Source organism: Beta vulgaris, chromosome 9 (genome assembly GCF_026745355.1).
Source record: "Beta vulgaris subsp. vulgaris cultivar EL10 chromosome 9, EL10.2, whole genome shotgun sequence".
NCBI lineage: Eukaryota > Viridiplantae > Streptophyta > Magnoliopsida > Caryophyllales > Amaranthaceae > Beta > Beta vulgaris.
This window is the reverse complement of record NC_079210.1, coordinates 42,461,925-42,606,103: the sequence shown is the minus strand read 5'-3', so window position 1 is coordinate 42,606,103 and position 144,179 is coordinate 42,461,925. Positions and strand designations below refer to the sequence as shown.

The 144,179-nt window shown below is 34.9% G+C and overlaps 6 protein-coding genes, 2 long non-coding RNA genes, 3 other non-coding genes and 1 pseudogene across 16 annotated transcripts; 6 read left to right on the top strand and 6 right to left on the bottom strand.

Annotated features, from left to right (window-relative positions):
- Positions 1 to 7,649: 7,649 nt before the first annotated feature.
- On the bottom strand, positions 7,650 to 15,158 carry LOC104903876 (mechanosensitive ion channel protein 6). 3 transcript variants are annotated; one of them, XR_008967669.1, is made up of 7 exons: positions 12,616 to 15,158; positions 12,355 to 12,478; positions 11,441 to 11,734; positions 9,719 to 9,921; positions 8,511 to 9,597; positions 8,349 to 8,418; positions 7,650 to 8,118 (listed from the first exon to the last, which is right to left on the bottom strand). XR_008967669.1 is itself a non-coding variant. In XM_057391970.1 (5 exons), exons 1-5 carry the CDS (start codon positions 14,961 to 14,963, stop codon positions 9,288 to 9,290), a joined length of 3,279 nt encoding a protein of 1,092 aa, XP_057247953.1. In that variant the 5' UTR covers positions 14,964 to 15,158; the 3' UTR covers positions 7,650 to 9,287. The 3 variants fall into 3 exon arrangements, 1 of the variants encoding a protein (XP_057247953.1); XR_008967668.1 differs by having other exon boundaries at positions 7,650 to 8,418; XM_057391970.1 differs by having other exon boundaries at positions 7,650 to 9,597.
- A 4,123-nt stretch (positions 15,159 to 19,281) lies between these two features.
- LOC109136133 (uncharacterized) lies at positions 19,282 to 24,898 on the bottom strand. The gene is made up of 2 exons (XR_002040997.3): positions 19,724 to 24,898; positions 19,282 to 19,642 (listed from the first exon to the last, which is right to left on the bottom strand). It is a non-coding gene; the product is annotated as an uncharacterized LOC109136133 (long non-coding RNA).
- Positions 24,899 to 25,634: 736 nt separating this feature from the next.
- Positions 25,635 to 37,291, bottom strand: LOC104903875 (serine/threonine-protein kinase STY46). Its single transcript, XM_010692001.4, has 16 exons — positions 36,755 to 37,291; positions 36,529 to 36,643; positions 35,725 to 35,792; positions 35,360 to 35,482; positions 34,658 to 34,712; positions 34,198 to 34,308; positions 33,429 to 33,479; positions 32,684 to 32,874; positions 32,495 to 32,602; positions 32,029 to 32,102; positions 31,351 to 31,526; positions 29,455 to 29,550; positions 28,268 to 28,348; positions 28,109 to 28,162; positions 27,693 to 27,827; positions 25,635 to 26,023 (listed from the first exon to the last, which is right to left on the bottom strand). The coding sequence occupies exons 1-16, from the start codon at positions 36,982 to 36,984 to the stop codon at positions 25,952 to 25,954; spliced, it is 1,740 nt and encodes a 579-aa protein (XP_010690303.2). The 5' UTR covers positions 36,985 to 37,291; the 3' UTR covers positions 25,635 to 25,951.
- Positions 37,292 to 72,626: 35,335 nt separating this feature from the next.
- On the bottom strand, positions 72,627 to 78,564 carry LOC104903874 (F-box/LRR-repeat protein 10). 4 transcript variants are annotated; one of them, XM_010692000.4, is made up of 5 exons: positions 78,313 to 78,564; positions 77,903 to 78,112; positions 77,117 to 77,322; positions 76,724 to 76,817; positions 72,627 to 74,319 (listed from the first exon to the last, which is right to left on the bottom strand). In XM_010692000.4, exons 2-5 carry the CDS (start codon positions 78,077 to 78,079, stop codon positions 72,871 to 72,873), a joined length of 1,926 nt encoding a protein of 641 aa, XP_010690302.1. In that variant the 5' UTR covers positions 78,080 to 78,112; positions 78,313 to 78,564; the 3' UTR covers positions 72,627 to 72,870. The 4 variants fall into 4 exon arrangements, with proteins under 4 accessions (XP_010690302.1, XP_010690301.1, XP_019107484.1 ...); XM_010691999.3 differs by having other exon boundaries at positions 77,903 to 78,564; XM_019251939.3 differs by lacking the exons at positions 76,724 to 76,817; positions 77,903 to 78,112; positions 78,313 to 78,564 and having other exon boundaries at positions 77,117 to 77,259.
- Positions 78,565 to 89,514: 10,950 nt separating this feature from the next.
- LOC104903873 (hypothetical protein) lies at positions 89,515 to 93,446 on the top strand. Its single transcript, XM_010691998.4, has 3 exons — positions 89,515 to 89,696; positions 89,791 to 89,888; positions 92,560 to 93,446. The coding sequence occupies exons 1-3, from the start codon at positions 89,586 to 89,588 to the stop codon at positions 93,248 to 93,250; spliced, it is 900 nt and encodes a 299-aa protein (XP_010690300.1). The 5' UTR covers positions 89,515 to 89,585; the 3' UTR covers positions 93,251 to 93,446.
- Positions 93,447 to 95,850: 2,404 nt separating this feature from the next.
- On the bottom strand, positions 95,851 to 99,086 carry LOC104903872 (alpha-amylase). The gene is made up of 4 exons (XM_010691997.4): positions 98,979 to 99,086; positions 98,712 to 98,844; positions 96,719 to 97,539; positions 95,851 to 96,582 (listed from the first exon to the last, which is right to left on the bottom strand). Exons 1-4 carry the CDS (start codon positions 99,066 to 99,068, stop codon positions 96,328 to 96,330), a joined length of 1,299 nt encoding a protein of 432 aa, XP_010690299.1. The 5' UTR covers positions 99,069 to 99,086; the 3' UTR covers positions 95,851 to 96,327.
- Positions 99,087 to 106,954: 7,868 nt separating this feature from the next.
- On the bottom strand, positions 106,955 to 111,280 carry LOC104903871 (heterodimeric geranylgeranyl pyrophosphate synthase small subunit, chloroplastic). The gene is made up of 2 exons (XM_010691996.4): positions 110,770 to 111,280; positions 106,955 to 107,962 (listed from the first exon to the last, which is right to left on the bottom strand). Exons 1-2 carry the CDS (start codon positions 111,142 to 111,144, stop codon positions 107,303 to 107,305), a joined length of 1,035 nt encoding a protein of 344 aa, XP_010690298.1. The 5' UTR covers positions 111,145 to 111,280; the 3' UTR covers positions 106,955 to 107,302.
- An 11,940-nt stretch (positions 111,281 to 123,220) lies between these two features.
- Positions 123,221 to 123,380, top strand: LOC125493923 (U1 spliceosomal RNA). The gene has a single exon (XR_007270248.1). It is a non-coding gene; the product is annotated as a U1 spliceosomal RNA (small nuclear RNA).
- Positions 123,381 to 125,270: 1,890 nt separating this feature from the next.
- Positions 125,271 to 125,430, top strand: LOC125493925 (U1 spliceosomal RNA). The gene has a single exon (XR_007270250.2). It is a non-coding gene; the product is annotated as a U1 spliceosomal RNA (small nuclear RNA).
- A 6,019-nt stretch (positions 125,431 to 131,449) lies between these two features.
- On the top strand, positions 131,450 to 131,662 carry LOC125493926 (U2 spliceosomal RNA; annotated as a pseudogene).
- A 2,160-nt stretch (positions 131,663 to 133,822) lies between these two features.
- On the top strand, positions 133,823 to 133,982 carry LOC125493924 (U1 spliceosomal RNA). The gene has a single exon (XR_007270249.2). It is a non-coding gene; the product is annotated as a U1 spliceosomal RNA (small nuclear RNA).
- A 6,333-nt stretch (positions 133,983 to 140,315) lies between these two features.
- LOC109136132 (uncharacterized) lies at positions 140,316 to 141,887 on the top strand. The gene is made up of 2 exons (XR_002040996.3): positions 140,316 to 140,809; positions 141,092 to 141,887. It is a non-coding gene; the product is annotated as an uncharacterized LOC109136132 (long non-coding RNA).
- Positions 141,888 to 144,179: the final 2,292 nt, after the last annotated feature.

The window sequence follows — 144,179 nt, the reverse complement described above, 5'->3', positions numbered from 1 at the left end:
AAACCGACCCTTGCTAGGCTACTAGCCTGCAGGGCACACCAGTTCAGAGGTTGGGTACAAGGCTAAATGATGTGTCAGATTTTTATATAGGTTTTAGTTGCATTTAGGTTGCATTCTAGGAGCATTTAGGTTGCATTCTAGGAGCATTTAGGTGCATTGTAGTTCATAATTGCATGCTTCTACTTAGTTTGCGAAATATTACTCCTCTTGTACTTTTTGGTATTTTTTGATGAATTTCAGGTACCGAGAACAGAGAACATAATTGGAACATTATTGGACAAGCTTGAGTATTTAGGAGCAATTGGAAGCAAGCTACCTTGATAAGGATCATTTTGGATGTATTTGAGTGCAAGTTGGAGCTAAATTGGAGTTGGAATTCATTAATAGAATTATGGAAATCGAGTCATGCTCAATCTTTCATCCATAACTTCTGACTCGATTCTGATATTGGGTTGATTCTAGCGGCATTGGAAAGTAGGCTAGAAGAGCTTTCCAACGATAGGTCACACGACCCAAGGCGAGTTGTATTTTGAGAGATATGGGCTTCGAAAGTTGGCCTAGTCTGCCAAAAACTTCGATCTTACGCGCACGCGATTTTAATGATTTTGGCCATTTAATTTAGATAATCTTGTTATTGATTTGAATTCTCCCATGAAAATTTATGTGTTAAATGTGTGTACTAGTTGGTTCACTTGGCTTGTTTGACTCGCTATTAGTATTGCTTATTACTATTCGTTGTTTGAGATTGTAATATTATAGGCTATCTTTTTTTCAATTAGGAAAGATAATTGGTTCGCAGACTGACCCTTGCTATGCTACTAGCCTGCAGGGCACACCAGTTCAGAGGTTGGGTACAAGGCTAAATGATGTGTCGTATTTTTATATAGGTTTTAGTTGCATTTAGGTTGCATTCTAGGAGCATTTAGGTGCATTGTAAATCATAATTGCACGCTTTTACTTAGTTTGCGAAATATTACTCCTCTTGTGCGTTTTTGGTATTCTTTGATGAATTCAGGTACCGATAACATAATTGGAGCATTACTGGACAAGCTTGAGTATTTAGGAGCAATTAGAAGCAAGCTACCTTGATAAGGATCATTATGGATGTATTTGAGTGCAAGTTGGAGCTAAATTGGAGTTGGAATTCATTGATAGAATTATGGAAATCGAGTCATGTTCACTCTTTCATCCATAACTTCTGAATCGATTCTGATATTGGGTTGATTCTAGCGGCATTGGAAAGTAGGCTAGAATAGCTTTCCAACGATAGGTCACACGGCCCAAGGCGAGTTGTATTTTGAGAGATATGGGTTTCGAAAGTTGGCCCAGTCTGTCAGAAACTTCTTACGCGCACGCGATTTTAATGATTTTGGCCATTTAATACAGAGAAGGTATTGTGTTAAATGTGTGTACTAGTTGGTTCACTTGGCTTGTTTGACTCGCTATTAGTATTGCTTATTACTATTCTTTGTTTGAGATTGTAATATTATAGGCTATCTATTTTTTCGATTAGGAAAGATAATTGGTCCGCAAACCGACCCTTGCTAGGCTACTAGCCTGCAGGGCACACCAGTTCAGAGGTTGGGTACAAGGCTAAATGATGTGTCAGATTTTTATATAGGTTTTAGTTGCATTTAGGTTGCATTCTAGGAGCATTTAGGTTGCATTCTAGGAGCATTTAGGTGCATTGTAGTTCATAATTGCATGCTTCTACTTAGTTTGCGAAATATTACTCCTCTTGTACGTTTTTGGTATTTTTTGATGAATTTCAGGTACCGAGAACAGAGAACATAATTGGAACATTATTGGACAAGCTTGAGTATTTAGGAGCAATTGGAAGCAAGCTACCTTGATAAGGATCATTTTGGATGTATTTGAGTGCAAGTTGGAGCTAAATTGGAGTTGGAATTCATTAATAGAATTATGGAAATCGAGTCATGCTCAATCTTTCATCCATAACTTCTGACTCGATTCTGATATTGGGTTGATTCTAGCGGCATTGGAAAGTAGGCTAGAAGAGCTTTCCAACGATAGGTCACACGACCCAAGGCGAGTTGTATTTTGAGAGATATGGGCTTCGAAAGTTGGCCTAGTCTGCCAAAAACTTCGATCTTACGCGCACGCGATTTTAATGATTTTGGCCATTTAATTTAGATAATCTTGTTATTGATTTGAATTCTCCCATGAAAATTTATGTGTTAAATGTGTGTACTAGTTGGTTCACTTGGCTTGTTTGACTCGCTATTAGTATTGCTTATTACTATTCGTTGTTTGAGATTGTAATATTATAGGCTATCTTTTTTTCAATTAGGAAAGATAATTGGTTCGCAGACTGACCCTTGCTATGCTACTAGCCTGCAGGGCACACCAGTTCAGAGGTTGGGTACAAGGCTAAATGATGTGTCGTATTTTTATATAGGTTTTAGTTGCATTTAGGTTGCATTCTAGGAGCATTTAGGTGCATTGTAAATCATAATTGCACGCTTTTACTTAGTTTGCGAAATATTACTCCTCTTGTGCGTTTTTGGTATTCTTTGATGAATTCAGGTACCGATAACATAATTGGAGCATTACTGGACAAGCTTGAGTATTTAGGAGCAATTAGAAGCAAGCTACCTTGATAAGGATCATTATGGATGTATTTGAGTGCAAGTTGGAGCTAAATTGGAGTTGGAATTCATTGATAGAATTATGGAAATCGAGTCATGTTCACTCTTTCATCCATAACTTCTGAATCGATTCTGATATTGGGTTGATTCTAGCGGCATTGGAAAGTAGGCTAGAATAGCTTTCCAACGATAGGTCACACGGCCCAAGGCGAGTTGTATTTTGAGAGATATGGGTTTCGAAAGTTGGCCCAGTCTGTCAGAAACTTCTTACGCGCACGCGATTTTAATGATTTTGGCCATTTAATACAGAGAAGGTATTGTGTCAGACTCGTCTGACACAATGGAAGTGATCGGACCAGCCTGACCCACAACCAACTGAAAGAATAAAGGAACCAACGGAAAGAATAAAGGAACCAACTGAAAGAATAAAATAACCAACTGAAAGGACGATAAACCAACCAACTGAAAGAATAGACCAACGAACTGAAAGAATAATTCGACTAACTGAAAAGAAAAATTCGACTAAATGAAAGAAAAATAAAACCAACTGAAAACATTCAACTCAAACAATAAACAAAAGAAACTAATCTTTACTCATCAGTAATTAATTATCTTGTTAACCTCTTTGAATTCTCCTACGCATATGATATAAATAGGTGTGGCAAGTTCGTGCTTCATATGACAGTAAACCACAAAGAAAATTAATGATGCAAACATGGGGTGCCAAGCCCCACAATTCGAACGAAGATTTGCGGTGGGAGACGTCGGAGTCGGCAGGGAGCAGGCTGAGAAGAGGATGTACGTTGGAGTGGCAATCGGTTTGGAGGAGAGAAAGGAGTGGTCATGACTCGTGAGTTGCTGCCATTAATTTCTTTCTCTTAAGCTCTGGTCCGACCAAATGTATTGTGTCAGACGGTCTGATTGATACAATACTTTCACTTTAATGATTTATTTGGCTTCCTTATCTTGTAATTTAGTTCCCTAGTAGTTTTAGGAGTTAGAACTCTATATTAGAGGTTTTCTAATTAGAATAGGACATCTATTACTCATTTTTCAATATCACGTTATTTTCCTCTCTACTAGAGGTGATCATTTTGGTCCGGCCCGCTTTTGGGCCGGGTTTTTCGGCCCGCCCGTATTTTTTTGGCTTTGGGCAAGCCAAAAACGACTTTTTAGTCTATTTTTTGACCCGCAAAAGCCTGCAAATTTAGGCCTGAAATAGCGGGCTTTGGACACAAAAATTCGGCCCGAATTTAGGCCCGGCCCGACCAATGAGGAAATTTTTTTGGCCGCGGCCCGGCCCATGATCACCTCTACTCTCTAGTTTTATGCCCTAGTTTATTTCCTATTGCTACTTTGGAGATTCAAGATTCAAGCTTTCATATTCATCTTCAATTCAACCAAGTTTTATTCTCTCATCTTCTCTTTATTATTATTTTAATTATGTTTTTCATTATGTTTATTACTCTTTTTGCCATGATTAGTGAGTAGTCTTTTTATCTAATATTGAGTTGAGCCCTAGTATGGATTGATCATGTAAATTCTTCTCTAATTCCTATGTTATTAAATTATATGTTTAGGGTTTGACAAGATTGTTGTTATTGTCAATTTTGCATCTTGATTTAGCCCTAGTTTTATATTATCAACGAAAGCTGGAGTTGGAATTAGGAATATTTGTTCGATGCTAATTGTTATTTGATTAATTGAGTTCATCAATGAAAGTTGGGTCTTAATTTAGATAATCTTGTTATTGATTTGAATTCTCCCATGAAAATAGGTGAGAATTATTAGAATTGGAAATTATTTGATATTGGTTCTTACTGCTTCTAATTATGTGTGTAAGCCATGAAAATAGGAGACATGCATGTTAATTAGACTTTTTGCTATCACGAAAGTGAGCTCTACGTATTGAGGAATGACCGAGTATTTAGTTCCGGTTTGCAGCTGTGCTTTATTACTGAGTCATAAGGGAATGTCAATCTCGCCTAAGCTATAATTGAATAACTGGGATGTGAGTTATGGTTTGAGCAATTCATATTAGTGGTGATGCTTAATCTTAGTGCTTTAATTATCATATTCATATAGTTTGTCATATTTTATCATTAGTTTAGCTTTTAGTTTATAGATTATTCCTCATTTCTGGATTGTGTAACTATTTTATAATCTAAAATCAAGTAGTGGTTAATCTTGCACCTCCTTGAGTTCGACCCGTATGTGCTACGACACCGTACACTTGCGGTATTAAAATAAAACGTTAACACTAAACTTTCTAGAAGTAAATGCCCCAACATATTGTTGGGATGAGGATTCGAACCCTGGGCAATGCCTTGGAATTCGGGGTGGTACTCCATTGAGCTACCACCTCTGTCTCGATGTTGGCTATCTATAAACAAGTTAATTTCAATTTGGTATAAAAAAAATCATGTAGCTATTTAGTCGAAAAACTATTTATAAATATTTTTTTAGTTGGCTGAACTAAAAATTATGTAATCTTATAAGGGATTTGAACATTTTTTAACATGAATGGGTAAAGTATACTATAAACGGTCCGAAACCAATAGGCTATATCACTTATTAAAAATTTTATATTTGATTTTGTAGTTATAAATGATAAGCTCTTGGTCGAAATATGATGGGTTTGACAATAATATAGGGAACATAACTACATAAATTAAAATATAAAAATTCGAACAATCAAAACAAATTGTGTCTTGGAAAAAAAGTCACTGCCTTAGAAATGAACCGCTCAAAAATCAGTGTGGACGATTATCTCCCCCCCCAACAAACCTAACATAACTATCCCTGACTCCATGTACCAAAATTAAAGATTTGGAGTTTTTCAAGAACTACTCAAAACTTAGAGAGAACAGTTCGTCTTGCAAGAGACCGCCTAATTATAAGTTATAATTAGGCAGGCCCAGGCCCAATACCATTTACCCATAGCGCCCACTAGCTTACAATCCATAAAACCAACCAAAAACAAAAATAAATGAAACTGTAAACGCCATTGATGCGTTTCAAAACCTCAAACTGCAAGCTCTCTATTCTCTCTCCTCACTCTCTTCATTTCAGATTGGTTTTTGCCCAAAAATTGCTCATAAACACTCGAAAACTCACCAAATTTCATTCTCTTTGTTGTTTGTTGAAGAACACCCAAATTTCAGCTGGGTTTTTGCCCAAAAATCGCCCAAAAAAGGCTCAAAAACGCTCCAAATTTCAGAGAAATTTCAATCTCTTTGTTGTTTGTTGAAGAACACCCAAAATTCAGTTGGATAATTGTTTCGAAAAGTTTAGTAAGCAATTTCGAGTTGATTTTTTATCTAAATTCAGTTTGTTGCTTAGATTCTTTAATAATTTGCATATGTGTGTTAAATTTGAGCAAACTTAGGGTTTTGTTTGGTGGAGAATCACTTATAGAGTAAAATTTGAACTTAAATTCAGCTTAATTTGGTGGAAAATCAGCTTAAATTCAATTTGTATCTTAGATTCTTCAATCTCTCAAATTCAGTTTGTATCTTAGATTCTTCAATCTCTCAAATTATCTTTCTTGTTTGTTTATTTCCATCAATGTGTAACTTAATTGTTGTGGAAATACAGTAGATGATGTAGTTGGGGAGTGGAAAATTGCAAATGTTCATATGAATTGCTTACTGGAGCATTTGACATATAATTGTTGAGTAACAAATGTACTATTGCAAAACATCAAAATTATTGTACTTCATGCTGCATCTTAATGGCAAGAACAACATCCTCAAACTTCATGTTGCCCACTGCTGACTAGCTTGTGCACTACTTGACAATTAAAATGCACATGGGAGCTGAATTAATTATTCTAGATTGAATATTACTATTCAGTTATTAATAACCACTTTTAGTCATTTAGTAACCAGTTTAGGTTGATTTGTGATAAGTTTCATTCCATCACTTTGCATATTATTATTCTAGCCAAGTTCCTATTTTGTTTTCTAAGTATCATTGTTTTATGTTCAAACAATTTAAAGTATACTAAAGGAAAGAAATCAATTGAATTAGCTAGTATTAGTGTATTTGTAACTACTTTAATTCATTTAGTAACCAGTTTAGGTTGATTTGTGATTAGTTTAATTCAATTATTCCATATTCCTAATTTTGTGTTTACTGCAAACATGCCCTCGTTTGACTTGGGTATACTTGGGCTCAACGACATACCCCTGCAGCTACCACAACAGACACAAGCAGCTGACCCTAATCCAGCGTATTACAGAAAATCAAAAAGACGCCAAGACATTGCATTCCCTGTAGTTCTGGAAAAAAAAATCTCCAACGAAGAAGAAACCATCTCCAACAAAGAAAAACAGTCTCCAACGAAGCAAAACCCCTCTGTGAAGGAATGAAGACTAGAAACAAGATCGTCTCCAAAAAAAGTAGTTTGAACCGTTTTGTGTCAATTACTTAGTTTGCATGCTTATGCGATGATTACTTAGTTATTACCAAAAAGGACAATTACATCTGGTTAGTTATTTTGCTGAATGTGTAATCAAGTATTTTTGTTTTGATACTCAAGTGTCTGTTAATCAGTAAGTCATGTTGTAATTCCAACTTATGTTAATCTGTAAGTTCGTTGTATTTTATTAAGTGACTGTTATATGTTAACTAGAGACTATGATATGTCAATTAGTGACTACTAATGTTAATCAGTAAGTTGTACTTTAATCCATTTAATGTCCATTGAATGCTTGTTTAAATTAGTCACCTATTTTTCACTTGCTGAATACTTTAATTTTTACAATTATATTGGACCTAATTATTGGAAAAATAAATAAATGAGTAAAATAAGTACTTTAAGTCATCAAAATACTAATTTAACTCCATTTAGGGGTTAATTTAAAGTTGACTCCAATAAAATAGGTACTTCAATAAGAGACCATAATATGCCAATTGGTGACTAGTTTAATCCCTTATGGGACTACTATAAAAAATTACAAAACAGAAGGCTAATATTAATTCATTTGGTACCTAATTTAAACTAATTGGTGACCACTTTACTATATTTACAAAATATTTAAGAAATGGAAAGAAAAAATATATTTCATTTACCATAATCACTAACAAAAATGTCAATCTGATTACATGTGTGGATTCCTCAATGTCAAAAAATTAATAACTGACCCACAAAAACCATTCTGTCACCAACATAAATCATTTTGTGACCACTATAATCTTCCAAGAAACTACAACAATCTAGCAGGAGAGTGTAAGAACCAAACTCCTTTGGTGCATTAGAAGCAACAACAGCTTTACCGCCTCGACTTTTCTCAAGCCCTAATTTGGGCCTCACACTTCTTCCCTTAGGTTTGCACTGATGAGGATCAAAACGGTGACTGTAGAAGCGCTTGATGTAGTGGGATCTATGGAATAAGATTGTAAATCAGCAACATCAAGGTTAGCAAACAAAGCCTCAACAGCACCGAGATCACGCTTATAGCCATTCTCCACAATCTTCCTTACCTGTTCATTTTCATCACATCTCCTGATAAGAAAGGAATCATAATATCAATAATCTTATATGCTGCATCTTGTGTTCAATTAGAGAGTTTTATGCAGATAAGAATCTCATAATATCAATAATCTGATTTTGAATTGATTTCCTTTGAACACCAATAAACCATTACTAAAAAACCTTATGCACACAAATTCACTGGAATTATCAGCAATTAATCACAATTAAATCCTAAACTAATAAAAAAATAAAATTGTAACCTTGAATCTTGCTGAGGAACACCATCCTCGAGGGTGAAATAAACAGCATCAGCATAATATCAAAAAAAACCTAATTAACAAAGATTAAAAGAATGTGAATGGGAAATCACCTCAGAAAACAATCGAATAAGATATTCAGCGCGAAAATTTGAAAGAACAAACCTCGACACCGTCGGCTCACCGATTTCAATTCAATTCTTCTTTCACAATTCATTAGAAAAGAATTGGCGTGTATAAATCAGCGAATTTCTACCCGTACGAATCAATCTGCAACAAAATAAAACCCTAATTGACAACAACAAATTCACAATTGCAGAAGAATTACTTTGCTTGCTAATTGAAATACCTAATTCTCAAGATCTGAAAAAAAAAAATTCTCAAAATTTGAATTAATTGATGATAATATTCATGTAATTGTAGTTATACGAGCATCCGAAGAGCGAGATGAACGAAATTTGGAGGGGGAAGAGAGAGAAAGAGAAAGGATTTTTTTTTAGTAACAGAATGTCAATGTCGCTGGGTTGGGGTTGGGGATAACAGAATGTCGCTGGGTTAAATGACGCAAGTTGGGCTTCTCTATTAGAATTGGGCCTGGACTGGTCTAACTTTAATATTAAAGTTAGGCAGTCTTTGTAGATAATTTGTGTAGAGAGAATAGCTACGTACGCTATATGTTTGCCAAATAGAAGAATTACAAACAAGAGAATATGCAAGTGCCTCCAAACAACAGTAAACACAAAAAAGAAGAGGAGAAAAACAGAAGGAATTGAACAACATCACTATACAAACTCAAGGAATGACAAAAGTTAGTTACAACAAGAAATTAAGTCCAAAAACCATCCCTTCCACTATTCTAGCTACTTCTACACAACAATCATTGATCAATTCAAAGGTTAAAACTAACCAAAACTTGTAACTAATGCTATCAACGTAACTTCTTCAATTATGAACCACCTCTTTCGCGCCTTCAGCAAGGTAAGGATCAGCACCCCATGTAGGAGGAGGGAAACACATTGGTGGCATGCCATTAACATTCACCGGATACGTGCGATATTCAATGTCTAGTTCCCTAAAAATCTTAATACATTCTTCTACTAAATGTGCACGTCTTACCCATCTTTCTCCCATATCTTGGAAATTCATTCTATGTGTCACCCAAACTGCTATTCTCAACATATACAAACTCTCTGCATCTTTCAATACTATCATCGGATCTGGGTACCAATGTTCCTTCTTGTTTACGATATAGCTACACGAAATGTACATCGAAAAAAATTAGATATAATTAAGCTCAAGTTATTTGTAAACTATGTGAAGATAAAATTGAGTTAAGTGATTAGGAAATTTAATGCAGGTATATGTTGGCTTACCATGTTATTCTTTGTTTTATAAGAGCAATTTTTTCGGGAGGAGTAGCAAGGTGAAGGCAGAATTCGACAGCATCTCCCATATCAGGGCTACGGTAGAAGTTATGGATGGGTTTTGACAAGAGAATGTAGTTTGGGTATATGATCTTCTGATTGTCGTACCTTAAGAAAACAGTTGTCAAAATGTTCATCTCTTCCACAACCATCTGAAAACAAGACAAAAATAAGGTTAGAACTTAAAATTATACTCCGTCCGTCTCATAATATAGTGCTTGTTTCTTTTTTACGCGGTCTCCAAGACGTAACTTTGACCTTTAATATCGTCAATTCCGTATTAATAAAAAATATAAAAAGTTGATATTATGAAACTACACATTGAGACGAATCTAACAAAATCCCACATAAATATGTTTTTTAATATATACAAATGAGAATATTCGGTCAAATATTTTAAAGTTAGAACCACCAAAAATAAAGTAGGCACTATATTATGAGACGGAGGGAGTATGAATTTTGACCATGTTAGCAATAAACGCAATTTCTAAGATGTAGGTTTGCTAGTTAAGTTCAAGTTCAACAATAAATGCAAAGTTGTAAACTTTAAAATGAGAAAAATAAGCAATAAAGTGAGACAAAGATTTAACGTGGTTCGGTCAACTTTGACCTACATCCACAAGCAAGAACCTTGGAGTTTTCTTTAGCCTCTCTAATGGAGAACAATGGAGAAAAAGAAAGAGAGGAGAGGGAGAGTTATATTTTGTGGCTAATTTGAATCTTAGGTTTTTAAATGACTTTAGGATGCCTTATATATGACCTCCTAAAGTTTAAAAAAAAACACCCGAAACCCAAAACAAAGAAATCCGGATAACCAGATTTAAATCGCAAAATCCCGAAACAGGGCAAGCTGCCCGCCCGGGCACCATAGCCGCCCGTCCGATGCAGGCTTTTCGAAAGAAATCTGCCTCGAAGGCAGAATGTTAGTGAAGCAATGCGCCTAGACCTGGGTATGGCAGGCCGGGCCGGGCTTGTTCACAGGCTCGGCCCGCGGGCTTGGGGAAATGGCGGCCGGGTCAGGCCCGCGAGTGGGTGGCCGTGTCGGGACTGAAATTTCTAGATTTTGTCCACGGCTCGGCCCAGGCCGACGGGCCGGGTTCGTGCCTCCTGCGGGCTGGCCCGTGTTTTATGTTGTTTTTTTGAGTTTTTGATAGTTTTAGGCTAAAAAAACAAAGGAAAGGAGCGTTCGGCCCGCGGGCCATCTAGCTAGGCGGGCTCGTGCCAGTGCGGGTTTGAAATAAAATTTCTTGACCGTGACAGGCCCGCGGCCCACATAGCGGACAACCGGTCGGGCCAGCGCGCGTGCTGTCCCGGCCCATGCCCACCTAGCTGCTGCACAACCCGCCCGGGCTGCCACCTCTCGGTCGGGCTCGGCTTCTCTCGTCCGGGCTGTTGTGCGTGAGGCTTGGGAGCTCTCTCCTTCATCTTCACCGAGAAATCAAGGCATACATATAAACACACCATAATACTAATATCATTATGGTAAAGATGTATATTGAAAGATAAATAAACAACAGATACTCCATGCGTTTTTTATTAATTGCTACATATACTTTTTTTAGATGTCGCGAACTACTTGTTACATAGAATTAAGTTCCTTTTTTAACTTAATAACTTTTAATTTAGAAGAAATACAAAAGGATCTAGCAGGTTGATTTGAAGTGTTTGTACCTGAACTGCATCAATCTCACAACGATCACCGACGTCGAAGGGATGGATAACAAACAAGAAGATGATGGATTCAAAGACGTTCTTGCAAGTGTTGCCAAAAACAAATGCCACAACAACGACCTGAGAGCTTAAAAATACGACGGACCTTGGGGTTATGATGCTAAGAGCGATACACGTAATCAAAAGCATGATTATGCTCACTATAACATCCACAATCTTGTGAAGCTTGTTAACTGCTGTTTTTGTGTCACTTAGAGTTAAAGCAAGTGCTCTTCGCTCCCGAAATGCATGCACCTGTCAAGTCATTTTAGATTTAGGGATGAAGCATCAGTGCATCACGCATATATGTATATATGATGATATATTGTAATATGATATGTAGCATTTGATAAACACTTATTCAAACACCTAAAACTTAGGATTTTTTAACAAGAATAATACAAACTTTTCCCCATTCTCTCGCAATAATACAAATTTTTGATTATCTTTTAATAATACAAACTTTTGATCAAAATTCCTCCGGTAGGGCAATACCGATTGTTAACTTGTTGTAGGAGGTAACAAGTTGAGGTGGTTCAGGTGGGTGGGGGGTTGGAAGACGAGGGAGAAAGAAGAGAATCATTTTGTAATTTTTTTTGACAATTTTTACCGTTTACAAGTCAAATTGATCTACTGGAGGAATTTTGATGTAAAGTTTGTATTATTAAAAAATAATCAAAAGTTTGTATTATTGCGAGAGAACGGGCAAAAAAATTGTATTATTGTAGTTAAAAATTCCTAAAAACTTATGCATTACTGATGTACTAATGTACTATACATTGGAATATCACGAGGGATGGTATATACACTCATCAAAACGATAAGATAAATCATTTATATATAAGGAAAAAAAATTGATAAACAATTCAACATACCACCCAATTCTTCAGGGATGACTTGCTTATTCTCTCAGCTTCAGAAGCTCCTTCAAACAGACTCATGGTCTTTAAAGCCTCATCTTCTTGCATAAATCGCATAAGGTCACTCAAATAAATGTACCTGATATTAATCAACATATATACCTCAAAAACATTAGTCATCAATTTAATTAAGGGCTATGTAAACTAAGCTATATAATAACTACACAACCAAAACAAATAAAACAGAAAGGAGAAGAAAGTAATAATTGTACTTACTTAGACCGTGGCTTTGCAACATTGCGGAAAATTTTCCTTGCAGCAGCTTTGGCTTCAACCTCACTCCTAATTTGTGTGGCGGACTCATCTTCACCATTAGTATTCTCTATATGTTCATCCAAGGTAGTCAAAAACCCATGTCTCACAATCCTTATTAGTCTCTTCATATTCCATGCAGACACATTTTGTTGATTTAGCTTATGCAAACGATCAATAGTGATCCCCTCCTCATGATATTTCTTACCAATTGGCCCTGAATATCCTATACTTTGTCTTATGGGACTTTTAAAGGGCGGCGTCGAGGCGGCCGCCGCCCCAAGAGTCTTACTACCTTGGCTATTCAAGTGCTGCAAAGCTATACCACTTTTAGTTCTTGAGAAGACAGATGCTTTCAGTTCAGGAGGAATATTGAGGCCTGCATTTTGTAGCATTTGTACCTCATCTATTACCCTCTCTTCTTCTTCTTGAGTACTTCTTAACTCGAACAAAGGAGGTGCAGAAAGTGTCTCAATCACAAATTGATTGAACAATGACTCTTGAATCCTTTCAAAGAAGGCCTTCACATGAAAACTCGATGCGAGAACTTTAACCATTAATGTCTTTAATAACCATAAAACAGCACCCACTTCACCTATAACCACGAGTTTAGTGACAATCTTAAGAGGCTCACTATTTTCATTTGTTTGAACTTGTCTATTAAAGATACAATGCCAAGTTAAAAGAACAAGCCCTAACCAAATAACATTTTGTACCGCCTTCTTTAAACCATAAACAAAATATAAAACTCGCTTTCTAAGTAAGAAATTTCTCTCAATGAAGAACACAAGAAGTTTAATCCACCAACCAGAAACTAGTCTCCCACAAACTAAAGAAAGACCAAAAACTTCCCATTTCCATAATTTGAGCTTCCATATAGTTTTAGGCCTCAAAACAGGAATAATTAGGCTACAAACTAAAGAACCTATGAGTATAACAAGGCTTACCCATTCAAGAACAACTAAAGTACCAATTTGTCCTGCCTTAAACTCATCAGGAAAGTCATCCTCCAAGAAAGGATCATCTTCTTCTTCATCAAGCGTATTCGACGATTTTCCAAGCATACCTGATTTAGTATTATTGGACATGATCTGCCCTGATTTAGGTATAATCCCCGACGTCGAACGTTGATCTAATGGAGTTGCTGGAGGATCCATAAGCCTAGACTTGGTCTTACTTATGGTTACACCACTACTCAACATTTTCCTTGAAGAAGAATTATTAGAGGTACACCTTACAACTTCTGCATGATGATCATCTCCTCTAAAAAACTCATAGTTATTATTACTAATATGGTTCATATCCTTGTAATTAGCATTACTAGAGGTTCTAGATTTCCTCCTATGTACATGCATTCCATGATCTCCCATCATTATCCTTGCTGAGCCTCCATGTTCTTCATCTTGGACATGATCATGACGTAGATGAACATCACTTGCCTTCGAGGTGGATACATCATCATCATCATCATCACTATCATCATCATCACCATCATCATCATCATCATGGACATCATGGACGCGATGCGGGTCCGAATCAAATGACTCTTGAAAAGAAACCCGGGCCTCCCTTGACCCATCCATGTAATTATTACTATTGTGACTATTACTATGGGTGTTCAAAATATGAGTCAATCTAGTATTAGCACTTGCAACATCTGGACTATGTACGTCGCTTTGACAACGACTTAAGCTTTGCCTTGACATACAATCTGGTGGTAAAGGTGGAAGACCTTGTAATAAACCTTGACGTCGAATATGATGATGGTTGATAATATTATGATTGTTATTATTTTCATTAGGGTTTATTAATTGGTGATGTGGTACGTCCACATGATCAATATCTAGAGACATATCTCCTGATACCCTTTGTTGTTCATGCTCTAAGAACTTACCTAGAATTAACTCGGACGGTGGCGACGACGACGACGACGTGGGGTCCACCATTGTTCTTCTAAAAGAGAAGTCCATGGAGGTGGTGGGGGTGGTGGAGAAGCTCTCCTCTTTTTCTTCCTTGTTGTTGTTGTTGTTATTGTTGTTATACAAGGAGGTGATATTACCATTATTATTTTGAGGTGTTTTGGTTTGAAGGTCGTTTGAGGGATCAATATTAACGATGACTTGGTGGCCACTGGAGGTCATGGGGTGGCCGGTAGCATCGCCGTCGTCGTTGAGGTGGTGATGATGATGATGATGATGATGAGGGAGAATGGGGTGGTGTTCTCCCAAGAAGGATGAGGAAAATGAAGGGATTTTTTGACAACTATGGTGTTTGAAAGGTAAGGATATTGATTTTCTTAAGGACAAATCCATTTTTAGAAAATAAAATTCTATAAATAATAAACAAAACTTGGGTTGAAACTTCAAAAGACAGATAGGCGAGTTGTTGTTGTCTTTTTTGCTATTTTTTTGATGAATAAGAAGGTGAGATTTAAGAGGATGAAGATGATTTTAGAGTTTTTAATAGGGTTTTTGGGAGATTTATGGTTGGGGAGATGCTTGTGATTGTGGAGTTATAAATACATAAATAAAGAATAAAAAATGGGGTCTTTTTCTTTTTATTGCTCTCATGAAAGAAAAGCAAAAAAAAAATTAATGAGGGTATGAGATCTAGATATAAACTTAATGATTAATCTTGAATTGTAATCTTTTTGTACTTAAAATAAAATGATTAATATTGATTGGTAAACTAATTAATAACATGAAGAGAAATATAGTTATCATTAGTTCATTACTCATAATTATAACCTATACAAATATATTAAAAAGCATTCTTAACAAGTCTATGCGCTACGTGACACTGTCCCTTTAGTTGTTTCGTTTGATCATGTCATCCACATATGTTAAAAAAATTAGAAACATGTTCAGTATAAGATTCAACCACATGACCTCAAGTTAATAGAATAAAGTTCTAGACGATGAACTATACAACATTGATGTTATTCTTTTAAAATGAAAATATTAATAACTCGAGTTATCGCCCGGGCCTAATAATCGGTTATTACATTATTCGATATAAAGGTAAGACGTACAAAATAGTTTGAGATTGTGTAAATCTTATATGAACACAAAAATATTGGAAATACTTATTAAAAAATAAATTAACACAAGTTAATATTTTTGGTGGTTAAACTGTTCACTGGAGGAGCATTTTACTTACCTAATGGTTTGAAATTGTATAGCATGTACTATAGGATCATTACATCGACACTTTACCCTAGTTATAAAAGCAACAAATTCAATTAATTTTTCAGTTTTGCTAATGTAACCCAACTTGATCAGTTGTCATGACTTCTGAAATTATTTTAATGGTAACTCTCTTTAGAGTGGAGAAGAAGCTAGATAAAATAGGCATAAAATTTACTATATATACATATACTGATGAATTACTCGTGAGTCGTGACATGCTACATTACATTTGAAAGAGTAATTCTATATGAGGTTTATGTGTGTTTTATGCCCCTCATTATCATTGACAATTTTTCAAGGAAGAAAAACACTCGTGTATAACTGTAGAGATGCCGTGTACAATTTGGCAAGAAAAGATCCAATATCCACGCAAAGCATTTGAAAACGATCAGGTTCTTTAATTTATTAGTCGGTATAGTTATGGTGAATTGGTGATAACTCACTTTACAGCTCGAACACCACTATTAGACACATGAAATTTGTTGAATCTACCTACTGACCTACATGATAGGTTACCTGGCCGTTTTAGATTTTTAGCTGAATTTATAACTCAGCTGTAATTTGCCCTATTTTATGTGTAATTTAGAAAGAAAAAAAATGTTTGGAAAAGGTTCATTATTGGACTCAAGAATGGTGCATAGTTTTATAACACTCTTTACAAAGATAAATACTTTCGTTCTCCAATTTTAAATAACTGATCGGTTGCATTTTGAAACTTTATCCAAGAACTCATGAATTATATATATATATAGCACGCAAAGCAACTAAAGTATGACAAATTTAGATGTAGAATTAAATTATTTTAAAGTCCCTACATTTTCATACAAGTGACATGTTAGTGTTGTACATGAATTACATTGATAATAATTATTGACCCATTAATATTTTATTGGTACTTGAGAATAATATGAAATAGCTAATAACAATACATATAAAATAGCAGAGTGATTAGATAATATGGAATGAAAAAAGTTGAAAAGTGATATTATCGGAGATTGGTCATCAAAGAAGAGTATTTCATGGTGATTAATCTCTTCTAAAAGTCAAAATTTTAAATGTTAAAAATACTTATAAATATTATATTTAAAGTATTTTTGAATGCAACGTGAAACCATTAAATCATAGTATAATAAATAATACCAATTCAGCTATAGCTCAATGTATCCTTGCTCAACTTGAGCAAGTCTGTGTAATTAAGTTAGTAAGGTTGGGAATTTTAGTATGTCGAGCATATTTAGTACTTGATACAAGCAACATTGATTAAATTAATTCTTATACTTGTGAGCAAAATCATAAGATAAAAACTTAATTGCACAAAACGTTCAATCACAAACTAAAACTTGTAAAAGTAACAATAAAAACAAAAGGAAAAACCTAGGAGAAATGGACCAAAAACAATGCTCATGTGATCTGAGGGTAAATAGTGGACTAGTATAATTTTGGCGCGCAGAGCAACTAACGGCTTTTTGGTGAATAGCGAATAGGTGGAGCGTGGACTTTTTCAGCGCTTCTTCATTTATTTGGCGGGAAAAAAAGCATAGGAGCTCAACTAAACATGACATAGCATGTGAATCTCTTGCGCATTGACTTTGAGATTGGGAGCTAATTGAATTTCAAGTCTAAAATTTGGCACAACTCCAAGGCTCTGAGTTGCCCCAGGTGTCAACGATGTAGATTTGTGCATATTATTAATTGCTTTGGGGACTTTAACCATTACATAAAGGTATATGTGAATATATGATTTTAAAATTGGATATTGGGTTAAACTCGTTTGATCGTAATTTATGATTAGACGGTATAAGTTTGATTATTTGGTAGAAGACTTTGAATATATTATTTTAGAATTGGATATCTTATAGTATAAATATTTGATTAGTTGATAGAAAACTTAGAATATTTTATCTTAAGTTTTGAATATATGATAGAAAATTTTGATTACCTGATCTACACTTTTCATTAGCTGAATTGAACTTTTACTTATCTGACAGAATTTTTAATTATCTGCTATAGGGAATTGAATACGTTATATAGATATATGAATATCTTATTGCAGATATTCAATAGAGTTAATCAGATTATCAATATCAAGCATCAATAATCAAACCAACTAGCCACCTCTCACTTCTCATCCTCGAAATTCATACTCTCATCCAACATCCCCTCCACCACGCCTCGTGCTAACCACCACCTTCTCCTCATATTTCCCTAACTTTATCCGGCCCCAACCCAAGCATCCAACAATTTGGCCTGCATATTGCAACCTCCGCTACGCTATCAAAGCCATCAATAATTTATGAAAATTGTTCCTTGTCGACAAGCACCACCTCGTTCCACACTGATCTAAAACGTCATCGTTTTGTCTGATGTGGACGACCTCAACCTGAGGCTGCAGCCGATATTCGCTTTGAAGCTTCGATAATTGCAAATTTGTGACGTGGCAAAAGAAGAGAGGGATCAAATTGTGGAATGTGGAGGGCAAAAATTCGTTGATGTTATTTCTGCTATGAGGAAGCCTCGACAATAGCAGTTGTTCGAGGAGCTGAAGAAGAAGGAAGTTTGAGGATAGAGAAAGAGTGAAGTTAAGGGTAGTCGTCTGACCGTCACACGGTCTGACCCAATACTTTCACTAGTATGAATAGACTAAGCTGGCCTAAGATTTTAAAATTTTTGGATTCGAATTTTACCAGGTGATGGTGCTTGGCAACTTAGGGTAGGGATCTCCTTATCTTACCTTCTCCGGTTCTCCTCTACTCCCAACAACAAATATTGAACCAAAAATACCATGAGAGTTGAGGCTTGGTTAGATATTTTTTCTCTCTTATCATTAAATTATACTTCCTCCATTTCAAAATATAGTTACATCATTTGCTTTTTCACGTTTGCCAAGACACTTTTTTGAACGTTAATACCTTTAATTGCGTATGAGTAAAAATTATAAAAAGTTGACATAAAAAATCTTTGTATTAAGACGAATTTAACAAGATCCCACTTGACTATGTTTTTTTCATATAATGGTGAGAAAAGGCTTGTCAAAGTTGGTTCATGAATAGTGATCAAATGCCAAATGGTGCAACTATTTTGAAACGGAGGAATTATATACCAAAATATGCAAAATGCAAATACACATAATCAGATTCACTAGTAGAATAAATGCTTATTGTGGCGGTCATTAAGTGGTCTATTGCGGCGGTTTTGGCCGTGCAACAATTAAGGGGACAACAATAGGTAATTACCTATTGCTGTGATTTTTGACCGCAGCAATAGGCAAAGCTATTGCTGCGGTTCCTAGCCAAAACCGTAGCAATAGGTATATTTTTATTGAAAAAAATACAACGTATTATAGTTTTGGCTAAGAACCGCATCAATAGTTTGGTCTATTGCTGCGGTTGTTGCCCAAAATCGCAGCAATAGGTACTGGTACAAGTATGATTTTTTTTTTGCATTTTGCATTTTGCCATCAAATTTGAAAGATAAAAATATAAGACGAAAATAAAACAATACAAGCCAGAAGTAATGGAAAAGAATTACTTATACATAAATATAAAATCACACATATAAAAAAAAACAAAGATGTAAATGAAAAATATACAAAAAAATCAAAAAAAAATTAATTCTAACACCACCTAACATCAGATCTGATAATTACAATGAAACTCGGTTTAACACCGACTATGGAGTCCGACAGCTTTCTGCTAACCAAAAAAACTAACATCATATCTAACGCCGACGGCTTTCTGCTGCTCCTGATCAAGTCCCGAACCCGATTAAAGTCGATGTGGAGAAGTGGAGAACACCCACGATTTCTAAAACAAAAAAGGAAACTAAAGTTATAGTGAGATCTTTGAAAGTAATTAGGGAAAGAGATATAAAGAAAAATAAAATACCTCGTTGGGGGAGTAAACTTCGGTAAGAAATCGTCGTCATCAAGGTTGTTAATATCATCGTTGTTAACCCCATCAGCAAAACGAGAGCAAGTCGTCGTCGGTGAGGAAATGAGTAGAGAGCCAAAATGCGATTTTGGAGTCCATTGAGGAAGTCATCGTCGGCGTTCTCGGAGTATCAGTCGGTTGATGTCTGTCACCTTGCCGGCAGACGAGAGCCAAGACAGGAAAAACGGCCTACGAATGACAAGAAGAGAGTGGTGAGAGATGAGAGGAAATATGAGAGGATGAGAGGAGAGATAAGAGTTTGAGTGAAAACCGCCAGATGAGAGAATAAAAGTGAGGAAGTAAAAATCCTAAGTGGCACGCGTGTTTTATTTATTAAATCATAGTCTATTGCTGCGGTTTTTTTAGGAACCACAGTAATAGGTTCAAATATTATTTGAAAAATAATATTTTAATCTATTGCTGCGGTTTCGACCGGAAATCGCAGCAATAGAATTGGTCAAACAATCAACCAAATTTGAATTTTTTTTCCCGTTGATATATATTGTTGCGGTTTTGGCCAAGAACTGCATCAATAGGTGTATTTTCTATTTTACCTTTTCTTTTGACATGATTTGTTGCTGTGTATGGATAAAACCGCAGCAATAAGCAAAAATTCTAGTGATTTTAAACATCAAATATATGATTTCAAGCTTATTCATGATTTACGTGAAGAAGTTTATGTTTTCAAGTAGTTCAAGTTTACGCAAAGAACCCACATTCACCTTACCCTTATATAGTTATATGACTTATATCTGCTTTTTTCTTAGAGCAGAACTTTAGAGCTCTAAGTTGTACTCTTCAACAAAGTCTTGAAACTAGACAGATAATATCTTCAAAGATAACCTTGCAAAGTTAGGAGAGTTGCACTCCTCAACTCCATCTGCAATTCCCCACCATGCTCTTCCTGCTCCGAAATGCTGCTATGAAGGGCATCTGTTGTCCCTTGTAATTTTTTCAATGTTGAAAGCTTATAGTTTGAAACTTTGATTTCCAAATTGAGACATCATTTTGGGGTTGTCTTGTTTGCTTGGCGAACCACAAAATTTGTATTTGTAAATAAAAGGCTTGAAGGTAGGGTATTGTCGTATTGATGTTACTTACGGAGTTGAGGTTGAGGTATGTTTAGAGCAAATTTCACACAATGATCAATTCGTTTGGAGAGGGGGTTAACAAATTAAGTTGCAATACTTGGCAAAATAAATGAGCGAAATATAGTTTTTAGGGGTATGAGTAAGCTGGGAGAAAGTTTATAGGTTTTGCATGGTTTACAATAGGAGTATTTATAGTAGGAAGAATGACGGTTTAAGCAAAGTCTGTCAAATGTGCTGCAACTTGTTAGTTCCTACTCTTTACGAATCTCCCTTGATCTTCTCAACAGCTTGCCAACCGCTTTGACCACTGACTTACTGTTTGCTTATCTTCCTCCCCTTATCACTATTTTAGGAACTACCTACCACCATTGTAGGACCTACCACAACAACCTGCCACATTGGCAACCTGCTTCCATCTTCAGACTAGTCGCTTGTTGCCACCTGTACACATATGCTACCACTATATTGTTGCCACATGGACTGGAATTTTACCCTATAACAATAGCCCCCAATTTCCAGATTCGGTTGAAGCAATGGTAATGAATTAGAAAATTGTGTTCCTGAATGTTGCTAAGTTGTATATGAGATTGTTGCAAGATGCATGTCGAGATGATGTTTTGCAAATTCCTTATGTGACAATTAGAAAGTGAATATGCCTCCACATCTTGCTATTTTTGTATGTATTTGCAAGAAGCACTTTTGTTCTTTCTTTGCTAGAAACATTTTGTATATGCTTCTCGTATGTTGCTTGCTGGAAGCAATTTGTATTTGCTTTTGTTTGCTTGTCATTTTACTCGAAATTACGTGTTTCATTTGTATGATGCATGCATGTTGTAGCAAACTAAAACGTCGACCCGTTTTGAAGTTGCTTTTCGTACTCTTTTGTTTTGTAATTTGCATAGGCTTTTTACTTTCTTTTGAAAGGTCATACCAGTTGTCGTTTGCACATGTTTTGTGATCAGGCAAAATTGTCATTAGATGTAGGGCGAAATTGCCATTGTTTTGTATTTGGGCGAAATTGTCAATGGATAAGAATCTCGCACAATAAATTTAGCTAAAGGATTGAATATTCGTTTGCATAAAAAATAAAAATGAAAGTAAAAGACAAAATTAACATGTTGCTCTTTTTGCCTATGAATACTTAATTTGATACGGGAAGATGCCTTATTTAATCTGATTTGCCATGGGAAGATGCCTGTTGAGTTTGCCACGAAAAAATGCTTTGTTGAGTTGCCATCTTGCTAGGATCTGCCTATGAAGTTGTTCGAAAAGTTACCTAGGCAGTTGCATGGAAAGTCGCCTAGGAAGTTGCTTGAAAAGTTGCCTAGGAAGTTGCTCCCTTTTTGGTGTCAACATCTTCCTCGAACAAAATTTGTGCAAGAGCTTTGGCTTGGGCATCTTCAAATGTCGGACAAGGGTATTTTGTGAGTTCCATGCGCAAATTTGATTCTACGAGCAAACCTCTTTACAAGGCCTCTATGGTTGTAGGAGCGTCACATCTTGGGATGGAAACCTTCTCACAATTGAATCAGTTAAGGTAATCTCTTAATGGCTCGCCATACCTTTGGACAGCTCAGTACAAGTCGTTGGTTTGCTTCTCAAGGCGTCTGCTACTGGCAAATTGGAGGTTGAACATGTCCACCAAACCTGCAAAACTAGAAATAGCACCATCAGGTAGATTAATGAACCATTGAAGGCCGGGACCCGATAAAGTTGACCCAAATCCCTTGCACATGCAAGCTTCGCGCATCTCGCGAGATATTGGAATGATAATCATCCCTTGTTTATATTGCGCAACATGCTCACTGGGATCTGTTGTTCTATCATATAGCTTCATGTCAGGGACAGCAAAACACTTTGGAATTTCAACTAGAGCAATAACATCTACAAATGGCGAGTCTGCATAACTAGTCAGTGCATTTTTCTCGACAGGCCGTCGGACTCCCAGGATCTTCAATATCATCTCCTCAACGTAATTGAGTCGCTTGTACAACGGATCTACATGGGCGGATTTACCTGCAAAAGCAGAATCAGATGAAGTTTGCCTAGGCAGAATATCTGGGATGTTTGCATGACATTGCTGGTGCCATCCTTCTGATCCTGGCATGGGTCAAACACGGGTAACTTGACTTGGCATTCAGATCCGGCATCTTCATTGACTGGAAGGAGCCCTTTCGTGTTAAGTTGCTTGGCTACGCTGCCAATATCACTTTGGCGTTGCTTGCGAGAATTGGACGTGTTGGACAACATTTGGGATCGGAGTTGTTCGGTCTCTTTCTTGAATGGGGCACCTTGCGCAGCAATCTCGTCTATGAGAGATTGTTTCATCTTGTCAATGGCTCCCATTATTTGGTCCATGGCTTCTTGCCCTCGCACCTCGACGAGCGACTTGGGAGTTGCTGGTGTTCCGACTTCGTTGTTGATTTCGGCCATAATGTTTGGCAAGTTGTTGAAATTGGTGATTTTGGCAAGATTGCTTTTTTAATTATCAGCCCACTATGGGCGCCAAATTGTTTAGGGCAAATTTCACACGAGGATCAATTTGCTTGGAGAGAGGTTAACAATTAAGTTGCAATATTTGGCAAAATAAATGAGCGTAATATAGTTTTTAGGGGTATGAGTAAGTGGGAGAAAGTTTGTATGTTTTGCATGGTTTACAATAGGAGTATTTAAAGTTGGAAAAATGACGGTTTAAGCAAAATCTGTCAAATGTGTTGCAACTTGTTAGTTCCTACTCTTTAGGAATCTCCCTTGATCTTCTCAACAGTTTGCCAACCACTTTGACCATTAAAATGTTGTTTGCTGATCTTCCTCCACTTGCCATCATTTCAGGATCTACCTACCATCATTGTAGGAGATACCACAACAAGCTGTCACGTTGGCAACCTGCTTCCATCTTCAAACCAATCGCTTGTTGCCACCTGTACACATATGCTGCCACTATATTGCTGCCAGAAATTTTTACCCCATAACAAGATACTAGGCCATAATTGGTTGTCCTTTTGCAACAATGAGTTTTCTATTTTATTTTGAATAATAAACTATAATCTATTTACTTTTTACAAAATAATACTTTGTACAATAATCGACATTGTACTTAAGGTGAATTGGCACTTACATACTAAATAATCAAAGGTCATCATTGGAGCCCAAGTGTTGGAGCTCCAACCTCCCAAGTCAACCACATGGATAGGTGTTCGACTCTCATCAACCCCAATTTGAGGAGTTTGTGTAAATATTTGCTTATTAGTATAAATTTGTGTGGTTTCCCATCTGTGAAAGTGTCCTCATGAGTTGGGATCCCCCCTCTTGCCTCCCCCATCTCATGAGGATTGATCATGCTTGGACCGATTAATTACCGAATGAAAAAAAAACTACATAATCAATATTGGAGCATAAAATGCACTCACTAGTCACTGCGATAGGAAGGGGGGAGGATCGGATAGCATCTTTACTAATCCATGGCTTGCAAGATGGCATTCAGCTACACCATTAGGAGGAAGGCTGTTATGACTCCCTCTGTTGCACTGGCATAATATATACTAGAATTTTTTGCACGCGATGCGTGCTTGAATTTTTTTCGAAACAGAAATTCGATTTTCTTTGGTATAAGAGTCAAAATTGAACATTAAACATACAAAGTATAATTGTTTTTAGTTGTAAAATTTGATTGGTTTAGTTTCTGTCACTTAAGTTTCTCACCATTCTTTTTGTTTTTTTTTTTTACTTTTCAAAGTTAAATTCTATGAACAAAATAGAAATTTTATTGAATTTATTTATGATTTCTAATAATATAATTTTTTAGTTGATTTTTGAATTAAGTACAGTATTTCATCTCTATTCTATATGGGAAGAGGGGTAGGACACCAAAATATTAGAAATCTCATTTTACCCTCATAACATCCTTATTCTAACTATTTACTTTAATGAAAAAATAAAAAATAAAACTACCTAATTAATTTTAAAAAAGAAAAAAAATATTACAAAAAGAAAACCATCAACAATTCAAATATTCCTAATTTATTAGAAATAATTAATAATTAATAATTAATTTAATTTTCTTCATCTCCTAAAAGAATTAATTTTCTACGTATCTTCGCAAGCATCGCGTGCATATAAAAACTAGTAAATTGTAAAGAAAGTGGACACTTTGATTTCAAGTCAATTTTTTCATAGGTTGTAGTTTGTAAGTGATTTTTTAAGTTTTTATAAAGTTTCCTCATTTTAGTGATTTGCATAACGTAAATTATGCAATTTTATGATTTTAGTTGACTTGTGAGTGATTGTTATAATTATATTTTTGGTATTTTTGTTTGAAATCCTTTTGATTTGTAAGTGAATTTGTAATTTAAAATGAGAAGGGGGACAAAATAGGCATTTCAAAAGAAGACACCATTACTCCCCCTTCCCTTATACTTCCTCCGTTTAGAAATAGTTGCACCATTTCTATTTTGTGCACTATTCACATCTTACACTTAGATTGTCTTTAGTGATTTATATTTTAGGAAAAACATAGTCATGTGGGATCTTGTTAGATTCGTCTCGATGTAAATTTTTTTAATATAAACTTTTTATAATTTTTACTTATTGATAATTAAAGATATTAATGGTTGAAATCATACATCGGCATGCGTGAAATATAGAAATGGTGCAACTATTTCTAAACAGAGGAAGTATAATAGAGATTCACGAGTCACCAATGCACGTAGATCACATAGTTATGATTGAAACAAATATCAACAAGGAGCTCAGAAAGAAATTTGCAAATACCAATATAAAAAAAACAGTAATTTGTCATTTCATCTTTTGGCCGCAGTAGGTTTTCACAAAGTTACAAAAAAACTCACTCATTCTGCCCCCTTCTGAAGGAATGCAGATGGGGGCACACACGCAGAAGTGTGGAGAATAGTATAAAGAATATGTTTACTTCTTAGTTGACAGAAAGCAACCCTATCATAATTGTAAATGCCGTATTGACAAATCACTGTACACTATAAAGAGAGGCAATGGCATATGCAAAATGACCTAGACAATTAGAAATTAGTAGTACGAAGGATTAAACACTCAATGCAATGGAAAACCTCTGCTGTGCTTAGTTATGACCTCTTCTCAGAGCTGAGAAAAATCCACCATGTTTGTCCTTCTGACCTTCTCCACTTGCAACCTGTTCCAATAACACTAATTTTTGTTATTTGCAAGTTCAATGTAGAGTACACTAGATATTTACCCAACAAACCTCGTCTAGTTTTGCTAACTTCTTGCTGTATAGATTATCATCTTAGTTTTTCTACCAAATTGTTTTTAGTCTTTTCTGTTGCTATATAATAGGCCACGATACAATTTTCTGAGGTTGTCCCAAAATACTAGGCCGCTTTTTATATTAAAGTTGAACCTTAAGACTTCCAAAGATAGCACTTGGTAAAGAATTTAATCAAGTTTAAAGAAAGACTATCTGTACAGTAGGATGTAAAACTGAATCATCTAACTAGCCATGGGCAAAGACGAGTCCAAACCAAATATTACTATCAATTTTGAGAGACGAGATAGCAAACAACAATGGGAGCTCTAGACGCTTCTATCTAAGTTGAGGAGGTTTCAACCAGCAGCCAAGGCAAGGTCCAATAAGGGGAAATGCATGCATCCCTTAATCAATCAAAGCTATGCCAAATTGCAATACTTCCTCCGTTTTTTTTTTAGATGTTACACTTTCCTTAAATTGCATGTTTCTAAATAGATGTTACACTTTTTTTTATTTCCTATATTGGAAAATTTTATGCTGTAAAATTACTCACTTACCCTTACTTATAAGGATTAATCAAAATTAAACTAACTTAATTTAACCTTATTATATACTAATCCAAAATTAATTAAACCTCCTCCCTTCTCTTCCACCACCCCTCCTACACCACCTCAGCTGCCCCATCCCTTCCCCCCACCTCGCAGCCTCCTTACCCACCACCACAGAAGCCCGGCGAATCCCCACCACCACTCCACCACCCACCCGAAATCGCTACCCACCCACCCAAAAATCCCAACCACCCACCCACCTGAAAACAAGACTCCCACCCACGAAATTATTCCCCACCACCGGAAAACTAGGGGGAGCAGCGACGACCAAACGAGCCCCGATGGAACGATGGAAGAACGACGAAGGTGCCCCACCTACCTGAAAACGCAGCGACCTGAAAACGCAGCGACCTGAAAACGCAGCGACGAAAAGGGCCCCACCTACCTGAAAACGCAGCGACGAAAAGAACAACGAGGCTGGGCGAGCGGTTCGCGCGACGAGGCTGGCCGAGCGTGTGTGGTGTGTGCGGGGGTGCGAAGGCTGGTCGAAGGTGGCGACGATGTTCGAATTTCAGGTGGGTGGTGGGGTGGTGGTTCGAATTCGGCGGGTGGGCTAATATGAGCGGGTTTTTCGGCGGGTGGGGTGGGCTTTTTGGTGGGTGGGTGGGGTTTTCGGGTGGGTGGGGTGGGGTTTTGGGTGGGTGGGGTGGGTGGTTTGAATTTCAGGTGGGTGGTGGGGTGGTGGTGGGAGTTGTCTGGGCTGCTGGGGTGGTGGTGGGGAACCCTAGTTGGGGTTCTCTTTTCTCTCTCCTCCCTTCCCTTAAACCCCATGTTAATTCTCTCCTAATTACTCCTCCAATTTTTGCCTAGGGAACCACAATTTTTGAAAGTGTAACATCTAAAAAAAACTGAGGAAGTATATAAATTGTTCCTATAAGACCGACGAAAGAACAAAAAAATACTTTGACATGGTGGCGTAAGTATTTTCCCGTGCTTAGACTGATAAATCCAACATCAATTCTATTATCATGAAAAAGCAAATTTACCTCTTTTGATATTTGCTGCAGAATAGGTATGATCTCGGCGAAGTCAGGTCTCATTGCAGGATCTTGCTGCCAGCATCTTTCAAGAAGCTCGGTAAGCTTGGGATGACAATTCTTAGGCATAGTAGGCCGTAGGCCCTGATCAAAATTACAGGGAAATTTGTGAACTGGTTTTCCCAATAAATCTTATAAAGTTGCATGACACAAGCAACCCAAGAAAAGCAACAAGAGCACGTAGGGACATAATATAGTAGCAAAACTGAGACATCGCTTAACAAAAACTTCATGTAATTTGTATTATTCCCCAGCTTTTCCACTCATCACTTCCTAGTCAATGCTAGAGCAAGAAGCAATGCTTGTCGCCATACCCTAGACCCCATATTGCAAACTATTAATGATGGGTGGAAAATGATGTTTACCTTCTGCACTACTCCAACAGCTGCTTGTAACGGGGTCAAGTACTCATAGGGTAGCTGCACAATAAACATTGTAAAATATCTATCAACTATCAAGAGGGAAAACCATCAAAATGTAGCAGTAATTTAAGATCCAACAGAAATAATCCACGGAGTGCACACCTTGCCAGTAAGTAACTCCCACAGTACAATTGCAAAACTGAAAACATCAGCTTTGTGATCATATGGCTTGTGTTCAATAACCTTCAAATTAAAGTAGAAGTAAGAACAATGGAAAAAGAGAAAACAGCAAAATTATTAGAAAAATACAGTTTCACCAATCAACATGCACAATTCTTTCAAATTTAGACCAACTTCATATGTTTATACATTTGTATTAGTGACTTGAACAAAACAAGCATACAGGATCTCTTTAGAGTATTCAGCATCCTGTATTAACTAACATGCACAAATATGGAACGTGAAGGATACTAAAACCTAATAAATGAGATCCACACGATTTAGAAGGCAGCTGCCTACAGCAGGGACTTCAAGGGGCAAGGTGGTATAATAAACAGTTTTAGATTCATAAAATCATAACCCTCCTCTCTGTTATTGTAAGATAGTTGAAATTGTAAACTCCCATAAAAGATAAGTCATCAAAACTAACACTCTAAAACAAAGAAGTAAGTAAAAACTCAAGGAAACCACATGTAAATTCAGTCAGCTATACTGAAGACACTAGTTAGAGGCAGTAAACTCATGCAAGCAAGAGCTATCAGCCAATTTTCAGATCCTTACCCAGCTGTAACAATATCCCCAGCAATTAAAACTCACTTTTGATTCACATTTATAACTCAATACTAAGATCATCCTAGACATATTCAATGAAACTGAAGAAAAAAATTGGAAAATCTGATTACTGAAGGAGAAGCAACGCTCTTCTAGCATACCATCCTGGAGAATGCATACTAAACCCACAAGCCACATGGTCACCATTGTCCAGCATTTGACTCATTTAGTACTATGCGTGGAAATGTTGATACTTTCAGATAATAAAAAGGAAGAACCACACGGGTAAAATGGCAATCAATTTATATCAGCAATATTAGAAGCATAATATGGGCTGCAATAATAAGTAATAACATTAATCTCTACTGTACAATGTCTCACCCACAAGGCGACAACATTATAATTGACCTCTCCAAGGACTAACATCAAGAAATATTTCTCTCCCACCACCCCCCAACCAAAATCGAAGAAAAAAGAAGAAAGACCTATGAGCCTGCGCGAAGTATGACAAAAACACATAAAGACTAGTCAATAGGAGACGCAGCTATTATGATTCGTTGTCCAAGACAGAGACACACCTCTGGAGCCATCCAACGATAAGTTCCTGTTTCAGCTGTCATAACACCAGTTTGAGCCCTCACTCTTGCCACACCAAAATCAGCCACCTTGACTACCTGCAGCACGATTAGGAGAAGGAAGATAAAATATATGTTTTAGGTTCTTGAAACTTAGACAGTGCTCACATGCCAACAAACAAGGAAAACATGAATGAATGAGAAGATGTTGATTAAGTGCATGTGCCCAATGTGCATCAATACATGTAACAGTTAAAGAAACAAGAAAATCAGCATATACAAATATCAAAATATAACAATAGGGATTTAAAGGTAAATAAATCACAAAGATTTAGAAGCAGATCTAGCTACAACTTTCCCACTTGCACACAAAGTCTTTCACATAGTAAACTAAGTAACCGAATTCATGCAATAATCCACCACTATAAGTCTATAACATCATAAGGACTTTGATGTCGTCATTCGCTCTCAAACTCTCCACAGCGCCAGTGTAGTTGAGATTCAAGTTTCTCCACCATAACATAAGCTGTGTAGATTAATGTTCCTCATGCTTCAAAAGTTTCAAGACATCACTTTCACCTTTCGGGTACTTCAGACCATCACTAATGGGCCTTCACATGAACCAAAGACAAGTATAGATAGTGCTTCAGAGTCCGTATCTCTAACTCTGCATACCCGCAATGCACCCCGCAAGAAGCATTTGTAAGTTGTAACTATCAAGCGATTTAGAATCTTTCACTGGATTTACATATGAAGACATCAAGAAGCAGAAGTAATAAGGATATAGTCTATCATCTTCAACATATCCTAATTTGATAGAAGAAACTCTTGAAGAAAAAGCTTTCGCCTAGCACACTATTGGACACACGAAATCAAGAGCAACAAAGCAGCAGCACTGTGAGTTCAGCCATAGAGTTCCTTCTATCAATGTGCAAGAATAAAATGTGGTGGTCGAGGCACTGATAGCTCATCAACAGTATCATTGTAAAGGCAGGTAAATCAAAATTCAGAACATAGCTACAAAGATGAAATACATGTTGTAGCCTCATGCAAAGCAACTCGAACCACTGATAAAAAGAAACTCATTAAGTAGCCATCTTAGAGATCCAAATACCCACAATAAGCATATAGTTTCTGTTTTTGCACATTCTTAGAGAACGCTTTCCTTCTGAAAGTGCAATGTTCTACTCTTTTTTTTTTTTTTGAGGGGTGCGACGTTCTACTCTTAATTATGTAATTCATAATGAGTTTCTTCATAATAATTCATAACAACCCACTGTTCATAATAATGCAAGCCATTTGGAAACAAAACTGTCATTTTAGGATAGCTTACAAAATCCAAAAAATAACGCTTAATCAGAAAAAAGAATCTCACACAGTTATAAATTAAACTATAAATATGCTTTTAAAATTAAAAATTGGAAAGAGGTTCAAAATTGAGCCTATCATAGAGATCTCAAATTATATATACGAACAACCAGACAGGCCCACGATAGTTGGTACTAATATACTTCTGAGTTGAACGAACAGCTCTTAGCTGAAAACCTGAATTTATACAACTTTGAGTTTTAAGACCAGGTCAGAGCTGAGAGCTTCACATATCACTCAGTAACATTGCCTTATCGACAATGAACAGATAAACTACTAATTTAACATCAAACTTGGAACTTGCCAGGAGAGTAATGAAATTGCATTGCTTGACCAGACACCTTAGGATACAAGATAAGCAATCTAAATGAAAGGAAGTTGGCTCTTCAATCAGAATCACAGTAATATCATTGTTAAAAATTAGAAAAGAGTTTTGGGTGTTGTCATTCTGTAACCACTATAAGCACAAATCGTTATTTTATCACCAGTGTTGTCACTGTCAATATCGTAAAAGAAACCAGAGTTAAATACCTCATTTTCATCCATCAAAAGATTGGCAGCCTTCAAATCCCTATGGAGGATATTGTTCTGATGCAAATAGTTCATTCCTTTGGAAACATCAATTGCTACTTTTAACAACGATGGAAGCTTGAATGTTCCCTTGTGCTTGTGCAAATAGTCGTAAACACTTCCACCAGACATAAACTCTGAGTAACAAGACAAGGAAAAAGGATGGGTTAAAACAAGTAAACCATAGTAATGATATAATACAGGCTGTTTTTGCTCTATATATAGCATTGTAAGAGAATGTTCAAAAAGGCGGGCCCATATCATCAAGCAAGTTTCTGGAACTTTTTTCCCCGCTTAACAATACTAAATATTACTTCTGTCCCAAAGATGTATTCCATGTTGACACTTTGAAAATACGAAGTACAATTAACAAGAAGGTAATGGCATTAACCAATAATAAGTAATATAGAGGGGATAGCGAAGGTTGAGGATATTAGTTGCATTTCTTAACAAAGAACACATCATATAATAAAGTGGATAATATATTAGAGAAGTATGGGCCTATTATTCACAACTTCTGAATGAGGACACCTTTCGACTGAGACACTATAAGTTTTCTGGATCAGCCGCTGGTGAATTCAACAGTTCTATATGCCACATTTACAATTAGACAGTGATCAAAATATGTCCACATATTACCTGTGACAATACATAGACTTGGAGGTTTCGTACAAGCACCAATGAATTGAACAACATTCTTATGACGAACTTTCCTGCAACATGAAAGAAGATAAAGTAAGACAGTCTATCCAGATAGCCCATCATAAACTAAATTTCATCTCCAGACATGCTGGAAAATAAATTAAAACATCTTAACGTGGACCTTCCAGACATGAATAAGCACTTCAATTGTACAAGACAACCTTGGTACAGACAAAAGAAAACAACAAATCTTGACAGGATACAATCAAAATAATGAAAATCCCTTAATTAGCAAATTTCAATTGAAAGAACTCGAAACAACTTCTATACCCAGAATATAAACTAAAAATAAGCCGAAATATGAGGGAAAAAACAGGTTGAACACATGATTTAACAGAAAATTTTAGGGATGAATAGATAACACGAAGAAGCATCTCGAAGCGCTTGAAGACAAAAAGATCACCTCATGATATACACTTCCTGACCAAACTCTTTCTGCAAATCTGTATTCAAACGCTCATGCTTAAGAACCTTAATTGCCACATCCTGACTGCAGTAAGTACCCTTATACCTGAGCCAAGAGTAATAAATTGAGTGAATCGTCATAGCGTGCAACAAACTTGTACAGCGACTTTTACCATGATAAACTTACAAATCACCATATGATCCAGATGCAACTTTAGTCTCAAATTTCAAATATCTAGGGTCAATTTCCCAAACATCAGTTCCATCATTCGGTATCGCTACATGTTCACCCTTGGCTTCGTCTGGCTTGGCATCATCCGGTGCTTGCTCTTGCTCATCCATAGGAGAAGATGATTGTTGACTGCGCCAAGATGAATTCTGCGAAGCCAGAAAGCACCATCTTGTATAAGAAAAACAACAAAAAAAAGCTAAAAGAGATTGCCAATTTTCCACAAATGCTATATAATGTTACAGGGCAACTTCTTCAGAAGAGATGCATATAAGTCAGAGAACTGTCTTTAACTAAGTTAGTGTGTAGCCTGTGAACAAGCCTACATAAACTTAATTAGGCAAATGTAAAAATGACCAAGATCTTGTCTGCCATAGTAGACAATATTATGTGGTGGACCGAAGGTGGTTTCTGATGCACAAATTGGTAATACACATAGGTCAAAATGTTCCTTCTACACAAATTTGCTGATCTCTAATAAATAACAATCAGTTTAGGCACGTGTTTTAAATTGAAAAAAAGTCTACACTGGCTTGCAAAATCATTGTATAAAATACATAAAACAGCTCAAAGAAACACTAAGATGAGTTTCAACATAGTAAGCAGTAGCATGAAGAGTTCCACATCAGAGTGTAGACATAGAACACGTAGACAGCTTGACTAAAGAAGGTATAAGAATAAAACTTTAGAAGCAGTAAATTACCTCAATTCTCTTTAGTTCTTTTTCCAAAGCAGATCTGAGCCTTTGTGTCTCCTAAAATATTAAATGACAGTAAATCAGCATAACAAAATCAGTTGATATATAACACTACAGCACAGGACACAGAAAGTTGAGCAACGAATTGATATAGACTGGACATTTATCAACATTCAAAACATTATAAAGCAACACAGACAGATGTGTGATAATGTGGAGAAAACCAATATGCCTAATACTGAATTATAGATAGCTATTTATTATTTATATTATCAGTATCCTGTAATGTGATAGTGGATAAAACTCGTATTACAACATATTAATTTCAGGCGTTTTCTCTCTATTGTAAAATGGCAGCCAGTATAGGTTATTTGCTATTCACAAGATTAAAGGAAACGAGCTTCCCAAATGCATATAAACTGTTACTACTTGACACTCTTTGGACATCACACAATTAGAAGCCTTGTGCGCTGGTGATCGTTTCAATTAAAGAGCCAATTTAAAGGAAGCAGCATCATTTTAACCACCTGAAATATGAGTAACGGTAATCTCCACAAACTATAGCAAATTCAAAATATTATACTATTTAGATCAAAGAGCTGTAATCAAGAATGCCAATGCAAAACCAGAACTACTCCCCCTCCCTCAGCCCCTCTTCAGACACAAAGAAAAAAAGGGTAATTTGATTACTAGAACTTCCATAACATAAGCCAATTTCAGCTGTATATAAAATTATGAAAACATCAGCTTAGTGGTACTCATAGATGAAGTATACCTCATATGGCCAACCATCCACAACAAAAACATCCAAAGAATAACCATCTGTGGTAGAAAATGCATGAGCTTCTTGAATATTCAGCCCGACATCAGCTAGTAAAGATGTTAACTGCAAAGATCAAAACTCATTTAAAGCACTGAATAGTATTTCTGTCCAATTAAAAACACCAAATACCCGCCAAACAAGATAAAATGTGGGAAACAAATGCTGTAGTGATTTGTATACAAATTTCAAACAAAATAACTGGAAAATTGTTGAGTAATAGAGCATACATAACAAACCTAATTATAACCCATAACAGAAAAGGATAAACCAGGTACTAGATTTCTTTACTCTTTCATCTCTCGCGCGTGCACATCTTTTTATATGTATATCTCTTATGAGAATTTACCACTGCGTAACTTATTACTTCTATAACAGAACAAAGTACGTACAATATGACTAGTGAGCCACCAACCTGGCTAAGAAGTTTTGGTTTGTCGTCTGTGGAAAAGGTGATCTCGTGCATGGGCCTGCATAGACATCAGCTTGACTTGTAAGCATCAAAGCACAAAAGTCCAACAAGGCATGACAAGGGAACAGCAACAGAAAATATGAGCAATGAAGGAGCAACAATGCAACATATAAGCTGCCCTCAGTGTAGTTGATATTAAATGGATGAGGAGGATGACATAACAACAGCTTTAGAAGCACAACCAAATTGATATTCGACAAATAGCTCTTTACATGCCCAACATACTGAGAAAAAAAGGGGTCCCAGCTTTGAGTGCCAAAACAAAGAGTTGTCTACTCATCTTAGTATAAGAGTCCTTTAAGTCTAACAAAATTTCTGATCCCATACAGCTGAAATTCCCTCCTTCTGAGCAAGTATTCATACTAGTGTAGTCTGGATAGAGCCATTTTGCAGATAAGATCAACCTTTATTGATACTCTCTGCCTGAAAAGTCATTTCTCAGGATAACATTGCTTTATAACTAGAAGTTCCTCCCACTGAACATAGTTTAAAGTCAAGCAGTATCTACACAAAGGAGAGAAAAACTTGAGAGTAGAAATCTCCCCAGAGGATCTTCTATATAAGAATTATTGCTTACACATGTAATATATATTCTCAAAAGTCAGAAGTATACACAATGAGGTGAAATTACGTCTTAGCATTTACCGAAACAGCCTTGAACTAGCATTTGCATCATCATCTTCCTCATCATCATCATCATGTGGTTTGTTTCCTTCAAGTGCAAGGGCCTCAAGATTAGGTGATGAACCAAAAGCAGGTGGTGGATGACTACAAAAAAGAAAGAGGCGGTAGCATCAGCAAGACTTCAAGTTAATCAAGATGCAACGAACCACACAATAAAGATATAATGTCATCAAACCATAACAGATTATGCCTTATCTCTGAACGGAAAATGGAGTGTCCACAGAAGGATTACATTTATTACAAAAGCAAAAGCACAAGAATGCAAAAACATGATAATGGAGTGTCCGTGGACAGCCTAAGTAAAGCAAAAACATAATAATGCACACCTTTTTCGAGTAAAGGCAGAAGATTCTTGAGCCTTATCATCTGAATTTCCATCAGAAACGGGATGGACCTAATCAAAGTCATTGCACCATATATCCATCAATACATGCAAAATTTCAAGAATCAATAAATTCGATCATAGAATTGACAAGCATGGTTTATAAAAGCCGTGAACAAACTTAATTCCAAATTCCACCAGAAAGTACAATGCATATGATAGAAAACATAAACTTTTGCATTTGCGTCACCAAATAACAAACAAATGGATGTAAACTATCATCCATGCAGAACACACATAGATGCATCATCTCTAAAATCAAAGACAATACCCTAACTCGATCTTTATTCTCCGGCAACATCACCACCGATTTGAACATTAACTTAAACGACAGCAATCGCAAAAGGTCTCAAATTCACAATAACCTCAAAGAAACACTCGTCAATAACACGCACACACATGATAATGCTGATCATCTAGAAAACTCAATCACACTTTTCTCTAACTCCAACAACTACCAATACCATCAACCGACCATAATTCCGACTAATACAAATCATAAAATCACCGACGCAAACAGTACATAACAAACAACATCTTCAAAAAAAAACACAAAACATGTAAATTCATTAATAAATACTCATAATTCGCATACAAAGCATTAAACATGATCAATATACAAATAATATAAGTCAGAAACTGTCATAACAAAACAGGAAAAAAAACGCAAAATTACTAACGAAATTAATGAAATATGAACAACAGAAAACAAAATGAAAATTAAACAATCGAGTAGAATTAAACTAACCTGAACTAACCGTACGTCAAATGCAGGTCTATTCACTGGATCATGAGCAAGATGCAATAATTTTTTGTGCAACAAAACATCTTCTGCTCTTTCCACATTTACATCCAACGCATATCTACATTTTCACACCAAAAAAAAATCATAAAAATTCCTCAAAATTCAAAAAAAAAATCACGAAAAAAAAGCAGAGAACAAAACGGAAAAAAAAAAAAGTAATTGAACAAACCTAGCAGGAAGACGATGAAAGTGAGCCCAAAGTTCATCATCAAAACAAGGATTTACAGATTCTGGATTATTCAATTCCATCAACCTTCTCAAAACCTCATTATATACCTCAAGTCTCTGACGCTGCTGTCTGGAATTTTGCGCCGCCGTAGCTGACGCCGTCGACGTCGTTTCCGCCGCTGTCGCCGCCCTGCTACTATTACAACTACTCTCGTTATCTTCCATCACCATTTCTCTCTTTCTCTCTCCTCCGATTTCACACACAAAAATAAAAAAGTTTTCTCTCTCCTCTCTTCTCTCTTTTATTTCCTCTTCTAAACCATAATAATTAAATTAAATTAAATTAGGAAAGGATTCAGATTTACGTGATTAATATATATAAAGAAGAAGAAAAAAGGAAGGAAAATTATCGCAGATTTTCGATAATCAAAAGATTATGGTTTTCTTTTTTTGCTCTTTCTCTCTCTTCAATGGTGGGTTTTAAAAAGTTTTTAAAAAAAATTTGTATTTGTGTTTTCTCTCTCTAACTGGTTCTCTCTCTCTCTGTGTTACAGATTTAACGGCGTAGTGGTGAGCCCATCTGAGGGGGAGCTGACGTGGATTATGCTTCTGTACTGATCCACTAAAAAGCAGACTCTATTAATTTAGATACATTTATTATATTTAGTCAATTTTTGATATGATAATAAAGTTTATTAACTAGTATAAGCATGTTTCTTTATTTAAAAAAAAAAAATAATTGACTAGAGAAATTATTGAGTAAAATAATAGGACTATGTATGACTAATGGAGTAGAGCCTAAATTAAGGCACGTGAATCGACCTTATTAATCACATTATTTTTGTAATATCAAGGGAGTAGTAGTTTTTATTAGACTGGTGTACTCTTAACTAGATTTATGTGCTAATTGTCTTGTTAAACAATGGGCTCTTTACTTCTTGTTCAGGAAAGTATGGGGAATTGGTGAGAGCTGTGTAGATTTTGATCAAAGTGTATGTGTTTTGTGTACTTGCTCGTTCTTTATAGCTCTACAATATTGATATTTGATACTCTCTCCGTCCCAAAATATAATTCTCATTTCCTTTTTGAGTGTCCCAAAATATAGTTCTCATTTCCATATTTAGTTCCACATTTTTCCGTAATTTGTCTAGAAAAACCGTGTCTCATAATTTGTTTGCTTCTTGAATTTTGTTTTTTCCTTTGTTTATTCAACCAAAAAGTTACAATTAATGTTCTTTCACCAATTATTTTTCATTATCTCTCCTAAAATCATCTTTTCCCATACAACATTTATTTAAATAAACAAAAAATCTTTACTATCCCTCTTAGATTCTACTTGCATAAATTACCGTGAAAAAAGGGAAATGGGAACTATATTTTGGGGCGGAGGGAGTAGTTTTTTTTGGGCCCCTTTCGGAAACCCGTATTAAGATTAATTTCCTTTGGGTTGCCTTCGTACAGGGTCACTTACTCAGAGATCCAACAAGCCCCAGACTCACAAAAAGTCATAAATCAAATCATGATTTTACTCGCAAAAGAAGTAATGTATGTTGTTCTTACATATACTCATTTAAATGGATTAGCCTATCAGACTAGACATGATAGTATCATAATCTAATTTTCTCCTAAACCTAGTTTTCTTTATAGTCGTCCCCCTATTCTCCCCTACCCCTTCATCAGCTAGGGATTGTCATGGATGATTTTATCCATATTAAGTCCCTTTTCTTCTCTTATTTTCAATTTCTAGTTTTGTTTCTTGTTTTGTTAATTCTCTTCTTACGAGAGTTTCTCTAACCTGCTATATATGGGGATTTTGGTCTTTGTTGTACACATCTCTTTCTCCCTTTGGGAGTTGTGAGTATGGTTTGTTTGTCTTTGGATATAGGAAATTATTCTCATTGGTTGAAGTTCAAGTCGTTCAAGACTAGTAACATGAATGTATTGGAAACTCATATTTGATCAACATGGCTCAATCAAGAACGCTCTTCCTAAATTATGTCAGAATGATAGACTTTCCCATCAATAGCGGTTTGATTCAGCAAATACAAGGGGGTTGCGCTGTATCGCTCGATCTGTGTAGTAGTTTCTCCGAAAACGAATTTGGTTTAATGTTGTTTGATTGTAGCTTATTTTTCTTTAATATCTGTTGTAAATGTCGTTTGGACTTTAATTAATGAAAATTCTCTTTAAAAAAATTGATCAACCCATCAAAACGCAATATACTCACTCAAACTCGCCTCTTTAGGGCAAACGTGGCCTTGCACTCTATGAAAAATTTCAGAATGCAAGTAAAAACATATTTAAGGTTGTAATTGAGATACTTTGGCAAATGTTACTCAGATGAAAGTATTACACATAAAGAAACAAATGAAAATATTCATGGACCACTAAGGTTCTTTGAGAAAAAGGAGAGGAGAAAAGTAATGGATAAAGTGCATGAGGGGTGATCACTACTCACAAGCACATTGTTTGCTAGTTTCATGAGGGTGTAGGGTAGTATTAGTATTTAGTGCATCTATTTAATTGAATGATGAAAACATGTATGGTGGGAAAGACAACAACGGGGATAAGATGAGAACAATTACTAATTTCATGAAAAGGTATCACTTTGTGGTATAGTAAGGAAAATGAATTAATTTTTGCTGTCTTTGCTAGGTGTGTGGTAGTGACTATACCCTAGCATTTAGGAGCACATAGATTAGATACCTCTCAATTTTCATGAGTTGTTAACACAAATTGTTCCAAGTCGTGTGGGTCATTTTCTTTGGGGTGATCCCATCTATCCCAAAAGTATTGGCATATCCCCAACAAGTTTTACACTACAGTTTTCTTAATAATGTTGTTCTTGGGACCACTTCAATCTTGTGGACCATATCATATGTACTCGAGATATTGTTATACTGTTCTATGTGTATTATTGTACGGCCTCATGAATTATAATCAACATTTTGCAAAATCTAAATCACATATATAGAATGAATATTCTTGAATACTTGTCTAATTAGAGGTAGCAAGTTAAGCAAAGTTGCATCTTCACTAAAAATTGCGGATGTATGGATGGTGTTCCTCTTTGAAACGCAACTATATATCTAACAGATGATGTAGTGGTTGCTTGATGAAACGAACAAAATAAATATCACTTTCCGTAAAATATTGATTTAGGGTGTTCCGTATATATTAGGCAATACCAAAAAATAATGATGGAACATAATAAATCAATCTAACATACTTATATATCAAACCAAACTAAACACGACAAGACCATAATTCAAACCAAATTGAACTAGAGTGGATGTTTCATTCTAAAACTCATCACAGTAAGAAGAAATTAATTCTATATTGTTTTCTTGTTTGATGCGACGACTAGGGGTGAAAGTTATTCGGATAAAATCCAAAATCCAATCCGATCCAATCCAAATTAGTAATTTGGATCGGATTCACATTATGTTCGGATTGGATTTGAATTGAGATTTTTCGCAAAATTGGATTTTCGGATCGGTTTGGATTGAGGGTAATTGGATCCAAAAATCCAATATATCCAAATAGTAATATGCCTTGTATTATGTATCTGGATTGGGTTTAAGTGCTTAACTGATTTCTTATCCTAAAAAAACCTACTCCATAACCCAATACACATAACACTTCAATCCTTCCCCTAAAACACAAACTGCACTTAATTCCTCATTTCCTAAATCTACTAGGTTGTTATTGTGCTTAATTCATTTCATCGAAAAACTGGAGTTTTAAAAAAATCGGATTTTCGGATCGGATCCAATCTAAAGTATGAAATTTCGGATTGGATTGGATCGGATTCAAACCCTAATTGGTTTGGATTCGGATTGAAAAATTGAAATCCAAATTTTATTCGGATCGGATTGGATTAGGCCATAATCCAAACCGCACACTGAACTTTCACCCCTAGCGACGACTCAAGGAAAAATTGAGCTACTTTTTAATAGGTAAGTACTTAATGTTGTGTTTCTTCAAAAAAAAAAAAAAAAAAAGTACTTAATGTTGTGTAACCAAACAACCACATGAAACGCATCTTAATTTACAAGCATAAAGTTTGATAAAAAAATTACATTCTAAAGAAATGAACTCCATATGTTATATTTGTCAATTAAGCAATTTCTCTACTTTTTTAGTGATCTCGATTTCAATAATTTTTTGGCAATTTTTTTTTTTTTGACGGGGCAAGTTCGTATGTACATAACCATATGCATGTTACTAGAATTTTTTGCACGCGATGCGTGCTTAAATTTTTTTCGAAAGAAAAACTCGATTTTTTCAGCAGCATAAGAGTCAAAATTTGAACATTAGACATACAAAGTAAATTGTTTTTAGTTGCAAAATTTGATTGGTTTAGTTTCTTTCACTTAAGTGTCTCACCATTCTTTTCTTTTTTTTTTTACTTTTCAAAATTAAATTCTATGAACAAAATAGAAGTTTTAGTGAATTTATTTATGATTTGTAATATTATAATTTTTTAGTTGATTTTTGAATTAAGTACAGTACTTCATAAATTGTAAAGAAAGTGGACACTTTGATTTCAAGTCAATTTTTTCACAGGTTGTAGTTTGTAAGTGAACTTTTAAGTTTTTGTAAAATTTTCTCATTTTAGTGATTTGCATAATCATGCAAATTATGCAATTTTATAATTTTAGTTGACTTGTGAGTGATTGTTATAATTATATTTTTGGTATTTTTGTTTGAAGACCTTTTGATTTGTAAGTGAATTTGTAATTTAGGATGGAAAGGGGGTAACATAGTCTCTTCATTCGGGGACAGCATAGCTCCCCCCTTCTCTTACATAATAGAGATATAATGTTGTACTTTAATTCTTGAATGATATTTTACATAAACTTTTTTACCTTGATAATTAATCGCTATTATATAACAAAAAAAGATAGGTCCAAATATATGTAAAAGTTTCATTATATATAGGAAACACTATAAAAAAGTAAATAAATTTTTTTCTTGTCTAACTTCTAAATTCTGATTTCACTACAAATACACCTCTATTTTTATCATGACCCACAATGAATTGTGAATGATTCTTGAGAATAGTGATTTGTAAGTAATTTTTGTAAATATTTTTGTATGTATTGATGTTCTAGGTTATTAGTTTTAGTTTGTATGTTAATTTTAAGTTTTAATAAAGTTTCCTGATTATTTGAGTGATTTGCGTGATTTTTGGAACGTGATTTTGTCAATTGTATGAGTGATTTGTAAAGTTTCTTCTTTTAAGGGATTTGTGAGTGAATGTTGTAAATTAATTTTTGGTAGTCTTCTTTGAGTGCCAATTTTGATCTTGACATTCCTTTTATAATTTAGAAAGGGAAGGGGGGCAAAATAGGCATTTCAAAAGAGGACACCATTGCTCCCCCCCTTCCCTTATATAATAGAGATATATATAATTTTATAATTTTTATGTCAATTGGGATTTTAATAAGTTGGAATTTTATCTATATAAATCTAATAAATCTGTTAAAAGACGTTCCTAAATCGGAAACGGTGTCACATACATGGGGCTCTCTCTGAGGGAGTTTTAGTTCATTTAATCCATATACAGTTAAAAAAAAGTAGAAATTGCATAATATAGTTTAATCTCGTGACCTTGAGTTTATATGCTAAAGTTTTAACCACTAAACCCAATTACAAGTTGCATTTAGGCTCCGTTTGGTAGGGCGTAAAACCTTTTTCCCGGAAAACTGTTTTCCTCTATTTTCAGTTTTACATTGTTTGGTTGGCAAAAGAGTATAAAACCATTTTCCCTTGGGGTAAAATTACTCTACCAATGATGGAAAACCATTTTCCTTTCAAAATGAAGGGAAAACTATTTTCCTTATCTCTCTTGTACACTCCTCTCACTACCTCCTTATTTTCCCTTTCATTTTTCTTTCATTTCATCATTTTTCTTACATCGAACCAAACAACGGAAAACTAATTTTGGAATTGTGTTTTCCATTGTAAATTGTTTTCCATGAAAATCATTTTACACTGAAAATATTTTACGCCCTACCAAACGGAGCCTTAGTGTTATCATTTTAAGATACAATATTAATAAATGAAAATTTTTCTTACTCGAAACATAGTCCGAAACCAATAGCTAGTTTTGGACTAAAAAGTTGCTTCTCTTACTTTATCAAAGAATCATACAAATTTGTAACATTCAATGTCGAGATGGAAATCAATATTACAGATAAATGTTCTTGACCGATCTTAGTTTGCATCAGTACTTTGTTGTCTGACTATTATCATCTTAATTCTTACCCCAATATTATAATAATCCATATTATATGTAGATAAACATGATATATTTCGCAAATCCACATATCTATTTTGATGTAAATGTAGACATATGCTCGAATTTTGAGGTTCCGTTTGATTCAACTTATTTTGATTTATATGAAATTATTTTATCTTATATAAATTTATCTTATTTTATGTGAATTTATCTTGTCTTATCTTATTTGATATTATATGAACTAATCTAAACTTATATTACCCGAACTTATATTATAGTTTATTGTGTCGCCTAAAATAGTAAGTCCATTTTATTAAAATTATTCTATATTGTATGATGTTATCTTATCTTATCCTATATTATTTGAACTTATCTTATCTAATGTTATTTTATCTTATGAACTTATTTTTTTTCTTAAATAAATTAAAATAAGTTGAACAGACATCACTCAAATTTTTTTAAAAAAATATTTACATATATAGAAGGTAATGATGGTATAATAATGAACTTTAAATACTCATTTTAGGGAGATTTGCTACATTTAGTATCTAATACCCCTCCATCTCAAAATATATTACATACGCGACATTTGAGGCTAAACTTTGACTGTTATTCTCAATTATGTTGATAGAAATAAAGAAAATAATTCATTACAGTTTTCAACATAAATCCAATGGTATAATTTTATAATTTTTATTTGTCATATTATAGGAGATATTTTATGGACAAAATAAATATTTGTAGAACATAGACCATACCCCTTATGTTTTGACACTGATGGAATACTTCATATTTTTTTAAAAAAAATAGCTATATAATAATTATTGTAGATTAATTCTTCTCTCGGACTACTAATAATATAGATTCAATTGATCGTTTTTTATTTTCTTTGGCTAAATTCTTAAATAACAAAATTATACTTCACAAGAGACGTAGCTATGGCCTAGCATTAACGTGTTGCAAGAACTATGACCAATCAGAAGGAATCCTGATGACCAGGACAACAAAACAAATCCCTCCATTGATTAATTTTTTTTCTTTTTCTGAAGCTCCTTTTTATTTTTCTTCTAAAACAATTATATGCTTCTTCAAGCCTCAGCTAGTTTAATTTTTCAAATTAATAATTACTCCACGTTGTTGTAATTTGCTTAATTACAACCTAGCTAGATCAGAATGCATAAACCACAACTAATCCAACATGGCTAGTTCTTACATATGTTTACTCCATCTATATTTTACTTTGAATGGGGAATTAGGACTTTAGGAGATGCATTGATAGTTAGATAGCAAGTTACACCAAGATGATAACCCATGGTGACATACCTTCATTAAAAGGGTTCAAACTTTAAAGTGATCCACAAGCTAGGATCACAACATTTGACCCTTATTAACGAGTCCAAAAAATTCACAATATTTCATCTCATAATAACGTTTTTGTTTTACATACAAGCTCAAATAAGTTAAACATAAGAAATAGGCCTGAAATTATCTAACGGGTTTAACAATAATATATATACCCCCATAAAAATATTAAAATATACTCCCTCTGTTTTTTTTATCTTTCTTACTTGGAATCTTGGCACTATTCATACTTGGAGAGAATCTTCTCATTTTTTTCAATTTATAAGAAAAAATATAGTCATGTGGGGTCTTATTTGATTCGTCTCAATTAGTACATTATTAATATTCAATCGTTATAATTTTTACTAATATATAATGAAAGATATTTAAGTTCAAAGAAGTGTATTGGGAGATATGCACAGAAAAATGAGAATGATAAAAAAAAACAGAGGGAGTACTACAGTATATAATAAACTCGCACTCTAAATTCCATAAAATATGGAGTAATAGCGAAAGCATATGTAAACTCAATACTTTTACACTCTCTTTCATATTGCATAAATTTTTTTTTTTTTTTTGAAAGTAACATTAATTCATTGATTCAAAGTCATACGACATCTACAATAAAAGTCAATACTAAACAAATACATATCAAATGAAATAAATACAATTCTAATATGATAAAACCACGATCGTTGAGTAGATCTAACACTTCTGAAAACCCTTGTCTTTCACATCGCTGTCTGATGCAGCCTTCTGCAAGGGGGTCTATCGATCTTTTGTAGTTTTGAAGTAGAATCGAATTCAATTCAAGTGATTGTAAACGAAGTCTTGACATCTGTTGCAACTCCGCACAAATTTTGATCAACAAATCAACATCTTGAAATACAGAAAAACCCAAAAAACAAATTCTCTAAACTCTCACATGGAGAGAGATAAAACCCAATATATGGGTAGACATAACCCAATATATGGGTAGAAAAACTCTCCATTAGAGAGAGGCTAAAATTTATTGGAAACATAAACGTAAAAAGCTAGTAATAAAACCAGAAAAGGGGCTTACCACCGCCCAAAAGGGTGGTGGTAGCCCCTAGATTGAAAATTAGGGTTTTGTGGAAGAGGAGAGAGAAGAGAGAAAAAGGAGGAGAGAGGAGGCTTGCATAAAATTATATGTCCACTTTAAACAAGGAGTTTGTTAGAACAAAGGGATTAATATCATTGTTATCGTAATTAATTCTTATCCCGGCCCCATTATATATTATTATTAACTATGTTTATTATAGTACTAAGGCAGTAATTATAATATAAAAAAATCTCATTGGTTACCCTTATAATAAATATGAAAGATTGATACTATTCAAAAAAATTGAAAAATTGATGAATTATTGGTATTTCCTTCGTTGTTTTTTTTTCTTTCTTACTTGGAATATTATAGTCAAAGTTACAAAATTTTAACCATGTGTAGTGATTATTATAGACAAAAAATAGCATATTCATGTAGAACCTTGTTAGATTTTCTCTATTTATAGTTAAAGAATATCAACTTTTCACAATTTCTTCTAATACATATTTAGAGTTATTAAAGGTCAAATATGTGCATTGTAGACACTGCAAGAGTAATTAGAAAGATAAAAAAATACGTACTAAAGGAGTACATTTTTATTATAATTATTTTTGTTCTTTAGTACATTTTTATTATAATTATTTTTGTTCGTTGTTAATATTATTATTTCTATTGTTACTATAATTATTTTATAGTTCAAATCTTACTAGATAAGTCAAATATATATATACATAAAAGGATTGGGATCTAGAGCAACTCTAATGATTAAGCAAAATGAAAGTTGGCTAATAAGGATATCACCTAGATTCTTTAGCTAACTCCATTTTAAGTCACAAACGACCCTACATTAACTGGTCAAGTGTTACTTCTTTCTTGGTAGGTCTCACACCTCCCTTTTCCCTCGGACATGTCTAGTGTAGACCCATACTTCTTTAATTTGCATAGTAAATTAGCTCTATAGAACAAACTGACTTGGCAAGCTAAGCCAAACTCAAACAAGCACTCTAGTGATTTAACTAGTTGCTAAAAATTCAGATTATTATTAGCAAGTCCTTTTGAACAATTATTGGAGTATATAAGCCAAATTAAATATCTTAATTCAAGTAAATACTCTAGAGCATAAACTAATGAGGCACCACGAAGTATGAGTATATAGTAACGGATTAGCTCGGTATGTACTATGTAATATGTGTTCACAACTATGAATTTATGAAACATGTGAAAACTCTTGGTCCATGGTTTGTCAAAGATAGTTGATTTAATAATTTTTTATACGGAAAGAAAAATTAGGGATTGGCTTAATTCGTATGCCATCCTAAAACATCCCTTCAGATGATGAGAGAAATTGGGGGAGTCGTGACCCTTGTGCGTCATGTAATTCGTCGCTTGATTTGCTTCTCGAAAGCAGTGAGAAAAGTGGATGTTGTTGAAGTTTCTTGACTCTAAACCTGAATCAACGATTAAAAAATTAATAATTCAAGGAGGTTTCCAAATATTTGAGATGGCATTGATAATCGATAAATTATCACCCTCCAAAATAGCATTTTTAACGTTAAAAGATGTTGATGCTTTCAGACTTTCTCTTAAGCCCCACGCTTCAGCCTAGGGTCGAATGAATTAGCATCGGCTAAAACAACCTCACCTTTGTGATCACTAATAACAAACCCAAAGGTCGGCTTACCATCTTTGAGCTTAGACCCATCAAATTAACTATAAAACCAGTTTATCTTAGGAGGTTCCAAATCAATGCCTTAACACTTCTTGTAGGCTTAGGAAAGGAAGTAGTGGAGCAAATACTATTTTGAAAAGCGGCAAAGCGTGTAGGAGACTTAAGAATATTACCCATTTAAGAAGAAAATGACCAATCTAGGAAGAAGTTAGTTATAAATAAGTTCACTAATGTGTCTGGCGAATAAGATAATATAATTATAGATGATCTTATTGTGGGCAAACCAAATGAACCACCAAGTAAGAGCAAGTTCCGAAGAGTGATTAAGAGGCAGGACTTTGTGGTAGAAAATAATATTGATTTATAATTAATAATTCATAAATAATAAATTTATTTTTCTAAAAGCTAAATGAAAAAAAAAATGGTGTGATGTTTATATACATAAAAAATATATGTGTGTGTTCATCTTTCTATAGAGAAAGGAAAATGAGCGTAATGCTCATAGAGTCACAATTCCTTTGCATCACCGTTTTGCTCATAGCCTAACTATAAGCCTAATAAAGCTCGTCTTATTGATTAACAAAAAGGTTATATATGAAAGGATCGCCTTACAATTGGAAGCTAGTTATGACTTATGAATAACAGAACAAATGTGATGTGATAAATTAACAGTATTGTTTATTTAGGCTTAGATAATCCAAGAGTTATCAGTTCTCACTATCGCTAACTAGCATATATACTACATAGGCTATGTTCAGTTCACCTTATTTTTGCTTATTTCAGATCTAATCAGATCAGATCAGATCAGATCAGAAAAAATAAGTTCAGATCAGATCAGATCAGAAAAAATAAGTTCAGATCAGATCAGAAAATAAGTTCAGATCAGATCAGATCAGATCTGATCAGATCAGATCAGACCAGATCAGATCAGTTCAGATCATATCATGCTTATATTTAAAAACTTATTATTATTAAATATCTTTCACTACATATTAATAAAAATTATAATAATTGAATATTAATAAAGTACTCATTGAGACGAATCAAACAAGACCCCCATGACTATATTTTTTCTTATATATTGAGAAAAATCTAAAAGATTATCTCTTATTGTGAATAGTGTCAAGATTCTAAGTGACAAAGATAAAAAAAATACAAAGGGGGTATTATTATTTACTAGTACATTTGTTCAAAAGAATTATTATTATTGTTGTTGTTGTACTTATTAATTATTAATATTGGTATTATTATTAATCTTATTGTTACCATTATAAATGTCATTGTTTATTATTATATTAAGTTATTTTGTTGTTATTAAATAATAGAAAATTAAAAGCCACGTGTTAAGAACATAAGATTGACGCAAAAATAAGAAATATATAAAATATGATATCTCAAATTCATGATAACGAAACTACTATGTTCGGATTACATTTCAAAATAAGCTAAGTGTGAGATACAAATTATAAATTTAGATTCGGTATACCTCTTCCTACCGAATTTCAAATCTCTCTAGCTATTTGAAGTTGCAGATATTTATTTATTTTTTGCTCAAGTCATAGTTGTTTGTATATCTTGTTCTATTTTATATGGAAAAAAAAGAGTTCAGTTTGCCGACTTCTCAAGTGTGAAACTTTTTTTTAAGGGAAAGTGTGAAACATTGTATAAGTGCTCTTATAAAATAATGACTTGAGTTATATAATTATTTTTAGTAATAATAATAATTATGATTATATATTATTGTTGTTCTTATAATAATGATAATAATAATAATTATTATTAATAATAAAAGTTGTATAAAAGTTGTAATAGAAATAAAATATGATAATAATAGTAACACTATAAAGAATATCTTATAATGTATTGCATAATAATGATTTACAAAGTAATAATATAATAGTAATAATATATTTATAAAAGATAAGATATTGTTGAAAAATAAGTTCAGATCAGATCAGATCAGATCAGAAAAATAAGTTCAGATCAGATCAGATCAGAAAAAATAAGTTCAGATCAGATCAGATCAGAAAAAATAAGTTCAGATCAGATCAGATAAGTTCAGATCAGAAAATTTCAGGTGAACTGAACATAGCCATAATCTCCTACACGTTAGCTTCTCTAAATTATGCATTTTCAAGTAGTCCCTCTTTTTCTTTTTCGCCTTTCTTTCCTTCCCCCTTCCTTTGTTTGATGAGTATCTACACTTTTTTGGTTCTTTTTCTTTATATAACTATGGGTCAATCATCTTGATAATATCATCGGTCAGCATCTAAAATACAATGGGAAATTCTCGATTGTAGCCTTTAACTTTGGCTTTTTGTCATCGGTAGCAAAAAAAAAAAAGTTTGATTAACAAAAAATGAAAATAGTCTTGAGATATTGGCTATACTTGAAAATGTCGCATTAAGAACGATTTTTTCGTTAAAAACAATTGTTGAAATGGTTTTTGAACTAAGTATGATTCCGTAAGTTAGAATGATACGAGTTTCCTTTATAAAATTTGGTTTGCATTGCTTTCGTGTCTTATTAAAAACTTACTTCACTCGATTTTACAAAAGATATGAACAAAAGAAAGTTTGTCAAGGGCAATTTATGTTATTTTAGAAACTAGAGACCTTAGTTACAATGAAAACAACCTTCTAACTTGTTTAAGGATCCGATTTTATGCCTTACCACCTTTTCGATTTTTTTAAAATTACTTCATACTTCCTCCGTTCCATAATAAGTGAAACACTTACTATTTTAGAACGTTTCGAAATAAGTGAAACATACCTTAAATGGATAAAAGAAAGTGACAAAATGACAAGAGTGCCCATCACAAACTTGTGTGGTTTGCTTTTCTCTCTCCTCCTCTTGATAATAAAAAGGGTATCTTATGACTTTTTGGCTTTTGAAAGTAATGTTTATTAAATCTTGTGCCCAATCCCTATGTTTCACTTATTATGAAACGGAGGAAGTATCTTAAATTTCTTGACTAACTAAAATTCACCACCCAACTCGTTCTAAACCCAAAATTTCCACAAGTGGGGCCCATATGATGGATGTAAAAAAATTTCCCCCCTTTTCACTCTCTCTCTCTCCACTTCTCTTTCTTCCCTTTCTAAACTAAACTCATACTTATTATTTTCTCAAACCTTTAATTTTTTCCATCTCAAGTCTCAAATTCATTTCTTTTAAACCCAAATCAAATTAGGGCTTATACTTGTCTGTCATACTCAAAAACAATCAAAGGACATTTTCATATTCTAAAATTGTACAAAGGTATAAATTTTGAATCAAATTTCAAAAGTAAAGGGTTCTTGGTTGATTTTTGGAAAGAAGATTGAGACATTATGTGTCTATAGATAATGAAGAGGAATGTGAATCAAAGCAATTATCAAGCTAATTAAGAAGACTATTGATGCCCCAATTTACCAAAAGGTCAATTTACAAAAAATTCCCCAAAGTCGAGCAAGAACAATTCTAACCTACGAAATAATAGGATTTGCGAATCATTCATATAACAACCTAGGAAACTGCAATTGTAATTTGATTGAGGTCGAGTATCTTTATAAGCCCTAACTTGATTTAGGTTTTCATGAAAGAGAATTTTGGATTTTTAGATGGTTTATTAGAACATAAAATTGGGGTTTTATATATGAAGAGAAAATGAAATAAGGGGGTAAATGGGGAAAAACTAAATATAAAACAATTATGTGAGTCCGACTTGGCTGAATTCCCCACTTGAGCTAAGCTGGTAAATATAAAGCGAGTTAGGAAGTTTAATGTGGTAAATAGTTTTTTTTTATATAAAAAAATGGTAATGCTTGAAAACAGGTTACAGCTTGTAAGGTGGTAAAAATAAACATAAAAGATGTATAGATAATATCTAAAAAGTAAATTCGCATTCATTTGGAAAGATCAATATTTTTTACAAAAATTATTAAAAGAGACAGTCTAATTTAATATAAAAGTAGACCTAATTATAAATGAATTAAACTATAGTCACCGAAAGAAATTAAACTAATCGCTATTAGGCTAATTCTCTTTTTAATTTAATTACCTTGTCTAATTTTAATTTAAGAGATAGACACGAAAAAATCATTTTATTATCAAATCCATTTCCACCAAAGATATAATGCTTTGGGTAGGAAGATTAGTGTTGTTTACTTTGCTTATTTGTTATAACTTCTTGATCGTATCTTTGAGTTATATTTTTTTTAATTCGATGTAACTCATAATAATTATTAATTATCCTTACTTATTATACTAATTTTAATGTAAAACCTCTTTTTTCACTTGATGTGTAGGTGGTGGTTTCTGTTTTTGCTTTTGCCATTGAGTCATTGAGATCTCATATGGTAAACCCTAGAGAATAGCTATGATCCAAAGTGACGTGGAGGTTTGATCTTGCTTGTCGGAGGTTCCTAGCTCCTACGTGGCACCATGACTTTTGAAGTAACCTATAAAAAAAAGCTTGGTAAGCAACGAGGAGCAACTGTTGAAGAAAGGGAATACGCGATCGGATATTCCATATCTTAGTACTTGCAAATGCATTTGCTGCCCTCTATCACTCTATGACTTGGTGATTGTTTATGAAGTTGGTATTTTTCTATTCAACTAAATTTAACTTATTTGAGAAAATATCAGTTTTAGATATCATAAATCAATAACTAAGCTTCCCGAAATTAGTTTAGATAACTATAGCCTATAGGTAAATCTTTTATGCATAATTGACAAGAACTCGCAGGCCGCATCATATAAGTGATCACATAGCAAACTTGTGGCTGCGCGCTAAGTCTATAATTTAAAAAATCCCCTATGGAGAGAGGATTATGAGATTCCATCGCAAGTTATGAGGATTTGCATGTAATTTGATTTGTCTTCTAGCATAACGATCACATACCGATTCTTAAGCGGAGTTGTGGAGGTGTATGTGATCATTAACCGATTTGCTTAATTAAGATGATTTAATGCAATATCCATACAATAGGATACACTAATTTTTCTTTTAGGTAACTCATATATATGCTAAGATATTCTACTTTTTCCTTTCAAAAAAAAAAAAAAAGATATTCTACTTTCGAACGTGCTTAACTTAGATTAATCTCGTGGTGATAGACCTCTTGAAAAGTTTATCAAGTTGCGGATGCATCAATGCGGCCAACCAATGTGCACTAAAAGAGCATGTGTTTACCGGCCCAAGTACAAATTTTATCTTGAATGCTATGATACGTTTGTACAAATTTGTTTGTAAATTGTAACAATATATATAGGATGATAATCTTCTCCTTTTGAAAAAATGTATTATCTTTGTCTCAATATACTTTTCTTATATTCTTTTCTTTTTGATGTCTCATATAACTTAGCTTGCTACATTTTTTTTGGCAATTTATAAGTGATACTTGACCTTTAGGAATGGTATTATCTCTAAACTCGTACACTATTTGCAATCCATGCATGTCTCTTCCTTTTAGACACCCATAAGCGGCGAATCTAGCTAGAATTTTTTTAAAAGTGAGGTTAAAACAACATCAATAAATTTTTACCGAGTTCAAGATTAATTTTGCAAAAGAATTTTCAATTTTGTTGAGTTTAGTTGTTTTCTTCACCTTTTAAAAACTAAGTTTCATGTCTAATAAGTTCAGATCATGTCTGATCAAGTTTGATTAAGTCTAATACAACACCCAAAAATAAATTCATCAGATATAATAAATTCAATTCAGATAAGTTTAGGTTTTTTTTCAAGTGAAAAGAACGCACTTTAAATAGGATTAATTAATCTGTCAATTATTATTCACATCTATAATAAAGCTGATAAATTCCTAAATGTCACTCCCTTAAAATTGATGCAGAAATTTAGCATGTAAATTAAGAGCTCGGACTTGGGAATAGTTAAAACTTGAGTTCACTCATGGTACACCCGGGTGTACCATGAGTATGGTATAACTAGGGGTATTTTTGTAATTAATTAGAACTTCATGTGCTCATTTGACACCAAATTTGCTCATATGGCATTTTGCTCATTTACTCATTTGCTCATTTTGCTCATTTTATAATAAAAGTGTTTGCTCATTTTTTTTAAATGGGTAGAAATATTTGCTCATTTGTTCATTTTGCTCATTTGTTCATTTTGTTCATTCGCTCATTTTGCTCATTCACTCATTTTACTCATTTGAAGAAAATAATTTTGGATGTATCATGAGTATGGTACACCCAGGTGTACTATAAATATTCTCTTAAAACTTAAAAGTTCATAATTCCAGGCGTGCATAGTAGGCGAAAGAGTAAGACACGTGAAGGTCACGTGAAGACAGAGGTATCTTATGTGGCAAAATGACCTTTGGAGTAAATGAAGAGGCAAAAAACATTGGGCAGACAACGTGAAGTGGCGAGTTGTCGCCGTTTGAGAATATGCACGCATCAATAATCTTCGCAATCTTCTCATTTACTGTACAGGTCAGGAGAAGTGCAAGTACATATAAAAGCTTATCCAAATCACAACTCGCAATATATAGCATGGCCTATACCTAATCACCAGAATAATTTTATTCCTAAGGATAAAATTTCATAAACTAAATTATTTTTCAGATTGATATACAGCAGAAGAAACACCTATTATATTATAATCCTAATGTACGACCTTAACTGGATTCAGAATTAATCTCTATATAATTAAAAAGATTGTAATTGGCACAAAGCTGTATAATGTAAACTCTATAATGAAACTTTTGTAGATGTATATAAACAAAATTACATTTTATATATAATTTGAGAGAATATTATCTTTTAAAAAGTCATAGATAGATCGATGTAAAAGTCTTTGTATATAGAGAGAAAGTACCTTTTGAGAGATAAGTTTTTTTTTTTTATCATTAGGACAACTGTGACTGATAAGTTTGGTTAGAGAAAATTTTAAACTCATATCTTATAAATTTATTTGTTATTATCTATTTCTCTCACTTTTTCATACGAAACTTCGTTTTAGAATATATTATCAGATTTAGATGATTTGAGTTTGTGGATAGAAAAGGGTTGGTGAGGCAGATGTCGAGAATCTTTCTTTATCTAAAGTTAGTTTGTGGATAATTTTAATATTTTTGTGATCCTTAATGTTGTTAATTTGTTTTTTTTTAATAACAAGTTTATGATGTATTGGACAACAATAAGAAACTAATGAGTGGTTTATAAAACATTATCGATAATATCTTGTCTTGTAGATCTAAATTGAATAATCTTTGAAAAACAAAGATTAGCGAAGGGCTTAGCTTGTGTAAGAAAGGCTCCGACATTTGGAACCAATCATGATTGTCTCTTTAGTTTTCTTTGGATATCAACTCAATTACAAACTCACGATAATATTCTCTCAGAACAAAGAAAAAAATTAAGATAAAAAAGTAAAGACTCACCATAATAACTACAATAAATCACCAGATCATTTTTATTAATTTGAATAAAGCTAGTTTGCTGCTATTATCATTAATTGACTACTACATTTGGTCTTTATTAATTTTTCCTTCTTTTTTGTTAACTGTTATAAATTAGGTAATTCTTTCTTATTTCTCCAATGTGGGACTTAAAATGTATATTTAACAACTATTCAAAGTATTTGATATGAGAAATGCAGTAATAAGTGCATAATTTTAAATTAATTGAATACTTTATTAATTCTTTTTTAATTGCAACATATTCCTTATTTAGAAGTTTCATATTAATTGCTATATATTCCTTATTTAGAAGTTTCATATTAATTGCTATATATTCCTTATTTAGAAGTTTCATATTAATTGTAACATTTATTTATATAATAATATATTTTCTTTATCTCTTTCCTACATACACATATATCCCACTTTTTATCAATCTTATCTCCTATTCACATGCCTTCTTTAAAATAATATGTTAAGGGTTAATATTGCAATTAAATAAGAACGAAAGAAGTATCAGCTTGCGGTGAGGATGTGAGGTTGGCCTTCGATTACAAAAAATAGATTAATAGAATAGCAAAGTGAAAGTTGATAACATTGATGCCAATGTTATGAACTCAGATGGTTTTGAATTATACAGAAGTATATAACATCTTCTATTTTGTATGTCAAATTTTTTTTTTTTTAAAAAAGAGTTTGTTTTATAAGAACATGTGATGAACCATCATTGAGAAAAATTTGATGTGTTGTTAATTTGGAGTAGAAGTATATTAGAAAGAATAAAGGAACTCCCTGAAAAAAAAAGGGAAAAAAAAAGAAGAAATCATTTATATATGAATAGCATCATAGCATGCAGTTCAAGTTATTGGAATAAAATACTAATTGATTTTCATAATATTAATTAACTTTGGTTTCTTATAAGTTATAGCAGAAGCAATATGTAGGAGGTATTACCGTAAATCAGTGGATACGTCTCTTCTACTCATTTTTGAAGATAGTGTGATGCGCAAATTAGATGGTAGACATTTAAATGGTACGCACCATTCAACATAATGAACAAAATAACATCCTTAATGAACAAACTAAGCAAAAGAACAACATACAAGACTCAATGAACATCTAATAAATCAGCAATGAATAATAAGAAGAAGGAAAAAATGAACATAAGAGGAAATATATGATGAACAACTACTCAACCTAATGAACAGACAAAGGAAACACAATGAACAAAGAAATATCGTCTGCAATAAACAAACTAAAAAACATAAAGATAAATGTTAACAAAGGAGAATCGTCGCGATCGATGTTCATTGGAGAACAGTTGATGTACATTAGTTTCACATGTTCATTGGAGAACAGTTGATGTATATAGTTTCACATGTTCATTAGAGAACAATTGATGTATATTAATTTCACATGTTCATTGGAGAATAGTTGAAGTACATTAGTTTTAAGCATTGTATGTTTTTCAAGTTGCATTTAGGCCCGTGTCTACCATTAGAATGATAGACACAAATCCACCATCTACCAATTGAGTGGAATGGGAATTGGGAGGGGGTAGGAATCAAATTGGTTGAGCGCCTTACCTATGGTAGGTGGCCTGACCCAAGCCCTACATTTAAATTTTTGTGTGGTAACAAGTACCAATCTCAATTTTGATTACAACTTTTCTCATTAAGTAATCACGTATTTATCCAGCAAGGTTAGAAAACGCGTACTAAATACCAACTCCTAAAATATATCTAACTAGACTCCTGAGAATATTTATAGTACACCCAAGACTACTTTCTCCAAACAAAATGAGCGAATGGGCAAATGAGCAAAAATGAACAAATTAGCAAACATTTCTACTCATTTAAGAAAATGAGCAAACACTTTTATTACAAAATGAGCAAAATGAGCAAATGAGTAAATGAGTAAAATGCCCATATTAGGCTATGAGCAAATTTGGTGTCAAATGAGCACCTAAAGTTTTGATTTATTACAAAAATACCCCTAGGTGTACCATGCTCATGGTATATCCGGGTGTACCATGAGTGAACTCCTAGACTCCTAATTGTAAGATAAATTTTATCTTCTAATTCTATCTTATTAACTTTAATCATATATCCTAATAATAGACTTATATTATCATAATAATATCATATATGAGATTCAATCAACTGAGATAACTACATTATCCTCAACAACTACACTCGATAAAAAAATAAAGGTAAACGGGCAATGAAGTACAAGAAGAAGAGGGAATGATGTGATTTTTCATTGAGCCTATTGTTTCCTTAACAACGTCGTTGTTTGTGGTTTCCCAGTGAGTAAATAACTGGAAAAAAATACTTCCTCTGTTTCAATTTAGTTGTAACAGTTTTAAAATCACGGACTTTTAGTCAATTATTAGAGAGGAGAGAGATGAAGAAAGAACATAAATTGTCCTTAAGAGAGATATAGAGATAAGTTATTATCCAAAATGAAAGTGTCACAATTAGATTGAAACGGAGGAAGTAATAAACATGTATTGTGTAGTAGTGTTTGTGCAAGTCAATTTAAATGCCTATCTCTTCAATGGTAAGGAGAAGAATTGTGCCCACACCTAACTCTTATATTTTTTGGTTGAGAGTAGAAGCGGAACATAAGAGGATTATACACCAAATTGACAAGATTCGAACCCAAAACATCTATAATATAAGGTATAATGATCAATTACTACTTAATATCTAGATGCATAATGAACGCGTTGCAATTTTCCTAGTTATTGCCGATGTTTTTTTTTTCTTTTCCCTAGTTGTCACTTATTTGGATGAAATTTTTAACGGGAAAGGTTCAATGAATGTAGACAATAGATCTACATTGACTGAACATAGACAGGTGATCGACTATTTTGCCGGTCGCTAGTGAAGTAATAACTCGGAAAGAATCTAAATTCATGCATGCAAATTGCCATGTCACAAAATTTATATATATACTAACCACAAGGAAGGGGTTTGTACATTCCTTAGAAACATTCAAGAAATTAGTACTTTTTTTAAATAATTTGATAATTCCTTAAATATAAGAAAATTATATATCCACAACAATCATAATATAACAAAATAAATAGAATTTTTTTGTCATGTATTACTATCTTGCGTTCTAATTTCTACTATTTATTTTAACGTATCAACAATTAATAAGCTCAGAGTGGTATTACTATTACCCTTAAAAATATTCTTTTGAATTATTCGAGTGTCAGAAGTAACATCAATTTATCGTTTTAATATAGGAATGTTTAAAATTATTGCTTGATTAATTAAGTTAAGACTAATTTCAGGGAGTCAAAAATATAGTCAAATAATCCGGATTTATTTTTTGATCAACTTAATATGTGGTTGCATATCAATTATACTTTTACAATAAAAGCTATGCATATATAAGATATACGAGTCCTACGCCAGCAATGAAAAATGTATTATACAATGAGTCAATGATATTAAAATAATATTTGACAGCCCTAAATTTTCAGGAGCCTTGTGTAGTTGCCTATGTTGCACGTAATCAATACCCGTTCTCTACACACGAGTAGTGAAGACCACCTTTAATAAGCTTAATAAAAAAGATAATTTGAAATGAGAACCTAAGAAAAGAAAAGTGACGATAATGCAAGTGAAACCAAAGACTCATAAAATCGCTTAGTTAGTTTTGCATTGTTATTTGACGGTGATATTTAGCTTTCATTTTTTCTATAGTAAGAATTTATGTTTGTAACCGTATTTCATCACAAAAAGTTTTCTTTCCATTTTCATTTTTTGCTACCTTAATTTCATTGCAATTATTTCAAGTTCAATGTAGTTTAATTATTTTACTTGGCCTTAAACATGAACTGGGTGTTTATTTTGTACTACTTCTTAATCTCTATTATTACGAGCTCGACATGTGCACATTTACATGCGGTTTCTCGTTTGTTCTTATTTGTTTCATTAATCAATTTTTGAAGGTTTGTGACTGAAAATCTTGAATGACTACATTACTACAACTTTTATTTAATTTAAAAAATTATTAAGCGCATCAACTAACATCCCTTGCTGATAGAATATAAAATTATTTCGGGAACTCCAATCATCACTTTAAGTTTTTGGTTGGGTGGTCCTTTGTCCTGGTACCAAAGCCAGTGTGACATAAAGGTCACAGGTTCGATTCTCATCCACGTGGAATGTTAAGCGCCAGATATAAGGGAGGCATGTGATGCATCTACACTTCAAGCTCAATGGGCTCTTGCGTGAGGGAGCGTGATAGAATATAAAACTATTCATGTAACTCCAACCATCCGCTTAAACTTTTGGTTGAATTGGTCCTTTGACACTTGCCTCAAAATACAATACCCCATTGGCTGTTATTTCCCCATAAATCCTCTCTCTAGCAACTCCTTGCCTCAACGAAGTACCCCATGCTCCGCCAACCTGTCTAATTTGCGTTACTCCAACCAGCAATATGCACCACATCCACCACTCACAAGTCCTTTTGTTTTTTTACTCCTCACAAGTCACACCACCATATGATTCATGAGCATTAGTTGGGGTATTAGTTGGGGATAGGTGGCTGGAATAAGACATTAGGACGCGGAGGGGTGGACGGGATATTCAGGCAGAAATGGTATGGTGCGCTTGTTAGGTTAAGAAAATGATTATTACTTTCCTTTTAGGTGAAAAAAACCAAAGAGAAAGAAAGATTAACCAAAATTCAATGGAATTCACGGGAATGTTTTATTGAGCGCATCCAACATCATATAGTTGTTGTTGTCTTGTACGTACCTTCACATGCCATATTGCCATCTAATGAGGGCTTCGATGAAGATGATTGGTTGCCATAACACCAAAGTGATATAAAAAAATAGATTTACCATCCTCCCATTTTTGGAATTTCATTTGTTGTTATTTGATACTCAACTGACTTTATATAATCTTTCAATCAACTTTAAAGATGACAACTTACTGAATTGAAGTAAATATTATGTACGAACACATATGATCAAAGTATTGAAACATATTGAAACATTATACTTTGCTTTAAAATTGTTTTATTGGAAAACAAGTGGACGCTAATTTTATTTTTATTTTCTGCGAAAAGAAAATCCTAGGCAACGATCAAACCCTAAGCAGCCGCAAGCACCTGGGTGTTAACGAGCCGAACCGAGACCGAACAGGGCTCGGCTCGGCTCGGCTCGAGAATGTGAGGGTCCGAGCTCGGCTCGAGCTCGAAAATCTGGGCTCGGCTCGAGTTCGAAAAAAAAAAATTCGGCTCGGCTCGAGGCTCGGCTCGAAAAAGTTCGCGAACTGTTCGGCTCGGTTCAGATTAACCACTGGGTATTTGTTCCTCACATCTTCTTTACCATAAATAAGCGAAATTCATCATACAAAAACTTCGAATTCATCATACAAAAACTTCGAACATATTTAAAATTAATGTATAAAAATTTGTTCAGATTAAACAGAAAAACTTCGAATTCATCATACAATGGCACATAGTAATTTCGAATTCAGATTAAATCGAAAAAAAAAAACGAAAACCATTAACATTATTACATTACCTATCATCCTGCTCGACGCCAAAGTGCTGCTCGCCGCCGCAGTGCTGGTCGCCGCCGAAGACGCTGGTCGCCGACGTTAACTAGACTGGGATTGGGGATTTAGGGTTTTCGAAAACCCTTGAAGGAGTGCAGCAAAACGGCTGAATGAACGTGACTTGAAGGGCTTAGTTTTTTTTTGTTTTTGGTGTTTCTTGTTGGTTTGTTTTAAATTTTAATTGGGCTGAGAAAAAAGCCCTTAGTTTGTATCTTTTAATTGGGCTAAAACTTTTAATTTGGTATATATTTTTAAAATGGACTTCAAATTGTAATTCAAGTTGGGTTAGAAATTAATGTATAAAAATTTATACTTTAAAATTTTTCGAACATGTTTGCGAGCTTTCGAGCCGAACTCTACTAGGCTTGGCTCGGCTTGTTAAGGTCGCGAGCCGATCTCGAACTCGAGTCGAGCCCTCTCGAGCCGAACTTTGACCGAGCCGAGCTCGAACAGTTTGCGAGCCACCCTGGCTCATTAACACCCCTAAGCACCTCAAGGGGTTCGATAGCCGCCTGAGGCACCTAGGCGCTCCTCACGGTGGCTGTCGAGTCCCTCCCCCGTTTCCCGTTTCCCTTTTGTTCTTTTTTGGTTTGTGTTTTCCCTAAAGTCGCCAGCGAAGTTAATGAGTGAATCGGGGGTGGGGTGTCCCACCGCCACGACTTCTAGTTTTCTTCCAGATTCACCGTCTTCTAGAAGCAAGTACCATCACCGATGGCAACAAGTGAAGCAAATGTCATCTCGTGCAACAGAGTAAGTAGTCGGGTAGGTTTTTGTTTGTCTTTCAGTCTTTTTTCGATAAGTCCCATTGTTGTGATGGTTTTAGCCCCCCTATATAGGATGTGTTAGTCCCCCTTCTTGGTGGGGTTATTAGTTTTAGTTTCGTGTGTGTTTGTTGTGTCTAGTATTTCTAAGGACACATATTTGGCAGGTTTGTCTTGCAGATTTGTGGAACTAGTGGAGCGTCAATCTATGGGTGCTGATTTCGAAAACCAATCATGTATTATAACCAATCCAATGACATATCAAAATGAATCTTTGATGAGTTAGATGTATTAAAGACATCTAATTGCAGGATATCGGAACAGTTTTTCAGCTGAGCTAATATGTCTAGAGTTTATAATACTTGTATTTTTTCCGAGTCTATGTAGGAGTTGTGTATACACTTTAATTTCAATGTTTTATGATCAATGATATCATCCCTACTCTATTCCTCAAAAATATAATTGTTTCATTGAAACTTTTTACATGTTTTTTTTCCAAATTCAATCAGTTATATTATCATATTCTTGTTGTAAATTACATTGACACTTCGATGTTGGAATGCTTAACACATGGCAAATTCAATTTAAAGAAAATACTAGGCAGATTGAGCACCATATGAATGATATCATTGAAATCGCTTTCATATGGAAGATGTAAGTAGTAGTTAACCCAACTAATAAGTATAAGCTTTGAAAATTCCTTCACCGTAAGTCCGTAACTTGTAGTGATAAGCTAGCTAGTAAGCAATATTTTAGTAGATAAAGATATTCAATAGAGTGAAAGCGAACCCAAAGATATTGTCGAGCAAATTATTGTACTAAAATGAAAATTATTGAAAAGCAAATTTTCTTTATCAATATAATCATAGTCCATTAGTAGAAAAGTAGACAACAACCATCACTTTCAATTTTCAAAATAAGAAGATAGTGATGTTTTATATTATTGTGTAACAATGTGAAATTGAAAAGAAATAACAAAAAACACCTCTAATAACCACTTAACAACTAGCAATTACGTATTATTAACAACTTACAATACAGATAGTGAAATTGTACAACAATTATGATGGTTAGCCTACCTACCATTAAGGTTATTGGTACGATTCGCTAATTACGATACCCTTAGCTTACCGCTGCCTGTTTTGTGGTTCATTTAAGTCCTTGTCAGAACAAGAAAGTAATGTGGACTTTTTAGTCCTATTTCCAACCGTAGAACAATTAAGTATATGATTTATACAGTCATAATTGATTTCTATAGATTCATTAGTATTGTAATTACCAATATATGCAATTACTAAAAAAAAAAGCATAGTAAAAATGATTTTTTTATCAATTAAGATGCTTCTTTATAAACGCTTAATTTTCTATAACGAGTTCTCCAATTAATCGGACAAGTCTATAAAACTTGTAGATTATGGCATGTACTTATCACCGTAACATAACTTCAATTTTCTGATCTAATGTTCTAAACTTTTAACAACTTTCAAACTCTACAAGATAAAATGAAATGGAAGGAGTTCCTAGGGTTTCTAGCTTGACCTAATTGAGAATTTAGAACTTCATCAAGTAATAGAATATTAGAGTATCTAACTTTCTGTGGAAGATCGCATTATATTGGGTGAAGGGGACGCGGAAAATAGGGTGTAACAAATATTGGCACTGATGACTGATCTTGCAAGTTGCAAAGTAGTCACATGGGCAAAGAAGTAGGAGATGAAACTAGGCTTTCTTTAACTTGGACGATTCGCATCATAAATGGAATCATTCCTGCATTACATTGGTGTCAGTGATTAGCCGTTGGTTTCTTTTACGTTTGCATTTTATACTTATATAATTGGATTCACGCCCACCTTTGGAACCTCCATTTTGATTTGGTTAATACAAAAAAATTAGGGTTCAATATCAATTGTTATGACTTTGATAATTCATCCTATCAAGTAGTCTTTGTAAAACTTAACTAGTAGTTAATATTCGCATAATAATGGTATATCTTTTACTTAACTAGACATTGGATTCATATTTTAATTATTGTTTATGTTTATAATATATGAGATATGACATATCTTTTACTTTCTGAATAAATCTACCGTAAGCACTTTAATTAATAAGATTTGTAAGGTTAAATGTCTAACATGTTAGTCACTCTAAACCCAATATAGACTTTTATGACACAATATGAATGAGTTTGAAGAACTTGTCTAAAATGTTGATTTATCATTGCATATTTCGTAATCATAACAAATAATATATACTCCTTCCGTTTCCTTTTGTTGTTCCTGTATTTCTCATTGAAAAATTTCAATATATTATTGCTATTTTGAATATTTCCATCAATAATATAATGTATAAATTAAATTTTGTATTAATTTTATGTTACAATAAATGATATTCACACTATTTCGTAGTCATTTTTTTTACCTTTGAACTCCTCAAACTTTTGCCTAATAGGTTGTCTAACATAGAATAACTCTTTTACCCCCTCAAACTTTTTGTATCATTATTGGTTGCCTAACAAAGAATAACTCAAAAGTGATAGAATCCTTATTTTTAGTTAATTTAATTTTAATTATAATAGTGGAATCTTGCCTATTATTTGAGTTGCATTGGTTTCTTCTCCGATTTCAAATAGAAACAATAGAAGAAGACAGAGGGAGTATAATATTGTAAATTTTTGCTCAAATACTTCCTTTGATCTTATTTGTTTTTCCTAGACAATTGTCTTAATTAACATGGATTTTCATCAATGAATAAGAAGAGAACATTAGTAGTATGATCTTGTTAGTTCATTCCAATATAAATTATCAAAATATCAACTATTCATAATCATTAAGAATACGTAATTGAAGATATTAATAGTTAAATAATATATTATATATAAACAACTTTTTAAGTCTTAATAGTGAAAATTATTTTCCTTTCAGAAAAAAAAACTATTTTCTTTTAAAAAAAAAGAAGATCAATAAAATTGAAAAACAAAGTCATCATGGACATTCTTAAAACAAAAAAAAAAGAAAGAAAATTATCCTATCAAAAGACTTTTAGGCTTTATATATAACATAGAAGTAGATTATAAGACTAATAGTTAGATATCATTTTCTCACCCAAAAAAACTCGTATGAACCCGATGCACACTAATGAGTATGCACCCAATAGATGTTATATAGGTTGAAATTATTTCTACTATTTTGTCTTTCTCTCTCCGCAGATTCACTTGTTTTTTCAGTTTCTCTCTCATAACGGCTTCATTTTCTCCCTTTTCAAGTTCTTGCTCTATTTTTCAGTTTTTGTGATATATTTGATTGTACAATTGAACACGTTATAGAAGATTGGGGTTTTATTGTCTATTTTGATTGTATTTGTATGTGGTATAGTGTGTTTCTCTGTGCTATAGTTCTGGTTTTTTTTCGAGAGCTATAATGTTTCTTTGTGTTATAGTGATTTGTTTGTGATACAGTGTATTTCTATCTTATATAGTGTATCAGTTTGTAATATAGTGGGTTTTCGTGTATTATAGTAATGTGTGTCCCGATTCACGTGCCTGAAATTGGTGTATACTAATTTTACTATGAATCAGGTCCAGATCTGATTGATGACAATGCCTTTTTTGTTATGCCATTTTGCAACTACTAATAATTCGAATAAAAAAGACTCACCATGTGTCTACACTTATATTTTCCTTATCTTTTGGCTTTGATTCTAATCAACTACTAACATCCCCTCCCAAAAAAAAAAAAACTAGTAACAAACTAATGCTGGTTTACAATAATTTCATTTTTTAATGAGTCGGAATTCAAGTCCTATACGGCTTTAATCTCTATAAAATGAAGATAATATATGCGAGTAGGCTAAAGCACATTCCATCCAGGAATGCGACCTCTTGTGAAGAAATACGTGGAGCATTGTCATTTCTCCAACTTATAGTGGGGAGGGCCGCAGGCTGGTTGGTCATTTTATCAATTATATATAGAGGGTTAGATTATGGAAAACTTCCTGGAGTGATTCTATTAATTAAATATATAATAATTACAATATTCGAGTCCTAACATAATTAGGAAAATCTACAAAGTATATCCTAAAAAAATGAAAAAATATTATTCTAATAGTATTCTCTATCACACCCCCGCAGTATAGCGAGAGGTGGACAGACTTTAAAACTGGATTTAAAATCCAAAAATAATTGTTTGGGAAGCCCTTAAGTGAAAATACCTTTGTTTCAAATGGATATCAATAACGCATTCTTACACGGAGACTTATAAGAAGAATTTTATATGCAATTCCCTAAAGGGATTCCTAACCCTTTGAACAAGGTTTGCAAGCTTGTCAACTCTCTCTATGGCTTGAAACAAGCTTCAAGGCAATGGTTTGCCAAGCTTGTGGGGGGGGAGTTACTGCTCAAAGGGTTCATTCAATCCAAGAATGATTATTCCCTTTTCATTAAACACTCTTCGAAGCATATTACGATATTGATTGTGTATGTTGATGAATCAGTACAGGAAATGATATTGATACCATACATGACATTAAAATGCATTTGGATGATATTTTCAGCATTAAAGACCTAGGGAAGTTGACTTACTTCCTTGGGATTGAAATTGGGTACCTCAGTTCAGGTATTTCTCTCACACAAAAGAAGTTTATTAGGGAGATGTTATTAGATGCTGACATTACTACTACAAAGACAGTAATTACTCCCTTACCTATTAATCTTGAAACTTTCAGTAAATGAAGGAGCATTGTATTATGATCCAAGTAAGTATAGGTGTTTGGTTGGAAAGTTTAACTTTCTTACACAAACAAGACCTGACCTGTCATATACAGTTCAACATCTCAGCTAGTTCTTACAACAACCTAGGGTGCCTCATTATCAAGCACTTGTTCATGTGCTGCAATATGTGGCATCTACTATGGGACAAACGATTCTTTTACATGCTACTGATCAATTGATGACCCTTCAAGCATATTCAGATTCACATTATTGGAGAGCATGTGTGGACTCTAGAAGGTCAATTTCAGGACATGTGTTACTGTTGGGAAAGTCACAGTGAGTTGGAAGTCTAAAAAGCAAGGTATAGTTTTCAAAAGCTCATCAGAGGCAGAGTATAGAGCCATGTCTGCACCAGCTATTGAGGTAACTTGATTAGTCAGATCGCTTGAAGAACTTGGGGTTTCGAAGCTCAAACATGTGACATTGCATTGTGACAACCAAAGCTCTATACATATAGCAAAGAATCATGTTCATCATAAGAGAACGAAGCATATTGAAATTGATGTACATTTTACAAGAGATAAAATCTTAGGAGGATTATTGCAGCTCACATATCTACCTACTTCATCTCAGATTGCAGATGTCTTCATAAAGATTCTCCCATCTCAACAGTTCAATTATTTACTTTCCAAACTAGGCATGGTTGATATCTTGTCCAGTTTGAGTGGGGGTGTTAAATATAATGCTGATGATGTCAAGTGTGATAATGAGAAGCAATAGCAACAACTAACTCAACCAACTTGAGTTAGTTATCAGAAGGACACCTCAGTTTCCTACCTAAGCTTTCTTATTTTGCTTATGTATTTTTGTAAATAAGTATAAATAGATTCCTAGCTTATCTTTTTCATTCATTCAATCAAAAACACAAGTAGAATCACTATGATGTATCTCGTTCTCACTTAATATAGAAATTAATTCTAGATACTGAGCTCAAGATGAAAGCAGTGATGGATAGAAATCTATGCGTGTTCTTCATGTGTTCTTCATTAATCTTTGAAATGTAATAGTTGTATAACTTGATTAGGCCTGACACACTTGCTTGAGCTCATAAGGAGTGCCGTACTTTGTCGTGTACTGTTGACAAACGCAAAGCCAAGGTCTTGGCAAGGCATATCCCATGGGCTCGCCATGCCAGGACATGGCGTGCCTTCGTGCTTAAACTTGAGAATTTGTGCATTGTTGCATTGTGAAGTTCATAGTATATTTTCCCATCAAAAAATTTATCTAGGCACGGCACAATGTACCACATCCTATGTAGTACCGTCTAGTGCAGTCATTATTTCCTACCTAGCCATGCCAATGTCGTGCTTCCGGGTGGCGGCCTGGCGGCCTGGCGGGTGATATTGTACTTCAAACAAAACCGACCTACTCCCAAATTTATGAGTAGTTAGCTCTACCATTTTTTGCTTGTTTAGTTGTTCCTTAGCGGTCCATTTGCTTAATGGTTATAAATTGTGATATTGGTGATGTAATTTAGTGTAAATTGGAAAACAATTTCTAATATCAATACCCCTAGAACTTTATAAAGAAAATCTCATATTTTTCGATCCCAAAAAAATAGATTACCTTTATAAAGTTCTATCACCACCCAATACCAAATTTCCAAGTGGTTATGACTTATGAATAATAAATAAATTTTTATAAGAAAATAATTTATAATTTTATACCACACATTACCATTATCATTACTATTACTTATAACCACTCACCAAAGGAGTCTTGGGAGCCAAAGACTATTGTTGTGAACCGCGACGACGTAAATAACTAAAAAGACGTCGTGATATTTTCTTTTGAGAAGACTGAATCATTGGTGATAATGAACTTTTTATCCTGAAGAAACTCTATCATGATCTCAACAAATGAAGCTGCAAAGATATTAGCAACAAGGAGCAGCAGAAAGCACATGTAACATTACCAAGGATGTTTTGGCCTAGTATTAAGATTGAGGTGATGTGAATGATAGGTCAGAAAATCGAAACCCCCACTTCTTCTTTGTATTTTGTACTGCATTCGTAACTCATAAGTCATATATATCCAAAAGAAAGCACGTGTAATATTCTTATTACAGCTTAAAAATATAACAAGTATTAATTATTCGTCAAACTTATTGATTACATCCCCAGAAAATGACTTATTCATTGTATAAGTCTTTTTTCTTTGACAATGTTTGTTTAGGTCTTTGCTTATCCAATATCCATGACTAAGGGAGATGGCTAAGAGCTTAGCATTCTGTACCAGTCAATTACAATATAAAAACACTTTTTTAATATAATACTACCATAAGATTTTCCTGCCAACTGCACTGTGCTACATTTACATGTTGGAACTTGGATTTGTAACTTTCACGACGTGTACTGAATTAATATAATCCCAGCCTACACAATTACTAATTAGGACAACATAGAATCTTCTGAAACAATCGAATAAATTTGAAGAAATTATTAGGCGCAAATATGAACAAAGAATATATTTTGGAAAAATTCACAACAGGGATCCAACTTGTTGGAAGTGTTTTTTTTTTTATATAATTTAGTTCACTTCATTAAAACTCTTAAAAGTGTTGAAGGCATACATCGAAATGTCAAGAATATAACACCTTGAACTGAAAGACAAATACAAAAGCAACAAAATCAAAACGCTCTAAAACACAACAAGAACCCCTCAACAATATCACCACTAGAACGACCTAGAAACAAACACAACTACCACATAAAAAAAAAAAAACCAAGAAACACCCAAACTTTACCAACTGAAAAAAATGCAAACTAAGACAATTTCAAGCAAAACAACAATAAAACGCATGAACTCCTTGATACGATTTTGAAGCAATGACACCATATCAACCATTGGGATAACCCTCACTATACTTTCTCTTTGAAACTTGAATCCCATTTGTCTTCTCCATATTATGACTGAAACCAAGGTGATTAAGCAATTGACATAGATTTTTCTTTGTTGACCTTCGAAAATGAAAACTTGGCACAAAATTGCTCATAGATGAATTAGGCGAGAAAACTGAACCCTCGCTAACGACCCCAACTGAATTTGTTTTTGAACCAATTCCTTTAGCACATGTAGAATTCTCATCACCATCAGTACAAACTGAAACTCCTTTTTGGTACACATCTCATCAAATGAGAGGACACTTGCATTGTCACTCAAACTAACACTTCCTAATAATCTCTCTGAGCTTGCCAACATTTTCTCTCCTTGACAACACCAACGTTTTTGAAAGGGTCATTGTTCAACACACTAGGCTCCTTAACAAGATGATCCTTGCTCTCTACATTAGGAAGATTGGAGGTCGTCTGCAAATTTTCTAGGTTGAGCAAAGTATCAACTTCTAACTTGAGCTCATAATCATGATATAGAGGTGAATTGTCTTGCCGAACAATAGACAAAGAATCCAGACAAGTATCATGACAGTCATCATCAAAAGCAACAACCTTTGATTTCTCTTGAGCAACATGTAAAAAAGCACGAACAAAACTCCTCCAAGGGTTGCCACTACTCAAAGCAGGGACAAAAGCTGAATACCATAAACCTTTAATCTGCACACTTAACTTCAAAAACCACCCCCATCAATTACAACCAAATTGAATTTTCCACCAGAGGCAACCAAATCGCCTAGAATGCTCAAATTCAATCAACTTAGAACAATCTTTAAGGACTCCGAAAACCCATTCAAACAACATAACCGGAATATTAATCCACCGTTTTCGATTGTTATAAAACTCACCAATTTTTAAGAAACCATGACGCAACTCTAATTGAAAAGTTTTACCTTTTATTTGAATTCTCATGTTCAGACTTCAGTCGACAAACTCCGTCGAACGTCTGTGAAATCTGGTTTATCTTGAGCAGGAATAAACACAATTCCAGTTCCAGTACTAAACCTCACGATCCGATTGTACGTCTGCAACAAACTCGAGGTCGAATTCGAGTACCATGCAACACAGGAAAACTATCACCAAAACGAGGCGGGTAAGACAAGAACAACCCCGAATCTTAGAGAGCAACAATTTGAGAAAAAACTGATTGAGAGAGGGTTATTGGAAATTAAACCAAAGAGAAAACTAAGAAAGTGAGAGAAAGAGCTGAAGGGAGCATCGAAAACTATGGATGTGTGAAGGAGAAGTTGCAGATGAGGGGAATCTAGGGGAAGGGTTTAGAGGTATATCTATCGCCGCGGCTTTTTAGGTCTGTAACTTGCTGGAAGTGTTTAAAGATGATAAACGTTAAAAATCTTACTTTTAAGTCGCTTATAAGTAATTCAGGACCTATGAAAATTACACGATAGACCCCCTCATACGAATTATTTCTATATTTCTTTTATGCATTTTATATTGCACTTAGAAACAAGTGTTCTTCCTCGAATTTTTTGTACATTTTATGTTTGCACAATTCAAAGTATGCTTATTGAGCAAAGTATATAACAATTGTGTAAAAATATGTGATTGAAACTTGAGAGTATATAGTCTACATCTCTGAAAGTACCTAAGAATTTGCACACTTTATAGGCTTTCTCAATATATACTTACATATCCCTTAATATATATATATATATATATATATATATATATATATATATATATATATATATATAGGGTTAGATTCCAGTGAGAACCCTCTTATGATGAGAACCATGAGAACCACTTAAAATGAGCAAAAACTTCCTAAAATGAGCAAAAAAAAGTAACAAATAAGCAGAAACATAAAATGAGCAGAAAACATTGAGTTATGAAAAACGTAAAATGTAGAAAAATGTAAAAGAAGAAAAACGTAAAATGAGCATAAAAAAGTTCAATGAGAAAAAAAGTAAAATGAGCAAAACGTAAAATGAGCAAAACGTAAAATGAGCAAAAACGTTGATAAATGAGCACAAAATTGTTAAATGAGCAAAACCATAAAATAAGTGAAACAAAAAATGAGCAAAAATGTTATGAAATGATCAAAATCTTCGTAAAATGAGGAAAAATGAGTGGTTCTCACCATAAGGGTGGTTCTCATATGAACTTAAACATATATATATATATATATATACTCACATTATTCAAATGATTTTAACATAAATAAAAATATACAGAGTGAGTTTAGCTCTTGTTAACTTTAAACCTATTTGGGCAAGGGGTATCTAGAGAGAATTGATGACTATCGTAATTCGTAACGTTGATAATTGGGCTCACAAACATATGTACTAACACAAATTTCAAACAGTTACATTTCATTATATGATTGCTGAATTTCTTTATTCAAACAGAACTATTGACAAACAATGAGTGAACTTTCTGAGAGAAGAAACAAAAATAACAAGTTTAGAATGATTCAGATAATTTGGGCCCCTATACTTGTGTAGGCCTCATCGCGTCGCTTTGCACACCCTATTAGACACAAATCTGGTAGTTATGGCCCAACTCATCCACCAAAAGGTTGGTCAATGAAACTTTCTCATCAGTTTGCAATACTAATAATGTAGTCACATAATGACATTAGATATCACACAAACACAATAATCAACAGTTACTAAATGTGTGCATAATCTTTAAAAGTTACTTATATGTTACTACTATATCTAGATAATTGAATAGAATCTGAGATAACAAGCACTAAAAGGCAATTCTTATGTGGGAAGCAACATATAAAGAAAACAGAGCTTCTTGTTTGGTTTAGAGGGGATGAACATTGGTGGAGATGCTAAAAATGTAGGTGGTTTGTGTATTGGTAATGTTGTTCATAAAATGTGGCTTTTCTTTTCGAGTGATAAGGTTTTCTGCCATGATTGCAACAGATGGTGAGATAAATAAAGCCACCAAAAGTATGGTGGTCCTATGAATAAAGGGATGATAGATAAAATCTTTGAGTATCCAAATAAATCATCACATAAATTAGTACTCTTTTCTTAACAAATATGCCCCGTCCGATTCGAGGTCATTGTTAAGAAAATGTAGATAAAACACTAACAGTGTAACAATCCTCACCTTAAAACGACGTTTGTTTCTAGAACTCTTTTAAGGTTATCATTACTGATAAAAAGTTTGAAAAAAAAACAGGGTTCAGAATAACATACTTTCTCTGTTTCGTTTTAAATGCAATAAAGGAGTATTATTTGTAAGATACAAAATATTACTTTGTTGAATTACTTTGTTGCATTTAAAACGAAACCGAAAAAATGTGTTTTGTGATGGTGGTAAAAACAGTAAGGTTTAAGTTGTAGAAAAATAGACCAAGAATGTCTTGGCCTAGTGGTTAAGATTGAGGTGCTGTAAACGATAAGTCACAGGTTACAAATCCCCCCTCCCCTTCTTTGTACTTTGTACCGTCTTCGTGGCTCATATGGATCAAAAAAAAAAAAAAAAAGTTGTAGAAAAATAGGAGCTATGTTTGGTGGACGGAACACTTTCTCAAGAACAAATTATTTTCCTCATAAAACACAATTTTTAATTGCTTATACTTTATTTGGTTCCTGAAAGTCAGAAAGAAAAGGAAAAATGAAAACAGATGAGAGATGATGGATAGGACTATAGGAGAAGAGAAAGGAGAAAAAAATGTTTTCCATCCTAGACTAAATTATTTTCCACCACAAACAAAGCAAAATGTAAAAAACCACTTTCCGAAATATTGTTTTCCTCGCCACCAAATACTCTGTGAGCATATAATACTTCAAACAAGTAATACTCCCTTTGTCCAGAATTATGAATCACATATAATATACTTTAGGATGTCTGAAAACATAAACTTTCCGATTGTAGTAAAGTAAACTTTTTTTTTCCAGGAGAATAATAAAGTTTATTTAAGAATATCATGTTGTAGCATAAACACAACACTGAAAACACAGGCTGAGACAATGTCACAATTAATTCTGGAGAGGGGAGTTTAACACGACGACCGGATGTCATTCAGGGTCCAAGCACGGGGAGCGATAAGCCGATAATCGAATAAAACATAATCAATCATGCCAGTGAAGATAGATCAGCAAAGCAGAGAAGATACAGCAGCCAAAAGTCCTAAAAGATATACAAATGAGAGAGGCTGCACAAGCAAATGAAATTTGAATTTCATTTTTTATTTATCAGTTCACATAAAAATAACTATGGTACAAATTGGGAACAACTTAATGCAACCATTTCAACAAAGACCAATAATTAAAACAAGAAGCTGAACTATCCATTTTCACAAAAAGCAAAACTAATATTACAACAAATCAGTTTATAAGCTGAAGTCTGCTAACTCTAGTACAAATCATAACAGATGCTTACAGGAAATTTACCTGGCAGTCATTCTTCAATTTCTTCATTATGTTCAGCTTCACCCATCTCTTCATCACTTATTTCATCATCTCCCTCCAAGATGAATCTTTCAAGTTCATCCATTTCTTCATAGTCATGTATATAAAATCCATCTGGATGGTCCCATTGTCCGGTTCCTAGCTCCTCGCCACGACCGGCTACGTGTAGATACGGTCTACTCCTAGCTAATGCGTCCACCATGTCCCGGTTCACACTTCCGGTCACTCCCAACCATTTTAACCTAGGGAAATATGGCTTCTTTAGCCAGCGGAATGAGAGTGCAGATATACGCCCACAATTATAAAGATCCAACAAACGTAGGCAGTTCCCGTGCCATCTTTCATCATCAACCTGCATTGAAGCTAATGCCATGACTGACGTGTCACCAATGAGAGGACACTGTCTCATACGGAGTTCACAAATTGGAACTCGGCTTTTAGCCAGAAGTAAAACGCCGTTGTCACTAAGATTAGGGAGATTTGACAAGTCCAATTCTTGCAACACAGGTTTTGAACTGCTGGTGAATAAAGCTGTGATGCATTTATCTGTGAGTCTCTTGCAGCCTCTAACTGAGAGTGAAACTAGTGAGGTAGCTGCCCTTTCCTTTAGATGTGAGATTCCAACATCACTTATATCAGATCCATCAAGAAGTAGCGACTTTAATTTAGGAAGACTGCTTATTGCTATCAGAGCTTCATCCCCAAGGCTTCTGCAATCTCTCAGGTCAAGAACAGTAAGATCCAGATTTGAGGCTAAATGTGTAATTGCAAGATTTGTTAACAGATTACACCATCTCAAACCAACATGAGTTAATGAAAGGGGGGTAGCTGAGATGTCAAGAAAAACCAGATCGGTGAGTTGGGTCCCGTGAGAAATTTTGATCTTGTAAAGGTTAGTGCAAGAATGCAAAATGGCCCTAAATCCGGTATCCGTAACACGGCAAAAGCCACCAAGACAAATACTTTCCATACTCGCACACTGGTCTGCCATCAAGAGAATACCTAGATCATTGACTCGACGAAAATAAGTTATGAGGAACTCTTGGCTACGGACCAATGAAAGATGTTTCAACTTTCCATGTTGGTTGATCTGCTGGAGACCATTGTTGGTGAGGTCAAAAGTCACCCTCGGGTCAATGATAGGTGCATCTCGAAGATCTAAATGAGTCAATGATGTGAGATTCTGAGATATTGAATTGATCATAGTATCAGTTATATAATCTACAGAAAGGCACAACTTCTGAAGATTTGGTAGTATAGGTGGCTGGTCTTGTTGCATAAACTGACTCGGCCCAGGAGTTGGACTGAGCAATTCTGTCACCATGACTGAGGAGATGTAACCAATTTCAAGAGAAGTCAGATTTGCAGAAGCCAATGTCCAAGCCCGGGCGAAATTATGCCGAAGAAATGTGGAAACATCAAACATCAGATTGAGTGTCTACAAGAAATAGAACACAAATTAGAAAGGATTGATGTAGTTGATCATTGATTTGCAATATTAACCACTGCTCAACAGAGACGGTTGGCATGTAAAATCCAGTCCATTCCACCCTTCCATGGCCTTTAAATCTCTATATAACAAATGATACATGATATAAAATTATAAACCGAATATGAGTCTAATGACTAATGAGAGAGTAAAAGGCAACAAATAACTAATTTCATTCTACCAATTCCGACTTCCAATTTTGAGGTGTACCAAGATAATCTTCACATTCTCTTTCAAATTAAACTCGCTCTCTTTCTCCTTCACAACACTCACTTCCTGCTCTTCTCTTTATCCACTTTCAAAGTTTCCGTCCTCTATCAACGTCTTTTCTTAAGTCGGCGAGTCAGCGTCACTTAAATTAGGAAGAACATATGGGATGGAGGTTGTACATATTACACATCACTTTGTATTGCAAAAGTTGATGCGAAATGCTAGTCAAAGATAAGAGCCATTATATTGCTTATATTTGCATAAACAAGCAACAAATGGCTTAAATTTTTGCTTTCATATTTTGGCAGATCCTCTAGAGCAGGATCTGGTTGGTAAACCTTTCTTCAAGGTTACTTTAAAAAGATAAAATAATAAAAATAAATTTCTCTCCTTACCCTTCACAAGTATAAAAGTTAAATTCCAATTTCAATTAATATAGGGCTTCATCAGTAGAAGAGAAGGATGTATGCGTAATCTCATTGGATACAAAAGAACAAACTTTCAGGAGTTTGAACTACATTATAGCTCCTGGAAAGCTGTATTCTTCTCCATGTGGAACAGTTCTATATTTCAAGAACTGTTTAGTTTTTAAAACTGAAACCAAGCAGACTGCACCTCCTACTACTCAATTTTCCCATTTTAGCTAATGCAGTAGATAGATATGAATTGATCAAGGTCCATAAGAAAAATGACACGTTGCGACGGTCTGAATGTTCATATAGGGCATATCTGATACACATGCAACTATAAGTAACCACACTCACCTCCAATGAGACTACAATTACACTTAGTCATAGCATCTCTATATCTAATATCACGACCCCACATCATCCACATAGATGTAATGGTAATCTCCAGTACGACAAACTAAACTTAGCACCTCGTACCCAATCAAATAAAATGTCCAGGCACAAAAAAGGCTAACACTTCCCAGTAATCCTGAAGTGTGAATAACACCACATACAAGAAGCATTATCAGACATATATTGGGCTCTATTAACAGTTGGTAGATCGATGTGAAAAAGAACAGTGCCAGTTCACTATTTTAGAGAAACAAAGGCCAATCCTGAAACCCAATGGAACTGTCAAGCCACCAAATCCAAGGAATTAAGTCAACTGAAGAACTTCTCCTTCTAAGTCAGGTAGCACTAGGAGTCACACACCCAGGAATAATTTTTTCTTTATTTGAAGAAAAAAGCTTCACAAAACTTCAGCAACAGCAACCAAAATAAGCATGTATCCCACCATCAACAAATTCTAGGGTGGTCAGGACGTATGCAACAATATCCTTAAACAGTCTATAGTAGCACAGAGATCGTTTTCAAGTGATCTTAAGTGATTATAATATTATATATACATACAATTTGAAAGTAGTATAATTTGGAGGAAGTTTTACTGCTTCTACAAACCCAATCATCAATTTAAAAGAATATACAAATGCATCAAGATATTAGCAGAAATGTTTCCACTATAATAAAAGTTATATTCTCTGCATAGCTTGTTCTGTCCATCTAACTTTTCACCTGAATTTTCTTTTGTTTGTGATTTTAGAAATTAGTAAATTAAGCAAAAGCTTCCAAAGAGCAGAGCACCATGTAAAGTTGAGTATCCTTGTTAACAAAGGATAGTTTAATCTTGTATTATTAGCATCTGCATTCAATTACATAAACCCAAAAACTACAGAAGTAGTATCTTTGTTAACAGAGGACAGTTTAATCTTGTATTATTAGTGTCTACATTCAATTACACAAACCAAAATCTACAGAAGTATGTTGTATATCCAACAAAAAGTGAAAAGCAACTAGCATAAATCAAATGATTAATAAGGTAGAAGGAAAACATTGTTTTCAAAATAAGGTTCATTAAAGACACAAAACAATAGCAGAATCGAGTAGGAGTCTTCCTAGCTTTCTCCTTAATTTCAAACTGTATGATTATTCTCAAAACACTAAGAAACCAAGATATGTCCATAATGCCAAAAGCAGTGACCTAAATTTAATTATAAACCATGACCTCGTGGATTTCAATGTTTTCAAGTTCTAAGAACCATCACTGCCATTATAATGAAACCCCTCCCCCCTCCCCCTGCCGTTTAGCAATCTTTTTAGGTCATTAGAAATTTACTTTGACTGGTGGATCTTACTTCCAATTCACAGCAACCTCTGAGTAACTCTTCCAGATCAGTAATATGAATTGCACGACCTCTTTTGTCACCCACCGAACCTAGGTAGAGAGACCTGGAGGGGAAAAGCCAAGAGAGAAGATATGACAACACCACGAAAGAAGCTAAACTTGTACTACCACATTTCAAAAGACTTTAAAATAAAAACACATATGACGAATGACGATACAATACGTAGATTATTCCCTTACATCTAAACAAAACAAAACCATCACCTGAGTCATCATTATGTGATCACCATTCACTAATTCCAAAGAAAATTACAGTTATGATATAAAAAACAACAACAGCAACACTAATGTCAAAACCTTCATTCCAATTATGATAAAGAGCCAACGAGAAGAAAGATCATACCTTAGATCACGACATTGCGCACCAATCTCAGAGAGCAATCTACCACTGAAATCACCACAATTATGAAGAAAAAGCTCATACAAAGAAGGCCGAATGAGTTTCTTAATTGCGGAGTCATCAAGCCGACAACAATCAACTTTCAGGCTTGTCAGATAAGGATTTGGGGGCAATAAGAGAACCAACAGATCCATTGATGGTGCAACATCCTGAAATCCAATTGTAATGTTATTGAAACCATGAAGCTGAATCCATCCTATAACTTCAGCATCAATAATCCAACAGTTTCCACCACCAATTAGCCTACTTGAACATCAACCCCCTTATTTCATGAGATTTCATATATAATTCCTCATCAAATCAGAATCTCTCGCAAGACTCTATACTTCAATTCATCAACACAATCAAAATATTAAACTGTTTTCAATAGAATGAAACCAACATGCAGTACTATCTTGCCTTAAATCTCATCATATCCCATTAAATTAACATTTTTCTTTAAAAAGCACAAAACTTCAGCTATAATATTTCAGTTATTCAACACCATCAAATTTAGACTATATTCCATTAAATAAAACCAACATGCAGTATCATTTACCCCAAATATCATCATATCCCCTCAAATCCACCTTTTTTTAAACCATTACAAGGAAAGCACAAAATATTTACCTCAATTTTTGCAAAAATAACCAGATCCCACCAAAAAAATTGCTCAAAACAAAGAAACCCAATTCCACTAATCACAAAAATGAATCAAAATCAAGCATTTAGAGGAGAGAGAAAGATTACAATGAGATGAACAGTTGGTAGAAAAGTAAGGATGTGAGATGCACATGAATTGAAGGTGCGGCAAGTTGAAGCAACAGAGCAGATCGACGCCATGTCTAACTTTGCAATAATCGTCGCAAGCAAAGCTGAGGGAAGTTGCTCCAACCCCATTTCTTCTCCTTCTTCCCTTTTCTCCATCTCTTTCTCTCTCTTCTGTTAACTATTTGGGATCTATAAAAGGTTGAAGATTGATTGCAATTGCATTAAAAAAAAATTGTTATTTGTAAGTAGAAAAGAAGATTACAGATTTGCAAATTGCAAGTGGTGGAAGCAATTTGAAAATAAACATTTGGGTTATTAAAGATTTGATAAAATTTGTAGATAAAATTAAGTGAAGGGAAAATTTGTGTTGTTGGATTAAGAAACCGTACATGTGATTATTCTGAGTTCTGACGCAACATTATTTCCCTAAACTTCATTAGTTATGTCGGTTGATTAAAGTTTATCTCATCGACAAATCTTTTGTAGATCCGCCTTAATGTTCTCATTTGTGATTACTGATTTGTGAGGAAACTAACATTTTCATTCTTTCAATTTGGGAAGATATTAGTGTGGAGGTGGATATTAGAGTTGGCCACACGCCAAGTTGAACTCTAACATGATTCGGTTTGGCCGTTTGGTTGGTTGAATTTGATGTCGAGTGTTGGGTTTGATAATACAAAAATTACTAAAAGAAATGGTCAAATTTTAGTATAAAAGTTAAAAAGTAGACATAGTCACTAAATGGATTAAACTAGTCATCGAAAGATATCACCTGTTTTTTTAACCCAAAGTTTTAGGAGAAACTATCAAGTAATAAGATATTACCCTAACCGCCCTCCTATCTCTTTTCTCTCTCAAACCCATAGCCTCCCTTACTTTTTTTTCCACCAATTAGGGGATGTCATGGATGAGTTCATCCATGATAAGCCCTTTTTTCCTTTTATTTTCAATTTTTAATTCATTTATTTATTGTTTTGTTAAATAAAGTAGTCTCTCTTTATGAGATTTTCTCAAACCCTGTTATGGGATTTTTAGTCTCTGTTGTGGAGATCTCCTTCTCCCATATGGGATTTGTAAGTATGGTTCTTTTGTCTTCAGGAAGGAGAAATTGTTCTCATTGTTTGAAGTTCAACACTAAACAAGAAGGTATTGGGATCTCGGATGCGGTCAACATGGCTGGATCAAAAATGTTCTTCTCAAACTATGTCATGATGATAGACTTCCTCATCAATAGCTGCGTGATTCAGCAAATACAAGGGGTTTGCGTTGTATTGCTCAATCTGGTTCATTGTAGTTTCTTGGAAGATGAATTTGATGTAACCTTGTTTTTCTTTAATACCTATTGTAGATGTCGTTTGGCCTTCAATTAATGAAATTTCTCTTCAAAAAAAAAGTCAATGAAAGAAATTAATCTAATCACTATTGGGTTAATTCTTTTTTCAGCGCATCTTGTGTGTGGCCGACCACACGCGAAATTACAGATGTGGCCGCGTGCAACACGTTGTCAGCTCGTCAACTCATTTTCAAATGGTCATATCTCACTCGTTTCTCATCGAAATCGAGCTTTTAACTAGGCGTTGGAAAGATATCGAGCCAAATCTTCATATCCAACTTGAATCTTCCCAAAATCTTATGTATACCGTGAGATATAACCTTTAGAAATTAACCCTTATGTACAAACACTTATAAACAAATAGAGTTACTCATATGAACAGATGGAGTTACTCTTATGACCAAATGGAGTTACTTGTATGAGTATGTGGTTACTTTTAAAAATAAAAGGGTTTCACTCCTATAAAAAATTGTGGTTACTCTTATAAGCAAATTCGTTACTTTTGTGAGCCTTTGGGGTTACTCGTATGATTTATTGAAGTTACTTGTATAAATAAATGAGGTTACTAGTATAAATTAATTGGGTTATCTCATAAGTTTAAATGAGGTTACTCATTGATAATGACATTATTCGTACGATATGAATTAATTGGATTACTCATATGATAAATATAGGGTTACACTTAATAAAATGGGATTACTTTTGTGAATAATTGGGGTTACTTGATCAAATAGAGTCATCAGATGATTAAATAAGGTTAATATTGTGAACTAATGAGATTACTCCTATGAAAAAATGAAGTTACTTTTGTGACAAATGAGGTTACTCATTTGAATAAATGAGGTTACTAGTCAGTTTACTTTTATGAATGAATGAGGTTACTCGTTTGAATAAATGCGGTTACTTTTGTGAACATTTGGGGTTACTCGTAAGATTTATTGAAGTTACTTGTATAAATGAATGATGTTATTCGTATGAATTAATTGGGTTACTCATAAGATTAAATGAGATTACTCATAGATCAAATGACGTTACTAGTATGAATTAATTGGGCGACTCATATGATAAAAATGAGATTACTCATATAACAAAATGGGGTTACTAATCCATCTTCCTCACAAATGTTCACAAAAGTAAACCCATTGTATTATATGAGTAACCCCATTTTTATCATATGTATAACCCAATTAATTCATATTAGTAATGTCATTAATCTATGAGTAGCCTCATTTAATCTTATGAGTAATAACCCAATTAATTCATACTAGTAGCCTCATTTATTTATACAAGTAACTTCAATAAATCATACAAGTAATCCCAAAGATTCACAAAAGTAACCGCATTTAATTTTGAGAGTAACCTCATTTCTTTATTGTTAAAAGTAACCACATACTCATACAAGTAACTCCATTTGGTCATAAGAGTACTTCCATCTATTCATAAGAGTAACTTCATTTGTTTATAAGTGTTTATGCATAAGGGTGAACTTCAAAAGGTCATGCCGCATATGACACTTAATATTTTGGGAAGATTCAAGTTGGTTATGAAAATTTGGCTCGATGGCTTTCCAACGCCTGGTCAAAAGCTCGATTCTGATGAGAAGCAAATGAGATATGACCATTGAAAATGAGCTGACGGGTTGATAGTGAGTCGCGCGTGCGGCCACACCTGTAACTTCCCATGTGGCCGGCTGCATATAAGAATTTTTATTCTCTTTTTAATATTGGACTTACCATTGTCTAATTTTAATTTAAAAGTAGACGGTCTTTTACAAGACAAACTCTTGATGATAATTTCACCTCCGTAAAAAAATGTTTAGACAAGTATCAAAATTACAAAGTTGATAATTCTCGACTTTATATAATTAAATGTTGTCTTATGTACGATCAGTCTCATCTATGAATAATTAAATATGGGTGTTGTCGCGCACGCGTATAAGTATATCAGTTCATTTTCTAAAAGTCATATATCCCTTATTTCTCATTAGAATCGACCTTTTGACAATGCGATGGAAAGCTATCGAGTCAGATTTTTATCTTTAACTTGAATCTTTTCAAAGATATTGAGTGTACTGAGAGATATGGTCTTTTGAATTTGGCCCTTATGAACAAATGAAGTTACTCTTATGAACAATTGAAGTTACTTAAATGAATATATGGTTACTCCTAACAATAAAAGGGTTACTCTTACAAAAAAAAATGTGGTTACTTTCATGACAAAAGGGAATACTAATCGGTTCACTATTATGAATGAATGAAGTTACTCATATGAAAAAATGAGGTTACTTTTGTGAACAATTGGGGTTACTCGTATGACTAAATAAGGTATAGACGTATGATTAAATGAGGTTACTCGTATAAATAAGTTGGATTACTTTTGTGAATGAATGGGGTTACTCGTTTAAATAAATAGGACCACTGATCAGTTTACTCTTGCGAATGAGAAATTAATCATGTTACTATTACGAATGAATGGTATTACTCTTTTCAGTAAATATGGTAACTTTTGTGAAAATTAGGCTTGGGTTATTTCTATGAGCAAATAAAGTTACTCGTATATCTCTATTATATATGGCAACACATGCAATACACGAAAAAATAGAAAAAAGCAAAAAGAAAAAGGGGGGGGGGGATAACTAACTTATTAATCTAAACAAAAAAAGAAAAAAATATACCACATTTAAATAGAACAACACTTCTTTGAAAAAATAAAAGACAAAGAATATGTTTGGGGTGTGTGTGTGTTGTGTGTGTGAATAAATAATATTACTCATGTAATTAAACGAGGCTACTCATAGATTATATTACATTACTTGTATGACTAAACGAGAAAATGAGAAAGTAATCAATTTACTCTTATGAATGAAATGGGTTACTCGTTTGAATAAATGCAATTACTTTTGTGAACAATTAGGGGTTACTCGTATGATAAAATACTATGGAAAAAATGTTAATTAATCCGGTTAAATTGGGTTGAACTGATCCAAAAATGAACCAGAACGGATGGGGCGGAGTTGTTGAAAAAAGTTAACTGAACTGGTTCACCACCGAAGCAGATAATGCTTAATTAATCAGGTTTTGGGAGAAAAACTACATCAAAGACTCTTAATTCAGACTAAGTTGAGTACAAAGTTTAATTCACACGAATCTCAGATGAATGTTCACAAATTAGTTTATAGGTAAATAGTCTTATATGCACGCGATGCATGCGAAAGCATATAAAGTTTTTCATATATAGCAAAAGATAGAGATACCGACATACAACGATTTTTATTTTCTTAGGGAAAAGCTTTGAAAGATTTTATAGCATGTCAATTTCCGCCAAAGCTAACACACTATGGAGATCGAAAACGAATCCGACCAAACAGTTTCAGTGTCCATACAAATGTTCCATCTAATAATTCAATGAACAAAAACATGTCCCGTTCTTTTAACATGAACAAAAGATAAATCATTGAAAGAAAAAATGGCTCGCTTCACCGGATCATAGAAGAGAAATATAGGTGTGAACACATTACTCGTTACATCCCTCACCACTTGCTCTGAGTATAACATTACGAAGGCCTAACCTTCCAGCCACTAAGACTCTAAAACGCAATGCAGCAACTTCAGCCATTACGAATTCCTAACATGTGCTTGTCCTAAGCCATGCCAACTATTTCTCCTTGCCCATTTCTTATGGCAACACCTAGACCACACCCACCATTATTCACTTTATGTGCATCTACATTTACTTTAAACACACCCACAGGGGGATCCATCAACATTATGTTGTGACGCCACACCTCGACACGAGACACACGCTTTGCATATATCGAATAATCATGAACCAGTTTGGACAGTCCAGTAGCAGCAATAGTCAGGGGATCACGGGGTGTTATCAAAGATAGCTAAATTACGAGAGTACCATGTCTCCTAACACTATGATAGGAAAGTGAGAAATTCAGTAGTTATAACCTTCTCCTTCACCCAGTAAAACATGGTAGGAAATTCAATAAAGGGAGGTTGAGCAACAACGGATTTCAACGGGATATGATTCCATATTGCAATGGCATGAGTGCAGTGAAACAACGAGTGACTAATGGTTTCCTCCATAGCACCACAAATTTGGCAGGATGCTTTATTTATAATGTGATCGTAGACCATCCTCTTTTGACGGGTAAAGAACCCCTACAAACTCTCCACATGAAGTGCTTCAATTTTAGTGGTCCCTCAATACTCCATTTGTTCTTCCAGATCTCCGGTTGTTGGCCATTATGAAACCTAACCTAGCTAACTAGTACCCCGATCTCACAGAATAGCACCCATCTTTGTTAGGCCACCAATAAAATTCATGACATACCCCATCATTCATAAGAGGAACGTCAAGAACTTTCCTCCACTTAGTCCCCAAAAAAGTGACCTGGAGCTTCTCTATATCCCACGACCCTGATTCAAAATTGATGAGCTGAGAAACCCGTAACTCCATGTTAGAATTCACACTTGGTGTTGGGATCAAATGAGAATCCCTTCCCAATAGACAAGCATCTTCGCATACTTTTATTTTTGCCCCATTTCCCACTCTCCACTTTACCCCTTTAAGAAGAAGGCTTTTTGCACCCCAAGTAATACGTCTCCATCTGTAGCTAGGATCGAAACCCTGTCTTGCTTCAAAAAAAGATATATTTTTAAAATATCTCGCTTTTAGAATGTTATGCACTAGGGAACCTAAATTGTGGATAATTCACGACCCTTGTTTAGCCAACAACGTTGCATTGAAGCTTTTAAGGTCCCGAAACCCTATCCATTGATTTTGGAATACACAAAGACTCCCAACTATACCAGTGAAGTTTTCTTTTAGTACCATTTGTCCCCCACCAAAACTGAGCAAGAATAGCATGGATCTCATCAATGAGGCCCTCTAGAATTTTAAAAATACTCATCATGTAAGTAAGTATAGCATGTGCAACAACTTTGATCATAATTTCCTTCCTAACCCTTAAGAGTAATTTTACTTTCCAACCCTGGCCTGCAATTTTTTTTCAAATCCTTTCCTTCAAGTATGCAAACACTATTTTTTTATCTCCCAATAATGGTTGGAAGGCCCAAGTATTTCTCGTGCCAATCAACCTCCCTTACATCCAAAGTATCCACAATCTCCTTCCTCCTCTCTGCTATAACAATTTTACTAAAGGCTACTTCTGTCTTGCTGAGATTAACCATTTGACCCGATGGTCTCTCATATTTACTGATAATATTAGCAACTCTAGAGCACTCCTGCAAGTTAGCTTTCACAAAAAGTATACCATCATCCGCAAAAAAAATAGATGGACACCCTCGTGCTCCTCAACGGACTTACATCCCATATATCAAATTATTTATTCCAACCTTATCAATCAACAATGAAAATGCATCAGTACAATTGAAGAAATAAATAGGGACATATAGGATCACCTTACCGGAGGCCTCTCAAAGGAATAAGAGACCCTGAAATCTTCTCATCTATCTTGAAAAAGAAAGAAAAACTGCTAAGACAAGTAGACAACACATAATGCGATGAATCCACATAGCATTAAACCACATCCTCTGCATTACCCTCTCCAAAAAAAACTCCACTATATCGTACTCCTTACTCATATCCAGCTTAGGAGCAATAGATCCCTCTACACTATCACTATGTTTTTCATAGCATGAAAGCTTCAAAAGCTATTAACAACACTGTCAATAATAAGACATTTCGGGACAAAAGCACTTTGTTGCTGAGATATAACAGAGTCCAAGAAAGGCTTCAATTTATTTGCAAGAATCTTCGAGATAATTTTGTATAGCACATTACACAGACTAATCGGGCGAAATTCACTCATACACTTGGGATCAGTACATTTAGGAATAAGCATAATGCAAGTGTTGTTAATAAGAGTTAAATCCACATCTCCATGCCACCAAGACTTCACATAAACAATAATATCCAGACCATCACATGCCATAATTTTTGAAAAAAATAAAGTATGCATACTGTCAGGACTCGATAGCTTTGTTGGGATGCATCTAAAAGAGAGCAAACCAAACCTCTTCACCTGAAGGTTCAGCATCGAGAACTACATTCATCTCCTCGGTGATACACGATCTCGATCATTCATCCCCTCATCAAAACCACACGGTGCACCTCGAGCAAACAAGCCTTCAAATACTTCTCAAAAATACCCACAATCTCCTACTCCCTCGTTTTCCAAACATTGTCACTATCCATGATCCCCCTAATTATATCATAGCACCTTCTCTAACTTGCTTTGTGAAGAAAATATTTTGTATTTTTTATCACCATCACAAGTTTCATTCGCACGAGCCCGAGCATGCCATCATGATTCTTCTAATCTATGAAGAGTATCGAGCTCCATTGTAATTGTCGCACATTGCTCAAGCATCACCGCATCATGTTCATGGATTTGCACTTCCTTTAACTTCTTTTCGGCCTCTTTTATTCTCTTTTTCACATCCCTAAAAAGTCTTTGAGGCCCAAACGGTTAACTAAGACGTTAAAGACTCAGATCTTGCTGGGCACGTGTTCGCCACACCTCTCCTCCCAAGATTTCTCACCGCATCAGGTTCCTGGCTTTGCACTTTCTTTAACTTCTTTTCGGCCTCTTTTATTCTCTTTTTCACATCCCCAAAAAGTCTTTGAGGCCCAAACTGTTAACTAAGACATTAAAGACTTAGATCTTGCTAGGCACTTGTTCGCCACACCTCTCCTCCCAAGATTTCCTTACCACACTTTCACACTCTTCGTTGGATAGCCACATGCAGGGCTTAGAATTTGAACAGCTTCCGGTCCCTTTCTCTTCTGTCGCAATCCCCCGCTTTGCGAATTATCGGAGCATGGATCTGATTTTTAAATAGGAAGATGGAACACCTGCCACCAATTAAACATATTACACCATCTTTCACGGCCCAAAAACATATCCAACCTCTCTCTACAAACATAGCTGGCGTTTTTCCCTTTTGCCAAGTGAAACAACTCCCCCTGAAACCCATATCTCGCAGCAAGCACGCATCAATACCTCCTTAGAAGCGTCCATCAAACACTCAGCGCGAACCGCCGTCCCATCCCCCTTTTTCAGCAGCCGAGGTAATTTCATTAAAATCCCCGATCATAATCATCGGCAAATGACACTCCCCATATAAACTTTTCATGAGAAGTCATATCTTATATCTACTTTGAGCTTCAGGCCATCCGTAGATACCAAAAGCTCTCCAACTTGGCTCCTCATTCTCATCTTTAACCAAAGCTTCCACATGATGCTCCGATAAAGAAACCACCTCTAAGTTAATATCTTTCCATCAAAACCTAACTCCCTTGTTACCAACACTACTAACACTCAATTATCCATAAGAAATACTACACTTATTCTGCACTTTAGTCAAATCTTGAGCATGTATCATTGTTCCCATGACGAAAACAATATTCGACATATCCTTCCAACACCACGTGCGGAGAGAGTTAACTGTCCAGGGATGGCCAAGCCCCCGCAGTTCCAGCTTAATATATTCATGTATGTGGCTCTTCGGTTGAGAAGTCTTGACCTCTGCTACTTTAACAAGAGAGCACATCTCTGTCACAGAAAGTTTGGAGTGTTTGTTACGTTTACCAGTACCAGGATTATCTTCCCAATCCCAGAACCATTAGGATCAACATCCAACACCATCTTATCTACTAAATTTCTCTTCTCCCCACTCAATACTAAATTATCAAGAGTACTACTATCCATACCCTTTACATTACAACCCCTTTTTATTTATTATTTTTACCCTACTTGGTTTGTTCAGTTTAACAAACTTGTTTGCTTCAAAGACAAAAAGAGAAGAATCACTTACATGTTTATGTTCACAGGGCCGTTTGTATCGAGTGAATTATGGAGTCTTGCGCATCACTCAATGGTTTAGGGGATGACATACGATGATCTTAATTTTTTGTTTAATTAAAACAACTAATTAGCCTTCATTTTTTTAATGTTTTAATATCGCTTATATGTTGTCATATATAATAAAGATATATGTAAGAAGTCTGTGCATTGAATCATAAAAAGTAGCCAAAGTTCAGTGCCTTGATCCATGTAAGTCTAATAATCTTAGAAACAGAGGGCCCTACTGGACGACATTGTAGATTTCTGTCACAAGCTGCATACTGCAGAGGAGTGCTTTCTACGAGGGGTGATAAAACGCTAATAGTTAGTGGGCAGCTTGCCCATCCACTAGTGGAAAAAACCTTATTTGTCACTTAGTAACAGATGCAATTTTTACAAAACCGCATCAGAAAATCAATTAAAAAAATAGGAAGGGAAGTTGGGGGAAAAAATCTGATGCGGTCCTCTTGTAGACCGCATCAGATTAAAAAATTGATGCGGTTTTGTTGAAATCTGATGTAGTTTTTAGAACCGCATCAGATTTTCTCATTTTTCCTAAAACAAAACCGGAGATGCTACCCCATTACTCTCGTGCCCAATTTTTCCCTTATAACCCCATAACCCCAGCCCATTTACGCCCTCTCAAACCCTAATCTCTCTCTCTCCTCTCCTCTCCTCTCCTCACTCAAACAATGGCGCCCTCCTACCTCTCAAACCACGGCGCCCTCCTCTCTCTCTCTCTCCTCTCCCTCCTCTCAACGAACACCGCAACAATGCACCTTCAAATTTGTTCGTGCCTTCTCATCGAATTCATCGTCCTTCTTGTCGTGCTCGTCGAATTTTATCGTCATTCTTGTCGTTCATCGTCGAATTCGTCGTCGTTCGAAGACATCATCTTCACCCGACATTATCCGTCGTCCTTCAGATCTGGTTTTTGGTTGCATCCTCGAAGACATCGTCGAAATTCGTTTTAAATTTGTATAATCTAATTTATTTTTTGTTTGTATAATATTTGTTCTTTAATTTAGTTTGCAGATCTGGTTTTTTTCGAATTTATTTTATTTTTTTAATGCTTAATTGTTGTAAATTTGCCTTTTTTATTGATTAATTCGTCTTTCTATAAATTCGTCTCAAGGTTTTGGTTGTTTTCTGCTATTGCTGTTGATATGTGCTTGTTGATTGTCGTTTTTTTTTCAAAAACCCTATCCATACTTTCTGATGCGGTTTTGGACCGCATCAGATTATTTCTCGAAGCTGCTGCTGCGCCCACCTGATGCGGACCAAAACCGCATCTATAACCCCTATTTTGACCGCATCATGGCTAGATTCCCACTAGTTAATTACTAACAAGGATAATAATGTCATTTCAACATATTTACATACACAAATAGGGGTTGGTTAACAAAAATAAGGGTCTCAAACACACAAACAGGGGTTGACTAACAATAACTAGGGTTTCAAACACACAAATAATAATTCTTATCAATAACCAATTGTACTTTTGGGGGGGAAAGCTGAACAGAACACGCAAATCTAAGCAACTTTTTGTTGTATGACAGAGATCACATGTATACTTTTTGACAAAAGTAACATTTTATATTTTTGTTTTAACAAAAAGGTAACTATTTGAAAAAATAAAATAAAAAAAAGTTGTCAGTGGGCAACACACCCACTAACTATTATCGTTTTATCCTTTCCTAAAAACCCCAAACCAAACGCCTTTTAAATGTAATAACAACACGGCTTTAGTCACCTCTAAGGCTCTAATTCCTCTTCTTACTATCCCAACATAAGAAAAAAGAACACGTGTTAAGGGAGTTACTTCAATTTTGTTAAATGTTATTAACAACACGGCTTTCCTAAAAAAAAAAATTTATATTATTACTTGTTGGACTTACACTATTAGGTTGGTACATAACGTTATGTGAAGTGTGAACACAATTCACAAACAAGGACAATCTATTACACAAATCTTGACAAAATGTTAGTACTTGCAGTAGAGAGTAGAGTGTAATCGTTTGAATGCTATTAACCACTGCCTCACCTATATAGTAAACTCTTCTGCTCCATCATTGAATGCTATTCATTTCGAAAATAAATGCACCTTAACCAATATATCAAATTAATTGGTTTTAGCATAATAATTGTTCACTTTGTCCCTTAACCAATTAATCGGTTGTGCGATCCTCAACTTTTGGGAATGGAAATAGATTGTTGGTCAATCATTTACCCTTACGTGAAACACCCAAGTGAGAAAATTAATCACGGCTATCGATGATGTATACCTTGATTGTTAAAAAAAAAACATCTCAAATGTGTGAAACACGAGTTATCTTATCCGGATATTTTTTTTCTATAAATAGTCTGTTATGTGGAACTAGGCAAATCACATCAATCATAAATTACAAACAAACCCAAACAAATAAAAAATCAAAGGTTGTAGAGATAAAATGGCAGCACCTGTAGTTATCTGTTTAAAATCAGATTATAACAACAAATATCTGCGGTATCGTTATGAAGATGTTCAAACACATGGCCTTCTCCAATTTGCTGCAGATAAGGTAATGATACACAGTTTATGATTTACTTGAATAACATTGTATCTGCTTTTTTTTTTTTTTTTTACTAAATGGTGAAACTTTTTCTTTTTAAAAGGTTATGGATCCATATGCTCAATTTGAGGTGGAGAATTCCAAGACTTATAATGGTCTTGTCCATCTTAAGTGTCGCTACAATAACAAGTATCTGGTTAGGTAATGTTTCAGTATTAAGCCTTACAAGTGTAAAACTGTCTTATTATATAAGTTATTAATATACAAATTTGTGGTAAAATCACCTTACTTTTTAAATTTTAAAAGATTATTTAAAGGAATAATTGATTCTAATAATATAATCTTTTACCGATTAATCTCTATTATATAAGGGAAGGGGGAGCAACGGTGTCCTCTTTTGAAACGCCTATTTTGCCCCCTTCCCTTCTAAATTACAAAAGGAATGTCAAAATTAAAATCGGCACTCAAAGAAAACTACCGAAAATAAATTTACAACACTCACTCACAAATCACTTAAAAGAAAAAACTTTACAAATTAAATTACTCATACAATTGAGAAAATCATGTTATAAAAATCACGCAAATCACTCAAATAATCAGAGAACTTTATTAAAACTTAAAATTAACAGACAAACTAAAACTAGCTAATAACCTAGAACGTCAATACATACAAAAACATTTACAAAAATTTACTTACAAATCACTATTCTCAAGAACCATTCACAATTAATGGTGGGTCATGATAAAAAATAGAGGTGTATTTGTAGTGAAATCAGAATTTAGAAGTTAGACAAGGATTAAGGAAATAAATTAATTACTTTTTTATAGTATTTCCTATATATAATGAAACTTTTACATATATTTGGACCTATTTTTTTCTATTATATAATAGCGACTAATTATCAAGGTAAAAAGATTTATGTAAAAAATCATTCAAGAATTAAAGTACAACATATCTCTATTATGTAAGGGAAGGGGAAGCTATGGTGTCCCCGAATGAAGAGACTATGTTATCCCCTTCCCATTCTAAATTACAAATTCACTTACAAATCAAAGAGGGCTTCAAACAAAAATATCAAAAATATAATTATAACAATCACTCACAAGTGAACTAAAATCATAAAATTGCATATTTGAAAAGTAAAAAAAAAAAAAAAAAAAAAAGAATGGTGAGAGACTTAAGTGACAGAAACTAAACCAATCAAAATTTGAAGCTAAAACAATTATACTTTGTATGTCTAATGTTCAAATTTTGACTCTTATGCCGAAGAAAATCAAGTTTCTGTTTCGAAAAAAATTCAACCACGCATCGCGTGCAAAAAATTCTAGTCTTTAATAAGTCAACCTTTCAATTATCCTTGAATAATGCAACCTTTTTGAGATATTTCCTTTTGATGGGCTTTGACGTGTTAATAATCAGTTTGTTTGGTAAGCTATATTTTCCAGTTCGTCTATTTTCTCTTTCCCTTGCCTTCATGTCTCTACTTCTGTGGTAAAGAGTTAAGGTTTTAGACGATTTTAAGTCATTTTGACTCACTAGAAGTAAATATGGTATAAAGCTTGTATTATTCAGGAATAATTGAAATGTTGGTTTATTAAAAATTAATCGGTGAAAGGTTGTTCCATTAGAATCAATTATTCCCTTAATAAATTAAATGAACCATTTTTTGTGAATATTGCTAAATGTCGCTTTAATATTTCTTACTAATATCCTGTATTTTATATATTTATATTTTATATACATTTCTTTCCTCCTATTTTCTCCTTTTCTCTTTTCCTTTTTGTAATTTTTTAGATCAATTCTTGCCTGATTTTTCTGACTAAAAACATTTAACATTTAACAACATTTTTATGTATAAAAAAAAATCAGAATCTTCATCCCTAATCTCCAGTTCAATACTTCAATTCTTGTGGAAATGGTTCTGCAACTCATTCTCATTCTTCCCACATTTTCCTTTCCAAATTATTCCCAACCCAAAAACATAAAACCTCAAAATCCCAAAACTTTCTCTCTCTTAAATCAAACCCACGCAATTTCCAAAGTTCTCATAGCTTCAAACCCAACAACAATTCCAGAAATTGAAAGAAAAAATTGATTTTTTTAAAGGAAAGATTATTTTTTTAATAAGTTAACATTTGCATGTTCTTAAAATAAGTCAATATTTCAATTAACTTTGAATAAGTTAACCTTGTATTTACTTTTGCTATAAATGAGTTAAATCACAATGTCATACTAGTGACACGTATCATAATTTCAATGTCATTAACTCGTTTACAGCAGGATTAGATAAAAAGTTAACTTATTCTAAGGGTATGTTCTCCCCAGCTTATTTTCAGTTCAATTCAGTTCAGTTCAGATCAGTTCAGTTCAGACCAGTTCAGTTCAGCTCTTGACAATACTTTTACTCTCACATATCACTATTCATTTCAATTCAGTTCAGTTCAATTCAGTTCAGTTCAGTTCAATTCAGCTGTTTTATGCCGAAGAGAACATGCCTTAAGATAATCAAAAGATGGACTTATTTTGAGAAAATCAACAAAGGTTGACTTATTAAAAATAATTTTCCTTTTTTAAATACAGTGAGGCGTCTATAATGGACGTCTCATCTGAATTTAAGATCGTTTATATTCAAAATTATCCTTAAGTGAAGTGAGGCTTTTACTAACGTCCATAAATGTTAAGAGCAAACACTTAAAGTTAAAAGTCTTATTGTACATGATTGATAAAATCATTTTTTGGCACGGTAAACCTTTGTTGAGTGATTAACGTAAATTCATGACGGTCACTGTTAAAGATAATAAAAAACAAAAAGATTTTTAAAAAAATATTTAGGGTATTCATATAATCTATATATTTTTATGATATTAATAGGTGGTCCCCAAATCATTATTGGATTACTGCATCAGCTAACAAAATTGACGAAAACAAAACCAATTGGACTTGCACATTGTTCAATCCTAGTTACATTGGTGATCGTGAAAGCCAAAAAATGCGACTATTACATGTCCAACTTGGTCAATATGCATGTTTGTGGAGGATTGGTGCCCCATTTGACTCCTGCTTATTTGCTGGATCAAAGGAAATTGATCAAGACTCGTGTGATGTTATCACCCTTGTATATAGCGAATCATTGTATAAAATTCCCAAACAAGTGGCATTTAAAGCTACTAATGGCAAATATTTAGGCGTATTTATGAAAAATGGGATTGCATATCTACAATTTTCATATACCAATATTAAGGATCCAATGGTAGCAAATGAGGCTTCTATAACTCCTGATGGCATACTTTGCATAAAATCAAATCATCTTGGGAAATTTTGGAGGCTTGGAAATGATGATTGGGTTGTGGTAGACGCAGAGGATCCTCGTGGTACTGGTAATGCTGCTGCAATGTTTAGGCCTACTGTGCTTGACATTAATCGCATTGCTCTCCTAAACATGTCAAAAACTTGGTTTTGTAAGAGATTTACTCACAATGGTTTTGAAAGTTGTGTGAATGCTGCAACTCAAAATGTCGATCAACATGCAACATGGGAGGTGATAGACTTGGGATCTGTGTGACTATGTCCAATCAATGAGTGAAGTTCCATTCAGTTCAACAATGTGTTGTGACTTCAAGTGTGCTTACAATGTTTTTTTTTCCTTTTTGCTTTATAATATATTTGCAATTAGGGGAATAATTTGTTACAAGATAATAGATATGTTAAAATGTAACTTTTTATTTTATAAGTGGTTAATAATTAAGTGATAGGCTAAATCTTCTTGTTTTTAAGGGATCATTATAACGTTCACATTTCAAGTTGAATATACATTTCTTTATGACCATACATATATAAATAATACAGAGGCGATAAGACGACTGAAAATGTTTAAATTAGATGATCTTTTAAATTAATGAAAGCATTGGGTCAGACCGTCTGACCCAATGCTTAGTGTCAGACGGGCTGAGCAAGATAATGCCCTCGACCTCCTTCCATGATTTGGCACTCTACATAGAGCTTATTATAGACAGAAGTCATGTTACATGAGAACCCAAAAACAGAAAACACCCAAACTCATTCCCCCTCAATTACGTACTGAAACCATTCTTTGTTTTTTCTCTCACTCTCCTCACCGTCGTTTTCTCTTTCATCTGAGCCAGTGCCGCTGCGTCGCCTCCCTTCAGTTCTCCGGCGTTGTGTCGCCACTGGTAGGTCTATTGCAACTTGTTGTCACTGGGCTAATGGCTATTGTTTTTTTTGCAATTTTTGGAAGGAGGAAAGAGAGAGGGAGAGAGAATGAGTAATCAGAAGAAGAAGTCGTTTCAAATAGAGGCGTTTAAGCATAGGGTGGTAGTGGATCCGAAATATGCAGATAAGACTTGGAAGATATTGGAAAACGTTATTCATGAGATTTACAATCATAGTGCTAGTGGTCTTAGCTTTGAGGAGCTTTACATGTTTATTGATTTTTTGATGTTTTCAATTGATTATTGTATTCTTTCAGTTGGTGTGTAAATTCTTTCACCTTGTGTTGTTTTTCTTTCATTTGGTCTTCTGTGTTCTTTCAGTTGGTGTATAAATTCTTTCGGCTTGTGTTGTTTTTCTTTCATTTGGTCTTCTGAACAACAATTGAAACCAACTGAAATAAATTTGAAACCAATTGAAAAAATTGAAACCAACTGAAAGTTTACGACCAAATATTATGGTCAGACGCATCTGACCCAATACCTTCTCTTTAAATTATTAGATTCGCATTATCTTACAATTGAAGGTTGCAAAAAAACCTGAATTTGTGACTTGTTTCACTTGGGAAAGTACATTAATTAAATATGGCTACAATTTTTCATGTAAAATGAGGATAAATATCAAATGTGGGTCATGTAGCTACAATTTTCTATGTAAAAATGAGGACAAAAGATGAATAAATATTGTTTTTATGAGGGAATTTAAGAAATAAAGTACTACTTCAAAAGTAGAAACATGAGAAACAAGTAGAACATTTTGGGACAAATGCTATAAATTGGGACGCAGAGAGCATAAGTTAGAAAACTTCACCATTAATATCTTTAATATTAATAAATATAATATTAAAAAGTTGATATTATAAAGATATATAATAAGGCATATCTAACAAGCTTACATAATTTTGTTTTTATAAATTAGACAAAAAAATAAGGCCAAAATGAGTTATGTGAATAGTGAAAAGGTCTTAAATAACTAACTAAGGACATGTTCTCTTCGGCATAAAACAACTAAAGTGAACTGAATTGAGCTGAAATGAATTGAATTTATTTAAATTGAATTAAATTGAATTGATTTAAATTGAATTAAATTAAATTGTATTAAACTGAATTAAATTAAATTGAATGTAATAAATATATAAATAATATTTAAACAATAATAATATGAATATTAAATAATAATTATAATGATAAGTAACAATAATGAATAATAATAGTATCTTGGATATTTTTAAATGATAGTTATGAATAAATAATATTAATAATCATAAATTATTAATAATAATAATTAATGATAATAATGATAATTAATAATAATAACTTTATATTATTTTTATTAATATATTAATACTTGATGATGATTATATAATAACAATAATATATAAGAAGTAAATTAGTATTACTATTCTAATAATTAGAGTTAATAATATAATAATATTTATTAAAAGAAATAATGGTTGGTCAGACCGCGCAAAATTGCATCGTAAAATTTTTTGACGCGATTTGATTGGTTTATGGGCTAAAAAACGTGGGTTTATTTGTGCTTTTGACCTAAACCATGTTCCTTCTAATAATAATAGTAATAAAAATGAGTAAAGCTATATAAACAAAATAATATATAGAAATAATAATACTTAATAATAATGATATAAAAATAAATAATAATAATAATAAGAGTAATTAGTAAAATAAATTAGACCAACATAATAATTGTTTTTAACAAAATGGTTATAAAAAAATGGAGTTGAGCTGAATTGAACTGAGCTGAACTGAATTGAACTGAACAGAGCTGAACTGAAAATAAGTTAGGGAGAACAACCCCTAAAAACAGTGGAGGGTACTCCGTATTCAACTACAAAGGGAAACCATGATAAAGGCTTAGACTACCTTCAAATTACAATCAAATTGCTAACCTTCCTTTTTTTTCTTTTACGGGGAAATTGCTAACCTTCTTATTTAAAGAGAATATTTTACATCACAACATTAATAAATCGTAGATTATACTGAGGGGGCGTTTGGTTCATATAATGGTATGGGTTTGGAATTAGGAATGAAATCAATGTGGTATGGGTTCGGAACTTGATACTTAATACCTTGTGTTTGGTTTCATTTAGGAATGAAAAATGTTCTTTTATTTGATACCTAGAGGTAAGGTATGAGCCATACCCACCTACCCCCATGGGTTTCTAAACCCCATACCTTATAGGTTTGAGGTATGGGTTTAAAATTTAGAAATAAGTTAAACAAACACTAGGTATGAGTTTTGTTCATTCCAAACCCATACCTCATACCTAAAATTAGTGAACCAAACACAAGTAAATCTAGACCATTAACTCATTAATCCCCTTCCCCTTCAAATTATCATAAATATTAAACATGGTGCAAATATTGAATTTGCATAGTGCATAAGTATGTCTTAACCTTGCTTTTCCCAAACAGCATAATCCTTTCCTGAAGTAGAAATTTTAAAATTTGAGGGAATTAGATTTCCGACATTGTATCTTGGTCCAATCTTAACAATAACTTTTTCATCAATCATTGCAACGTATAAATCTGCATCAGAGGCCATTATGTTCACACCACTTGATCCATTAATCATGTTTCTTAGCCTAATCGAAGCCAGTTTAGCGATCTCTTCCTTAATGCCCCATTCAAAGAAATGGTCATAAAACTGCAACAAGAGAATGGTGTTATGATAAGATAAGATAAGATAAGATAAGATAAGATAAGACACGATGTAGTAGAGTTCCTTTGATGTAATTTCTCTTATATCTCGATAACACAGTAATTAAGGTCGATGTGCTTACTATTGATGGAATTCCCGGGTGAGTTAAGATATAAGCATATCCTTGCGTGACTTTATCAGATGGAAATGGCCAGAGTTGTTGTGTAGAGCCAGTGTCATGATTATCGATGAAAGTAACAGCGTTTTTTGGCATAATTCTTATCAATCCAGTGGGCTTGCCTTCAGAATCTTTCATTCTCCACCATTCTCCTTGCACAGCAGCTTGAAGAACACCTTTGGTAGTAAAATCAAATGCAGCAATAGCACTAGCACCACCACCACCACCTGCAGCTTCTACCCATCGCGCTAGTTTATTTCTATGCCCGTCTTGATCATAGTCTGGTCTTCCATCTGAGTCAGAATTGATGGAATCCCAAAGCTCTACAACTGCAAAATCAGGTGTAGTCTTTTCCATGTAAATTTTCATGATGCTAGGAGCATATCCTTTAACAAAATCAAATCTCCACCCATCAAATCCAATTTCTGATTTAAGCCATTTCATCCAATCTACTAACTCCTTTTGTACTCTTGGATTAAGATGATCTATATCAGGAGCAGCACCATAATCGGCTCCGGTGTCTAAATTCCCACTACCATCAGAATATTGAGTGTCATCCCTGCATATAGCCCAAGGTCCCCAATCTAGGCGATCATCTGTTGTTCCACCTTCAAAAATACTATATATTCCTCTTTTGTCTTTCTTATCAGCGCATCTGTGATTTATCACTATATCAGCAACACATTTAATTCCTTTCTTGTGAAAGGCATTGATCAAGGTCTTCAACTGAGTCTCACTTCCATATGTAGATGCATCAAGATCATATAATCTTCCATGCAAATATCCTAAAAGTCAGCGAGAAAATTTCACTCAAAATATGTACTTTTTAAGAAATCCACCTTAAAAAATGAAGTGAAGAGACTTTTTGAGGAATAATTAGGGTCTGTTCTCCCTAACTTATTTTCAATTCAGTTCAGTTCTTAACAATACTTTTACTCTCACATATTACTATTCATTTCAGTTCAGTTCCGTTTAGCTGTTTTATGCCGAAGAGAACAAACCCTTAGCCTATGTATCACCACCAATAGTTGGGTGCCTGAATAACACAACTACATTTTAAGGGTAACGTAACACTAAGTAGAAGGTAATTTCAATTTCAATGTTAGTGTTCCCAGTAGGGCAGTACCATGTTGTTATAGTTATTGTTAATTTTCCACTTGTCCAGCCACTTTCAAAAGCCTTCCTACTACCCACTGCTATGGTAGGAGTAACCTATATATAAACCTGTTTTACTTCCTCCGTAACAAAATAGATCTTACAAACTAACTTTCATGCATGTCGATGCAGTACTTTGACTATTAATAACTTTAATTATGTATTAGTAAAAAATTATAAGAAGTTAATATTATGAAAGTATACATTGAGACGAATCCAACAACATATCAACACATTAACGGTTGATTTTATCTAAAACTAAAAAATGCATGGTCAAACTTAGTAGATGAATATAGCAATTTTCAAAGGGTAAAATCTATTTTGTTACGAAGGAAGTAGTTAATTTTGCTCCCTGTATTGCTTTTTCACTTGATAGTAGTTGTGATATCATCTATACATTGGAATGAAATAAGAACTCCTAGATGAAACTCTCTAGTGATGGATACATTACAAACCTATTGAGACATAATTTAGACCTTCAAGAACTTAGCTTCTTCAACTTTAATTTATTCAAAATTCTCAGAAAGCCACTCATGCATACACAAAACAATAGATATGTACCCCTTGCGTTTCTTATTAGATTTCTCATTTATCTATTGCAGGTTTGTCAATGCACATTTTGAATTGTTGATATCTTTAATTACATATTAGTAAAAATTATAAAAGTTTGATTTTCGAAATATACACGATGAGACAGATCACCAACACCTTATATGAATATATTTTATCTTTTATATTGAAACAGAAAATCTATTAAAGGACGGAGGGAATATTACGTAGTATATGTAGTATATGTATATACCTTGAGGTGCAACAGAGTGAGATGGTGGCGGAAGCCAAATGTGGGTAATTCCTGCTCTAGCTAAATCATCTATAGAGTTCAAGAGTGAGTTATATAATCCACCTTGCTTATTGCATGATTCCCAGTTAAATCCCTAATCACATAAAATTATCAATGTATAACAAAAGTCAACAAACCAAAAAGAAGTCTAGTCAAGTTAAGAATTATTAAGAAAAAGGGTCAAAGAGGGAGAAAAACATAGCAGAAATTATTATAGGATACACTAACCTGAAACAATAAGGTTGAAGCAACAGAATTAAACAGAATAGAGAATGAGAGATTGAGGCAGCAAAGGATGACAATATTCAAGCTCTTCATTATCTTCACTCTAATTTTGATATCTTGACATTAATCAGAGGAAAAACACAAGAGGTATATATATAGAGGAGGTTTGATAAATATCTAACAGGTAGATATGTTAGATATAAGTTTTAGGTAAAAAATGTTGTTTGTGTATGTAAAATATTGCTTGTTTTTCGTATAACAAATAAGAAGAAAAAAACACAAACAATATATTTACATACATAAACAATATAGTTTTTTTTTTTTTTTTTTTTTTTTTTTGGCGACAAGAACAAACAACGCAAACAACCTAAACTATTACCTTACCTTGTCTAGCCGCTCGCGCTAGAACATGTGCTTGTTCTACTTCTATTCTACTAACCTTTTGAATATTACAATCATCAAAGTTATTTTTTAAGTGCGATGATATCAAGCATGATCGTGGATATCTCGAACGGATGTTGTCTATTCATTGCCCGAAGAAGCTCTAAACAGTCAGATTTGGAAGAGGCCTTTCTGATTCCGCGGTTATAAGCTACGCACATACCGTGATACAAGGCATAGGCCTCTGTTTGTATAGGTGTTGCCGCCATAATGTTGGCATTGCCCTCGAATACGATGTTCTCATTGGCTTTGACAACCCATCCTATTCCTGCTCTTGGATGTAGCTTCTTGTGCTTTTTCCAAGCACCATCCACTATAATACTGTATTCTGACTGACCTTGGTTAATGAAACCTTGGTGTGATTCTGGAGTTTGGTCCTTTCTGACTGGTAAAGCGGTTGCCGTCTTTAAACTCTTACTTTCAACATACTCCCGTAGGAGAGCTTCTTTCCTTTGAAAGATGGTTATCGGATTATCATGCTGGTTTCGAAAGACGATGTTATTTCTGAATATCCAAATAGACCAGAGTATGAGTATAAATTCTTGTGCTCTCTCAGACTTTATCCCGTCTTCCTTCCAGAACAGTCTCAGGAAGTTCCTGATCCAATCATTGATCGGTATGTTTTTGGTGGAATGGGGTTGAATTCCCAAATAGGAGCATTTCCAAATATGCATTGTGACCTCGCAGTCTCGAAACAAATGGCTTGTATCTTCCAGAGATGTCTTACACAGATAGCAACGCTCCTGGACTGGAATGTTTCTCTTTCTTAGATTTGAGTTTGTGGCGATGGCATTTGTTAGAATTCTCCATAGAAAAAATTTCCATTTAGGTCTGAGATCCGAAGCCCATAACTTATTCCAAAAACGTCTGGGGGGAGCGTTTAACTTTGCTTTAAGTTGAAGATACTGGACATAAGCTTCTTTGACTGTGAAAATTCCTGATTTGGAGTCACTCCATTTATATCTATCTTGCATGCTCTCTGTTGGTATGTGCGTGGTGAGGATTCTATTGGCAGAATTGTGATCGAAAATCTCTCTGATAAGTGGATTGTTCCATGATTTTTGAGCCCGAATCATCAAATCATTGACATTCCGCAAGTCCAGATTGTCCAAGCTGACTCCTTGCTTGGGATGAATTGGATCTCCTTTAATCCATTTTTCCGCTAGAATTCTTGTGCTGGTTCCGTCTCCTATTGATTTCGTGAAGCCGTCCTGACAATCTTGAATTGCTCTACACTGTCCTCTGAAACCCCACGAGGCTCTGCTTGTTCGCCTTTTTTGAAGTACAAAATCCACTGGGGAGGCTTTATACTTGGCACAATAAAGTTGGGATAATAGGGAGTTTCCGGATTCGTGAAGCCGCACTGCTTGTTTGGCAAGCATGGCTTTGTTAAACAAGTGAACATTTCTGATACCAAGTCCTCCTCCTCCTTTTGGAAGCTCAATGGTAGCCATACTTTTCCAATAGATGGGCCTCGTGAGCTTAGATCCATTCCATAAAAATCTTGCGAATATCGAGTTCAATTTGTCGGATGTAGCCTTTGGGATAAGGAAGACACTTAGGATATTGAGGCTGAGCATGGACAGGATGCCATTGATTAGCATAACTCTGCCTGCATGCGATAGAGAAAGGTGATGCCACTTGGAGATTCTTTGTTCCACCTTTTCCACCAGCGGTTGAAATTTTCGGGAACTTCTACCATCCACTTCGATGTTACATCCCAGATAACTTCCAAGAGAATCCGCTGAAGGGGTTCCCACTATACTTCTCATGAACCTTTTGAATCTATTTGGGGTGTTAGGACTGAATAGAATATGGGATTTGTGGTAGTTGATTACTTCTCCTGATAGTCGACTGAATTGCGTCAGTATCTTCTTTACTTCTTCGCACGCTTTGGGAGTGGCCTGGAAGAAAATAAGAGAATCATCTGCAAAAAAACATGTGAGATACTTCCGGGCAAGATCTACTTAACTTTATCCCCTGGAATACTTTCTCCTCCGTCCCTTTCATCAGCAACTTAGATAGGAAATCCATGACAAGAATAAAGAGATAAGAAGATAAAGGATCTCCCTGTCTGAGTCCACAAGTTGGTTTGAATCGCTTTGTTGGTTCTCCATTGATCAGAATGGAATAGGAGACCGTTGTGACGCACTGCATTATCCAGTGGCGACAGATTGCTGGAAATCCCATTTGCGATAACAGCCAGTAAAGGAAGTCCCAATCTACCTTATCATATGCTTTGCCATGTCAATTTTTAGAGCCGCTAGGTAAAGCTTTCCCTTTTTTCGTTGTATTGATCAGCTCGTGAGCAGTAAGGCAGTTGTCAGCCATAATCCTCCCTGGAACAAAAGCATTCTGGTATGGGGAGACAATGAGGTTTAGGATGGGCTTAATTCTGTTTGAGATGATCTTGGAAACGATCTTGTAGATGACATTGCATAAGCTTATTGGTCGATACTGGCTAGCTTGTTCCGGTCTTTCCGTTTTCGGAATGAGGCATATATTCGTAAGATTCCATTCCTGAAGAAGGAATCCTCTGGTGAAGAAGTGATCTACTGCTTTCCATATATCTTTGCCGACGATGTGCCAATATCGTTGGTAAAAAATAGCAGGAATTCCATCAGGACCAGGGGCTTTAAGGCTTCCCATCTGGAACACTACAGTTTTAACTTCCTCAAGAGAGACTGGCTTGATCAGATCTGCTTGTTGATCGGGTGTGATTCTGGGAACAAGATGTTGGAGCGAGTTTAATTCTTGCCAGTAATCATTCTCATGCTGCTTTCCGTGATAAATGGTGGTGAAGTACTGGACCAGTTCCTGCTGGATATCCTCTTTTTTTGAGACCCATCTGCCTTCTGAAGTTTTGAGAACAAGAATTTCGTTCCTTTTCTTCCGAAGTTTGGCCTTCCGAAAAAACCACTTGGTATTTGAATCATCCCAGGCAGTTCCTTTGATTTTTGCTCTCTGTGACCAGTACTTCAGCTGGATATTTATTCTGTCAAGGTTCTCTTTTTTGGTTCTGTCATCCATTTCTTCACCATTGTCAAATGGGAGATCGGCCTGAACGTTCCCACATTGGAGTAGAGCTGCGCTCCATTGAATGTGGTTTTTCTCTTTATAGTTTTGACACCATTTGAAGATATCATACCTTATGTTTCGGGATTTTTTCGCCACTTGATACATTGGGGATCCATTGGTAGTTTGGCTCCATTGATTAGTAACCTTTTTATTGATTTCTTCAAATCCCAAGCACCATGCTTCCATTTTAATTTGTGATCTTCGCCTTGGTGTAACTGGTGAAGTATGCAGAATTATTGGACTATGGTCTGAAATTAGGATCGGAAGGATTAATAATGAGGCGTCGGGGTACTTATGCATCCAATTCTCTGAGGCGTATGCCCTATCCAGTCTTTCATAGATCCTGGCCGAGTCAGATCGATTATTGCACCAAGTGAATGGTTGTCCATGAAAAAGGTAGCTATGTGAGGCTCAGATGGCTTCTCCACATTGTGAAATGTTCTTTCCCTGGAATCTGATCTGATCCTCCTGACTTTTGACTGAGAAACTCAATTTGGTTGAAGTCTCCCATTATTACACTATCTAGTGAGTTTTGATTTATACACTGGCTTATTAAGTCCCATATTTCCCCCCGGCATTCTAATTAGTAGTATGTCATATACACAAACAACATTTGTTACATGAAAACTTGTATCTAATACATCTATCTATTAGATGTTTATCATTCCGCATATTTATAGCGCAAATCATTCCATGGAAAATAAAGATTGAAAAAAAAGTTGATAAAAATGTACGAGTGGACAAATAATTGGTTGATACTCAACTAATGCTATATTGCTATGTATAGTAGTAAGTCGCATTTCTTGACATTTTTTCTTACAGTATCAACAATATAAGTAATTGGATGGCCCATGTTGTTTCATAGCAAATTTTATCCTATCAATCATCATACTTCCATGTTTTATTTCATTTGTTGAAACAAATTTAATTATGTACATATATAGTGAAAAGGTGTTCACATTTCTGATATATACTATGCAACAGATGAGTCTGTTTCCACCCTTTATCCACTGGTGTGTAATGATAAAGAATGCAAGGGACTAATGCGAATTAGTTATGTGTTCATATGCGATATTAAATGGCAAACTGGTTCTGGAAAAAGTGATAAGTAAATGGTGTGAATGCATCCAATAAAAAGAATTTCGACACATCTACTAATCCACGTAATGATATATGTTAGAGCATCTATAATGGGTACACTAGTTTTTGTTGATTTTTCTCTTTTTTCCTCCTTGTATCTCATATCCCTCTCTAATAGATATGATTAAAAAGTGATGGATGCTTAGAGCATCCACAATGGAGAGGAGGTCCTCTTCCTCTTATATTTTCTCTCTCCTTTTCTCCTCTTGACACCTCATTTTCTCTTTCCTCCACCTCATTTCCCACTAACTCATCCTCTTTCTTTTAACATCTCCATATATTTTTCTACAACAAAGAGGATCATCTTCTTCTTACTTTACACATACCCCACAAACTTAAACAACTATCAAGTGGGCCCACTACAGAAAAAAAAAAAGAAATTCAGCATTTCTTGTGAAAACGCAGCAAAACAAAGGGAAGGAGCTGTGTTTTGCATCTCAGTCATCATCCTCTTCAGCACAAGGGCTGAGGCTCCATTTCCTATACAAAAAGAGGATTTCCTTTCAATCCTCTTGCTAAGAGGATCCTTTTGATTTGGTCTACAATGGAGAGGAGCTCCTTTTTGAGGAGAGAGAGAGAGCTAAAAGGAGATGAAATCCTCTCCATTGTGGATGCTCTTAGGATCGTCTCCTATAATTTAGGGTCCTATACTAAAATAAATTATTAAGATTGAAAATTTTAAGCGTATAGGAAGAGACGAAAGAATAATTAATGAGTGTTTTTTTTGGAGTCTAGGAAGAGACCGAGCAAAACAGTAACTTTCATGAATCTACATCCAACATTACACTCGATAAATTGGAAAGGATTAACATGTAATTAGAACTAGTTTTTTTTTTATTTACTTTGAGTGGACAACTAATAAAATTGGACCCTCATATTTTCAGGGTCCGATGCAGTGGCTCACCCTGCACATGGCCTTAGCCGCAGCTGCTTATGATTGCTTATTATAACTGCTTTGTTGTATTTAAAATTTGAAGTTACTGGTAGATCAGCCCGGCCCGGCCAGATTCTTGGGCGGGTTTGGGCAGATTTTTTTGCCCGCGCCAGTTTCTTTCGCTTTGGACTGGGCTTTGGGCAAGCCAAAAATGACTTTTTAATTTGTTTTTTGACGACCCGATTTTGGCCTGAAAAGCTCGCTCATTTTGGCCCAAAATAATGGGCTTTGGGCACAAATTTTGGCCCGAATTTTGATTCGGCCCAACCAATGGAAAAAAAATTTAGGCCCGGCCCGACCCCTGATCACCTCTAGTTACCGGTACTGATTAGCATTGATACTTATTAGTAAAACATATTTTACTAAATTTAACCATTTTTACGTTGAAGAGAAAGGGTCATGAACTTATAATGTCATGCATCTTAATAGCAGGGAAAACAAATAATTTATTCGGGTATTGATTTTAGTCCATTTGGTTTGATGGAAAATAATTTTTAGTAGAAAACGCAAATGAATATTAGATTTTCTTTGTTCAATTTAATGGAAAAATATTAAGTTAAGAAGCGGAAAATGAAGAGGTTGAGAATGAAAATGGAGGTAGATGGATTTCCTTCACATCTTGGAGGAAAAATTGCCTATAATGAGATGAAAAACTCTTTTCCACCTTAGTTTTTTTATTAAGTCCCTGTCTAACATAACAATAGAAAATGAAGGTGGGTTTTTTTTTTTTTTTTTTTTAGGGGATGAAGGTGGGTTATTAATGTCATGCACCAGTAGGAGAAAAATTGATATTTTAAACTCGGCGTATTGGTTTTAGACATTTAGTACTAGATAGAAGATGAAGACATAAGGAATTATAGCTTTCAGCGAATCAAATGAAGAAAACATCTAATCAAAAAAAAAAAATTAAAGACCCAAAGAGCTGTGATTTGGGATTTTGTTTTTGTTTTTTTGTTGTTGTAGACGTGAAATAGGGGTGAGAAATATCTTGTGCCTTGTGGCCATTATTTGTTATGCCTTGAAATGAAAAGTCTCTGGGAACACTAATATCAATTCTCATTCAGACGAGAAAATTTTAGAAAAGTCTCAGTTCTTTCTTTAGTGATTAGCCCAAACTCCATTCTCATTGGAAGAGTGCATTATACTCTAAGAACTTATTGGCTTATTGCACAACCCAACTATGAACTATAGGCACAACCCAAATAAAATTGTGACGTAATTTAGACTAACAACGGAAAACTAAATCCAAACAATGATAGTACCTAAGAAACTCCAAGGAGTTTGACATACAAACCATCGTTTTACTCATAAAAGCTCAATGTAAATACCATCAACCGGATGATAAATCCATGTCTAAGATAAGCAAACAATATTCAGATTCAGAAGCACTTTTTATTACTCTTAACCCATATAGGGATTTTTTGGGGCATTCCTAAACCTCCTGTAAAAATCTGAGATAGGGCTATTGTCGGCTCGTCGCCTTCAGCACCTTGAATGGGTGAGTACCAATTTCTTCATCGAAAAAATCAGAAGTGCCTTCTCTAACACCTAAGGAGGCGTTTGGTTTGGGGAAACTGGAAAGGGAAAGGGAATAGAACCTCTTGATTCCCTTTTATGTTGTTTGTTTTGGGGGTTTCTTTTCCCCCCTTTCCCCTCCTTACCCCCAAATCCCTCTAATTTGATTACCCACACCCCCCAAGGTGTCACATTCCCTTTCTTCGACTCATCATAGACCACCTCCTTGACCATCCAACCACCACCACCAAACCATCACAACCTAAACCAATCATTGCCACCACTAACCGACCACCACCCAACCACTTCCTTGACCACCCACCCGCTAACAACCCTAACCTGACCACCGGAAACCTAACCCAACCACCACCATCTGACCACCCAACCACCGCACAACACATTTTCTCCTCCACGCCAACCAGACGATGACGCAGGTGACGGCGGCAAGAAGGGGAGGGGAGCGAGAGGAGGCAACACAGGCAAGGGGAGGGGGAGCGAGAGGACGCGACGCAGGCAAGGGGAGGGGGAGCGAGAGGAGGCGACGCAGGCAAGGGGATGGGGAGGGTGGTGCGACGCGATGAAAAGGAGAGAGGGAGGCGCGGCGGGAAGAAGAGGGAGAGGTGTGGCGGCTCGCGACGCTAATGGGTGGGGTCAGGGGGAGGGTGGCGGCAACACTACAAGGGAGGAGGAACTGGTGGTGCTATGGTGGAAGAGAGGTAGGAGGAAGAAAAAGAATTTGTACCAACCAAACAACACTTAACATCTAAGGGTTTTGCTTTCCTTTCCCTCTCTACCCCTTTCTTGATTCCATTCCCTTTACCTCATGACAACCAAACACCCCCTAAATTTAAACCTACTGAAAAGAACAAAGTGATCATGGAAACAGCCAATATATCATTTCTACAATAGTTGTGAGGTGGAAGTTTTTTTTATCCAACATAGCAAAATATACTAGCTCCTCAGCTTGAGAAGCAGCTTAATGAATATCCAACTACACATCCCTATTTACTGACAAGGGGGATCATCCAACAGACTAACACTATAAAAATTCACTCATGTAGTAAAATTTCTTCCATATGAGACCTCTACTTACAGATCTTACACTTAAATACCTCCTAATTTACAAAATCAATGGAAAATCACGACCTTTTTCAGATCAATAGACCTATTCAAGGTTGAAAGGAAGCAAGGCATACCTAATCATCGTAATATTCATATCTCACCCACCCACACTAAATCCTCTCTCTGCTGCATAATCCACAAAGCTGTAAAGCGGGAGTACCTTTTCTCCGTAATTTTCAAAACCATCCAACTCTTTCTTTGCTTGAGCTCGTAAATCCTCTGCTACTTTCTCAGCCTTGTCCAACCCATAAACACTTACATAGCTCTTCTTTTTCCTTTTCATCTCCCCATTACTCTTTTCACCCTTTGCCTTCTCTTTTAAAATATCATCCACCACTTGATATAGAATACCAACAGCTTTACCGTATCTTCTGAGCCGTTGGATATCATCATCATTGGCACCCGCCAAAATTCCTCCGCACACAGCTGAGCACTCGGCAAGCTCCCCAAACTTCTTTTCTTGAATAAAGTCCACACCATTTGGCCCACCTTCAAGATCCAGAAATTGGCCTGCAACCATACCTGTGGATCCCACAGTTCGGGCTATCTCTGCGATGACTCTCAAAACGCGTGTCTCCGGGACCAGTTCCTGTGAGGTATGTGAGACAATGTGACTGAAGCCAAGAGGAAAAAGTGCATCTCCTGCAAGAATTGCCATGTCTTCCCCATAGACAACATGGTTTGCTGCATGGCCTCGTCTTACTTGGTCATTGTCCATGCATGGTAGATCATCATGAATTAGAGAGGCAGCATGAACCTGTTTGTAGATAACCAAAAAGTTCTGCTCAGCCAATCAGAGTAGAGATAATTATAACTCACGTCTTACTAGTTATTACTTCCTAGGACTGCAAATTCTCTGGATTTAGTAGACTAATAACAGTAGTACATATACCAGGAGATCGTAGTGGTTTGTTTAAAAACGTAACCGTATATGTAGTCATCAATTGATATAGATATAATCAATCATGGGTATAACCCACCACTATGGAGTATGGACCCATCAGAGACAAGCATAGAGCACAAGAAGTAACTCAATTGGAGGCATTGGCAAAAGTCAAAACGCAGGGGTTGGGGGGGTCATGGGAAGCATTTTAAGAGTTGATATTAGGATTCAGATGGTTTAAATTGTTCAAGACTCCATAATTTGTGTTCAAACCTCCCCAGTTGCACTATCTTTCAATCTTCAACGCTTTGTTTCATGGAAAACTATATCCCCCCTAAATCCTAACAGACAATCTTGGCTCCGATTGTGGTTGGAGGGTCCCTTGGATAGTTGGATGAGAAGAAAATCACGTCTACACTTATCTCCTTATAACTTCCATTATAAAGGGGTTTTTCCATGTTCGTTTATGCAAATTCATCAGATCTCCTTAGAGCCCAAAGCATACTGCTATATAAAGGTTTTCCCAAGAGACCACAACAATCAGATTCTAAAATCATGAATTTCTAGCCACATGGCACAATGAGTGGGATCAGTGGATGCCAAGATGACTAGAGGCTAGCAATGAGACTGCCTGCACCACATCTTAATCACTAGAATATGTAAAGTGAAATTTTCAAATGTAGTGCAAGATTGACAGCAATTACATTTTTGCAAGTAGTAACTAGAACTGGTGCCAATAATTGATATTCATGAAAAATATTATGTGAAGTCACTGTTTCAGTTTTCACACCTCAATAGCTAACTCAATAATACAAGCATATAGATTTCATGAGCCATTCAGGAGACCTTGATTTGGAATAGGTCTGACTGATGCTGGTACACCTCTTCCTCCCAACCCCCAAACCTCACAGGGTCAAAAATAAGCCAGAATCACTCTAACAAAATATATTGAACAGGTACTCCAACATAACAACAAAGAATATTTACTTTAATAACCACCTTTTCCCATGAGCATAAAGGACTATGGCTCATTTGTTGCATGCCCTTAGTCACTCACAGCCCAAACATAGATGTCACGATTCATAAATGTCTTTGTAGTGTATACTTTCAATGAAAACTCAGAAGTCCTAAGTCACAGTTATTGCCATTTTTCCAACTCCAATGAAGGTTGACATTGTAGAGACTTTGTTGCTTACTAGCATTTACCAACTTTTCAGATTCAGGCAGATGCAATCCAAACTAAAGCTCGTGTCTCGTAGTCTTACCCCATATTTGAATGCATGCCATACACTCAATCGATCCTAGTATCCTACTAGATGAAAATAAAACAAAACTATAATCAAGGAGCTAATAAGTAAGCAGACACAAAGTCTGAACTTCATATGGATAAAATCGTCTAATTTTACATATATACAAGCTACTCAAGGGACCCAAAAGTCACACTTGCTGGTGCTCCTAAATCCTCTTTGTTCATAACCTACTAACAGCCATTCAACCCAAAATTGGACATATGAACCTCCAACTCCTAACACTCATGTTTGCACGTTATGGAAGTCGAAAACGATCACATGGAACATCGTAATTCATAGCCTCTGATAATGCAGTTTGTACATATCACCACATGATGCAAGAACCATGCCCATCAATAATAGCCCAACAAGACATAACCAAGATATAGAGCAGAAAACATAATTGCATCAATGACCAGATCAAAATCATCAAAATATATGTCAATTGGCAATTGCCATTAAAGTTCCAAACTCTTGAAAAACCACACTTACTTTTAAAACCCTCATTTTACAGTCAAGGTAACACAAAGCAACAAACTTAACCAAAAACCCCAAAAATAATCAATAATTGTGAGAAAATACTAATCATGATTCATGACCCTCACCCTCTTTCCAAATCAATGATATAATATAAGTTCAGTTCAAGTCCCTTTAATATAGTTGATCACTCATAAAAACCCAATCATAAACATCATATTAGTTATTGTTTCCGGATAATACTAAACCCATAGAATGGAACATTGACCCAAAAATCTCATATATTCCACAAAATTTTCAGCTAAATATGACCCATCAGAAATTATAAAAATGGTGGATGCCATATAGTTAAGTCATTAGTGGGTAAAACCTTATGAAAGTCCAATTAAGACCTCGAATCGAATCCCATCTACCCCACTATACTTAGTCGTTATCTAACACCAAAAATAAAATATACCGTACATATATATATATACTCCCTCTAATTTTGATTAATTTACCCATCATTTCTTTGGACCATATTTGCCGAGACACTAATTTGAGCCTTAATACATGTACCTCCTCCGTTCCGATTTCCGAATTAAATACAACAAATCCATTCTAAATTTGATTAATTTACCCATCATTTCTTTGGACCATATTTGCCGAGACACTAATTTGAACCTTAATCTATGTACTTCTTCTATTCCGAATTAAATGTAACAAATCCACTTTTACGCATGCCGAGATATTATTTTGAACACAGATATACAAGTAAAAATTATGTTTTGTGAAAGTACGTCATGAGACGAATCTAATAAGACCTTACTTGACTATGTTTTTCAAAGTGAAAAGGGTGAATGGTAAAAAAAATGAAATTATTGCATTTAATTTGTAACAGAGGAAGTATAATCAATTGCGAATAAAGGAGGGTACCATTTCGAGGGCACAGGCAGTAGGGAAGGCGGCCTCACGGTGACCGCCGAAAAGCTCACAGGCGGTGATACACATGACGGGTGGGGCCCGCTTAGCGGCTTTATCGAGGGCAGTGTATCGCATAGCTTCACAGATTCTTTCAGGGTAAGAGATTGGAATAGATTCATCAAGTTTCTGATTGATCTCTTCAATCAGGGCCGTCCAATAATTGCGGAGGTCGAATTGAACGGTGGATGATGTGGTTTTTGACATGGCGGATGATGTAGGCGCGGAGCACTTGATTTTTACCCCAAAGAGGTGGTGACGTGGAGGTGAGTGGCGGAAGTTTGGGAGGTTGAGGGTGTGGAACGACGAGGTTAAGGAGAATAAAGCCATTTCTATATGCTCTATAGTCTATAGAGGATGTTTTTATTATCCGAATGGAAGTGTTTGTACAATTGCAACTCCAAGTATGGAAGAGTGGGAATTTTGCCGAGTAAAAAAGAATAAGGTGGGAATTTTGCCGAGTAAGAAAGAATAAGGTGGGAATTTTGTTATCAGAAAAAACAAAATACTCGAAGGAGGTGAGAATTTGGAGGTGTTTTGTTCATTTTTACTAGTCTTGCGCGCAATGCGTGCGATAACAAATAAGGTAGAAAATATTCCTTGAATAATGCAAATGTGAGTTTTAATTTCCAAAATATGCCCAAAAAAATTAAAATTCCCTGCGTACCGTCCACGTAGGACGGCACGCGAGAAAATTATTTTTTTTTGTTTTAACCCACGGAAACCGCTACTCAAAGTAGCGGTTTAATTTTAAAATAAACCGCTACTCTGAGTAGCGGTTTACCTGCGCAAAATATGGTAAGCAGATATCAGTTTTCATAATAAACCGCTACTCGGAGTAGCGGTTTTACCTAAGTTGAAAAAAAAAATTCTCGCGTGCCGTCCTACGTGGACGGTACGAAGGGAATTTTAGTTTTTTTGGGCATATTTTGGGAATTAAAACCTAATTTTGCATTATCCAAGGAAAAAATTCGAATTAATTGGGTATAAAAACTATTTATGATTTATTTTTTTAATCCTTAGGGCATGTTCTCTTCGACAAAAAACAGCTGAACTGAACTTAACTGAACTAAACTGAACTGAACTGAACTGAATTGAACTGAACTGAAATGAATAGTGATATGTGAGAGTAAAAGTATTGTCAAGAGCTGAACTGGTCTGAACTGAACTGATTTGAACTGAACTGAATTGAACTGAACTGAAAATAAGTTGGGGAGAACAGGCCCTTAATCTATTTTTTGGTGACCCTCATGTATTGCCTTATATAATAGAGATCTATCGAGGACCTTATTTTTATAAGAAATAATGAAAATATCATTAATATATGGTTATACGACATGTATAATAAATTTTTTTTTTTTGGTGTTTAGAGATGCCACAAGTAAAATGCGAATCGCTCACAGGAATTCCTATAATTGGGAGAGAAGGTTTAACTAAGAGTTATCCCTTATTCTCACATAAAAGATAATATTTCCTTCGTTCCAAATTAGATGCAACAATTCAGGTTCCACGGTGTCAGACACAAAAAAAAAATTAAGGTGAGATTAGGAAAAAGTGAGGACATGTGATTAAGCAAGTTTAATTGGAGAGAAAAAGTGGGACCAAGCACCATCTAATTCCCACCACATTGTCACTACTTGCTGCCACCACCACTACTGACATCATCGCCAACATCATTGAAACACCACTACAAGCACCGGAACTCCACCAAAATCACCGAAATTCACCACCCAAACCATTGAAATCACAACCAAACCAACTAAATCCACCACCAAAACCACCAAAATCCAACCCAAACCACCGGCAATCTCAACCAAAATATCAAATATGTAACTACCAACGAGAAAGTGACGAAGGAGAGATAACATTGTGATGATGGAGACTAGGAGAGATAAGATAGTGATGATGATGGTGGTGATGTGGTTGTTGGTTTTGGTGGATGGTGGTGGTGGTGGTGTTTGAAGATGATGGGTTGGTAAAAGATGATGAAACATATAAAGGGTTGAAGATGGGGTTGTGGAATATGATGTGGTAGATTATGAAATATTGAGGAATATTTTGTATTAACTTTTGTATATATTGTTACCTAACTTATAGCCTAAATTATAGCAATGTAACAGTCATAGGAATATTGTATATATTGACCAAAGATAGAATGAGAAGGCACGGAATTACATTCTTTCATGGTATCAGCTAGGGTTCGACTTTTTCACGCTTCCGCAGCCCTCCACATACCTTCTCTTCTTGTCTTCTCCGTTCTTCCGTCAACATGGGCGACAAGTCTTCATCCTCTTCATCTTCTTCTTCTTTTCACCCTGCTCTTGCTGTTTCGAACATCAAGACCCATGTTCCCATCACTCTTGAGATGGAAAATGTCCAATATGCTAATTGGGCAGAATTATTTAAGGTCCACTGTCGATCGCACAAGGTCTTCATCATATCATTCCTCCAAAAACCACGGGTGGGAAAGACAAAGAACCGGCCACTCTTACTGATGATGAACAAGCTCTCTGGGATACCTTAGATGTTGCTGTTGTTCAGTGGATTTACTCCACCATTTCGACAGACCTATTGAACACCATTATTGAAGCCGACGTCTCAGCCATGACGTTATGGACCCGGTTTCGCGATTTGTTTCAAGACAATGAAAACTCACGTGCCGTTGCTTTGGAACATGAATTCAATAACACATACTTGAAGGATTTCTCCTCGGTTTCGGCATATTGTCAACACCTCAAGACTCTTGCCGACCAACTGAAGAACGTGGGTGCTCCGGTTCCGAACAACCGATTGGTCCTCCGTATGGTGGGTGGTCTCACCTCTGCTTACAAGGGGGTTGCCTCGGTTATTCGTCATAAGAAGGTTCTGCCCCCATATTATGAGGTTCGTTCCATGTTAGCGTTGGAGGAAGCTAGCATGAGGGAAGCGGCGGTTGGTGGTGATGATGCCATGGTGGTGGCTGAAGGGACGTATGATAATCGCTCTCAATCTCAAGGCCGTGGCCGAGCTCATAATAGGGGTCGCAATAATCATAAAAACCGGAACAATGCAAAAAATGGTGGTGGTGGTGGTTCTCCGGGCAGTGCTGGCCGCGGCGGCAACCGCGGGGGTGGTCACGCTCCTGGTGGTGGCAGGCAGCTACCCTATCCTCCCCCGCCTTGGATGTGGATGCAGTACCCATGGGCATTTCCCCCTTGTCCTTATCCCACTCAATCTTGGGGTAGACAAGCTGGAGTGCAGAAGCCCAGCATTTTGGGCCCAATACCCACGAAGCAGCAGGCCTATACAGCAGCAATACAGTGGACTCCTATTCCAGCAGCAACGCAGTGGGCTCCTACTGACATTGAGTCCGCCATGCATACCATGTCTCTCTCTCCACCGGATCCCAACTGGTTTATGGACACCGGGGCGACGTCTCATATGACGTCCGCACAAGGTAATCTCTCGTCTTATATTAATATGAGCAAACATAATGGTATTACTGTCGGTAGTGGTCAATCAATTCCAATTCATGGTTATGGGCATGCTATATTACCTTCCCCACACCCACCATTGTCTCTCACCAATGTCTTACATGCTCCCCACCTTATTAAAAATTTAGTGTCCGTTCGCAAATTTACTACTGATAATAATGTATCTGTAGTCTTTGATCCTTTTGGGTTTTCTGTGCATGATTTACAGACGGGGAGACGACTCATGAGATGTGAGTTCGCTCTACCCCATCACTACTACCAGTTCTCCTGATTTTCATCCTACTGCTTTTCTTGCCTCTACTCTTTGGCATGACCGTCTGGGTCACCCAGGAGCCTCTGTTTTAGATACTCTTCGGCAAAATAAAATGATTGCTTGTAATGACTCTTCTAAGTTTTCTACTTGTCAATCTTGTGTACTTGGGAAGCATATTAAGTTGCCATTTGTTTCTTCTTCTTCTACTACTTTTATGCCTTTTGATATTATGCATAGTGATCTTTGGACCTCTCCTATCTTGAGTTCGTCAGGCCATCGTTATTATGTGCTGTTTTTGGATGATTTTTCTAAATACTTGTGGACCTTTCCCCTTGCTAATAAATCACAAGTGTTTTCTATTTTTTCTACACTCCATGCTCATACTCTTACTCAGTTTGAACGTCATATAAAAAGCATCCAATGTGATAATGGGAAAGAATTTGATAATACTTCTTTTTGGAAGTTTTGTGAGTCTAATGGCATTTCATTTCGACTGTCTTGTCCTCATACATCTTCCCAAAATGGCAAAGCCGAACGCAAAATACGATCCATCAATAATATCATGCGCACACTTCTTATTCATGCATCTATGCCACCCTCCTTTTGGCATCATGCTCTTCAAATGGCAACGTACCTTCTTAATATACTTCCAAGCAAATTATTAGCCAATGAGTCTCCTCTCAAAATTCTGTATAAACGTGATCCTTCTTATTCTCACATTCGCGTTTTCGGGTGCTTGTGTTATCCTCTTTTTCCATCCACTACTATAAATAAATTACAAGCCCGCTCTACTCCTTGTGTTTTTTTGGGGTATCCTGCCAATCATCGTGGATATAAGTGTTTTGATTTATCACAAAATAAAATTATTATCTGTAGACATGTGCATTTTGATGAACAAATTTTTCCTTTTGCTAAGCTTCATCACCCTACTGCCAGTGAGTATGATTTTTTGCAGGATGATGCATCTCCATCCTACCTTCACCAACTTCAATACTCCTCGCCTCCTGCCCAGCCTGCTCCTCTCTCTCCAGCCCAGGCCCAAACCTCTCCAGCTCACTCACCTGCGGCCCACATTCCAAATCCCTCCTCACCTGCTCCAGCTCACTCTCCACGTCCTACCTTGACCCACTCACCTGCTCCTCCAGCTTATTTACCCTCACCTCCTCACTCACCTACCACGGCCCAACTACCTGATGGCCCAACACCCGCACCACTCCAGCCCACATTGTCCTCGGCCCAGCCCCCTCCAATTCCCATTCACCGACCCGTCACCCGCAGCCAGCGCGGTATATTTCGGCCCAACCCAAAATATACCCACGACCAAGCCCACACCACCATCATGACTCGTTCACCCCTTCCTCGTACCCCTATAGCTGCTTTACGTGACCCGAATTGGAAATTGGCTATGACCGATGAATTTGATGCTCTTATTAAGAATAGGACTTGGGATTTAGTGCCCCGCCCCCCTGGTGTTAATGTTATTCGTTCTATGTGGATTTTTACTCATAAAGAAAAATCTGACGGTTCTTTTGAGCGACATAAAGCTCGTCTTGTAGGTGATGGTAAAACTCAGCGTGTTGGCATTGATTGTGGTGAGACTTTCAGTCCAGTTGTTAAACCGGCTACCATCCGTACTGTTCTTTGTCTTGCTTTGTCTAAGCAGTGGTCCATACACCAGCTTGATGTTAAGAACGCATTTTTGCATGGTGAGCTTAAGGAGACTGTCTATATGTATCAGCCTATGGGGTTTCGTGACTCACAGCATCCGGATTATGTGTGTTTGTTACGCAAGTCCTTGTACGGGCTTAAGCAAGCCCCTCGGGCATGGTACAAACGGTTTGCTGATTTTGTTTCTGCTATTGGTTTTTCTAACAGCAAATCTGATCATTCTTTGTTTATCTATCGGCGGGGGTCTGATATGGCTTATTTATTGTTATATGTTGATGATATTATCTTAACTGCTTCTTCTGATGCTCTCCGCTAGTCTATTATGACACATCTTAGCTCTGAGTTTGCTATGAAGGATTTGGGGTCTCTGAATTATTTTCTTGGCATCAGTGTGACTCGCCATCAGGGTGGTTTGTTTTTGTCACAACGTAAGTATGCAGAGGAGATTATTGATCGTGCTGGCATGATTTCATGTAAACCAAGTTCCACTCCGGTTGACACCAAACCGAAGGTTAGTGCCACCACAGGTGTTCCATATGCAGATCCGACCCAATATCGCAGTCTTGCCGGTGCCCTGCAATATCTCACATTTACTCGGCCAGATATCTCTTATGCAGTTCAGCAGATTTGCTTACACATGCATGACCCTCGCGATGAACATATGAGTGCTTTGAAACGTATTATCCGCTACCTTCAAGGTACTCTTCATCTTGGTTTACATCTTTCTCCTTCCCCGATCACAGACTTGGTTTCATACACTGATGCTGATTGGGGTGGTTGTCCTGATACTCGCCGGTCCACCTCCGGTTACTGTGTTTTCTTGGGGGACAACTTGATTTCCTGGTCGTCCAAACGACAACCTACTCTCTCTCGTTCCAGTGCCGAGGCAGAATACAGGGGGGTTGCCAATGTCGTTTCTGAGTCCTGCTGGTTACGCAATCTCTTGCTTGAACTACATTGTCCCATTAGTAAAGCTACCATGGTTTATTGTGACAATGTGAGTGCCATTTACCTTTCTGGGAATCTCGTGCAACACCAGCGCACTAAACACATTGAAATGGATATTCACTTTGTTCAATAAAAAGTTGCTCGGGGGGAGGTTCGTGTTCGTCATGTGCCTTCACGTTATCAGATTGCGGATATATTCACTAAGGGGTTGCCCCTTATATTGTTTGAGGATTTTCGCACCAGTCTCAATGTTCGTGACCCTCCCGTTTCGACTGCGGGGGTGTGATAGATTATGAAATATTGAGGAATATTTTGTATTGACTTTTGTATATATTGTTACCTAACTTATAGCCTAAATTATAGCAATGTAACAGTCATAGGAATATTGTATATATTGACCAAAGATAGAATGAGAAGGCACGGAATTACATTCTTTCATGATGAAGGAGTGAGAAAGAGATATGGAGGTGGTGGGGACGTATTTTGACGAATTTCGGGATGGTGATGGTGGGGACTCCTCGATTCCGAAGGATGGTGGATATGAATTCTGGCTGGTGGTTGGGATATATTCCGGAGTGTGTTGGTGGAGATAGAAAGTGGTAGTTGGGTAGGAGTGAGGAGAGAGAAAGTGGTTGTGTGTGGGAGTGAAAAGATGATGATGGAGGTTCTTTTGATGATGAAGAAGAAAAGTGGTGGTGGGTGAGAGTTAAGGTGATAGGGAGACGAAGATGATTTGGGTTTGTATTGATTAAATTATGATATATTTTATTAAGGGTTTAGTTAGTTTTCATTATATATAATAAAGTGTGATTTAATTTTTTAGTAAGGGTATTCTTGTAAAATAGAGAGTTTGGAATTGTTTCATTTTATTTGAAATTGTCCAAAATGAAAACTTGTTGCATTTAATTTGGAACGGAGGAAGTATATATAAACACATCAGTTTGAGATTTTTATTCTAATTTACTAATATAAACGTTTCGGAGTTGCTTCTTTCATATGTTAATATTACAACCATACTTTTTTTTGACAAAATATTACAACCATAATTTTTTTTAGAAAATATTACAACCATAATTGAAATATGATGACTCAAGATTTTATCTTGATACTTTTTATCTTTAGCCAATGAGTATGATCAGGGCCGTCTCGGAGATTTATGGGGCCCTGTTCTAAAATGGAGAAAGGGCCCTATATATATATTCATCTTCAACATAACAAATAGATTGGGCACTATGAATTTATCAGTAGCTCTTTTTTTAGACTCAAATAACAATTCCATTTTTTACAGTTATATATATATATGCATTTCATATCCAGAATCATATATTTTAATATCAGGGGCCATCATCTATAAACTCATAGACAATTTCAGCAATTTAACAGTTAAATTAGAGTTCCAAATGGTTTGATATAACCTAGAGTGATGAAGTTCATATCAGTAGCATCCTCTGACTAAATTTCTCATATCTCGAAGTCTCGTCGATTCTGTTCAAAAAAAATTTAACTTTCAACACTGAAAATTAAAGGGTTATTAAGCTAACAAATTAAAAAATAAAATAAGTATGACTGTCTTGTGAAGCATAATTGCTAGAAAAAAAAAATCAGTCCCTAGCAATGTAAAAAAAAAAAATTGTCGTTCAAAACAGAAGTATAACACAAACACATAATCAAGCATAATTGTTGGAAATGGAAATCAATTCAAGCATAAAGTCTAAAGACTCATAATTGCAGTCTTTCAGAAAAATAGAAATCAAATTGCTATAAAGAACTAAAGAAGCATAAAGGCGCATAAAGAACTAAAGAAGCAGTGAAGCATAGTTGTGATTCTTTAATAGATTAAAATAAAACTAAACTAAATAAAATCAACTTGAAGACGCATAATTGCTGGAAAGATAATTAAGTCGTTCAACATAAAAATTATGAGGGAAGATCGTCAATTGGAGAAATTCAGTTTTTCAACATAAAGATAAATCAAACAGAAAGACACATTGCAGAAAAATAAGAATCAAAATACTACTTACTCGAATTCAAGATTGTCAATTGTTGCTTGCCATTGATAATGAATGACAATATCATATTGGGTAAAAATAATTAGTGATAGAAAAAAAAAACCCAACTTTCTATAAAGAATAGAGAGAATCGGTACTAATTAATGAATTGGTCTTATTTTTGGTAATTATGAAAATAATTAATGATAATATTGAAGGAAGAACCGAAGAAGGTAGAAAGTTAATCTTGAAGATATGGAAACTGGAAGAGATTGAGGAAGGTGAATAGTAAACAGCAGCGACTAAGCGTGAATCACGAAGAAAACTGCCAGACTGGAATGTGAAGCAGTGAAAAGCAGGCCGTCCAAACACGTCTTTCAGTTAATTTGCCCATTTACAAATACAAAGCATCAGATTTAAATGGGCCCTTTAAATAAGACCAATTTTTTTCTTTTAGCTGGGGGCCCTGTGCAAAGGGGCTCTTTGCACACCCCTGCTACGGGCCTGAGTATGATTTTCCAAATATTCAAACATACAAGTTCCCCGATCTGGAGATACTTAGAAACAACAAGCTATGCTTATAAGTTATAACTCACGTATGAGGAGACTACCACACAATCCATAATAGGAAGAGATACTCATTTATTAAACAAACAATAAACTAAAAACAGGAGAGCAAATGGAACTTACCCTATACGATAATAATGTCCATGGCAAGTGGCAACTCCTCAAACAGGTGAGCTTGAAGAAGGGGAGGAAGAAGAGGTAAGCGGTGAGAGAATACCTTGACCTAAGGAAGATGTTTTTTTGTGGGCTCTCTAGTTTGGGGCCTCTTATTAGTTAAAGTCTTGCATCAAAATCAAATCAAAAGCAAAATTATATTACTATATTCAATAACCTCAAATAACATGCAAGAAAAATTGTTCATAAAGTTCCTCTGGAGAAAATTTATAATTTTATACAGCAAACATTATATGTTCACGCGCATATGGAGTGAAATTCGTTGATTAAATAATGTTTGCATCATTATATAAAACTAATTTAATTGAATTATTATGTGAGTGAGGGTATTTTAGGGGCGTTTGGTAATAGGGTTACGGGAAAGGAAGATGGAGTATATCCATTTCATTCCCTTAAGTTTAGTTGAGTGGTTTTATCTTTCCCTTTCTCCCTCCGTTATCCTAAATCCCTCTAACTAGTTTCTCTCGTCCCTCCACTTAGAAATGGGGTTTTTGAAAACCCTAGACCATTTACTTTGACCACCCAATCCCTCCAACAACACCCCCTCCACCAACCCACCACTACCACCCTCATCTCACCTCACCTGCACCACCCTAAATGTGCACAACCCCCATCACACCGCCACCACAATCCCACTGCCACCATCCAACCAACACCACATGCCAACCCAACCAACACCACATGCCCACACGACCTGAATGACACCAGCACTAAGAAATCGTCACCATTATCCTCCATCTAAACCACCCACAACCCCTAGAAAAAACATGGAAGAATATAGAGAAATAGAGGGGGTGAAAAACTGTAGCAACAATAATGGGGGAAAGAGACAACGACAAATATGGAAGGGGAAGAGACGACGACACTAAGAAATGGGGAGGCTGCGTAGCGACAGGGGACGATGTGAGGCGCACTATGCAGCGCCACGGGGAGGAACGCCAGTTTGGCGAAGCCGCTACTGGGGAGAGCAGTTCCGACAGGGAACATCAAGTAAAAGATGAAGGATGGTGGAAGAAAGAGAGAGAATAATATTTTCCTTTCCCCCTCCACCTTTTCTTGATTCCATTTCTTTACCCTAATGTCAACCAAACGACCCTTTAACCATTGTATATGGATGCCATCTTGTCAAGAGTTTGCTTCTTTTTTTTCCCGTACCCCTCAATCCCCTATATAATAAAGATAAAGTAGTTCCTCTTTTGATGTCTCCTCCTCATCCCTTATAGAAATAGAGATGATACTAACAAGTACCAAAATAAAATTTATCATAGAGATTGCAGTTCCATACTATATATGTGTGGAAGGATTTACCAATAAGATGTGAATTGGGTATATTGTACATTTCATAAAAATCGAGTGATTGTATTTTTTTAACCGATTTTGTTGCATGTCACTCTTCTTCATATCATAGCATATATAATTCATAGTAATGACACATTTAAAAGGTTCTTTTGAATTTCTACTAATGGCATAAATTATTCTTTAAAGGATAATTGAGTGTTTGATTTTTTTTTCATGAGATTATATTTCTTCGTATGTCACTCTCTTTCATACTAATGACACAAATTATACTTTGGAAAAAATTCCTTGAATGAAATGTTAATCGGACGTGTCTCACTTTCTAAGGTTTAATAGGTGTTTGAATGTTATATTAGATTGTATCACATGTCAGTTTCCTTTATATTTATTAAAAAAGCACAAATTATAATTGATAAAAAAAAAGTCCAAAAGATATATTGGATCCATGACTTCTTACATAACACAAAAAACATGTTACAACAAAACATGGTATCAAACTATCAATTATAAGTTTGTAAACAAAAATCATGAAAATTCATTTTTCTTATGCTCCGTGACAATCCAATAAGTTGCATACTATCCTACGATTATTCTCCATCTTTTTGCAACTCCTCTCATATCTCTTCATCTGAGCAACAAGTGATAGCCTAGTGGTATTGGTATCACCTTCAATCCTATAAGGGCCTGTTCTCCCCAGCTTATTTTCAGTTCAGTTCAGCTCCAATCAGTTCAGTTTAGTTCAGTTCCATTCTTTTATAACCATTTTGTTAAATATTATTATTATGTTGGTATAATTTATTTTACTAATTACTCTTATTATTATTATTATTATCATTATTATTATTATTATTATTATTTAAATATATATCATTACTATTAAGTATTATTATTATTATTATTATTATTATTATTATTATTATTATTATTGTTTCTATACATTATTTTGTTTATTATAGCTTTACTCATTATTATTACTATTATTATTAGGAGGAACATGGTTTAGGTCAAAGCACAAATAAACCCATTTTTTTATGCCCATAAACCAATCAAATCGCGTCAAGACGGTTTATGAGGTAATTTTTGCGGTCCAACCCAATCATTATTTTTATTACTAAATATTTTTATATTATTAAATCTAATTATTAAAATAGTAATATCAATTTACTTCTTAGATATTATTGTTATTATATATTATATATCATCATCAAGTATTAATATATTAATACAAATAATATAAAATAATTATTATTAAATATCATCATTATCATTAATTATTATTATTATTAATTTATGATTATTAATATTATTTACTTATAACTATCATTTTAAAATATTCAAAATACTATTATTATTATTATTATATTACTTATCATTATAATTATTATTTAATATTCATATTATTATTGTTTAAAATATTATTTATATATTTATTACATTTATTTTATTTCAATTTAATTTAATTCAATTCAATTTAATTCAGTTCAGTTCAGTTCAACTATGATAAGTTCAGTTCAATTCATCAGTTCAGCTGTTTTATGCCGAAGAGAACATGCCCTAAGTCATGTGATCGAGTCTCATCCCTTATAAGGAGGGATCCCCAATTTTCCCTATTCCTTGCAAGAGACTTCATCTTACCTTTAAAAAAAATTAAAAAATATCTCTTTGCATTTTTTCTTATTGTTGGAGGATGTTTAGGTGATATTATTCATAATTTTCTATCAAAACTAACAAAGATGTACAATTTTAAGAAAACATAGAAGGTATATAACTTAAGTGGTATATACCCACGTACATGTCGGGCCCAGGAGAATCCAAGGAAGGGAAGGTGGAAAAAAGGGTGGCTATTGGCCGGCCCAAGGCCCCTCTAACAAAATATGAAACTAACAAAAACCATACCTAGGATGGGCGGCGTTGTATAGCTCATCTTCAGATTTCAGCTTCAAAGCTCAAAGCATTGAGAAATGAGTCCCACATCAGAAAACTAAACAACATATGAGAGAGGAAGTGCTATAAGAATGAGGGGAGTAATACCGAGCAACATACTTACCTGGACGGGGTCTATGAGCGATCAAGAAGGCTCATGGCCTGGAGTGATGGCTTCCATTGCACTTCGGAAGGGCATCCCTCCAAGATCTCCCCAAGTGGGAGAGTCTACGTCATAATTTGTGATAGTGGGGCCTGCGTTCGCGCGGCCCCTGTCTAATCCTAAATCAATTTTTTTTAGCTATGTTAATTTAGTGCTTTACCTAAATAAAGTAAGTGATATTTGATGAAAACTACGTCAATATTATACTATTAAATTAAAGATGCTCCAGCATAACCATGAAAATTTGAATGAAACTTAATATGAAAATTTAACCAAATATTAAAACTTCAAAGTTTGCTTTAAAAGAATATGAAGAGTGAGTTTTGCTTTAAAAGAATATGAAGAGTGAGTTTTTTAAATGTTTTGTCCCATATTGAAAGAATAGAAGGGAAGAGTAAGGTTTATAACCAATACTCTTTTTTTATTTCTTGTGTTGGCAGCAATGAGTTTTTAAGTGGGAATAAACTTTTAATTGTTTTTTAAATTACCGTTTGAGTTTTTTAATCTTTTGTCCCACATTGAAAGAATAGAAGGGAAGAGTTAGGATTATAAACATTACTCTTTCTATAACTTTGTGTTGGTAGCAGTGAGTGTTTAGTAGGAATAAATTTAACCATTTTTGATACTAGTGTTTTGGTATTCATTGGGAACACAAAAATAGACAAGCACATCTTCGTTTCTTTTTCTTTCTCCTCTATTATCCTGGCGCAATATTCAAATTCATTCTCAATCTGCTTCTTTGTCAACATCGGAAATGCATAAACCGTGTATCCCTGGAGGTTGATTGTTGTGAGTACGTGTGTTGTTATAAGACAAATTCAACTTTAGAACAATATCTTCTTATGTCATGGTTGTCAGATAAGTTTGTTTTAATTGTTACCAGTTTACGTTCCTACATATGACAATATTGAATCTTCCACATTAAAATAGTTTGCAATGAAGTGTAGAGAAACGAGAAATACCATTCGAAGGGCACGTAAAGGTAAGGGAAGGCGGTAACGACGACCGTCAAAAAGCTCACAAGCAGTGATGCATAGGGGGAATTATGGTACCAAGACTGATTTGAACATTGAAAGGTGGTTATTCATAGATTACAAAAGGTGAGGAGAGATTAATGGATGAAATTTGAAATGGGTGCTTTGAACTTTTGATGCTTTAATCATATGTTTGAATATGTCATGTTAAAAACTTAATTTCAATTGAATGATGCATGCGACGTTACCTTTAAAAGGCTCAAATGTATGTATGAAAGAGGACATATGTCAGGGGTAAAACTAGATATGTGCCATGTATGTGATTATATAAGATTCTAAATAATGATGGTGTCACATGTTTGATAGACTGTATTATTCACCTCTGTAATCATACTATAAATACGTGATATTTGATGACATGCTCTAATTTTACATACTGATACTTTTTAAAGAAAGTATAATATACCTCCAACTTCATAAAAAACAAACTCATGATTTTAATTAGTCAAACATTCTTGAGTTGAAATATCACAATTATCTTGTATTATTTCAAGTTCTACATCCCCGCTGTATAAATGTAAGCGTTTGAGTTGACTTTTAGTTAAAAGTTATCGCTGAAAGTCTAACTTGATGTAAAATTTGAATTTCAACATTTTACACTAATTCTATTCCCACCATATAAAATGAAATAGTAACTCTTTTTGTTACTATTGTAGTGAGTACTTTAACTTTGCTCACAATACATCTAGAAACTTCAAACATCTTATGAAGGACAAGAAGAAGATGAAGTAACACTGCAAAAAGTCTAACTTAAAGCATCCATGAACCGTAATATGTCCAGTAAAATAATGTATTCTTATAATGACAAAGCCTGACATAAAGGAACGGAGTCGGAATACTCCCCCTACTTTAAACTTTTAACCCACAAAAATGAACTTCAAAACCAGAGAATGTATCCCACATCATAAACTTAACAAACATATGAGAGAGAAGGTAGTATAAATTGGAGCTGGCGTGATACTAAACAACTTACATACCTGGACGGGGCCCATGGGTGATCAAGAAGGCTCATGGCCTGGAATGATGGCTTCCATTGCACATAGGAAGGGCATCAATCCAAGATCTCCCCATGTGGGAGACTCTACGTCATAATTTGTTATAGTGGGGGCCTGCGTCAGCGCGGCCCCTGTCAAATTCCAGTTCTAAATTATTATTTTTCTTCATACACTTGTAACTTAAATGCTAAAACTTAGTAAATTGTAACTTATCAATATATAATTAAGAGTAATGTTATATTAAATATATTTTTTAAAATAAAAACAGTTTAAGAATTTAAGACATAATTATACATCATTTGAGGTAATAAATGCTTGATTTAAGTTTTTATTTCTATTTTAAGTTTCATATACGTAAGGGCTATGTATATCATTTTCCTATAATTAATGAGTTTATTAGACATATTCTTTATTGAACTTATTAGCCTAGCATATCTTTAGTGAAATTATTAGACTAAAATACTTACTGAACTTATTAGCTAGGGATACCTTTAGCGTATTTATTAGCTTAACATATGTTTAGTGAATTTATTTGCCAAACATATCTTCAGTGTTAACACTTGTTTAGTGAAAGTAAATTTATTTGCTTAACATATGTTTAGTGAAAGTGAATTTATTTGCTTCACATATCTTTAGTGAAATTGTTAATTTAACATTATGCTAAGTTCAACCAAAACAATTGGAGTAGTTTTGTTACTTCAGTATTTGTAATGCGAGAAGAAGCATTACTCATTACCCATTAGTACATAGTATAAGTAAGATATATTACTATTTTCTGCTTGCCGACTATTCTGAAAGTAACTAGATAGTGTAAAGTATGTTTTGAATTAACAAATATTTCCCTTCACTATATGCCTGGTTTTATGGAGGTTTAGTGCACAAGGTCAAGAAAAGGGCTAATAGTACTAAAACGATATGCTATAACTTATAACAACATGAATAAATTAACATTGAATGAGTTGTCATTCATAAGGTTTGCAATTACCGTATCTAATATAGTATAATGTATGGAAGATATCTATATTTATATATTTTAGATGGTTGGAGTATTTTGCTATAAACCAATTACAAGCTATAAGTCCTAATTAGATTAGACTCGTTGTCAAATTATTGAGTAGAAAGCCCATCTTATATTAAGATAATTGTAAAATGGATGAAATTATAAACATAGCGGAAAAAGTCTAGTGAGTCCTATAAAAGAATCATATCGATTCTTAGCCCTGGTACGACTATTGCCACATCAAACCCTTTATCGATACCTCCAATATTGTATATTTCTCCCTCACTCTGACTTTCTTTCTCCTCTTTCAAGTTTTACGGTTTACCTCCTTTTCACGAGAGATGGATGGCAACACTAAACTAGTGTTGGTAAGTGTTGATGGTGTCTTTAACTCTCTTATGTTTAAGCACGGGTTGACAGTTTCAGACTTTTGACATATTATAAAACTCTCTCTCTCTCTCTCTCTCTCTCTCTCTCTCTATCTCTCTCTCTCTATATATATATATATATATTAGTGTTTGTGACAAAAACAAACCCTAAACATATCTAAGAGGTAGTGCCCCCTCCAGAGAAAAAGAGAGAGTTCTTCCTAATATTTTAGCAAGCACTCTCTAAGATCTTTGTTCGTTGTTTGGTGGTTCGAGTAGAGAAATATAATTGATACTACTGATCTTCATATTGGATGGTGAAACACCTGGAAGGCTAGTGGAAATCACGTTTCAAATGTATGATTTATCCGTTGTCAACTCTTATTAATATATGCATGAGATATTGAGTATTTGATGTTGGATAATTGTTTTCTGAAATTTATGTATCGCATCGAAGTTCCTACGAATATCAGAAAAACTCATCGCAAGTAAAATAGTTAGTTTTTTTTTTTATTAGAGTAAAATAGTGAGCTATTGATGTGAATGAGCATGACATAGAACCTAACATAGTAGAAGCAAGAAGAAATTTAGGGGGCGTTTGGTTCACTATTTTTGGGTTTCAAGAAATAGAATCAATTACCGATTCTCTTTCTTCTTGTTTGGTTCAACCCCTCATCAATCCCTTACCATTACTTGATGGTAATAGATTCCTCCAATTTGTTACCTTCCCTCCCCCTCAAGTAACAAAATCCATTACTTGAAGTTAATGGTTACCCTTCATTTCCATTCATTGGCTTGAACCAAACACTCAATAAAGGTAACCATCTTTGTTACCATTCCCCTTCTCTATTTGTATCAATTCTCTTTCCATTCCATATCTTGAACCAAACGACCCCTTAAGGTCTCCAAATTCCCTTTAGACTTCACTACCAATCTACCATGTGTGAGTAATTGAATATAGGAGATATTGTCTTCAATTGATGAACATGCTTAAACTTAAAATTATATGAAAATTTTCACCTGAAGAAGTTGCGGCTTTAAAAAAGTTGTCTCTAGGCACAAAATTATTATTGCCATAGGATATAACCAAGGACCAGAACTTGCTCTAACAAAAGCATTAACTTTGTCTATTGTTTCTATCTTCCTAAATAAGCTACCCCTTCTCTCGTATTTTAAGCAAATCTCTATTATATAAGGGAAGGGGGTGATAAGTGCGTTTCCAACGCATTATATGACCTTCTTTTGGCTTGTTTTAGCTCCCTTTTCCTCCTTTTCTTCCTTCTTTCTCCTCACTTTTCCCTTCTATTTCATTCACGTGATCATACTTGGTCATAGTGACATTTTGCTAGATTTTCGATCTATTTCGACCGAATTTCTAGCACATATGCTTTCACCATGTTTGTTCGTATTTCTATTGCAGGTATTGCCCTCTTCGGGGTCGAGAAATGCGAGACATGGCATAAGGGAACGAGCTAGAGGCTGAAAGGTAGCCTGAGGTGCGCTTGGTATGCCCCGCACACGATGGTGCGCCCGCACAAGCCACTGGTGCACCCGCACCATCGACCAATTCTGGAGCACAAAACAGACTACATTGGTGCGCCCGCACCTTACATGTGGTGCGCCCGCACCTGCATCTGGTGCGCCCACACCATTTGACGAAGAGATTTCCACCTTGAGGCAGAAGACTCAGGTGCGCCCGCACCTGAGGTCTGGTGCGCCCGCACCTCCTTTTGGTGCGCCCGCACCTCACGATCCGGACAAAAAAAAATCGATCATTAAACCCTCTTTTCGAGAGGAGTTGGAGACTCACGCTTTATTCGAGTTTTCACACAACTTTTTAGGGTTTTGTATTAGAGAGAAAACACTTTAGTTTTCATTGGTAATTGAGATTAGAGATCATAGTTTGTGATTCGATTTACATTCAAGGTACTTTTCATTCAATTCAATTCAAAGTTTTAGTTTTCTTTTCATTCTCTTGGTGTTTGTTTATGTTCTCAAATATTTAAGATCTTCATTCTCTTAGTTTATGAATTGCTTTTCATTAGTTTAATCATTATTAATCATGTTTAACCTTAGATTAGTCATAGATTTTATGTTTAATTGCTTAAACTCCATGATTAGTGAGTAGTTTCATATCTAGGGTTAGGGTGAAAGTATGAATTAGGGTTTAAAAATGTTGTTGATGTGATTGTGATGTATGGAGAAGTTTATGCATTGATCTTGGTGTTTTGAGACCTTAGGATAGATATTGATCACATTTATACTTTGGTATTTTGATTTCAAATGTTCTTAAATTTGAACTCTTTTATCATCCCCAAGATCAACTTAATTTCATACCAAGATATTGGATGGAAATTAAGGGGATCCTTCATTAGGGGTTTTCCAAACTTATTGAATCTCTTAATCAATTAACTAAAGACCATTCGAGAGAGGATTTAGTTGATAGATTAAGGATTACTCTTGAGGACCATTCGAGAGAGGACTCGAGTATTTTAGAGGAGAAACTAAACCTTGCATAATCGTCTTCGTGCTCACAATCGCATTAACAATCAATCCATTCTTATTCATACTAGTAACCTTAACTCTAGTGTCTTTTATTTGATATTTAAACTCGTATTAGTTGCTTGTTCTTGTTATTACTTAGTCTTAATTGATACCAAAACTCTTTCAAACCCCCAAAAACTTCTTCAATTAGGCAGTCTAGACTTGTTAGACTTTAACCAATCCCTGTTTCCCTGTGGATCGACCCTTGACTTGCCCTTACTATTCTTTTAGTAATTGCTTGTTAGGACTACAAATATTGTTTGGAAAGCGGTTCTTAGTGCCTTAACGACACACTAAAAACCTCTTATCAGGGGGGAGCTATGGTGTCCTCTTTTGAACTAACTATTTTACCCCCCTTCCCTTTCTAAATTATAAAAGAAATCTCAAAATTAAAATCGGGACTCAACAAAAAAAAACTACCGAAAATTAATTTACAACACTCACTCACAAATCACATAAAAGAAGAAACTTTACAAATCACTCATACAAATTAAGAAAATCATGTTAAAAAAAATCACGCAATCAAATAAATCAGAAAACTTTATTAAAACTTAAAATTAACATACAAAGTAAAACTAATAACCTAGAACGTCAATACATACAAAAACAACCCCTCAAAAAAAAAAAAAAAAAAACATACAAAAACATTTACTACAAAAATTTTCTTACAAATCACTGTTCTCAAGATCCATTCACAATTACATACTCACAAAAGTTACCTATAAACACAAATTTAAGAAAAGCATAATATAAGATTTTGACGGCGATATCACACATTTATCCATCGGCAATTTGCGAATTTACAAAAAGGTACATAATTTTTTTAACCTTCAAAATTATTTCACATTAGTTGAAATAAACAATAGCAAAATAGAGATGACAACAATGAGTTCAAAAGGAATTTTATACAATCTGACTTAAATTTAATTCATTTTCATATAAAACAAATTTAGTTTTTTCTAAAAAAAGCCAATATTTTAATTTTTGCCCATAACTTTTGCAAAAAGTCCATGTTCAGAAATAAATTTTGAAAAACAAAACAATATCAAACTTTTTGCGAACAATTTTTGCAAAAATCCATTTACAGAAAAAAAAACTAAATTAATTTGCGAAAACTAACGATTTTTGTTCAAAAAAAAATCCAATATCAAATTGTGTATGAAAAAAGTCAAAATTTCATTTCAAATATAATTAAAAGCTCAAAATGTTAAAATTTAGAAAAGGACAAAAATTGAAATGATGACAAATTTTAAATATCGATGTGTGCAAACATATTTTAGAAGTTAGACAAGGAATAAAAAACTGAAGTCTATTTGTAGTGAAATCATAATTTAGAAGTTAGACAAGAAAAAAAATATTTACTTTTTCATAGTGTTTCCTATATATAATGAAACTTTTACATATATTTGGACCTATCTTTTTCTATTATATAATAGAGATTAATTATCAAGGTAAAAAGGTTTATGTAAAATATCATTCAAGAATTAAAGTACAACATATCTCTATTATATAAGGGAAGGGGGGGCTATGGTGTTCCCGAATAAAGAGACTATTTTACCCCTTTTCCTTTCTAAATTGCAAATCCACTTACAAACCAAAGGGAGATTCAAATAAAAATATTAAAATTATAAAAAATCACTCACAAGTCAACTTAAATCATAGAATTGCGTAATTTACATTATACAAATCACTCAAATGATGAAAGTTTACAAAAATCAAAAAATTAACTTACAAACTACAACCAATATAGTACAACGTCAATACATACTCACAAAAATTTGACTTAAAATTCAAGTGTCCACTTTCTTCACAATATATGAAGTAGTGTACTTAATTTAAAAATCAACTAAAAAATTAAAATATTAGAAATCATAGATAAATTCAATAAAATTTCTATTTTGTTCATAGAATTTTGACCTTGAAAAGTAAAAAAAAAAAAAAAAGAGACTGGTGAGAGATTTTAAGTGACAGAGACTAAACCAATTAAATTTTGTAACTAAAAATAATTATACTTTGTATGTCTAATGTTCAAATTTTGACTTTTACATAAGTCGAAAAAAATCGAGTTTCTGTCTTGAAAAGCATTCGAGCACGCATTGCGTGCAAAAAATGCTAGTCAATATAGAGTACACGGATAGTTTAGGTTTGTTCCATTGATTCAGTTTTATCCCACATCGAAGCATCAAAACAAAGAGCAACATGTAAAGGCAAATATAAACGGTCTCCTGAATTATACAATTCATACCTTTCTCGGCCTTTTGGCTAAGATCAAGTGTAGTATCTGTTCTTATCAGTTTAATATCTGATATGTGGGCCAATGGCCCACAACGATATTAAATTTATTTTTGAAGGGGAAGGATTACAGCGAAGGCCTGGCGCACCCCTCCAAATATTGTTCCTCTTGGAATTCATTTGTTATTTTATATTCTCACTTGCTCTATATTTGTTCCTTTTGCTCTTGGAATTCATTTGTTATTTTCGGTTGTTATTTTATATTCTCACTTGCTCAATAGATATTTTTTTAGTTAAATGACATGGTACAATTTTAAAAGAGGAAAAAGTATTTTTTTTCTTTAAAAACGAAGGAAATATTGCTTTATTTGAATTCTTATCAATGTGATAAAGGTCGTAATGTCGAGAGAATCATTATGGCAACGTATACTAGTAGAGGTCATATATATATATTGTAAAAATCTATTTTTTATGGAATTAAAAAAAGATATATGATAGCATAGTAACCATATAATACAACCCTAATAGAATAAAAAACCTGAATCGTGTTTCTAAAAATTCGAGTAATTAAAGTGGATATCGTATTAGAAGTTTGGATATCTAATTTTTCAGATTTTTTTTCACAGCACTAACTCATGTACCTCATTTGTTTTTTTTTTCTTATCTTACCTATCTGGAATATTGGCACTATTTAGAACTAGAGAGAATTTTCTAAATTGTTCTATATTAGAGTGGTCAACATAAATTCGGCCAGCTCGAAAATTAGCGGGTTTTGGGCAAAAAAAGACGGACCAGGGGCAACCTAAATTCGGAAATTTAGGCTAAAATTGCCCCGATCTAAAAATGACCTGATTAACAAATTAACCCGATTCAAATATCCTCCTAAATATTTGGACATTTATTTTTGAATAATTTAAGGTGAAATTATTTTAAAGATAAACTAAAATTGGGACAATTTATTTCAAAAACCCACACTTAGGCACGGGCATCCTACACTAGTGTTTTATAAAAGGGCTAACAAAAATAACAATAGTCATCATCTCTCAGAGACTCAGAGAAACTATATTCGTATGCAAAATATGGATAAATAGCATTATGGATTTCCCCTGAAAGGAGTGTTCAAGAGATGCAACTAGAATTTTTATATTATGTTTCTTTACATACCCTTAATAAATGACGTTATGCAAATAGAATTGTGTATCATCACACCCCTCCAGGTCTTTGATTAATTTTCCAATTCTTAATATCAAATTCAGATATGTCATCCACCGGTGAGACTAATTCTCAACATCTACACTTGAAAGCTAATTACAGTTTACAAAGCCACATCCTATTTTCGAAGCAAATTTTAGCAAATGGACAGACGAGTTATCATTTTATTGTCAAATTGTTCTCTGTGAACATATTATGTCAAAGATCATTATTTTAGATCTACAAGTTGAAGACGTGCTAGTTGCTACCAATTGACCATCAGACAGATTTAGGTGCTTTGAAGATCTGTTTAGTAATACCGCAATAACCATGTTTATATGGTATGAGATAAGACATGAGAGATTTGGTCTCCAAGATATTGTGGTGGAATCAGATTGTCAAATGATCTGAAAATTAACACTTTTCAATATTCTAGCCTCATGTGTATGTTTTAAGTCAATTGTTTGGTCTCATGTAAAGCGGGACGGGAACTTTGTTGCCCACCACTTAGCTAGGATCAATCCCTTTGGCGTAGAGCAGATTTGGGAGAACTATTATCCCCCGGAGGTGGCTCCTTATGTGTTGATGGACGTTTTGTCCCTTGCTATTAATTGCTTACTTTTCCCCTCAAAAAAAAAGATAAGACATGAGAGAGATACAAGCAACCGTGCTGTAAATTTGGAAAACCAATTAAATTGATCATTTGACTACTTCATAAATCTCCAAAATTTTCGAAGACGAAAAAGATTAACTACAACACAGGGAGAGGGAAGCATAGAAGATGTTAAAAAAACAATTAGAGAAGCATATAGAATATTATAGTCATACATTTATTTTTTCTTCTGCGAATTTGATCTTTATAGTTAAGTGAACATAAGAATCAAGCAATTACTTAATGACTTCCTTTTTATTTGTTTCTTTAATTTCCAAAGAAGTGTTTTTTTTTTTTTTTAAATGACTTCCTTTTTATTTGTTTCAAAATATTTCTTTTGTGAAATGGACATACATCATTAGGATAATCATTTATAATTCGTAGCGGTATATTCGTAGCGGTATATTTGTAGCAAATAGACCCAAATTAAAGATGAATTAACACACTGGTTTACCTTCAAATAGCATCCCACATGGAAAGATGATATGTGACACAAGACAAAATGCAGTATAAGAAGAAATTGAGTGACACAGGATTACATACTTACCTGGACGGGGTCTATGAGCGATCAATAAGGCTCATGGCCTAGGGTGATGGCTTTCATTGCACTTAGGAAGAGCATCAGCCTAAGATCTCCCCAAGTGGGAGAGTCTACGTCATAATTTGTGATAGAGGGGGCCTGCGTTCGCGCGGCCCCTGTCAATTCTTATCTCAATATTTACAGTGTCTAATCAACAACTATCGCAATCCAGAATTTCAATACATTCCATGAATAAGAAAGTGCATCATGGCTCAAATCCAAATTCTTCTGGGTTCCAAATATTGAATTTGGGCCAATTTCAGATTGGAAATCCAAAATACCAGTTCCCCATACACACCATATCGAATTTAAATTCAGATTTAAAATTCAAAATACTAGTTCCCATACACACCATATGCGAATTTGAAATCCAAACTACCAGTTCCCGTACACACCATGTACGACTTCCAGGACTAGCCAAGTTCCCATACACACCATGTACGACTTCCAGGACTAGCCAAAACACTACTTCTTGTCCCTCAAATAAAATTGTAGTAAGACGATCATGATAATTGATAGGTAGAGGAACTTTGTTGGTCTGAAAATTGATGAGTAGACCAATTTCCAAACCAAGAAAATAACCACAAATAGGAACATACGTTCAAATACACACAGAAGATGGTGCACCCTTATGGAATCAAAGCCTCCTTTCTTGGGAGTCCCACATTTCTTATGAGAGGAAATACTTCCTCATTTATATATTTCCTCCTTTTTCATTTATATTGAGTTGTTTTCTGAGATGTCTTTGTCGCTTGTAATCAGATGAAGAATTGGGTGTGATGTCCTCTCTCCCGTAGTTTGATGTTCCGTATTAGTTTCCCTTTTTTTTTTGTTTCAAAATCCAAACTTGATTTCCTCCTTAAACTTAGTTTTCTCTTTGCTCAATCTTTACCACGCTAATACTGAAGCCATCATTCAATCTGTACCACGCCAGTTATCCGCCCTTGTAAAGCCTCTATCTTTCAGTTCCTAAGTCGATGAATCGAGCCATGAAGCCATCATTCAATCTGTACCACGCCAGTCATCCGCCCTTGTAAAGCCTCTATCTTTCAGTTCCTAAGTCGATGAATCGAGCCATCCCGACTCCAACCTTCCAACAGAGAAGATCCTATGTGCGTGTTATCAGATGACAGAGCCCTACTTGGGCATAACCGACCCCCTAATCCACAAATTAGAAGGGGGGATTCACGCATGGATGATGCCATCATGGCCGAACCCCGAACTGATGATCACGCTGGAGTTACCCAATGCAACTAAACAAGCCCTTCGATATCTATCTAATGCATACAAATTGGTATACCAAACTCATCTGATTTAATGAATAGCCCTTTGCTTCTATTGCACTTTTTCAAGCCCTTTGATATCTATCTAATGCATACAAATCGGGATTTCAACAATTGTTAATTAAGGGAACAATTGATCAGGAACTTGAGTTTAGGAACTCAAGTTGTAGCTCGATAGTAAAGTTAGGTTGTAATAAAGTTTTTTGGCCTAATTAGTGAAAGAGTTGAGTTTAAAATCCCTAGTGGTCGAGTTTGTTTTTTCTTGTTGGGCCGAATACGTTTTTCCTCGTAAAAATCCCTTGTGCTCCTTTACCTTGTTTTAGTTTTATAATTTCGTAAAAAATACGTTTATTTATTCACATACAATTCACCCCCTTTTCTAGTGTTCCTAGTTAAATGACAATTGTGAAACAGAGATAGTATATTTTAGAAAGGGTCTTCAAACAAGTTTATCTTTCCACGTGACGCTCTACTAAGACTCCTTTAACATGTAAGCCTCTTACTAGAAAATGCCATAACTTTACTACACGTACGTGTACGTGACGTTTGATTTGCGTTGGATACAGATACGGTGGCGGAATATAATTAGTGGATGGCCAGGCATAGACATGGCATCTGATACCCTTTGATTTACTACTCCCTCTGTATTTTTTTAGTTAGCCCACTTGGAATCTTGACACTAATTATAATTTGAGAGTATCTTTTCAATTTTTCACAATATATAAAGAAAAATATAGTCATGTAGCGTTTTTTTTTTCATTCATTTCAAAGAGCACTATATTAATATTCGATCGTCATAACATTGACTAATATATAATGAAAATTGTTTAAGGTCAAAGATGTGTATTGACATACGAAAAATGTCAAAACAGACAAACTAAAAAAATATAGTGGAAGTATCTATGAAAGCTGGAATAAAAAAGCACTAATAATGAAAGTTGGTTGAGCTTTTTGACTTAGGAAGTGAGCCACTCGGTGGCATCTTCTACGTATATTAATTACACTTTTATATCTTTCATACCTTGGCTAACATTTCATTATACAAGTCGTTAGAATAGAGATGTAGTAAGGATAAAATAGGATTTTTTTAATATTTTGGTGTCCTACTCCTCTTTCCATATAGAATAAAAATGCTTAATTAGCTAAATATTCTCGAGGCTTCTAATTTATACTTCTATATGGCCTCTAGCTTTTTCCTTTTTTTTTCTAGGTAAAGTCTTGCGTGAGACTGATCTTGGCCAAAATATGACTGAGACGGATATTACAAATCTATTAGTTTGAAACATACATCTATTCGTTTAAGTCACATATATATTAAGCAAGATATCTTATACATATGTTTCAGAATGAAGGGAAGTTTGATCATTCTCCTGCTTTGTTAAGGGTATATCCTATGGAGTGTGGTGGGAAAAAACCATTTAAGTATTTTACTATATGGAAATCCTCTGCTAAATTTGAAGATATTGTGAGGAATGCTTGGAGCCAAGATATTCAAGGAACTAAAATGTTCAAGGTTATGAAGAAATTGAAGGTGATAAAGGCTGGCTGAAGGAGCTGAATAAGGAAGGTTTTCTAGACATTCAAGCTAGAGACCTTCAAGCATATGAGAGAATGATGGAAGCTCAAAAACAGATGCATAACCATCCTAGTAATGCACAGTTAGCTGCTGATGAATTGATTGCAGTGCAGGAGTATAGAGCACAACACTTGGCGTACACTACATTTTTATCACAGAAGTCTAAGGCTGCTTGGATCAAAGATGGTGATGAGAACACCTCTTTGTCTCATCAAAGCATTAAAGCAAGACGACTACATAATCAAATATATAACATCTATGATGAAAAGGGAGAATGGCATGATGATCCCGATTCTGTAACTAAGGCCTTTTTATGTTATTATGAGAAGTTGCTTAGCTTGGAGGAATTTATGACAGGAGACACCAGTATTGCAACAATTAGTACAAGAAGGGCCAGTCATCACAGATCAACATAATAATATCTTAAATGCTCCATATACTGCTTGTGAGGTGAAGGCAGCTTTGTTTTCCATTCTAGGGTGTAAAGCTCCTGGAACTGAGGGCTTTGGGAATTTCTTCTACAAAGACACATGGCCAATTGTGGGGGATGATGTGATTGAGGCTATATTGGATGCACTGAATGGAGGCAGAATTTTGAGGGAGGTAAACACAAATGTTATCACTTTGATTCTTTAAACAAAATACCCTCAAAATGTTACTGAATTTAGACCTATCTCTTGCTGTAATACCATATATAAGTGTATTACTAAGGTGATATGTAACAGACTGAGGCAAGTTTCACTTGACCTGATTATGGAAAACCAGGGAGGTTTTATGCGTGGAAGATACATCATACATAATATCATGGTTATTCAAGATTTAGTTAAACATTATGGTAGGAAAACACCAAACCTAGTTGTTTACTAAAGATTGATATCCAGAAATCATATGATACAGTAAATTGGGATTTCATTAAAGAGATGCTTGAAGTTTTAGGTTTTCCCTCTGCTTTCACAACATTGATTATGGAATGTGTCACCACCCCTATGTTCTCATTGATGATAAATGGAGTTATGAAAGGATTTTTTAAGTCCTCTAGAGGGCTAAGACAGGGTGATCCTATTTCTCCATTACTTTTTGTATTGTGTATGGAATATCTTTCAAGGATATTGAAGAAGCTAGGTGAATTGGAACAATTTCAATATCATCCTAGGTGTAAAGAAGTTAAGCTTAAACACATGTGCTTTGCAGATGATTTGATAATGTGCTGTAAGGGTGATTTTCCCTCAAGCTATATGCTTTTAAGAGATTTTAAGCTGTTTTCTGATACTACTGGACTACAAGCAAATGTGGGGAAATCAGTAGCGGTGTTCAATGTCGGATACCGGATCGGATCGGATCAGAACCGAAAATTTCGGATCGGAGGAATTGCGTTCCGAATCCGATCCGAAATATCCGAACTTTTCGGATCGGATCACCGGGTTTTCGGATCGGATCACCGGATTTTCGGATAGGGTTCGTTGACATTTTTGAAAAATCCCGATCCGTACCCGATCCGAAAACACGAAATTTTTCCGGATATCTGATCCGAAATATCCGAAATCTTAAAATCGGATCGGAAATCCGAAAATTCGGATCGGATCGGCGGATTTTCGGATCGGATATTTTTGCACACCCCTAGAAATCAGCTGTGTATACATGTGGTATGAATGAAAGGGAGACAAGGAGAATTGTAGATGCATTTGGTTTTGCTCATCAGACACTACCATTCAAGTATCTTGGGGTTCCTATTTGTGCCAAGAAAATTACAGCAGCACAATGTGAAGCTCTTGTTGAGAGAATGGTGGCCAGAATAAGGGTGTGGAGCTCTAGGAATTTATCCTATGCAGCTAGAACTCAACTCATTAATTCAGTGTTGTTAAGCTTTGGGCTCAGGTATTTATCCTACCAAAATAAGTCCCATATGAGATAAGCAAAGTGTGTAGAGCTTTTCTATGGACTGGTGAATACTTGAGTCAAAAGCCCGATTTAGTTACATGGGAGAGGGTGTGTACTCCTAAGAATGTTGGAGGGCTTGGATTTAGAGATGTTATTATTTGGAACATGGCAAGCCTAGGGAAATATGTATGGGCTATTTCAAGTAAACAGGATAGAGTCTGGCTGAAGTGGATTAATACAGTGTATCTTAGAGAAGCAGATTGGTGGGATTACATGCCTAACTCTGGAGCAAGTTGGTATTGGAAGAAATTATGCCAAGTAATAAAAGAGCAAATGAAGCAATTCTACACACTATGGGAGCTTTATGCCATGCATAAATATTCAGTAAAGAGTGTCTATGAAAAGATGAAAGGTGATCAGGCAAGGTGTATTGGCACACAACAATATGGAGTAGACTAAATTTGCCTAAGCACAGATTCATATTCTGGCTTGCTATCCAGGATAAGCTTAGAACAACAGAAAGATTGAGACAAATTGGAATAGATACTAATGGGCTATGTATGTTGTGTGCAGTTCATTCTGAAACACATCAACATCTTTTCTTCAAGTGTCACCTGAGCAATGAGTGTCTCAAACAGCTCAAAAACTGGCTAGGCTGTTATGCTCTTACTGATGATCTTCAGCATTTGGTAAGGTATATTCAGAAGAGCAAGAAGTCTAAATTCAGAAAACAGATAATGTTAGCTGGGTGTGCAGGATTGACATATTTGATATGGAGTAGTAGGAATACTGCTTACTGGCATCAATGGGTTCCTACCACTACTTAGTTGATGAAGCAATTGAAATGTATTGTTAGAGCAAGAATACAAAATGTTCTCCCTCAAAAAATATCTGGAGTAGATTATTATTGGTTTGAAAATCTGTAAAAGTTGTGAATACAAAATGTTCTCCCTCAAAAAATATCTAGAGTAGATTATTGTTGGTTTGAAAATCTGTCAGCCTCTTACTAGAATATGCCATAACTTTACTACAAGTATGTGACCTTTGATTTGCGTTGGATACAAATACGGTGGGGGAATATAATTAGTGGATGGCCAGGCATAGACTTGGCATCTGATACCCCTAGATTTACTACTCCCTCTGTATTTTTTTAGTTAGCCCACTTGGAGTCTTGACACTAATTATAATTTGAGAGTATCTTTTCAATTTTTCACAATATATAAAGAAAAATATAGTCATGTGACGTTTTTTTTTCATTCGTTTCAAAGAGCACTATATTAATATTCGACCGTTATAACATTGACTAATATATAATGAAAAATTATTTAAGGTCAAAGATGTGTATTGACATACGAAAAATGTCAAAACAGACAAACTAAAAAAATATAGTGGAAGTATCTATGAAAGCTGGAATAAAAAAGCACTAATGAAAGTTGGTTGAGCTTTTTGACTTAGGAAGTGAGCCACTCGGTGGCATCTTCTACGTATATTAATTATACCTTTATATCTTTCATACCTTGGCTAACATTTCATTATACAAGTAGTTAGTATAGAGATGTAGTAAGGGTAAAATAGGATTTTTAATATTTTGGTGTCCTATCCCTCTTCCCATATAGAATAGAGATGCTTAATTGGCTAAATATTCCCGAGGCTTGTAATTTCCACTTCTATACGGCCTCTAGTTTTTTCCTTTTTTTTTCTAGGTAAAGCACTGATCTTGGTCAAAATATGACTGAGACGGAAATTACAGATCTATTAGTTTAAAACATACATCTATTTGTTTAAGTCACATATATATTAAGCAAGACATCTTATACATATGTTTCAAAAAACAATTAATTCATCACTAGATTTTCGTAATGTGATAAAATTTGACATGCTGGGCAATCATCCGAGCCACTTACTAATATTTGCTTTAAAGATTGAAAAATATTCCTAGTTAATAGTAGACATGTGGGAATGAATGCATCATAGATTTCGAATACGGTGAGACCCCATGGTACAGTAACATAAGACGTAAGATATATAAGAAGAAGAATATTGGCTTACCATTAATCCATTATCGATCAACAGAGTCGAATAATGTAACTAGTGGGATCGTTGTTCGATCAAGAATTACAATGCAAGTTGAGTCTCTATATAAAGGAACCCAAGCATGCATTGTTTGCAAGTGAGACAGTCGGAGTACATAGAAGCACTTGAAATTAAGGTATGCAATGGGCCGTTATTTCCTTTGATGATCTTAATATATATTCATTTTGATCAATCAATGTTTTTTTACTTTTAGTTGACTCCTAGCTTGCTACCTAGAAGAGTTAAATATATGCAGATTATAATTTCAATGATTTCTAGATAATGTATATATCATGCACAAGCACAACTAATTATTAATTAAGCAAAGTTGACGTACATTTAATTTTCCTTTTCTATTAACGAGCAAAACAAATTAAAGTTAAACCAACCGATGTTTGCAATAATAAATTTTTGGCAGGAGAAATTAATTAAAGATGGCTAGCATATTCCAGTAAATCCTGGGCAAAACATTCCCTTAAAAATGTCGAAGGTGAATGCGCCTGAACACATGAATGAGTTGAAGGTTCATTCAAGGTTGTTTTCTTATAATCCTCATTCTTCCAACTTTGAAATTGCAAACGGCAATGCTTACTTTAAAGTTGGACAACCTGGTGAGAAAGTAGTTCCTGGAGAGAAAGGCTCTGTTACAGTCCACGTTGTTTGGGCCTAATTCCCATTATCAAATCATGCACGGTGCAGTTACTATTACTATTTACTAAGTAATACGTACTACTAGCTTCTAAATAAGACTTGCAATCCCTGCACTAGTGTTAAGATGTTAACGTTAATTTCATATATATACGCTCATGTACTATTTGCTTCTGCTTACATACCGCTGCCGCTCGCTTTAGCATCAGCGTCGCATCTTAATAATACCATAAACTCATATATTTGTTAGAATTAGAAAAAGGGTGAAGAAGATGAATACTATGAATAACGAATCTTCTAGGCGTGTGTCGACACTTTCCCAAAAGCAATATTCCTACCCTACACTGAGCACGGGTTGCAAGGAATTCACTTTCGAGATACAAAGAAGAACAACAAATATCACGCTCGTTATGAAATTTGTCAAATGAGTGAAAGGAAGAAATTATTTGTAAGATGATGAACTTTTGATTTAATTTTTGTGCAAGAGAGAGAATCTGATTTTTCATCTATCCTTCATCATATGAGAGTTCTCATATATATACCAATGCTCAATTGTTTCTGAGAAACTGAAACAATACCTTGAAAAACCGTCAATTTGCGAAGCCACGTAAAACCGCAAGAAAACAGAAGAATTTCGCGAGTCGAGATCAGTGTCGCGAGTCGCGACTGGGCGCCGTCGCGAGGTGCGACCCAGGTCGCGAGTCGCGAGCACTCAATCATCTTCTCGTTCCTTCTGCTTCGCGAACAGCACGCTGACGAAAGATCTCGCGAGGTGCGACATAGGTCGCGACTCGCGACCAAGCCCAAGCCTCTGCCTGCTGCTTGTACGATGCTTGCTGCGACATTTGCGAGGCTTGCTGCGACTTGCATAGCATTGTATAATTCATGTATTTATTTGAGCAACGACACCATGACCAAGTAACTCACATAATACATCATGAAATAAACTAAACTCTATACTCTAAATCTCCAACAATCCTCCCTCATTTAGAGTATACATAATAGTTATGCACAAACATCATCTTTACAAATCAATCTTATGCATAAATGAAAGTGTATAAAACTTGAACTTCCATATAGTAAAGTACACATTCCAAGTATCCATATCCAATTGGTGTCGATAACGATTGAACCAATTTCAATACATAATGGAAACCCGAAGATACTATACACACAAGATAAATTTACTTAAACTCATTATAAACCGACACATAAAGCCTTGTGTCCATATCTATTCATAAGTGTATCAAAGCTATGCCCCACTAGCTCCTTGAAGCGGCTAAACTTCACACTTACATAGGTAGATCTCTAAAATACATGCTACTGTGAAAAGCATAAACAAGAGACCTATTAAGTTATACAACCTCCTTATACAACACAGTTATAGAACTATAAACTTAGGATGAATAAAAGTTCTACAATCATCTAAATGAAGAAATTAATCTTATTGAACTTAAGACCCAACGTCATATTGGGCGTTAAGTTAAGATTCCCTCATTCGTGATTCTCGAGGGGCTCCAATCCTAAACCGATTGCCATCCTCTTTACATTATATCTAGCCAAGGCCTTTGTCCGCTAGATTATACGTTGTACGTACATAGTCAACAATGATTACACTATCCTTGATAAGTCCTTGGATGTAGCTATGCCGCACACCAATATGTCTTGACTTACCATTATAGACTTGACTATATGCTCTTGCCAAAGCAGCATCGTTATCACAATGAATCGCTATTGGCGATATCGGTTTTGGCAACAAAGGAATCTCAATCATGAGATTCTTTAACCACTCTGCCTCTTTGCTTGCGGAAGACAAAGCAATGAATTCCGAAGTCATGGAGGAATCCGCTATGCAAGTTTGTTTCTTGGAAGCCCAAGATATAGCACCTCCCCAAGAGAAATACCCATCCACTTGTAGAAGAGTGATCTTCTTTGTTAGAGATCCAACTTGCATCCGAATACCCTTCTAAAACCGAAGGATATCCACTGTAGGATAAACCATAGTCCTTGGTTTTTCCTAAATACCTTAACACACGACGAATAGCTTGCCAATGTTGTACACTAGGATTACTAGTATACCTACTGAGTTTGCCTGCCGCAAATGCGATATCCGACCTAGTACTCATCATTGCATACATCAAACATCCAATCACCCTTGAATACTCAAGTCGAGATACAACACTACCTACATTAGGTAGTAATTTCTCACTAGGGTCCATTGGAGTTGACACAAAAGAGCAACCACTAACATCGAATTTCTTAAGAACCTTTTCAATGTAGTGAGATTGAGACAAACTCAATTTTCCTTTGCTTCTTTTAATTCTAATTCCTAGAATGACATCCGCCTCCCCCAAATCTTTCATTGAGAACTTAGACGATAGAAAAGATTTAGTCCATTCAACTTGGGATAAATCAGTTCCAAAAATTAGCATGTCATCTACATATAAGCAAATCATCACACCATGACCATTGTCATCAAATTTGTATATACACTTGTCTGAATTGTTCAATTTGAATCCATTAGACAACACTACCTCATCAAATTTTTGATGCCATTGCTTAGGTGCTTGTTTTAGCCCATACAAAGATCTAATTAGTTTGCAAACTTTTTGTTCTTGACCTTTGACAACAAAACCAACCGGTTGTCTCATGTAAACCTCCTCATCTAATTCTCCATACAAGAATGCAGTCTTGACATCCATTTGATGGATCACAAGATTATGAATTGCTGCAAGGGCAATCAATAATCTTATAGTGGAGATTCGAGCTACAGGTGCATATGTATCGAAATAATCGATACCCGGCTTTTGAGAAAAACCTTGTGCCACTAACCGGGCTTTGAACTTGTCAATAGTTCC

Bases quoted from the DNA above. Each gene is read 5' to 3' on its own strand.
- LOC104903873 (XM_010691998.4), top strand. From the start codon at position 89,586: ATGGCAGCACCTGTAGTTATCTGTTTAAAATCAGATTATAACAACAAA. The intron at 89,697-89,790 runs GTAATGATACAC...TCTTTTTAAAAG, and splicing joins TCCAATTTGCTGCAGATAAG to GTTATGGATCCATATGCTCA. The intron at 89,889-92,559 runs GTAATGTTTCAG...TGATATTAATAG, and splicing joins AATAACAAGTATCTGGTTAG to GTGGTCCCCAAATCATTATT.
- LOC104903871 (XM_010691996.4), bottom strand. From the start codon at position 111,144: ATGGCTTTATTCTCCTTAACCTCGTCGTTCCACACCCTCAACCTCCCA. The intron at 107,963-110,769 runs GTACCCTCCTTT...ATCTACAAACAG, and splicing joins CTGCCTGTGCCCTCGAAATG to GTTCATGCTGCCTCTCTAAT.
- LOC104903874 (XM_010691999.3), bottom strand. From the start codon at position 78,079: ATGGAGAAAAGGGAAGAAGGAGAAGAAATGGGGTTGGAGCAACTTCCC. The intron at 77,323-77,902 runs GTAATCTTTCTC...ATTGGATTTCAG, and splicing joins TACCAACTGTTCATCTCATT to GATGTTGCACCATCAATGGA. The intron at 76,818-77,116 runs GTATGATCTTTC...TTTCCCCTCCAG, and splicing joins GCGCAATGTCGTGATCTAAG to GTCTCTCTACCTAGGTTCGG.
- LOC104903872 (XM_010691997.4), bottom strand. From the start codon at position 99,068: ATGAAGAGCTTGAATATTGTCATCCTTTGCTGCCTCAATCTCTCATTC. The intron at 97,540-98,711 runs GTATATACATAT...GCTGACTTTTAG, and splicing joins TCACTCTGTTGCACCTCAAG to GATATTTGCATGGAAGATTA. The intron at 96,583-96,718 runs GTAAGCACATCG...CTCTTGTTGCAG, and splicing joins ACCCGGGAATTCCATCAATA to TTTTATGACCATTTCTTTGA.
- LOC104903875 (XM_010692001.4), bottom strand. From the start codon at position 36,984: ATGGTGATGGAAGATAACGAGAGTAGTTGTAATAGTAGCAGGGCGGCG. The intron at 32,875-33,428 runs GTAATTTACTGC...CTGGCTTCGCAG, and splicing joins AAGAACTAAAGAGAATTGAG to AATTCATCTTGGCGCAGTCA. The intron at 32,103-32,494 runs GTGATCTTTTTG...TTCATGTTGCAG, and splicing joins CAGGAAGTGTATATCATGAG to GAAAGTTCGTCATAAGAATG.
- LOC104903876 (XM_057391970.1), bottom strand. From the start codon at position 14,963: ATGGATTTGTCCTTAAGAAAATCAATATCCTTACCTTTCAAACACCAT. The intron at 9,922-11,440 runs GTACAAACACTT...TCTTGTTTTCAG, and splicing joins GTGAGATTGATGCAGTTCAG to ATGGTTGTGGAAGAGATGAA. The intron at 9,598-9,718 runs GTAAGCCAACAT...CATTTCGTGTAG, and splicing joins ATAAAACAAAGAATAACATG to CTATATCGTAAACAAGAAGG.